Source organism: Plectropomus leopardus, chromosome 5 (genome assembly GCF_008729295.1).
Source record: "Plectropomus leopardus isolate mb chromosome 5, YSFRI_Pleo_2.0, whole genome shotgun sequence".
NCBI lineage: Eukaryota > Metazoa > Chordata > Actinopteri > Perciformes > Serranidae > Plectropomus > Plectropomus leopardus.
The window spans coordinates 17,891,389-18,013,284 of NC_056467.1; the positions used below are offsets into that span (position 1 = coordinate 17,891,389).

General features: G+C 38.9%; 4 protein-coding genes across 5 annotated transcripts; 3 read left to right on the forward strand and 1 right to left on the reverse strand.

Moving 5' to 3' along the window:
• The first annotated feature begins 19,724 nt into the window (after nt 1-19,724).
• On the forward strand, nt 19,725-21,849 carry zgc:162608 (uncharacterized protein LOC100037332 homolog). Its single transcript, XM_042487273.1, has 4 exons — nt 19,725-19,800; nt 19,964-20,022; nt 20,107-20,200; nt 20,712-21,849. Exons 2-4 carry the CDS (start codon nt 19,974-19,976, stop codon nt 21,562-21,564), a joined length of 996 nt encoding a protein of 331 aa, XP_042343207.1. The 5' UTR covers nt 19,725-19,800; nt 19,964-19,973; the 3' UTR covers nt 21,565-21,849.
• Nucleotides 21,850-22,194: 345 nt separating this feature from the next.
• On the reverse strand, nt 22,195-26,399 carry LOC121942777 (zona pellucida-like domain-containing protein 1). The gene is made up of 10 exons (XM_042486027.1): nt 26,306-26,399; nt 25,507-25,733; nt 25,156-25,346; nt 24,945-25,017; nt 24,761-24,858; nt 24,573-24,656; nt 24,302-24,473; nt 22,680-22,785; nt 22,575-22,598; nt 22,195-22,465 (listed from the first exon to the last, which is right to left on the reverse strand). Exons 1-10 carry the CDS (start codon nt 26,397-26,399, stop codon nt 22,308-22,310), a joined length of 1,227 nt encoding a protein of 408 aa, XP_042341961.1. The 3' UTR covers nt 22,195-22,307.
• Nucleotides 26,400-32,540: 6,141 nt separating this feature from the next.
• laynb (layilin b) lies at nt 32,541-39,863 on the forward strand. Its single transcript, XM_042487045.1, has 7 exons — nt 32,541-32,752; nt 34,580-34,889; nt 36,233-36,390; nt 36,894-36,938; nt 38,254-38,331; nt 38,549-38,666; nt 39,067-39,863. Exons 1-7 carry the CDS (start codon nt 32,680-32,682, stop codon nt 39,383-39,385), a joined length of 1,101 nt encoding a protein of 366 aa, XP_042342979.1. The 5' UTR covers nt 32,541-32,679; the 3' UTR covers nt 39,386-39,863.
• Nucleotides 39,864-43,668: 3,805 nt separating this feature from the next.
• sik2b (salt-inducible kinase 2b) lies at nt 43,669-116,320 on the forward strand. Of its 2 annotated transcripts, XM_042487043.1 has the most exons (15): nt 43,669-44,197; nt 48,234-48,350; nt 54,383-54,446; nt 67,145-67,306; nt 75,181-75,305; nt 76,327-76,450; nt 80,636-80,862; nt 82,725-82,877; nt 83,340-83,498; nt 85,109-85,340; nt 85,432-85,725; nt 109,870-110,027; nt 110,860-110,973; nt 111,169-111,254; nt 112,806-116,320. In XM_042487043.1, exons 1-15 carry the CDS (start codon nt 44,060-44,062, stop codon nt 113,446-113,448), a joined length of 2,796 nt encoding a protein of 931 aa, XP_042342977.1. In that variant the 5' UTR covers nt 43,669-44,059; the 3' UTR covers nt 113,449-116,320. The 2 variants fall into 2 exon arrangements, with proteins under 2 accessions (XP_042342977.1, XP_042342978.1); XM_042487044.1 differs by lacking the exon at nt 110,860-110,973.
• The last annotated feature ends 5,576 nt before the right edge of the window (nt 116,321-121,896 follow it).

Consider the following 121,896-nt stretch of genomic DNA (forward strand, 5'->3'; position numbering starts at 1 on the left):
TCCTCCATGGTTCCTGCCAATGGTATTATAATCCCAGAGACAAGGTCAGTCTGACATCCCAGCACAGGTACACTGAGACCAGACCCCATAGGGTCAGGGTACTCCATCCCCAGCAGAGCAGGTACACACATATCTGAACCTGAGAGAGGCATCTCTCCTGGTTTGAACAGTACAGGAGAAGCCAGAGAGTTAGAGTGGAGTAAACAAAATATGATACAGTACTCAAATATTTATTTTCCAAAGTATCTCTGCAAGTGTTTTTGGGTCAATACACTTCTTTGGCAAGTTAAATAGGAGCAGAAGTGGGCCATCACAACTATTCTGACCAGTGTATTAGAGAAAGAGTTTTTACTTTCACTTTACTTTACTTTATTTGTCTAGGATCAAACAGCTGCTAAACAAAAGTAAATGCAAAAATAAATACAGACAAAGTGAGGCACAGTAACAGGATTGTGGCTGCATTGCACATTTGCCAAAACATATGTAACACTACAAGAAGCAGATTATCCAGCACGGCACACATGACCACATAAACACAGCAGCTGAAATTATGCAAAGAACGAGATAAGCCTGACATGTAGGGCAGATTGGTGATGGCCTTGAGCGGAGCAATCATTTCGGTACAGACATAATTTGATTATTGATGTGGTAAGAGCTCAAACAACAACCAAAAAGACATAAAGTCTATGGCACATATTTTCAGTTCCTGTTTTTTTTCCTGTTAGACTCATGTTAAACTTGCAGGGTTTGTAAGATAAAACAGATCTGTCAGAGAGCATTGTGGGTAATCTGATGAACTGTATGTTATAGCAAACAGCCTTGGGCCTGATGTCATTATCTTTTAAAAATCATAGCATCCATATAGGAAACAGACCAGAATATGGACATGGGTTACACGTAACTGTATAATGTGGTTATTTAGGACAAGCAGGTTTCGTGCTTAGTTTCTTTGGAGGAAGGTTACTTGTGACAAATAAAGGTCATATGAAAAGTGTTTTAGGTAAGAAAATGTCATTCTCTTGGCTTATGAAAGAGTTCAAAAGTTAGAACATACATAAGTAATTTTATGCCTAAATCCCCTTTTATTCTTTGTAGCAGAAGGCACTTAAGGACAACATTTTGACATACAGTAAGAGCAAGAGAGTAAGTGCAAAGTCTAAAAAGGGGAAGATGTGTAAAGAAGAAACAGGTACAACAGACACAAAGTCGCATGTTTTTTCACACAGCAATGAGCAGATTTCTGGCAGTGATGACATGCAAAGATTAAAATGAAAAGGTTGAAGGAGGAAAAAGATATTTTCCCACACACTTGTAAAAGTTCAGGGGAAAGGAGAAGACAATTTGCTTCATAGCACAGAAAAAAAACTGAACAGCTCATTTACAGTATGATGGGGACAGAGTATGAATGACCCATATTAGCACAAAGAGTAGAAGGAGGATAATTTAAAAAAAAAAAAAAGTGACTTTGTGATGTATTGCCTGGAGGAGGCGATTCAAATCCATGCACCCTCTCACTATTATCTCCTCACCCAGAGTCCCTCCGTCCTGCTGGAGACCTATAGCCCAGTCCAACAGGACCTCCAACCTGGTCTGTAGCTGCAGCTGGCAGTGCAGGCTCTGTCCCCAGGCCTGCTGGAGCTCCTTGGCTGCAGTGAGAAGATGGTCTTGTCTACCACTCCCTCTCTCGCTGCCTCCACGGTGCTGCAAAGTTTGGTCTGAGCCCCACTCCTCAGTGAGTGGCTTCAGGAGCTCCAGTACTTTAAACATGACTGCCAGAACCTGATTGAAAAATGTTTTACATTCAGACAAGTTATGTTTTGTCAGATATCAGAATGAATCTGTGTCTCATGCAGTGGTTTATTTAATCAAGTGGTGTACTACAAATTTCAGGTACTTGTACTTTACTTGAGGCTGTTCTTAAAATGCCACTTTATACTAATAATCCTGTACATTCCACCTCCAGAAACAGCTCCTCAGTAAACCTTGTGATTGTAATCAGCATAATGAAAACTGCTGGTTTTGAGGTCAAGAATTAATGAACATAGATGGGAGGTCCTTGGTGCTCATAAAAAAGAAATTTCAGTTTTTTCTTTCTAAATGCATGCAATGCAAAAGCCATGTCATCTAATCATCACCTTGCTGTCTAAAAGGGCCTGATATCCTCCTGCATTAGGCAGCAGTTGCCCAGCGCGTATGCTCGCCCCTCCTACTCTCACCATCAGCCCACTCAGAGGTTCGATGAACGGCTCAAATAGCTGAACTCCACCTAATGGCAGCACAGCTCCTACACAAACACACAGAACAAATTAGCTTGCTGAACTTTAACATGAGCTGTGCTGAAGACTCGCCTGCAGCACTAACCTGTGACTGGATCAAGACTGACCCCGACAGTGAGCACAATATTCCCTGTCCTGGAGTCCAGCATGGGGTAGCCAGTCTGTATGGGCTGTGGCATGCAGGTTAGGGGACAGACATGCACTGCTCCCAGTGGGTAGACTAGTCCTGTCTGGGGGTGGATGGTTACAGCCAGGATGGGCACTGGGACCCCTGTGTCTGGGTCTGCCATGGGGACACCCAGCTGAAGTCTCTGGCCCGGTTTAAGGCCTCTGAGGCGGGTGCTGGGCAGAGGCTGGTCTGAGTGGCAGGAGGTTGGATAGGGAATGAAAGGTAGAAGGGGACTGTCCCACTTTCTGTTGTCTCCTGAGAATACCACAGGTTAGACTGTTAACCCTCGAAAAATCTTTCACAGTAGTATGTCAACCATCTGAGTGACATGAGTTATTTTGTATGATATGATGCTGCCACATTCTACTTCAGTTATTATTTTCTTCCACTTTTAAAACAACCTTTTATGATAAATAAATAAATGACTAAATTAAAAAAAAAAAAAAAAGACATAAATTAATATGGGGCCACACAGTGGCTTATAGTGGGGTGCACAAAAAGGACAGTAGATCTGTAAACTCTCATGATGATTAACAAAATGCTGTTAAGTGGCACATGAAGACACATCCCCTCAACATATGGATATGGTTATACAGATTTAAATTAAGTAATAAATAAATAAATAGGGAACTAAAGAAAGAAATTAATAAATAGGGTCATAAATGCAAACAGATGCAAATTTATTGGGAAGCAATCGATCAATAAAGAATTTATTCCTGTTCATATGTATTAATCTTTATAGTCTTTTATAATTGTTATCTTTCTAATCTTTATTATTTATAAGATAATTTAGACTATTTGTATATTTATTTATTTATTTACTTATTATGGCAGATTTGTTCTTCATAGAGCTGTGTTGTAAAACATTAAAAACAGAGATGATTTCAATATTTTCTTGTTATATGTAGTCTGGAGCTATTCAATTTCCTGTGATATATACTGAACACAAATTTAAATGTAACACTTGTTGTTTTTTTTTGTTTTCCCATTTTTCACAGGTTTTAGTTAAGTCTTTTTATGCACTCAAAAGATATAATTATTTCAAAATGTGACTGCAGATTTATATAGGTATAGGTCTGTGTTAGTCAGCACTTCTCCTTTTACAAGATATTCTTAAATCTTAACTTAAACCTGTAAAAAATAGGAGCAAAATCAAGCATTGTGTTTCAATTTTTGTTAAGCATACTTCTTAAATCTCTAAACCTCTGGCCAGTCTGTCGCCTACATCTGCTTTTAATTTTCCCAAAAAGCTGTTGCAACACTTCCTGAGAAAATGATGTTGGTGTTGGCAAAACAAAGGATCTAGAAGATGCTAATGTGTTTTCAATTTCATGAGGTCGACAACAAAGCCTTATTGAATGCAGGATATTTAACCCTTTGAAACCTGGATCAACATCAGTTTCTTGTGTTACATCAGACACCTTTCACGAGCATTTAAACCTTTGAAACCTGAGCAAATTGGTTTGATAACTTTTGAAATAAAGTAATAAAAATTAAAATATTCTAAAATATAATTTGATTATTGTCATATATGTAGAATTCCTTACATTTAGTAATTCAAGGCATTTCCTTGTTTTGTTGTTTTTATTTTGTTTTTTACCATTCTTCTTTTCTTTTGTTTGTGTTCTAATTTTCAGGTAATTTTCTTGTAACTTTTCATTAATGCTAATTTGGAGTATTTTTTTGTGAAGTTGCTGATTGCCTTCCTCCCATGTTTTGAAAGAGGCTAAAGTAATATGCTCAGGTTTCTAGAGGTTAAAGGCGCCTTGACAATGGTTCAAAATGTTAACTTCCATCAAACTCCATTCAAGCTGCATTAAAAACACACACACGTGTAATTTTATATCATGTATATTTGACATCCATAGCCTGTGCCTGTGCATCCCCAGTATTTTGCTATTACTGAGTGCTTTTTCCTCAGTCGTCATTCAGTTTCAGCCACCCTCCAACCCCCACAAGCACCCATCATGTTACCTGTGCATGAGTCAGCCGTCAGCACTAGAGTAGAGCTCGCAGGATCGTAGGCCACGTTGCCAGCGATGGGCATAACTCTGCCCGTCTGTGGGTGGATGAAGAAATCAGGTGGCACTGCCATGGTGTGGCCACTGTTCAGCAGCATATGGCTGTGAGCATTTGGCCTTATGAGGCCTGTGACTGAATCACGATGTAGTGCCCGACTGACAAGCAGTGATCCATCAGGACCTGGAGAGAGGCAGAAGGAGAAACTAAATGAATATGCTGATCACTTAAGCTGCTTTGTATCTGAGCACAGTAACATGCTGGGTGGATAGCTTTTCATGTTGATTTTTTTCTCAAATGGATCACTGTTGTGTAAAAACTTGAATCAGAAAGAAAAGCATGTGTCTCCATTATTTAGGTACCCTCCCACTGGTGGGATAGCTTTGCTTGGAATGCCCATACTCAATTTTAAGATTAATTACTAGTTATGGCAGAAGATGTTTTTACTGTACCTACAATAAGGAAAAAATTGAAAATGTAAAACTTAATTTATGGACCTGTATGTGAGAGAAGTAATGCTGGGAAAGAATAGAAAAGTGTGTCTGCATGTTTTTGGGAGAGACATGTCGAAGGTTTTTTTGTTTTTTTTTTTTTTACTTAGGCCATCTTGTTGTTGCAGTACACATTTTTAGCAATAGATGGTACTGTTTCTCTAAAATTCTAGGACAGAGTTTTTTAAATATTTAAGCAATCCAAGGACTGAATACTCAAAAGGCCTACCAGGCACAGACCCAGGGGCCAAAGGTCACCTCAACCCCCACCCCCTTAAAAAGACCACACAGAGATGCAAGTTAACTGCAAAAAGACCTAAAGTAACAACGAAAAAGACCAAAACAACCACAAAGAGACACAAAATGACAACAATATTAAAAAATGACTTTAAAGAAACACATGATTACCTCAAAGAGACACAAAATAACTACAAACAGGAGACACAATGATTACACACACAAAATCACAGAGACATATATAACAACTACAAAAAGATGCAAAATAACAACAAAAATAGACCAAACAACTATAAAGTCTGTGTGTCTTGCTCCTATGTGAGCTCTTTTGCATATCTGATGTAATCTTATGGGTTTTAGACTTACCAAAGATGTTTTCTTTGGTCAGCACAATTCCAGTGTCAGGGCAGAGCAGCTTGGCTCCTGTACCCTCACCCAGAAATCCCCAGGCCCCCTGACGCTGGCACTCAGCTGACACCAGCTCTCCCATCTCAGCCACCAGGGACGTTAGCCTCTGGATCAAACTGAAGATGGGAAACAAGATTGAAGTATATTATTGGGGTATTTACTCTGTTCTGCTTGTTGTATGTGAAACTTTGCAAAGAATAAATGGAAGGTTTACGTTTGCTGGTTGTTATTGTTGTTAATTTTAGACAGTAGTCTGATGCATTCTCTGAGCTGAGCTGTAAACACACTGTGGACCCCCTGCTGGGCCTGCTGCTCTCGCCTCAGAAGCTGGAGAAAACAGCAAAACAGTTCAAGATCAATTAGTTAATCAACAGGAAATCAATTAGCAATGATTTTGATGATCATTTTTGTTCATTTTAAAGCAAAATTGGTTTCTAAGTCCAGCTTCTACATAACAAGATGATATAATGTAGGATATATATGATTTTGCTGCTTTTATTTGTTTTATGTTAAAGTAAACTGAATGTCTTTGGGTTGATTTCTGTCGCTAGAACAAAACAAGCAATTTGATGGCATTGCTTTGGGCTTTAGTAAATTGTGATGGGCATTTTTCACCATTACAGACATTAACTATTTGCATCCTGCAAGATTGCCGAATCTTCGCGAACTGTCTGTGGTAAAAGAAAATGATCTGAAGGAAATTCATTTATTTTATTTTATTTTTAATTTTTTTTTAAAAGTGTTATTTTTTCTTTTTTCAGACATTTCTTACAATTTGTGGAGCATTTTTTATTGAGTTGCTCATTTCTTTTTTACCCCCTTTTTCCTCCATTTTTAAAAAAACATAAATCAAACTTGCTCATGGATTGATGTTTAAAAACTTGTGAAATGCATCTGAAAGCAGCACAAGAAAAGTGATGTTGCTCCAGGTTTTGCAGGATTGGAACTGATATATCTAGATTTTCCTATTTTTTTCAAAATGCAATAATGTGAGATACACTGATGGGAATGTAATTTAATGAAAACCTGCAGCTGACTGTTGAGCAGAGTCCTCAGCTGTGAGGCTAGAGTCTTCCGCCGCACCACCTCCCTCTCCACCTCCCTCCTAATCCTCTCATAGCCCTCCCCCACCCTCTCCTCGGTGATCAGACGTGGGTGGAGTAGCTGCAGTTTCCCGAGAACTCCCTGATATAGCTCCTTTACCTGGATACACAAATAAAAAACAAAAACAAAAAGGACCACCACGCAAACATTGTCTTCATAAAATTGTAGTAATCAGATCACACATCCGACCCAGTGTCTCCTCCACTGCAGCCAGCAATTTGGTGGCACAAACAGGAAGGACGCAGGAGAGAAAAGATGCCACAAAAAACAAGGGCAACCCAGTGTGACACCCAATCTGTTTCAATACAATTAAACTTTACACGTGAAAGAGAGACAATAGCAGGTGAAAAAGAAACTGAGGCAAAGAAAATAACAGAGTGATTGGACTTAACCCACACTTGTGAGAAATCAGAACATGAGAAGTAGACTAACTGTGAAGCTAAAATATTATACGGGTTAGGTGAGAAATCGACACCAGTCTAATACTTGTAAAGTAAATATGAAGCTACAGCAGGTAGCTGGTGAGTGTAGCTTAGAATAAAGCAGCAGCAGCATCCTCTTAATTACTAATTGTCATATTTAAGCCCTGGGCATTTCTAAAATGACACAAGGGGCAGCCTTTTTCTTTGTATGTTGATGCAGAAGGGGTGGTAAGAACAGATTTGTGACTTGCTTATGGTTGAGAAAAGATCGTGGATGCTGCTACAAAACACTTGGCTTTGAGTGGCACAAACGCAGCTGGAAGGGCAGCAGCGTGTCACTAAAAAAACTCCCAGTTATGATTTGCACATACCAAGAGGCCAATGTTATTTGTTGGTCTAAAACATGAGTCTCCTTGTAGTTAAGTCTTTGTTTGACCCATCCACCTCTGAGAAGACTTTCATGCTCTTTAAATTATATCCATTGCTCTGATGGACGCAAATGGGTTTACATTGGAGTTTGTGGAAAGCCTGTTGTGTCTCACACAGATGCTGAAATATGCCCCCACTTCACAGACGGCGTATTTTAGTACCCTGGGAGTGAGACCAGGCTGTACAAAGACTGGAAACAAGTGGAAACATTTAGCCTGAGTCTGTCCAAAGGTAACAATATCTATCAGATCAAGTCACATCAAACAAAATTCACTTACCAGCACCTGTAAAGCTTAGTAATTGTGAAAGACAGTAACTGCACTTGGCCAAGCAATAGTTCGAGACAGTTTTGTCCAAATTATACAAGTGAGATATTACATGCTAATAAGGGAGCTGTAGAGGTGCTTTTAAGACGACAGGCTAGCTGTTTCCCCTTGTTTCAAGTTTTTATGCTTAGCTAAACAGCTGGTGGTTGTATCTTCTTATTACAAACATACATACATGAATGTTATATATATCTTCTCTTCTAACTCAAGGATTGTATGTATTCGACATACAGCAAGGACAATCCTATATCATCAATCACCTTAAAGTATTTAAGAGCAGGAAATTACTAAACCATGTTTCTGAATTTGAGCAATGTGATGAGTGTTGGAAATTTTCTAATCATTGCAACAGTGTAAACAAAACTATATTTTAAATAAATTGTTGTCTGAGGCCTCCTGCTGTATAAACCTTTTTATGAAACAATTATATGTGTGAAAAAGTCCAATAGAGGATGCTTTCTGGGGTCCCACGACAGGGAAGAAACCTCAGAGAAAAGAATTTCATACATCATAGTATGAGTAATGGAAAAGCGAGGTCAATCCTATCATATGCTGTATGTTTATTTTAAACTTAAACAAAAGCTACAGGCCTCAGTGGTGAGCTGTCCCAGCCGAGTGGTGACAGAAAGACTCTGCTTGAGCAGGAGGCCGTAAAAGGTGTTGCTGCTGAATGCCTCCAGATCCACCTGGTGCTCGTAATCCCAGAACTCCTCCAAGGTGTCTGCACAGACTGCTGTCGTGAGAGTGAAACATAAAGAGAGACAGATCAATAGGTCATTAAAAAAATAAAAGCACACCTCTGGAGGAGAACCTTGAAGACAGAGCATAATGTTGCCTGTGGAAGCTCAATGAGCTTGAAATGCCTCAGATACCTATCTGCATGCTTTGGGTTGTCAACTCTACTGTTCATTTTTGGTGTGCACTTATATGAAGGAACTGTGTGTAATATTTAGGTGGATGGATTTAGAGGCATCTAGCAATGAGGATTGCAGATTGCAACCAGCTGAAACTTCTACCATGTGCCAAGTGAGAAGTCCTGGTTAGAATTAACTTAGTGTTCATTTTTAAGGGTGTTTTTACCAGGAGCTGAATAATCCGCAGAGGTCTACTCCCATTCAAAACAATTGGGCCCGGTGATGAAACCCATTGAAACCTGAGCAAGTTTGGTTGATTTCTTCCAAAAATATGGAAAGATGGCAACTTGAGAAAAAATGATCCCAAAATTACCAAAAAATTTAAAATACTAAAAAAAAAATTAAAAAATTAAAAAAATACAAGCATATTATCTAAAAAAAAATGGGCAAAAAAATGAACAAACAAAAATAGAAAAGTATATATATATATATATATATATATATATATATATATATATATATATATATATATATATATATATATATGTGTGTGTGTGTGTGTGTGTGTGTGTATGTGTGTTGCTTTTTAAAAATAATGATTTTCTAAATATGTTTTGTCAATGTTTTCTTGCAGAGGAGCTGCTAACTCTGGTGCCCTAAGCAAAAAACTCAAATGGTCTTATCTGAGCCAGTTTTGGAGGAACATGGTGGTGCAACATGGCAATCTCCATGGATGAAGATCCACTCCCTATGTAGATAAAAATGGCTCATTTTAACAAAAATTATAATATTTTCATTTCATAATATTATTATTTTCAGGTATACACTAAAGAAAACATACTTATTATATCATATTCAGTTTCTACAAATATATCCCACTAAATCCTACACAATGGAAGATTAAATAATAGCCTCAGTCAACTGATACATAACATGTTGACGATTGCATAAAATGCACCATCTCAAGATAGTATCATTTGTGGGGATTTCCCAAGTCCTGTGACATTTGGACTGTTGTCATTTTCACTGTTGGACACCGCACGTGATGTCAGGAATGTGACTAGAGCCTTTTCAACAGTAATTGGTTGGGTGGGATCAACGCCCAGGAGTCACTGTCAGTGTTACATAAGAAGTCACAAAGGTCTTCAGAGACCACCAATGTAGCCGTCTGTTTTTGTGTATATGTAAGTGTGCATGTGTGTTATGTGTGCACACTGCAGGTGCATTCATTGACGTGTTGCAGATTATGTTTGAATGTAAGTTATGTAACGTATTGGCCTGTAGGCTTTCAAATGAATGAGCTCAGAGTTCATGTGCGTGTGTGTGTGTGTCTGTGTCTGTGTCTGTGTCTGTGTGTGTCTGTGTGTGTCTGTGTGCATGTTTGTGTTTGTGTGTATACCTGGTTGAATGGAGTCTCGTGTCATTCTAACTCGATGGTTTCGGTGAATCTTTCTCAATGAGATCACCCTTGAACCTTTTGATGAGTAGTCGTCCATGTGGTAGGCCAACTGCAACAAGCGATACCACACTCTGACTGGTTCCTTCTCAGGCCATCCATACTCACGGAACAGGATCTACACGTGGGATAAGGCAAAGGATGATATGAACATTTCATGTCACGTCTGGGGCTGCAGCAACACAACTGAAATATTATTGAAATCCAAATTTCTGATTTTAAGTAAATAAGTAAGACTTTTAACATGTGATAGTGTGTGTCTCTGTATGTACACTAACCAGCAGTGTCACACACACACATAGGATGACCACAGCTCCAAATAGTAGTCCCCCGGTCACCAGCCAATCTGGCCTCAGTAACAGGTTGCGTCTCCTGCTGATTCCCACCCTGGTCACATAACGAGGGATTGTGGGGAAGAAGGGGCCGGGCTCATAACACTGACCGCCCGCAGGCATCACCCGCACATACTGAATGGGAAAAGTTAATAAGCAGACAGTTTTTTCCACATAAACCAAAATCAAGGAATTCCATCAGGTTGTTTTAAATTTGTGGCCTACATTTCCTTTATTTGGTGGATGGTCTTAACCAAGACACTTGTTTATGTGATCTGGGGACCAAACCAAACCAAACCAAACCAAGGTGTGCAATCTTAATGATGCCCTGTGAGATGTTTGACCACTTGTGATGCTTTAGTGCGATTATTTGATTAGCAAGTTCCTCCAGTAGTTTTAACAAGTTCTCAGCCAACAAATGTTTGCAGACAGCCTTGCACATTATGGGTAAAGTGGGGACTTGATGCACATTTCTGTCATGTGTATGTTGTTGTTTCACATCAGCAGAACAAGTAGTCAGAAAAGCAGCAAGTAATACTATACAATACAATTTGGTGAGGAATATCGGATGTAAAACAAACTGTTTATAATAAAAACTTCACAGTTAACCTTTAGAACGATACTTAAACTTTGGCAACTCAGCAGTCAAATATCAACCAATATTTTGTTGTTGTATTTCCTATTTCTTGACTAAAATTTCCTCTGAAACGTATTTCAGTACGCTGTTTGGCTGTTAAATAAGAATTTTGAACAAGAAGTGGGCGCCATACTGTTTTGTTCTGTATTATAAAAAGTAAAGCTGAAAATACTGAAATTAAATGGTCAAACTAAGCAGTGCTGATCGAATATGAAACACGATTCTGCTGCTGTTGTCTATTTCTTCAGTGTTTTCAAAAATATATTTTAGTGCACTGTTTAGCTGTAATTTGAGATTGTTTGTTACCAGCCTGCAGCCATATTGTTTCCTTTGGAAAAACATCCAAGCTCCCATTACGCTACCCACTAGCTGGAGTGTTAGTTGGTTTGGTGCAGTGCTGTGCATTCTAGTAGTTGTAGGTTTTCTCCCTCTTGAGCAAAAGCAGAAGCCCTTTTTTTCTCAGTTTTCTCTGGTCATGTAGCACCAATCAAATGTATATATGTCTTTCTATCGCATAGACAGCTTGGTTTTATGAAAAGACCATCTTTCCAGCAGTGAAATGTTTCTTTAACACTAATATTATTTTGTATTTAGTTACCATGTGTTTGTGTTGATGGCTGCTCAGTTTAAAAACATACACTCCTGGCTGGCTAAAGGCCACCGCAAAGAAGCTGGGAGGAGTCCAAGATAGAGTCAGCTCTTCTTTAAGTTGCCTGAATGCGCCCCAATCAAAATCGCTGTTTGTGTTGTACAAGTTGTCCCTGAAAAACATAAAGGAAGGATCGATAGGATCAAATTTAAAACACAGATTCATAGTAGTAAGAACTGACATGTCAAACTTGTAAGGTTAGCATCCGACTTACACATCATACTGGGGATAGTGATGCATGTTGACAGTAAACAGTATGACGTCGCCCAAGTGGAGACACGCTGTGGGATTCAAAACTCCAGTCACACTTGTTTTTCTCACTTCTTCCATCATTTTTCTTTCCTTCCTGTTGCTTGAATTCATTTCACTTCCCACGTGACTCAAATTTTCAACTTCAGTCACCTCCCACAGAACATCAGCGTCTCTTTCTAAAAAAAAACAATATCACAGGAACTCCATCATTGCAGCAATAATTCATCATGTAAAATAGATCAACTATTTATAATTATTTGTGTTTTCTTGTGACATGCCCGCTGAGCTCGAAGGTTCCCTCTGTGTGGTGACAGGAAACAGTTGCTGAAGTTCTTTTGGGAGGCCACCGAGGAGACCGAGGAAGGCGGTCTCTGCAATCAGATAACAACAAAGAGACAGATATGAGAGATGAATGGAAAGAGAGGCAGACAATCACTTTGTGTGCACTTACCTGTTGTCTGAACAATGTTGACAGCATGTGCGGAGTTGAGATGGCTGTTGCACAGAGGAGCCCCCTGGGAGTGAAAAAACATCTCCAGCACACTGCCTGAGACGACTGACACCTGCACACACAATAACAGTGTTTAGCTTTAATAGGTCAGGGAAACACAAGATATGTTTATCCTATGCTTTCACTGCTGGTACAATAAAGAGGACATTGTGTTTTGTATGCATTGTCCGTCCAAGTAGTGTAACTCAACTCTTCAAAATATTTATTGAATGGAAATACTGTATGGAGAACACTTCTCAGGTACAGTGAGCTTTACCAAAACACTTGATTTATGCTTTCTTTTGTATTTCTTTTTTCTTTTGTACATGAATTTGTTGTATATCTGCACCTGCCTTTGCACACCTGATTGTCATATTGCCACACCAGCTCCATTTCTCCACTGGACTGGCAGTGGAGCGTCAGCTCAGTAGCAGGCCTTCTCATGCACATGCCTCCACATGCAGCTCTTCCAGGAGACTCTCTGCAAACACATAATCCCAGCTCTCCATCATAACCCCTGTAGTCATCTGCAGTTTGACACACCTGCAGGAGAGTAACCAAGGCAAAGCTGGAATCATGATAACAGCCCAGGAAGAAAACTGCAACTTGTTGTAAACCACCTCATTCTCTTGCTATCAGAGGTTGGACCCTCTCTTTTTTGAATGTCATATACATATGGCTCTCATCAGCTCAAATTAATGATGCTGATGAGAAAACACTGAATGCCATGGCACACTACTGCTGAATCTTTGAACGACATGTTATAAGTTTAATGTTTTGCCTTTAGCTCTCCCAACTTAGTGTGCTCAGATGTCGAGTTCCCTCTGTATTTGTGAATGTGTGTACTTTTATTTATACAGTCTATTCTATTTTCTTTTCACTTTTATTTTGCTTTATTTATCCCTTCTTAAAATGAATCATTTGTTTTTTCATTGATGTTGATGTTATTATTATTGTGTTCTTGGTCCATGTCATGTTCTTAGGTCTTGGGCCCAATGCATTTATGCAGAAGGTCAACCCTGTCTGTCACCTTAAAACTCCTAAAGTCATAGCATACCTTTGTTTTCTGTTTATTAAAATCAAAATAAAAAATTTGATTGCAAAAAAAAGACATTTGATCAGTTTGAGTGTATCTAGGTGTAAGGTCATTTTGTACAAGCACCACAAATGAGGGCATGGACAAAAATAAACATTGCAGGGGGAGAACAGTGAAGGCCTTGCTAACCAACATTCACAGGAAGCAGTTTGTGGTTAAATATTAAGTTGGACTAATACAAACCTCCACTAGATAAACTACTGTCAGGTTCATGGAGGAAAGGGCAAAGACATCTGGATTGTACTCATTAGCCTTGTCTGTGATTGTACTCTGTAAAATCTGATAAGTTGATTTTACTTAAAAAAAATCCAGGAAACCATTTGCCTTGAAAAATGGTAACTTAATATAGCTATTAGTCCTAAGTTATGTTTACTTTATATCTAATAGTTAACTTTAAATAAATATTTAGTAATATTGGCTTCATTTTTGTAAAGTTGTTGCAACTTAAAAGTGACAAGTTTTATTAAATCAGTTTTTTAAAGTTTTAGCAGCTTCAGTAAACCAAGTTCACTGTGCTATTTATCTGTATTCTGCTGGGGGCAAACTAGTCAGTCATATTTTTGCTTTCTTGAACATGTAAACAAAACACAACTGACAGATCTCCTAACTTCATCATTGGCAGAATCCTCTATGTGATGATCAAGTTAAGTCAGACTAAGTTGGTTTACTGAAGTTGCAAACACTTAGAAAGAGCAAAGTAATTCGACTTGTCATTCTTAAATTGCTGCATTTGAGGTAAACTTAAAAATTAGATATAAAATAAACCTAAATTAAGATGAATAGTTACATGTACTTTCCCTTTTCAAGGCAATCAAGATTATTCTAAGTAAAACTGACATGTCAGTTTACAGAGTAGAGTATGCTTTGTCAGTGCACTCTCTTCAGAGACCATAGTCTGAAGAAATCCTCAAGCATCATTCAAGCTGATCTTGATCTTGATGACTTTGTTGTTTTGTAAAAAAAAAAAATGCCAGTTACCTTTGCTCTAGTGTGCACATTTATGTGTGATCTGATTGCACAAGTTCTAACCTGCTGACTGCAGTGAAGTGACCATTGATATCTGTCCAGACAGTCTCCGTACTGTGTGCGTGTTTTTCCGTCTCTGCAGACATCATACAGTTTGTGCACACATGCATCTCCCTGTTTGGCGGGTTGGTAGCCGATGGTGCAGTGGCACTGCCCATCACTGGTCTGCAGAAAAGGCAGCAGGGTTCAAATAGTTTGTTGTAAAATACCTGCTGCAACACGTTCTCATCCCAAGTCATCACATATTGCCACTGCATGCAGTTCACAGTGCGATCACTTTGTTACCTAATATGCCAGTCAGTCAATCTTCCTTCCATCCTGTTCTTTGTGGGTTACCAAATCTTTTTGCTCCTTCCTTCCCTCCCTAATAGATTCCACCATCTGGCTTTCTTCATTCCATCCTTCCATCCTTCCTTCATTTATCCCTTTCTTATTTCCCTCCTTTTTTATTTTCTTCCTTCATTAACCCTTTGTTGCTGCTTTCAGATGCCTTTAAACCTTGAGAAAATGAGTGTGATTTGTTTTTAAGACATGCAGGGAAAGGCAAGTAGCAACTTGGTAAGATATTTCCATAAATTGCAAGAAATTAGTGGAGTTAGCCAGGGAAAATGAAAAAGAAATTATATTTACATAATTAAAATTATGTTACAAAATTATTATAGCTTTTTAAGCATTTTTTCCATGTCATTTCCCTGTTTGTTTGCTTGTTTGTTTGTTTGTTTGTTTGGGGGGGGGCTGCAAATTTTCAGGTCATTTTCTTTAACATTTTCATAATTTCATGCTAATTTTGTGTAATTTCTTCTTTTGCTGCTCATTGCCTTCTCCCCATGTTTTTGAAAGAAAGCCTTCATTAATCACTTCCTTTTTCACTCCTTCCTCCCTTCCGTCCTTCTTTCATTCTGTCATCTGTTTTTCTTTCATTCCTCCTCTTCTTCCTTTACTTCCTCCTCCGTCTGTTTTCCTTCCTTTCTTCCATCATTCATTCATTAAACATTAGTCCTCACAGTCAACTAGCAACAGCAAGAAAAAAAACTCATTCTCTTTATTATGAGTTGTTGAGTGGAGAGTTCAGCACCAGTGCAAACTGCAACAGACAAGGAAACAAGACCCTGCAGTGAGTGAACCTGATCTAGAGGTCTCTCAGCTTAAAGCTACAGATTGTTCATTCTAAAATTTCCTCTCAGTGAGAAAGCTGCTTTCATATTAGTATGCACAATGTATCCCATTACTCAAAAGTAGTACCCAGAAACATCACAGGTTTAGAGTTAACGTTTGTGTTTATAGAATAAAGGAAGAGTTTACAGGACGTGGGTGCAAGTGGGTAACTGGCAGAGGTGGAGGTGCTGTATCACACCAGAGGGAACACACATGCTCATGCAAAGACACTTTGTCACCTGGAAACTCTGTCCCTCTCCTGGGCAGATGCAGGTGTCCTGACCAGACAAAGGCTGTTGAGCCACAGGACCACAGGGCAGGGAGGCAGATAGGCCTGGCTGAGGACAGTAGTGGTGAGGAGGACACTTCTGACAGCTGTCTGTGGACACCGCACCAGCAGTTGGCCCATAGCTTCCCTTAGGACAGGGCACTTGAGTAAAGCTCCCTAAAGGGCAGTAGAAACCTATAATAAATAAATAAATTGATAAATAAATAAATAAATACAAAGTAGTGCACTGTCACTTGTCACCAAAACTATCAAGAGAACACAACACCACATCTCACAGCTCACACTCAGCCTTTTTATTTACACCATTTAGTCTACTCCATGGGTTTTAGTTATAGTTTATTGTTGTTTTTTACACTTGACGCTATGAATTTGTATTGATATATTGTTATTTAATGACCTAAAACAAGCATTCATTACTATACAAACACACACACACATATATATATACAGTATGTATGTATATACGAAAAGAGTTTTGGGAAATTCTGAAAAATAAATACAGACACAGGTGGCTAAACACATGCAGTAAAATTATTTAACGCAATCTGATGGTATGGTTCCTTGTTCTGACAGCCTACCTGGCTGGCAGGGTGGCCTCTCCAGGAACTGTTTACTGAAGTTGTTTCCATGAACCAGAGTAAGGAGCACAGCAACCAGCCACCACACACACCTGAAACCCTCACATCTACACATCCTGAGCATGGTTGATATATCCACTTGCTGAAGAAAAAGATTGGTGCACAAGTAAACCAGCTCTTTAATTTCAGTTCTCCATCCAGAATCTATAAATAGTCTCTTGGTTTGGTTGCCTGTCTTGTTTCAGTCATAGCCAATAAAGTAGTTATAAAGATGCTGCAGCAACCTCACTCCCTTGATAGAACCTCTCCTGCCTGCTGCAGTTCTGCACACATGACTTGATCTGTCTGTCAGTAGACAGGGCTGCAAGGTAAGCAGTGGGCTAGTTAGTCTGCATAACTTTCAATGGTCCATTGAATGATTTATGAGGCCTGTGAGGTAAGGTGACAGTGACAGTGGAGGGACTGGTTGCAGGTGGAAAGTGATGGGGGAAACAGAGCGTAAGGTTGCCTGGTGCTGCCGGATCACATTACTGCATTTGTTCATCTCAATCCTGCCATGAAACTGATTAAAGATTTGCCTGACAATGTACATCAACGCAGCTTTGCTTTATAGAGGGCTAATAGGCGTGCTGTGCGTCACAGCAGCTGTTGAATTCACACTCAGATATCTGCTCCATGGGCGGATTATGAGACAATGGGCACAGACACGCAAAAGGCCGTACCACTTCTCCTTCATAGGAGCACAGCACACAAAATTTCTTTGTATGCATTACCTGTTTAGTAATTGCTTTTTGTGACTTTGTGGTCATTTTGAGTGTTTTTGTGGTCATTCTGTGTGTCTTTGTAAATACTTGCCCCTTTCTATAGTAGCTGTGAGTCTCTTCTCTGCTGTTTTGCATCTATTTGTTTTCTGTTGTTTTCTTTCGTGGTCATTTTTCATACCTTTGTGATTGTTTGTCCTTTCTGTAATCGTTGTGAGTCTCTTCACTGCTGTTCTGCATTTCTTTGTAGTTGTTCTATGTGTCTTTGTGATCATTTTGTGTCTTTTTGTCATTGTTTTGCCACTTTGTGTAGTTGTCATGAGTCTCAGCAGCTGTTTGATATCTCTTTGTACTTGTTTTGTGTCTCTTTGTGTTCTTTTTGTGGTAATTTCAAGTGTCTTTCAGGTCAATACTTGTCTCTTTAAGGGACATTTCACATGGAACTGCCGAGGGCACCCCCTTACACTTTAGGCCCCTGGACCTGTGCCTGGCCCATTCAGTTATCTATCCATGATCTGCTCACAGTACTTGATGTTCCACTTTCTACTTTGTAAATTAACCAGTATCACCAATAACTGACTGACCATTGTCAATGCTGTTTATTTGTGTTTACTTGGTGATAATAAGTCTGGTCAAGGTCTGAGTGGGCCAGAATTGGCGGGTGATTTGAATCGATAAATCTGAGAGCTGATCAAATATAAATGCAGTATCACTCACAAAAATGCTTAATTTATTTATGTAATTGATTTACATTTGGTACAAACATGTTACTTAATTTGAAAAACAGAGGCGCTGCTGGGTCTTAATAGTGGCCACATACAGGTGCTCTTTGGATACCTTAGGTTTACTGTGTTTACTCTATCTTGAAAACAAAGTGCATTGAGCTGTCCAGTCATTTTAAAACATCAAGAGTTATGTTAATTATTTCTTATCTATGTCTTCTTGTATGTGTGTAATAAGGGACCTGTATGAGCACAAACAATGTGTTGATGTTGCAAACTTGTTCACCAATCAACTGTACATCTGCATAAAACAGCCAACAGTGCTGTTTTCACGTACAGTTATCAAAGTCTCACACACTCTTACTCACTCTGTTATTGTATTGAAATATATGTTGGACTTTGGATAATAGGAATAACCTACATATTTCATCACGGTAACCATGGACTTTGGCCCTCTAATGACGTCTCATAAATTACCTAACTGAATAGGAGTCAACTTTCACCCACATAGCCATATCACTGGTGCAAAAACCTGCCACATCACATTCACAAATATTAAATAAGATCATAAACAGCAAATCACTGAAAATATGAAGCCATTTTATTGGCAGTAAAGACGAATGCAAAAAATGTCAGACTATGCTAATATAAGGACCTGGTAATGCACTTTAATTTGACTTGTTAATTGACTACTTTGTTTGTAAAAAGATAGAACACAGAAAAACACAGAATTTAGCAAAATCAGCAGTGTTTACTTATCCTGTTTTCAAACCACTCTGTCCTGACTCACGGCACAAACACTAATGTGTAAACTGTTTGCTGTAAGGCATCCAAAATAAGCATTTATAATCAACACTCCTTGAGCTGCTCCAAAACTGGATACACTGAATTCTTACACAATTTAAAACTTACGAAATATTTTCAAAAACACATCCAAACTTGCACAATTTTTAAAAAGCCACAACAGGCACTTTAGGCCAAACAAGTAACCCCATTGTGAATATTTGTACAATTCAGGTTCTTGGCAAAATGGGACTTTGACGTACAAAGCTTGAAATCCAGCAACATTTCTTATCAGGCTGTGGACACACAAACTTGAACTTGTTGAACTTTTTTGGGTCACTCTGATAAACTTCCACCTCGTTTTTACTTTTTTCTTTGGATTAAGAGCGCAAAGGGCTTATTGAGTTGTTAGGAAAGTATTCTTATCTTATTAGAGTATATTCCACTGATTTATACAGGCTTGTGGACATTCTACCTTATAATGTGACAAATAAAATTGTTTTATTGATGATTATTGTCATTCTATCGTATTTCATATTGTAGTACTTTCTCCTATTGACACACTATCTTAAAATGATGCATCCTTACTGATAGGACATCATTTCCTTAAATCAATGCCTTGAGACTGTTTCGATGGGTGCTTTTGGCATGATTTCACTCTCTCTCTCTCTGTGTGTGTGTGTGTGTGTGTGTGTGTGTGTGTGTGTGTGTTTATCATCAGTGTGAACCTCCACGTGTTGACTGTTGACACAGGCAGAGTTGGGGCAGCTACTCAGATAACAAGGACCTTTATAAGTCAGATGAGAGGAGAAGTCTCTCTACAGCCCCCTGATCCTCAGGTAAAGGCCAGCCACTTTTCCATATTATTATCCTCCTCTTTTCTTCTGAGAATGGGATATAAATTGAATGATTATTTATTTATTTAGAAATGTTCAGTATTAAGTAATTTGTTCTTTATAATGTGAAATTCATATTTATTTCTTTTCATCTGTCCTTCAACAGAAAGTTTACCATGCATCTAAAAGTGGTGATCTTCGCCCTGTCAATCTTGACAATTTCAGGTACACATTTTTCTGTTAATGGGATGAAATGCCCTTTATTTTGCTAAGTATGTCTTTTTTAATGCATGTTTTCTCTGTCTGCAGCAATCCCACTCCACCGTAACACCAGGGAGGCAACGTGGACTGACTCAAAGGCCAATCAGGCTCATGACAAGGCAGAACTCACAAAGGATGTGGAGTAAGTTTTTGAAGTAAACGTACATCCATGCCGTCAAGTCAAGGTGACATATTTAACCCTTTGAAACCTTGGAAAAATGGTTTGATTTCTTTCAAAAACACGTGGAGAAGGCAAAAATCAACACATGGCCCAAAAAGTAGCAAGAAAGTATTTGAAAGTTACAAGACAATTACAGAAAAAAAGTGCAGAATATTAGAAAAAAAAATCTGTGACGTTATTTTAAATATATATATTTTTTAATATTCTACTCATTGTCCCCCCTTTTTAAGAACTAATTTTCAGGTCATTTTTGTCACCTTTTACTAATTTCCTGCAATGTGACATTTCCTGCCAAGATGTTCAATGCAATTATTCCCCATGTTTTTGAAAGAAACTGAACCACTTTGCTTAAGTTTCAAAGGGTTAAGAGGCATCTAAACAGAGCATAAGAAAACTGATGTCAAACCAGGATTTAAAGGGTTAATGAGAATAAATGTTATAACACATTCTAATGTTGTCTCTCTTTGCTCAGCACGATCTACAAAAGCCACATAGACAGCAGTGACCTTTACGACCAAGACAATCACAGCAAAAACCCAGTGGCAGAGGAGATGCAGCACAAACTCAATATGGAATCAGAGCGTCTGCGAGCCCGTCTCCGCCAAGAGCTCGCTGAGCTGCAGGAGAGGTTATCCCAATCTTCAGCCCCCCTCAGCACCACCCTGGCCAGCATGAGGGAGCGCTTGGCTCCCCTCACCCAGCAGCTCCAGAGCTCCCTCAGCAGCAACACCCAGGATCTGTGTGGCCAGCTGAGCCGCTATCTGCAGGGCCTGGAGACGGCAGAGGCCCAGGCAGCGGCCGGTCCCACTCTGTACCAAGAAGCCTTTCACTGGATGAGTCAAACCCTGGAGCACAGCAACTCCAAGGTGGCTGACCTCATCAGCAACTTCCATATTGAAACCATAGCGGTGATCGAACATCTGAAAGAGATCAGTGAGAGAGAGGCAGCCAAACCTGAACTCTGGCAGGAAATCAGCTCCAGGTTGGGACAGGAAGTGAGTTCTCTGAGGATGGAGGTGCAGAACAGGGTGGGGGCTCTCAAGGCAGAGCTTGCTGCTCTGCCAGAAAATGTATGGCCTATTAAGGCAGAAGTGACAGCAAGTATGGAGCGGTTCTGCCAAAATGCAGCTCTGCAGAGCCAAGTGCTTCAGGGCCGGATGGAGAGGTTGTTTCAGGGGCTGGAAGAGGAGCTGGGGGTCCAAGGAGACTCCGGCATCTCTTTTTCTTCCCCCTCCTTGTTCATTCAGCCTGGAGGCTCTTTGCAGGAGGATTTCTCAGTGAAACTCTCTGCTCTGATCCAAGACATTCTGCACTCTGTGCAGTGACATTTAAAAACTAACAATTAACCGCTGACATGGACCTTGAGATCATTTGATTTGCATTCTTGTCCATGAGTTTGGTCTGTTTTTTGCCATTGTAAAGTAAGTTGCTTGTAAATATTTATGTTTGGTTTTGATTGATGTTTTATTCTGAATGTGAATAAGTGTAGAAATGTCAGTATATATTTACTGAACTCTGTAAAAAGATGCTGCTTGTGGAGAGTAAAGTCATTGATAATACAAATTGCTGTTTTTTAATTACGTAATAAAAACCACAGAGTGCAATACCAACCAAATTTTAAAAAAAACTTTATTTCTTATATTTACAAAACAGGTCAGACTTATATACTGCAGATTATAATGTGCTCAAAAATATATTTGTCATGTTTTAATTAATCAATAAGATTCTGTACATGGCACCCAAAAACCTGTAAGTCTGTCAGTGGGCAGACATGAAAAGAAAATTTATAACAATATAAAATATCAAAATAACTCTGTCTGTCTTTAACAGCTTATATAGTGAATGTGTCTTTATTTACATATAGTTCAGGTTTGACTGTTCCTTCATAACCAGTAAACAACATCTGAATGCAGATTTATCAAGTATAGGCAATAGAGGTTATATAAGATTCTGCTTGGTTTCAATTATTACCTGACAAATCACAACATTATCAGATTTTATGTTCTCACAATAATCATAACGTTACAATATCAGGCGACAAGGCAAAGACAGTTAGCCAGTTGATCTTTCAGTGAAGGGATTGAACTAATCCTCCTGTCCAATAAAACTTCTTTAGGGTGAACCAAGCACCCAGAACCAGCAGGACAACAGCAGCAGAGCCAAACACCACCCCCACCGCCAGGCCCGTCATGTTCACATCATCCCTCTCCAATGGCACGTCATGACCTGATGCATGCAGGGGGACATTTATTGAGATTGCAGTTTCAGTTGTTTTAACATCATCCAAGACATTGAAATATATTTGTAATCATGAATGTGATGAAAATATACTCACTGTAGGAAGCTGCATATGGCCTGTCTTTAGAGGGAGATAAGAAAAAGAGTCAGTGAAAAACTTTTTATCATGGCTCACTTTCATAGTGTTTTTGCTAGTGCTCACCTTCTGCGGCAGTGTAAAGAGGCCCAACTGTGATAGTGGCAGATTCACTACTTTCCTCTCCAAAGGGAGTCACAGATCTTTTTCTTCTTTTTTGGTTATTACAGGCCTGAAAAACAACAAACATCCAGTCAGGTTTGGTTTGTTGTCTATGTTTCTTTGATGTAAAACTATGGTTTTTTGATACACGTTTTAAGTTTAAGAAATAATTTTATGATAGGATTGAAAAAGAAATCACAATTACATCAAATTGGGGTGATCTGGGGGTTTAAGGTGAAATGTAGAAGTACAATGTCCCCAGAACAAATCTGTATAAGGACCTTTGTTGCAGTCATCTCCCATACTTCTCTCTACTTGTCTGTCATCTCTATACAGTCAGCTTTCTAATGCCTCCCCAAAGTACCGTATCTCCATAATCTGTAGCAATGCTATCACTGCTCATGTTGGCAGATATTGAATAGAAATTAATAAGTCTGGGTTTTTTTAGCGTATGATCACCTAAAAATATGAATCATTTTGTTTTTGTTCACTTAAAATTAGCTGTTTATACTTTAATAGGGAGCAGCCCCTTGTCCATGGAGTCCATCATTTTGCACCACTATGATAGAGCCACATACGTTTTTGCTGACCACCATACTTACCAACCCCTCTGTGAGGAGAGCATTGGGACAAAAATGATTTCTTAACATGAAACCATTTTTTCAGTGTTTTTGTTGTTGTTGTTGTTATTGTTGTTCTGTTTTTCTCATTTGATCACTGGGTCCTTTGTTTTTGAGAGTAAGAGACATCTGCAGGTAAAAAACCTCCTAAAAGTCTGGATCTTAAGTTATCAAAGAAAATAAGGTTTAGCACACATTAGCAAGTGTTGGGCTGGTCATCAGCAACAAGCCAAACAGCATCAGAGAATCATCAAATTAAATAGCTTAGTTGGTCCCTATGTTTTGGACTGGAAGAGACCTCTGTGGATAATTCGGGTCACAGATAAAACCTGCTGAACAATGAGTACTGAAGGAATTCTTACTGGGAATCCTGTAATCCTCGCCGCTATATGCCACTAAAGGCCCCTAAATCTTAACACCAAACCTTCAGTCTGCTCAGATTACCCCAATCATTCTAGTGAATGTCAAGATCTATGAATTCTGTCATCTAAATCCACCCACAGGCACAGACTTATTTGATAGGATGTCCGTAAGCCAATCACAGTGTTCCACATCATCTTCAGAGGACTGCTGTAGAGCTAAGCCCTCTTTTTCAACAAGCAGCCGACCATGAGCAAGGAGGAACTGCAATGTACATTTCAGTCTATTGATAATAATTTGAAAATAAATAATTTCTGTTTAAACTGTGTTTACATTAAACGTGACATGTCATATAACTCACAAACATCAAAATATCATATGAAAGATTTGTGGCTTTACTCAGGATTTTTAAAAAAAAGAATAAAAAATAAACTTCCTCATCTCCTAAGGTGCAGAAACCAGGGAAGTTATGTACATGGTGATGTATGAATACTTGAAATGTTTGCTATAAAAGCATCGCCATGGGGCACTTTTGAAAGTTTCTTTGGCATTACTCTCTCTGATGTCTTTAAAGCAGAGTCATTTGTTCTTGACTTCTCTACTTACAGCGAGCAGCTCTTGACATTTGGTGGGCTCACAAAGTCTCAGTATGCAGTGCAGATAGATGCTGGACTTTGTCTGGTCGCGGTGTTGAACAAAGCGGAAGGCCTCAAAGTTAAACCGTGCAGACTTGTCGATGCCATTGCTTGTCACAGTTGTTCTTTGGTCCACATTACAGCTAGAGGAGTGCAGAATTATTTAGATTTACATTTAAAAAGTGATGTTAAATTTAAGATATTTCCCACATGTATGATGTTCGTGATGCATGCATCCATACCCCGTGAAGAAGTTGTGCTTTTCAGTGTGAGATGCGTTGTAAGGAGTGGGAGTGCCAAAGCAGTGATCCAGCAGCACATAGAAACTGAAAAGAGGACAGTAAGCCAACGAGGTAAGAAAATACAGCGCTCACTTTTTTCTCAATATTTCCCCGTAAGCATCCACTCACCCAGATGAGCTTTTACTTACTTTCCTGTGAGATTAATGGCCTTGACCTCCACATAGATCTTGGTTCGTAGATCAAGTCCTGATGAAGGAACCACTAGCGGGTAGAAATAGTCGGAAGTCTGGAGAAACAAAACATCGGGGTAAAATGAGTAAATTAAAAAAGCTTGATAGTGTTATGTGTTAAGGCAACTGTATGCAAACTTACATTATAAACGCTCATTTTCAGTGTGTCAATGAAGGTTCCATTATTATCGCTGGTCGCAACAGAAACTGAAGAGCTAAAAAATCATGGAAAACAGGATTACTGTATGTACATGTCATGTGGTGCCTCAGACAAAACACAACAAGGTAAATTTTCAGTTGAATAATCACAGAAAAATCTGTTTTGGCTTTAATAAAGATGGACAGTTACATACGCCACAATCTGTGTATTGTTGATCAGGTACTCCAACGGGTAGCGGCAGGAGAAGTGATAGTAGAGGTCTGTGACGTAGCTAATCACCCCCTGGTCAGATCTCGGTGTGTCAATGAACCCGGTGATGATGACTGACTGGATAGTTAAGAAGTTGCTGAATGGACCTGTGGAGTCCGGGGTCTCATCCACAATCTGATCAAGACAACAAAAAAACACATGATCTTCCTTTACATTGCCTCATGATAACCCTAGTTTAAGTTTATCTAAATCCTTGCTGCAGTAAAATCACTGGATTTGTCCACTAATTCAACTTTATTCAACATTTGAATTCTTTTCCCAGACACCTTCTGACCTGCAGAGACTGACGGCAGGGGTTATCCGAACTGTGGTTAACAGGAAGCTTGTAACGGATGATTGGAGGGTCCACACTGGTGATGACAGAGCCCTGGCACTCTGTAGTGTTGTGGTTGCCGTTCAGAGCCAGGTCGGTGGTGTTGAAGCCTGCCCACTGAGCCGTGCACAGGTTGATCTCCAGGGTGATCATAGAGGCGCCGCAGTCAACAGTCATGTCTGAATTGTCTATGAAAGAAGGAAAAAGAGAAACCAAGGGGGGAGGTTTTAACATTATGAGATTGTTTTTTTCTGTTGGAACCAAAAGGAAAGTAAATATGACGATCCAGCTGCTTCTGCAGAGACAGAGATGATATAAGTCCATAACATTAAAGCTATAGATAGTAACTTTTACAAAACACATTTGCTGAAACTGGCACTATATCCTGAAAGACGTACATGAGACAGATAATCTATGAAAGAAAATATGTCCCTCCTCCTATCCTACTCCCTCTAAAGTCATATGCTAGAGTCAATCGTGCTCCAACAAAAACAACCATTCAGAACCAAGGAGTCTTTGACGCAGCTATCAGTTATGTAAGTCGCAGTTTGTGAAACTGCCAAACTAAGCAACACTTATAAAATATGAATCAAGGTTCTGTTGCTATATTGCTTTATCTCTTGCCTTCAGAAACATATTTTAGTGCCCTGTTTAGCTGTAAAATGAGAAAGTTTGTGACCCTGACGTTATGTTGGATACAGTTTACAATGCTCATGTAAAACAAAACCACCTGTCTCACTGAAAGTAATAGCTGACCAACCTGGAGTTCTCTCATACTCAGATGAGCAGTTGTAGAGACACAGAGCAGGCTGCAGGAGCACAACCAGCAGAGGGAGACAAAGATAGAGACTCATGATATCTTGAGGAGGCTCAGTCAGATGGATAAATCCTGTTTAGATGAAGGAAGCACAAATGCAGATGCAAGAAGTGATTTTTTTAGAAAAAAAATGGGAAAAGTGCCATTTTTATTTGACTCTTATTTTCAGCATCAATTTGTGTTGCAAATTTTGTTTTGCCTGGCTGAGGCTGCTGATTTTATTTCTCCCTAAATGCTGCCATTAAGATTAATGCATTTCAATTTTAACTCCATGAGACAATCTTAAGAGGGTCTTACCTTAGCTGGTACCTTAGAAGGTGTCACAGAAGGAGTCTTGCACAGTGGCTTTTATAGAATTTGACAGCCTTAAGACACCTAAAACCACAGAGGTGTGACTCTCAAGCCCTCCCTTAAACTAAATATAGACCCCATACATCATTACACACACACACACACACACACACACACACACACAAATATAGACACACTTTCTCCATGTTTCTAACATAACTTGACGTTTAGTCGAGAGCCGCTCCTGGCAGAGCTCACTGTCACATCTAAATCCAGCAGATTAATCTGTCAGTGGGATTTAACACAGATCCTCAGGTCAACTACAACTGCTGTTTCAGGTTTCCCTCCATCAAAAATGATTATTGGAGGTGAAAGTGAGAGTTGGTTTCTGTCATTCAGTGAAAGAAGTGCACTTTTAAACTATCACCATAACAACTGACCATGATCAGAATACCTCTACATTTCATATATTTTCTCTGCAGGTTTTCAATCAGCCCACTACAGTTAAATGCCACTGGAAAAACAAAGGCAAAAAACTAGGGCTGTTAAACGAGTCAAGTACATTATTTTGCATTTCAAAACAGCTTTGAAGTGCATATAATATATTCACACACGAAATAGTTCTTCGCCATCTATGGCGAAGCAGTTTCCTGCTGACATGAGACTTCTAAGCTGCACCTGTGTGCTCAGCTAGTAGATGGTGCAATATCAAGACTGTTTAGGGACCTCAATATACCAAAATATTCAAATCCAATAGGCCAAAATAACACATATATAGTGCATTAAAAAATAATAATAATAACGGCATGGTTTCTGCTTCAAACTGCATGGGACTGCATAAAGTGGGTAGTCTGAAGGGGAGATGCATGGGTACCATAGAACCCATTTTAAATGAGTTATTGTCAAATAGGTCAGAGGTCAAAGGGCCTCTGTGAAATGCCCATGCCGTTTTTTCTATGCCAAAATGTATCCTAAATTTTATGCATCCAAATTCATTGTGCAGAGATTTCACTGAAAGGATTCATGTCTTGAGAATGAAACACCTTGAATGCTTGAAAGGTGATCATGCTTGCCACAAGCAAAAAAGTCCTCAGCCAACCAGGATTAACCTTTCTTAATTTCCCTTGCATGTCAAACCTCTCCTCTATTGTCTCCATTGACTTGCACTGCAGATAGTCCACATAGCTATAGGCCACAACACAACTGAGAAGCCCCATTGTTCCTCAGAAATATAGAATGAAATGTTCTAGTGTTTTTTGCCAAAGTGCCCATGGTGAGAGGGGACATTTGTTACACTATCCACACATGCGTCACTGTTTTAGAATCTCTTCAGTCCCTGTCTACATCTGAGGATTACCTCCCAGTACACCTATTTGGCAGCAAGTCGTTGGTCTTTCTTCTGCTCTCTAATCACATTCTCCATTTCATCTTCCTATAATCCCTCTGACTGCATGGTCTGGTCTGGAGAGATGTCTGGATGGAGATGCCTTGGATATTATTTTTACTTGTCCATAGGTTGATGGGCCAGAATAAACAAAAAAAACAAAAAATGAAAACTGCTAATAAAACATGGTTTATAGCAAGTGGTGGAATGTGACCAAGCACATTTACTCAAGCACTGTACTTAAGTATTATTTTGAGGTATTTTCTTTTCATGCTACTTTATACTTTTACTCCTCTACTCGTCATATTGTAGCTTCTACTGAACTACATTTGTCTGTGTTGTTGTTTTTCTTTGTTTTTTTAAATACTTTTGAGTTTTTTATATTTTCCTTTTTTAAAACATTTTGAGTTGGAGTTTTTTATTTTTTAATTATTTTGAGTTTTTTGGAGAGTGATTTTTATCATTTTGTATTTCCCTTTTTTTTTTTCCTTTTTATAATTTTGAGTTTTTGGGTGGTTTTTTTTTTCTTAGATTTTTCTGTATAGTGTAATTTTACTTTTCTGTATTGGGTACTTTTACTTTTAATACTTTAAGTACATTTTCCTACTTCATTTTATTTAAGTAACTTTTACATGCACAGAGTTTTTTCATAGTATGGTACTTTTACTTAATAAAAGGATCTGAATATTTCTTCCACCACTGTTTAGAGCACATTACATACTGTCACTTCCCAATAAGAACCATCTCCAATTTTAACTCTTTTGTGGGGAAAATAAATGTTCCCACTTGAAATACACTGAATAATTCATTTTTTTAAAAAATGCATAAACCAAAGATTACTTTTTGTAAGGAGGCTAAAGCTAGGAAGACTGCCAACGTTCTTGATAATGATTACTGTTCCTACTCTTTCATACTGGTTTCTTTCACTAAGAGCAAGAATGGTTCCTGACATATAATCTCATTAGAAAACAATGAAAATAAGGCCCAAGGCAGGACACAGATTTAGTTTTGGAGGAAAGAGGATACACTGGGAATCCTCTGAGGACAGGGTACTGTACTCTGTGAGCAGGAACACTAAAGCAGATAATTAGAGTAGCTAATGACCCCCAAGGGTGTAAATAAAACATCATATTGACAGCTAACGGACTGATGCTTAAAAATAGTTGCGACAGTCCACAGTTCTAAATGAGTTTTTGTTTCACTGTAAATTGTTTACTTGTGTTACCAAGAGCATAGGTTTTGTTTCAACATGGGGGGAACCCATATGAAACAGGGGGTTTGGGGAGGTCCTCCACCGGGAATTTATAGGCATCAAACACTTAATTTCCTGCTTTCTGCTAAAATTTGATGCGCCTATTTGTGCATTTTCTGTAACAATTAATGGTGTAAATGTCTTTAATACCATTTGTACTGGCGGGGTACTAACACAAATGTTCTAAATATATTGAGGGGGATCCGTCCATGAAATCTATCAAATTCAAGCATTAGTGCATACAATACATATAATACCTATGTGTGACTGTAGCAATAAATGTTCGTAAAAAAATGATTATCAATTTGTGTCATTCAGTGGTGGAAGAGGCTTCCAGGTGCTATTAGTAAATGTACTGAAACTGCATTGTGAAAACATTCCACTATAAGTTTATGTCCTGTATTCATATTTTATTGATTTGGTATTTTAATACAAAAAAGTACAGATGTAATATCAGCAACATGCACTCAAAGTATTAAAGTAAAAGTAGAAATGTTTGGCTGAAAAACGTCCCGTGACTAATATATTCTTATATATGATAATACTAATGCATCAAAGTATTTTACTTTTGTAGCTACTTTATATAAAGTTAGGTATTTCAAAATTGGTGGGATTGTGAGGTGATTAATGGGAGGGAAAAGAAGAAAAAAAATAGCTAAATTGTGCTCAACTCTGGTGGAATGACTTAAAACAAGTCAAGGAGCCAAAACAAGACTGATTTTTTTTTCTTCTTTTTAATATGCGGTCAAGCTTATAGTTAAAGTGATTGGGAACTGATGGTTTAATCTTCAACATTGTCTTGTGGTCCATACACCTTTCTTTGTGGTTTTTATGTAAATTTTAAAAGTAACCCGTTACTCCAGCAGCGAGATCAATTCATAGCATTAAATGATACTTATTTCCACAGTGCACAATGCACAGTATAGAAGTCTTGCACAGAAAAAGCATTTAGCGAATATATTCAAGTATAGTATCATTGTCTCAAATTTTTACAAAATTAAAGTACTTCAGGAAATGTACTTGGTTACTGGTCACCAGTTGTGTCAACAGGTACATTTCAAAAGCAGACAGGAGTTGCTGCTCGGCCTTATTTTATCAGTAGTTTGGTGTCATCTGCTGGCCAAAGTTAGACAGAGCTCAAATGGCGTATTGTTCACTACGTCTGAAGGACTTGTGATCCACCAACATTGAGGAGTGCAAGTCTAGTGTGTGTGTGTGTGTGTGTGTGTGTGTGTGTGTGTGTATGTGTGAGGAATGTGATTAGTAAATTGGGGTGTATCTAAGGACAGGTATGTAAGTATGAAGAGAAAAACTGTAACAGAGCTAATAAGCAGAAGGTTGACAATATATATAATAATATGGCAACTGCTTGTGCTCGCTCAGGCAGCACATATGAAATAATATGGCAACTGCTAAGACCATGGCATATGATTCACAAAATTTTAAAACTATTCGGTGACCCCCTGTGCACCACTCCCATTTTCTAATGAAATATATACAGTAGGGTAATGACTGAATAACTCTGCTTTAATTTTCAGTGACCTGGTTCTCAGATGCAGTGGTGGGCAAGGAGCAGTCTGGGGGCAAATTTGGCCCTGTGACAAAAATATTTGACATTCTAATAAGTTTGCATGAAAACCTTTACATGCTTTGTTTAAATCCCTAAAAATATGGCCTACCATCTAATAAAGCCCTGTAGTGAGCAGAGGCATGCAAAAGATGGGCAAAACAATTCTTTTTGCAGGATCAATTCCTCTGAGGATAATACATGTAATCAAATCTATTAAACCTATTGAGATATAAATGCTTTCTGCAAAATATGTGTGGCCCTGACAGTATCACCCCCACCCCCCACACACAAACTTTCCACTATGCATTACAAGTCATCATGAACAAGTTTACATTAAGATAAAGTAATTATTTTGATGCATTGATTCAGCATTCCAGCATTCAAATTGGCTTTGTGATCTCAATGCAATTATACAGAAATGTGCTGTATTTTTATGGTGTCGGAATAATACAAAAAAATGAGTTCATGATCATATTTCATGGCACTTGATTTCCTTTGCTCTTTATCAATATGATGTTTAAATTCTCTGAGCAATAAAAAACTGAGCATCTCTTCGCAGTCAAAAGAGCATTGGCCTTGATTTGGAAGAGGTTTCAACTCAAGTCTGATTAAATCACATTGCTGCACTACCTTATGACACAATACAGGTTCATGAGCACTGGACACTAAAAAGAGTCATTCAAAAAGATTTGTATATTTTCCCCCATCACTAATACAAACAAACCAAAACAGTGGCAGGTCACTAGTTAACCTGTCAGCCTTTTGGTCTTAAGGGGGAAAGTTTCAGTCAGATGATTTTGCTGCATTAAAGAGTGTAAAATGACTAATTTTTGCGTAATCCATACTACTGCCCCAGACTTTGACAATCACTAATATTCTGGAAACGCAGCCGCAATGCCTGGAAACTCACTAGGCAATGAACAGGAAGTATGTCTCTAAAAAAAAAATCCTTTCCCTTTCCTCCTCTGCACACTTTCCTGTTCCAATCTCGCTCTCTCTTCCTCTTTATCTCTCACTCTGCCTCTGTCTCACGTTTTGTCCTGGCTGTGTCTCTCATAGTGTTTTCACAGTCTGCTATGAGTCAGTTTCCTTCTAAATACTTGTTTTATAGATGTTTTTAATCACCAGCCACATCAGACATGTAGTTGCTATACTGAATGAAATCTCATACAACACATGAGATCAACATGACAAAGAAAAGGAAAAACTGAGTTGTACTTTTAACACGCACCATTGAAGTTTTTAAAGTCAACCTTGTTTCTGTTTCTGCTTTCTCGCTTCATTTTCTCCTCTGAGCTATTTCTCCCCGGACAGTACTAAATCTTTTGTGTGTGTGTGTGTGTGTGTGTGTGTGTAGTGGAAAAAGCAGGAGAGATAGTCATTCTTTATTTTAATACAGAGAGCATGATGCATGCACAAAGAACTCTATTCATCCTCTGATAATGTGGTTCCTATATGTGGAATAGGATTTTGCTAATTTGGTAAAGGGGACTATGGTTGCACAAATGCACAAATCCACATTTTTGGGGTCTGAGCTTACATCTAGAAGGAAAATTACAACTGAAAAGAGACAATACGTTGTCTTTTTTAAAGCAAAAAAATAAAAAATTTAAAAGTTGGACTCTCTCACTCTTGATGTTTTTCCCCTCAGCAGACGCCATATGCACGCCTCCACCAGTCGACCCACTTTTCACTGGATAACTGGAACTGCCTCGATCACCAGTCTGTTTGTCTCAGGGGTTGACAGTCTGTTTATAGTAAACTTATTGCCACTCGATTTTGAGACTAATCGTGCAATACACACGGGTGAACATGTAGAAATGGATTTTATGAAGCTGTTTGGCACCGTTATCGCCGTTTTGTTCCACCCTGGATCCGCGTCTAAAATAAATGGTAAGGAACGAAAACTCCCGATTTAAACTTAACCGACTCGATGTAAAATGCCTATTGCATATTTTATTCCAAGGTAAGACTTTGACTTGTTTGTTTTTACCGAGATACTTTTCGTGTATGTATTTATTTATTTAAGTTTGCGTGTGGCGCTGAACGAGGCTGTGCATTTGTTCTAAAGCATATTTTATTTTCATGTTGTTTTTTTTAGATGGATTAGGGTTTGATACCAGAACCACCGCAAACAACCCTAAAGCCAGCAGTATGTGCTTATATTAAACAGGCTGCAGTCACACAGCTGCACGTGATGTTGTGGAAAATGAACATCAACAGATCACTGATCTGAAGTCAGGAGGTCGCATAGTATTATGCTGTCGTACTAACAGGCTGCCAGTGGTGGAGGAAATACTCAGATATTTTGCTTAAGCTACAGTAGCAATACTGCAACTCAGAAATACTCTGTCATAAGTAAAAGTGCTGCATTCAGAATTGTAGTCAAATATAAGTAGTATTGGCATCATACTAATATACTTAAAGCACCACAGTAAAAGTACTCATTAGCCTATGCAAAATGGCCCACTTCAGAATCATATAGTCTACATTTTATTACTGGATTATGCAATTTGTGCAACTATCAATCATGGATTTACAGTATCTGTATAAGTGAAAGGTGTACAGATTTTATATTCTTTTTTTAATCTATTTCTATGTTTTTTTTCCTATCTAGCACTCACTTTTTTTTTCCTCTTTATTCTTGTGTTCATCATTTTAATGTTGAAGCTGGTGAATCTTTGGCTTCATTTCCATTGCTATTTACATACTTCAGGGTAGCATAATCTATAATAACATATCACTATATATTACCTGATTTATATTTGATACTGATAATTTGCAAAGTAACTTAAAATTATGAAATAAATGTAGTGGAATATAAAGTACACTGTATCCCTCTGAAATGTAATGGAGTAGGACTATAAAATACCATTATTAACATTATTAGTACAGTATTTTGTTGCTTTCCACCATTGTAGGCTACTATAATAACAATGCTGCTTACAATGATAAAACCAACACTTGTCCCAATACTTACTACACTACTATGCAACAGATGCCCAAATATATAGATTAGCACATTTTTATTATCTATTAGAAAAAAATTTAAAAAATATTGAAGGAATATTTCACAGAAATAATATATTTCTTGTTTATTCTTATTTTTCCTGGCAAAGATCAATCACTTCTTTCACACTTCACAAAGTCACATTTTCAACTATTTTTAGCAAGTGATAAGGGGTTGCAGGTAGACATGAGCAGTAAAATGGTTGGGAATCACTGGTTTAATCTATTTTCTGTTTATTAGTTGGCTTATTAAAAAATGTCATGTGCGATTGATACATTTAACCAATAAAGATACATCATGTGAAGCCACATTCTTTAGTCAATAATTAAGCTCCTCAGTGTGCCACCTCAGCAAACCGCTGTATTTCTGCAGACATGTTCAGACTCAGACATTTTTATTTTATTTTTTCTTTGTCTGTCACAGCGCAGCACAGCATCAAAACTATTTTGATTGGCACAAGACAAATCAAGAAAAAGCAAACATATCTTTTTTTAGCCTTCAAAAATATAGGTTGGACACTGTAATTTCCTCCCACATGGCAGGAATTATGGTAAGACTGTCAAAAAAATTCTGGTTCCTAAAAAAAATCTGGTTCCTAATTTGTCTGTGATGCTGTAGTTTGTTTATAATCTTCCTGGAAGTTTTCAGAAAAGAAAAACATAAGCCTTCACTTATCATCTTATCTCCCTGGTGCTGTCTGTGGTGACCAGGTCAAAGGATCTGTCGGCGTGGGACAGAGCGCCCATGCTACAAGGTGTCCTACATCCAGGACAGCAGGCGGAGACTGACCTTTGAGGATGCCAGGCAGGCCTGCAGGTCGGATGGAGGCGAGTTGCTCAGCATTGAAACAGAGAGCGAGCAGCGACTGATGGAGAGGTTCATACAGCAGCTGCAGGCTGAAGATGGAGACTTCTGGATCGGGCTCCGCCGCAGCCCACAGCGCTACACGGCAGCAGGGACCACGAGCCCAGGATGCCCCTCCCAGTATTATTGGTTGGATGGAAGCAAAGCCAAGTTCAGGTTGCTGGTTTATTTTTTGTCTTGTAATTTTTTATGTATAAATAGTTTGGACAGAGCATACTAAAACTAAATAGAAAAAGGCTGAAGTCAGTTGTGTCTTAGAAAAGATTATTGGACTGCAATGGTGCTTGTGTGGGAGTGAAAGAATGTCTACAGTCCTTTGCAAGAAGTTGGCAAAAAAAATTCACATATCAATAAAAAGTTGCATGCAGTTATGTTTATTTTCCATTTTAAATCCACTATATGGACAAATGTATTGGGACACACCTCTTAAAAACTGAATTCAGGTGTTTCATTCAGTCCCATTGCCACAGGTGTATAAAATAAAGCACCTAGCCATTTAGCCTGCCTTTACAAGCATTTGTGAAAGAATGGGTCATTCTGAAGAGCTCACTGAATTTGAGCGTGGTATTGTGATAGGATGCCACCGTTGCAACAAGTCAGTTTGTGAAATTTCTTTCCTCCTAGATATTCCACAATCAACTGTAGGTGGTATTATTGCAAAGTGGGAGCGTTCAGGAAGTACTGCAACTCAACCACAAAGTGGCCAGCCATGTAAAGTTACAGAGCGAGGTCGCCAAGTACTGAGGCAGTAAAATAGTGCGTAAAAGTCGCCAACGCTCTGCTGACTCAATAACTGAGTTCCAAAACCTCCTGTGGCATTAACTTTAGCACAAAAACTGTACGCCGGGAGCTGTCTGGCAGTCTGATGGATGAGTCTGTGTTTGCCAGGAGAACGTTACCTGCCTGACTGCATTGTGCCAACTGTAGAGTTTGGTGCAGGAGGGATAATGCTGTGAGGTTGTTTTTCTGGGGTTGGCTTAGGGCTCTTAGTTCCAGTTAAGGGAAATCTTAATGCTTCAGCTTACCAAGACATTTTGGACAATTCTATGCTTCCAATTTTGTGGGAACAGTTTGGGGAAGACCCTTTTCAGTTCCAGTATGACTGTACCCCAGTGCACAAAGCAAGGTCCATAAAGGCATGTTTGGATGAGTTTGGTGTGGAGCCCTGACCTCAACCCTATCGAACACCTTTGGGATGAACTACAACAGAGACTGCGAGACAGGCCCTCTTGTCCAACATCAGTGACTGACCTCACAAATGCTCTTCTGGATAAATGGGCAAACATTCCAACAGGCACACTCCAAAATCTTGTAGAAAGCCTTCCCAGAAGACTGGAGGCTGCTATAACTGCAAAGGGGGACCAACTCCATATGAATGCATATGGATTTAGAATGGGATGTCATTAAAGCTCCTGTAGGTGTAATGTGTAGGTGGCCCAATACTTTTGTCCATATAGTGTACAATGTAAATCTAAGCCTGTGCATCTTATTTGCTTCAGGAACTGGCACTGGGACGAGCCATCCTGCGGTGCTGAAATGTGTGTGGTTCTGTACTACCAGCCCAATGCACCGCCTGACGAAGAAGGTCATTTCCTGTTCCAGTGGAACGATGACAACTGCAACTCCAAGAACAACTTTGTCTGCAAATACCCAGAAGGTGAGCCAGATGGTCACAGACGCTGTGCTGTTGTACCTGGCTGCACAGTGCTGGGATTTATTGACATTTGGCACTCAGGGTTTTAGCTCTTGAATCCCCAAAATCTGAACTTTATCTTCCAAAAGCTGTTACAAAAATGTGACCAAGCTGTCAACCACTAGTACTAAACAAGTTTTGTGCAATTTTAATGTTGGTTGCCTGGATTACTCTAAGACTCTGCTCTCCGGAAACCCAAGAAGATATATCTGCCTGTGTTTAATATTTATTTTTAAATAAACCTGTTGGTTTTAAGTGCTTTTAAGGTTTTGAAAACTGTGAAACAACCCTTCAGTTAATCTGTTTGCACACTTTTCAGCCTATAAATTTAAAAACGCCTCAGCATATCATTCTGTTGATTAGTTTTTACTTTCTTTTTCAAATGAAGTATCATTGACTACATTATTTTAAAGTTTGAATGGCTGGATGATGCTTAATAACCTGCTACCTTTCTCTGTCTTTTGCAGAAAGAGCACCAGTATTCACTGAGGGAGGGAACACAGCACATGCAGGTACAACATGCACTTGACTGAGCTACATATGTATACTGTCTTTGTATTCCAAATGTTTCTGTGGGAGATAGATAACAAGTGACTGCAGATGTGGTCATACTAAGATCAAGAAAAGTTAGACTAAACCACCACATCACAATTTTTTATGCCTTTTGTGTAAATGAAGACCTCTAATTGTCAAAATATACTAAGGTTTGGGTTGTTACTTAAAAAAATAGAACAAGTACTATAAAATAACTAGCTAAAAGCAGGAAAATGTAAAAAAAAAAAAAAAAAAAAAAAAAAAAGAGCAGGAGCAACTGCAACAGGCTGCATGCTTGTTGGCGCATGGGCACAAACAGGTCACATGTAGTACAGTACAGTACATGTGCGATGTATTCAGTCTTTTAGCAAGTCATTCTCTCTTTCCATTGAAATAAAAATGGAACAAATCTTGAGTTTTACAAAAAGTGAATCAAAACAGCATGTTAAAACTATTCAACACATGTATTCTATGGAAGCCCTAAGCGGCCATACATTCATACATTTTTTTGTCTCCATTTTGTTGAGATAAAGTAATAATTTTCTCAAGATAACAAAACAATATTTTAATAGTAGGCTATTCCTTGAAAGAATTAATTTGAAACATCATAAAGCATAGCAATGCCAGAGGAGCAGGAGAATATCGACCTCCACATCACATTCAGTGGACTAAGTGGTGACTATCTGTGTAACATTCACTCATGCATTTGTTTAAAAAATATTTAAGAATAGAAAACATAAAAGCACAAAACAAACGGCTTATCTACATTAGTGTCCAGGGCATCCATCAGTAAATATGGCATGGCATGTCACATGTGACGTTTATCTTGGGCCTATCACATTTAATTTGTTATCTTGAGATCTCAAATTAAATATTTTGTAACTTCGGGAAAACACAGTTTCATTATATCGAGATCTTTAGAAAATTATTTCATTATTCTGGGAAAATGGATAAGAAAAATGTACAAATGTATGGCTGCTTAGGGCTTCTGCAGTATTCACATACATTCCTAAAAACCTCAAATAAGCTTTAAGTAAAATGTGCATAAAGATGCATGTGATGACATCATCTAACAACATGGAGATGTATACCGGGAAAAATAAACAATTAGGCACAATTTTCCGTTAATTTGTTATACATTGTGCTTTTTATATTTTTAAATCCTGCACTCACATGTTTTGACTGTTGTTTCTTTTGGTAGAAATCACTGTCACGGCCACATAAACAATGTCTTGTGTCTTTATTTTTGTTATATTCAACTGATGATATAATTTTGTTTTACGATTTTTCCAGTTCCATCTCTGAGGCCAAACATATTCTCAACTACAGAGAGGGATGGGAGGATAAAAATAGGACTATCTGAGTCATCAGGTAAGAAAAAAAAAACTTATATTTTAGTCTTAATACTTCAAGTTAAAGCCTTGTATGTTTTGAAGGTACTGAAAAATAATTTTTAAAGGTCAGGTGTGTAGTATTTAGCAGCATCTAGCAGTTAGGTTGCAGAACTGAAAATTGTTTAAAAAATGACAAATAAATCTGCCTCCATCTTCCTTCTAAATTATGCTTAGTAATATTCTTTTCTTTGCAGTATCCCTCTCAGACAACACCCTGTATGTTTCCTACATCCTTTATGCAACTATTCCTGCTCTGCTGCTGCTGCTGTTTGCAGCTGCTGGGTTCTTCTGCTACAAGCAGTATGCTAAGAGGTAAAAGCAGAAAAGTGTGAGCTGTTGTGCTATAAACCAGGAATGGTTGTTCTTCAAATATAAAACACCGTTTCTGAATGCAAAATTATAAAATGAAATATTAAGTAGCATTTTAGAAGAGATAACTGGCATTTTTGCAGAATGAGTTCTGTATCTGTGTATTTATTGAATATTTACTTATTAATATGACACATCAACACATCTCTTCTCCAAGTATTTCCTCAGTTTTGGCCTATGTCAGCACTCATTTCTCAAGGGTATACGTAACTTATTTCTTGTTTCTTTGGTCTTCCGTCTACAGTAAAAAATGTGTTTTCTCACTTTATGTGGCCTGTAAAGAGGAGATTTCACAGAGCAGCATGTTGTGATGATCCTTTAATGTCATTTGTTTCATATTCAGGAGGAAGACACAAACAGAAAGCTACCCCAGCAGCAGATCAAAACAGTGGATGACAACAACAGCTTCACCTTATGCCATACAAGGACCTTATGCCTTTAGTGACATTACCAAACTGCCTCACATGACTCTGGACAGCAGCATGCCGGCAGACATCATGACAAAGTACCCCAGTGCTCCTTTCCAGGACTCCCAGTGTGACGACTATGAGAACGTGTCGTGTGCATACAAGGAGAGTGGCTTTGTGACCAACGACATCTATGAGACCTGCAGAGGTCAGAGCCGGCAGGCTGGTTGGGTGGAAAATGAGATCTATGGATAACACGGTTGATGCCTATCTGGTCTCTGTGAGTGTCCATTAACCTCATACCAGCTGTCAAATATAACGCAGTTAGACTGAAGAAAACAATGTTCTCCATTCTTTTCTTCCTGCACACCCTACCAGTTACCTGTGTGGTGCAGGATTACCCAATACATGTCAGCCCCGACTCATGCGCCAGTAGCCTGCTATCTCCTGTGTGTATCTACAGTGTGGCATCCTGAGCATCCAGGATCCAAAGCTGCAAGTCAGATACATGCTTAAAGCAGGGTTTCCCAAAGTTTTTTCAAATGTGAGTCCATATTTCAGCCTAGAACTTCCTGAAAACCCACTAATACTATGGATGGAAATCGAAAAGATTTAATTGACACCATGCCATTATTGATTCTTCTCACCAATTCGATTATTTTTCACATGTCCCATATTGCTTTATGTAAATTTTCTGTGTGGAACAAAATGTGTTGACTACACAGGTGTTCAGCGCCCTGTTTGAACACAGTGTAGAAATAAGAGAGTATTTGTACAGAATTAATTTTGATTTACGTTTTCTCAGACAAAGAAAAAAACTTTTAAGCCTGCCTGCTTTTATTAATTTTATTATAACATAAGATATTAAATATTGTCTGTAATTGATGTGCTGCTTAGTTGCGAAATATTGGCACTTTTGCGTAGAGTGTCAAAAACATGGCATTCCTTGAATTCAAGCCCATTTTGTGTAGAAATATGTTTCAGCATATTCTGGTGTTTCTACCTTCTCTTGAAATCATCATTTTCCAGACATAACAAGCACCACTGAAGCCATGCTTTGGACTGTTTTTTCCTCTTCACCATGACTCCTTCTTATTGCAAGTTTTCAGCAGTGTAGATGTATGAGATTGGCAACATTGTTTTCCAATGTCCACCTGTCAGAAAAACATACCAGCATCAATATAAGAAACTGATAAGCTTTGAGGTATAGACTTTTAATTTTCCAATTTGGAACCAGTTCTCAAATGAAGCCCGTTTTCAATTCCCATCCTTCAACAATATAGTTCTTAGTTTTTCAATTAAACTGTGAATATGAACATGCCATACCTTTGGATTCGAGAGTAAAATATGGCTTGTATAAATAGCTAATATATTTCAAATATTTTAAATAAATGTTATGAATTTAAAAAAGATTGCAGCTATGACAGCAGCTTTTCGAGGTTTAGGCACTGTGGTGCTTTGAGCTACATGCCAAGACAGCATGCTAACATGCTCACAAAGGCCAATGATAACATGCAGATGTTTAGCAGGTATGATGTTTACAGTGCTGACAATCACAAATGTGTGTTCGCATGCTAACATTTGATAATTAGCACTGACCACAACAGTTGAGGCTGAGGGGAATGTCATTAGTTTTGCAGATATTGGTTATAAAGCATCAAATACAAAGTTTGGGGTTGTAGTTCAATCATTGTTACGACACTTAAGGTCTAGTAGTGTGTAGCTAGCAGTGAGACTGCAGAACTGCATTTTTCCTATGTCCCAGGTGTGTGGAGAACTACACTGGCCGACGCAAAAAAATGGTCCTATCTAGATCAAGTATTTGGTTTGTCCGTTCTGGTTTGCTGTAGAAACAAAAGGGCAGATTCTGTGGAAGGGGACCTGCTCTCCATGTAGATTTAAGTGGTTCATTCTAAACAAAATGAAAAAAAAAATTATAAACTAATTAAAAAACACAGTCATGAATATTAAAAACAATTTCTTCCAATAGATGCCCCCAAATTGAACACACTGGACCTTTAATTCAAAATCACACTCTATAACCTTATAGTGGCACTGCAAAATTGAGATCATCATCTAGACCAACTTCTCAGACAAATTTTGCGTTTTCATAGCAGCACAAAGTCTTTTGGTTTCAGAGAGGCATTAATGAAATCAAATAAGCATTACTGAGTCATGTCAGGTTAGCACTGCGGCAGTGCTGCTATATTTGGCATGGTGAATTTCACATTTAACCCTGGGAATAAGTGCAAGTTTTGAGGACATGCAAGGTTACTCATCTTGTAAACAATCCAGAATTAAACTACTCATCTGATTTCCAATCACGTCACCAGATATTGTGAGCCACAAGGACAAAGAGATCCTGTTGTCTTTACAGCAGTGGAGTTGTCCCATTCAAGGACTTTTCTGACTCTTTCTCTAAACCTCAAGAGTGGTGTCAGCCCAGTGTAAGGCTTCCTGTTTGGACTGTGATGTCAGGGAACAGGACAGTGTACGCGGAAACGCTGATGACAGAACTCTGCTGACCCCTGTCAAAACCTCAAAGCCGTGGGCTTTCCCCGACTCCACCTGACTGTGTGGGAAACTCAACCCTCGCACTGACCTGACAGAACAGAGACTTTTTAGGAGTTTTGAGTATGTCATGGATTCATTCATCAGTGTTTGCTTGTATATGCCTGCCTTGTAAATTTGTAATATAATCATGAATATACGTTGCTGAACACAAATGCCTGTGTGATTTTCTGAGTGGGCTGCTGGGTCTGTGTCTTGGAAAGATGTAGCAATCCCAGTAAGGAGAGGCTGAGTGTGTTCTTGGAGAATGTTAGACAGGAAATGCCAAAAGCACATCTGGAACTCTTACATTCAGGAAGTGTATGCGTGACAGCAGAGGCCTTCAGAGTGCTGCTCTGCCTGCCTGCTTAGTAATCCACTGCTCTGTGGTGGTCTGTCACTGCATAAGCTGAAAGAGGCAACTGGTGGGTGTGAATGTGTGCTGAATCTCAAACATGACGTCATATTTGGGTGTCAAATAAAGTTTGGTTACACAATGTTGTGCTTGCGTGACTTATTATGTAATAATAATCTGCATAAATTCAGATGTATTTGTATTTGTATAAGTGAGCAGGGAGTGTTTGTGTGACATTAGATGCATGTGAGTGTAAAATGCCTGTTACTTTCAATAAATTAATCAATTAATTAATTTATTCATTGGATCGCCATTAGCCATCACTGGGGCAGCAATTACTCTTCCTGAGGTCTACACAAGTAACCATGACATGATAATATAAAACAAATGTATAATTAAAAATCTAAACTATAAAAACAACAAAAGGAAAAAATATATATCCACAACAATAGAACTGCTAATGACAATTATTACAATGATGCAAATTATCCTGACAACATCTAAATGGTAATACATTTAATACAGCTCAAAAACAAAAGCATTATTACTAAAAAGCAGTGTTGTAATATAATGAAATAAAACTTCATTACAGAACTCAAGTAATTTTTTTCTTTCAACTTTAACTTTTACTTCATCACGTTTACAAAATAAAATGTATACTTTCACGCCTTAATATTTTCCATAAGTATTTTAGATACTTGCTACAAAATAGGAAAGTAAGCGAAGAATGGAGGAGATGACGAATGAAAGATTGAAGGAATGGGATCCTTAGCTACATGAAATATGATAACATTTCTTTTGATACTCAAGTACATTAAACATCAGATAAATTAAGACTTTTACTCAAGTAACATTTCAATAGATAGATATCTTTAACTTCTTCCAAAGTCATTGTCTGGTAAGAAATCTGTGCTTTTACACAGCTATGACTTCAAGATAGGCCTACTTGATCCACCACTGCCAAAGTCAGTGATTAGTGACTAAGAAAATGAACTGAGAATACTGTGTGGCCCCGCTTCAATTTTCTATTTTCGTCAACAGATGGCGCTGTTAGGTAGCTAACTAAAGTGTCTTTGTGGCTGATAAAATGTAGCTTCACATGAGGTCCTGCATGTTACATTATATAATGTTATATATTATAATATGTGGGATTTGAAATGAAAATGGCACATTTTTGTGGATTATGTAACTACAAGCAGACATGCTGTTCAATGCATTTTTCCTTTTAGATGTGAAATCCATGCATGCTATTTGTTTAATATTTAATTTTTAATTTTTTGCCATCCATTCTTTATTGCAGAGCACATGTCTATGAGTCGGTAAAAGGTGCGAGCTGATGAATTTGAATGTATTTAACCCTTTAACCGTGCAAAATAAACTCGCAGCTCACTTACAGCTTATTAAACACCTGCAGGGCGAAACTTCAAAGTTACCTATGCGTGCAATCAGGGAGGGCAGAAGAGCAAACAGATTTCAGAATAGCAATTTTACCGGTTGACGTAAGAGGTGGGTCTGGTTGTCCTGGCAACCAATTGGCACTGGAGTGTGGAGCGGCCTTGTGGCCCCGCCCCCTGTACAAATACCCCTATGGCTTTGACGTCAATACACGTCAACCAGAGAACATGATGCCTCTTTGCAAGTCAACTCGTGTGCTCTGTAGCTGATAGAGGCACCTCGAGCTGAAATATTATAGCTCTATTGTACCGGAGAACGTGGTGTGACAGCCCCAGGGTTCAGCAAATGGCCTGCCTCGTATCGCCGCACTGACGGGAGAGTGTCGCCACATTGCTGTTCATGCTGGCAGGGCGACACTGAAATCAACTTTGTCTATTTTTAATGGACACGCTTCGAGCGGCGGCGGCGGCGGCGGCAGCAGAAGCAGCAGCAGCGGCGGCGGAGGGTGGTTTGTTTTCCTTTCGTCTTTATCTGTAGCTGCTCAAGCAAGCCCCGTGTGAGCCCCCCGTGTGTCCCCTGCTCGTCTGGCTACCTCCTACTCCTCCACAAACAGTCCCATTTAGAACAGCATGGTCATGGCTGACAGTGTCCAAAAACCGCTGATTCGGGGTCCCGTCCGAGTGGGCTTCTACGACATCGAGCGCACTTTAGGAAAGGGCAATTTTGCTGTCGTGAAGCTGGCTCGACACCGCATTACCAAGACGGAGGTGAGTGTGTCTGTGAACTAGTTAGCCTTAGAGCTAACTTATGCTACTGTTGGGCTGAGTTACATAACTTTTATGCACTAGTTGACACCCCAGATATTCAAAGCAGATACCGAAATGCTGTCCACATCGTGTACTAATAGAAACTTGGATCAGGTAACTGCCCGGCCACTTTCTTGGCAGCTCCAGTGCAAGCAACAGCTGATGTGTGTGAATACCTGCAGGTACAGGAGCAACGACTCAGTGCACGTTCACCCCCATCAGCCAACATCACTGCCAGTAAGAGGTCTGACCACCGGTGCTGCTGGGAAACTGTAAACATGCATGCTTTCTCTCCTGCAAACCAGCATCATACACCTGCACTCTCGTTTGGTAATGACCCAGACAGTGACACAGTGTACCGACTCAAGAGTCTGGCTGCTGTAAACATCGCTGTATCTGGGGCATGCAGCATGGGTCGGTGGTCCCATTATGTAATCCAAATAATGATGTGATTTAGTGGTTTCTTGTGCCAGCAGTGCCGAGAGCTTTGTGAGGAGCAGGATCTGTCAGCGAGAACTCTGTAATTGGAAAGCAAAGCGTTTTGCACGCATGCATGCATGCAGACAGAAATCCACTGACACTGCTCTGGGGGTCTTCTCTTGGTTTGGAGAGGGTTGGATAGAGCAAACACTGCACAATCTCACAATTTTGGGCGAAGCCGTATAAGCGCAGAGGGAGCAGAGCTCGGATTTGTCTGACTAATAGGTTTATGTCAGCTCTGTACAGAGAGGCCTTTCTTGACTTGTACCACTGAGTGCCATGACTTTCCATTGTAATGGCAGAGACGCAGGGAGTTAATGTAAAGAGTGCCCACTGTGTGTGTTTGAAAAATACAAAGGGAGTGATAGAAAAATGTGAAAACATAGTTGCACACTTTGATCTTTGATCCCATAGAGACTCCAACTGTTTGTCAGTGAATGTGAGCAAGCCTGCTGTACAGAAAAACACATTTACATCATCCAGACGTGGCCCCCGCTAGGTTTAATGAATAACAAGGCTGGGAAATGGCTCTTAAGGCTCTTATCGTGTTAATCTGGTTATTAAAGCCTGTGAAGTGTCACAGCGTTAGTCTAGCCAGGTAATGTGCAACCTTGTAACACTAAACAGCTATGGGAATGCAGGTTTTAAATTCAGCCAAACACTACACCAGGTGATTTCACTAAGTGGCTGCACCTCTCCCTCAGCCGGTGTGATATTTGGGTTGGATGAAAAATGCACGTTGCTGCTGGTTTGGTAGGTCAGTCAGCACTGCAGCTGCATGTATCTGCCAGGCCAATGGCCAGAGCCAGGCTGTTTGTTGAAGTGGCCAAGGTCAACTGGAGAGGCAGGCTATCAACTTTATGTGATGCCATCTGCCTTGAGAATTTGCCAGGGCAAAAGAGATGTGCGTGTAAAGAAAATCAATAGAAACAGCATGAAACAGCAGATCTGATGTGTCTGTGTGCAGATTCCTAGATAGGTTCTTGTGTGTGCATAACCTACTTTTTCTACTCATGGCTCCTGTGTGTTATACTGACCCATTCATCCCATTATGTACATACTGCAGCTTTTGGGTTCACATAGTGCTGGCTCATTCCCATGTGGTCCTGTCTGTCAGCTCAGCTGGTTGTACCTTTATCCGTCTCCGATCATGGTATTGTGCTACCTTTCTGCTCTCATTACTTAATGTATGAGCTAAATTTCCCTGTAACCATTGTCCTCGAATGACCTTGTGTCAGCGGAGTACGCAAGAAGTTTTATGTGTGTGTATATGTGTTAGTGATGTTGACAATGTAATCAGTTGGCTCAGATCTTTTCTTGCTAAGTAATCCTTGCACAAGGCCAACAATGTAAAATTACATGCCCTGGAGGTCTCGTCTTAAGTGCCATTAAAAGATTTGGATTTCTTCATGTTGCCAAACTGCATACCTGTCTGCACTGTGGGCAGGGATACGATAATGCAGAGAGTTAAGAGTTAAACATATCAAAAACGGCCATTACTGCACATCTGTAAGTGTTAACTACAAATATACTAAATAGGATTAAAGTGGGTGTCAGTGAAATGAAGATGTCAGACTTTGCTTTAAGATAAAAACCAAACATAAACATAACTTCAGATTATTTCAATGATACCGCTGCAGTGACACAGCAGGAATACCAACATGAAAACTACAGGGTCATTAAGAGGAAAACGTTTGAGCTAGCTCAACAGTTTGCTGTGACATGGTGTGACGTCAGCTGGCAGGGCACTGTGGTTGCCGGTAAAATACTCACAATCTCACATTCCTGTCAAAATACTTCAACAGGTTGTAAATCTGATGATCATCAAGATGGAGCATAAAATGACTGTCACTAGTTTCCAGAGAAATATTCTGTGTCACAGACAGTATTATTAAGTGCTGTGCAGTGTTTTGGCTTATGATAATCTTTCAAAATCAAGGATGTGATTCTTAAATCCACCTTCCTGGATCCTGTTTTATTAGCTCATCCAGCAGCTAACAGTATTATTACTGATTTCTGTAGTTTCTTAATTGATACATCTTTTGGTGGAAAAATACAATAACAGTTCCCCCCCAAAAAGTTAACACGTTCAAATTAGTTGTTTAGTCCAACCAGTGGCCCAAAAGCCAAAGATATTCAGATTACTATCATAGAGACCACAGAGAAAGAGTAGATATTACATTTGAAAAGCTAGAACCAGACACTTTTTGGCCATTTTTCTTTAAAAAAGAAAAAAAATAGGCGACTAAAAAATTATCAAAATAATTTCAGATTCATTCTCAAGGTTTCCATAGTCACTGAAAAACTTGGAAAAATTGTGGAATTTCACAATCCTGTTTTCCAAGCTTCAGGAATCAGTAAAATCCTTGACAGATTTGGAAAGTTTCCGGAATTTTGTAATGTGTAATGATGAAATGATCGTTAGGGTAATCTTCCATGGATACCTAACCCTCCCCATAATGTAAAAAAAAAGGCAAATTTATTTTCTTTAGGCTTTCTGTTGATGTAACATAGCTTTGATATGTGTAGATGAGTGACATGATGTTGGCAGTCATATACATTTTTTCATTTTCTCCCCATATTCCGTCTCTCTCTCCGTCTATGCCAGTCAGCTGGGATTATGTTTAGAGTGTGAATCTGATGTTTGACTTTGAAAAAAAAGTTCCCCATACTGTGTCCATACTGATGCTCTTCTCCACTATTACTTTTAAACAATACAGCGTTTTTGAGATGGTGCAATGTTCAATTTGTGTATTGCAGGTAGTCATGGACATTTTATTATGGGTTTTGGAAAGGTCATGGAAAAGTTTTGAGATTTTTGCCTTTGAAAATGTGTGGAAACCATTTTCTGTTGATCAGTGAACCTGAAACAACACAGACCCCTACATTTCTTTAAAAGCAGTCCCGTTTGCTGTCTGAATGCTCTGTAAGAGTTTTTTTTTAACTAAAATCTAACAGCAGTATGATTGCTGAGAGGGGAACTGGGGTCTCCTGTTGTTTACTCCTCCAGTTCGGCTTCTAGACGCTTGGAAACACTTCAGATCACACTGATGAAATGCTGTTTATGAGACAGTCTGAAGGAGAGATGTTAATATTGCCTTGTTACCCACCGGACATCATTAATCAAAGCCAAGAGTGTTGAAGTCGTGAGTGTGCAATTTACACATGTACGTGTCATCTTGGGTGTGCGTGTGTATCCAACCAGGCCTGTGTTTGCCTCCGTTGTAACTTCATGTGATATTTCATCTTCTCAAATTGTAAGAGTGTTTATAAAGGTTTCAGAACGGGCTGTATTTAAGTACGTATAAATCTTGTGTCTCAGAAGCAATTCTCTGAAAAGAACATAATGTCTCCTTTTGCGTCTCTGAGAATATTGAACTGCAGTCTGTACTGGTGTGTATGCGAGTGTGTTTCTTGTTGCCCATCAAGTCTGATGAGCTGCAACAATGATTCTATTATATGCATTTGAAAAACAGACTGATTACAGCTGTATTGGTGACGCTTGATTATTCTGCAGGTGGCCATCAAGATCATCGACAAGACCCAACTGGATGCTGTCAACCTGGAGAAGATCTACAGAGAAGTTCAGATCATGAAGATGCTGGACCACCCCCACATCATCAAGCTGTACCAGGTGAGTGTCTCGCTTCAGATGTGGATAAAATAATCATATTTTTAGCAGTTCAGCTCTCCTCTCAACAACTACATGGTTTTATCTGGGCTCTTGCACGTCTTTTGTCTTCTCTCATTGAATTGTCTCTGTAAGTTGTTGTCCCCCACATTGCAATGCCGTATAAAGATAAATAGTTTCATCAGTTTTTTTTTGTTTCCCTCTCATTTTTTTGTCTCTTGCCCAACAAGCCGTGTCAATCAAGAGATTTTCAGGAGATTTATTTCTGTCTCGGGTGCTTCGATCTAACTTTTGTATGGACCCACCCCATCACAACTCTTTGCAATCTGTCACTGTCATTGTAGCACTGATGTTGAAAGATTGTCACACTGCTGTCGATATTTATTCCAGTTTGTATACTGCACATAGAGATGCTAAGCTTCGTTTCCACCAAGCAGTCGGATTCAGTTCAGGTCAGTTTGTCATGCATTAGAATATTTTAATGTTTCCATCGTTAAACGTTGAGGAGACCACTCCAAAAGACCACTCCCTTGCATCCTGATTTTTTTGTCATCCCTCTGATGAGGTGCTTAGCACTCTGATACAAAACTAAAAGGTGGATCCAGAAATGTTGCAGTGCCTTGATTGGTCAAGAGAGAACCATCACTCTTGTTTGACAAAGACTCACAAACCCACTCTTTTTAAATATCCCATTGATTGCAACAGAGAAAACACTCCAGCCTGTTCTTTTTTGTTCTGAAATTTCTGTGAGCAACCCCTTTGTGTGGACGACCATCGAGGGTGCAGATGTTCCTCTGCATGGCTGGTAAAGAGAAAATACAGCAAAAGCTGGATGGAGCAGTGAATGACAACAGTCCTGCCTACATTTAAGTGTACTGTCTGCAGTGTGCTAAACAGATCTAGGATTTAGATACATGCTTGTAGGAGTTATGTACGTGGAGGGTACTCTACAGAAAGCGTTTGGTGAAAAACAACAAATCAATTTCCATTAGCAAATGTGCCCACCTTGACAAAAAATGTTAAAGTTGTAATGTTTATAACACAAGTCTAAATTCATGCAGACTTATTTGTAGCAAACGTGGTTTGAGCTAAGTTGGAGGTCGGAGCGACCAGTAAGAAGAGAAAGCGCTTTTAGACAGCGTAGTAACCTGTTGAAAAAAATACAGTAATAAAATCGTTTTGTTTTTTTATTTTACTAGTTGTTACGTTTCATCAATGAATTTTCCTAGTAAAATATCCTTCTAATTGTTTAATTGTTGTCTAAGGGCAAATATTTTTGACACAGTTGCTTAGTCAGTCATGTTTTCCTGGAGTGAAAAAAAATGAATTAATTTGCGCAAAATTCGTGGAACACATTGTCCAACATGAGACAGTCAAGAGCCAGCTGGAATGTATGTTTGTGCAACAGCCCAATTTAGATTTCTATCTTAAGTCTTACTATGAGTTAGATCTTAGCCAGAGACGAAGTATATCTATGTAAAACCAGCCCTTGGTCAAAGAAGGCCCCTCACAGAGCAGGGGAGATAATGTAACATGTAACATGAGTTTCAGCGGAGGCCAAGAATCAGCCGTGTGTCTGGCGAATGTGAGAACAAATCACTTTCATGGAGCAGAATTCAGTGCTGCTCCTTGTTGATCTTCTGGTTCAGGGAAGTTGAAGCACAGGACCAATCCAGGTCATTTTCTAATGCATCAGCAAACAACTGCTGCCCAGCAGAACCTTCCACCCCTGGATAGTTTAAGATATGAGAGCATAGTTAATGACTGACTTACATTCGGCGCTGTGTGCATCTGTGTGTGTGTGTGTTCTGCACTGTGTGAAGGTGCTACTGGCATTATTCAAACTAAATAGTGTTAGCAGTTGAAGATTATATAAATTAAATATTAAATTATTCTCCTGGACATCAGATCTGACCTGTACAGCAGCATCAGGCTCCATTCATGCTGTGTTTTTAAATTTAGATGTGGATCTATCTCATGTCCACAAACAAGTATTAATTCTTTTCAGTGCCTCTGACCTGGTGGGACCTTGAAAAAAAATACTTATTTGAGTATGGGGACACAGTGCCAGTGTTTATTTGGACAATGATTTAGCTAAAAAGACCCAAAGTGAAAGTGATCTGGAGTTGGTAGTTTACAGTGGCTAAATAGATTTTGTCTTGCGTACATTGAAAGATGCTCCGTTGTTATTTTTCTGCCAGTTTTCATCACTTAGAAATTTGGCATTTCGCTGCACAGCTTTTAGGCTTTGAATAGGCTGCAATAACAAAATGCACTTTGTTTAGACTAGCTCTATAGCCTCTACTGCATATTTCTGTATAATGATATATATAATGATAATTTAGTCCCACATGATTCAAGTAGGATTTTAATAAAAATAATTCTCATACACATTTGTAATAATTTCATTTTATATTTTTTTTCCCATCAGAAATTGGTATAAAACAACAATGTCTCATTCATAATGCAATTAATTGAAGATAATTAGATCAGTGAAGTCTGCAGACTCAAGGTCTGCAGTAAGTCTGCTTGAGGGCCTGTGTGGACTGGATGAATTTTGGAATTCCGGGACTTTGTGCTCATAAAGTCTGAGTCTGAAAGTGCAGTGAAGTCTAGATTTGGATTCAGCCAAAATGTCTGTGAAAAAGGCCTTGATTCCATCGTCTTTGTTTCTTCCATTTTCACAAAAGTGCAATGGCTTTCTTTCCAGAGGGTCAAATGCAAAGATGTCTATCATGGTTAAATCTTACAGTGTATCTTTAATTGTAATATGATTTAATGTGACAGAAATGTGCTTTTTAGGCACCTTTGTATTTGTGCTGTTGAAATAGAGCCCATCATCAGTGTGAGTAGTATGATGTCTGCTCTTTTCATAGAAATAAATTATATAAATGTAACTTCTGTCATGCCCCCTTGCCACCCTTTATAGTAGCTGTATGCATGTCCAGGTGTGCGACGGATGGATGGATGGTTCACACAAATTTTAATGAGGCACAAGGACGGGAAACTTGTTTCAGCGGGTTACTGTGATGTCTGTTGTCTGGTACAAAACCGCCAACAACTCAACAGTTTTGGTGATTCAGTTGTATTACATAAGCCTGTGGGGTCCTGTTAGGTTGTTTAGGGGAAGCAAATGAGTGTTCATTATCATTACACAACCATGTGGCACTGCTCCAGCTTTCGGCTGCGTTATTTTGGTGTGTATCATTATTTCCAACGGCCCATCCATCCAATCAGCTCAGGTCAATTAGCGATTTCCTTTCTAGTCCCATAAACTGGCGTTGGCCCTGTGGCTCAGAGGAAAGCCTTAGCTAATGGAGACACACAGATGACCCAACTGTGGACCCCACTCTAATTGGTCGTGTGTTCTCTATTCTATTCTCAACACCGCTGCCATAATTTCCTTCACATGTATTTTTTACATGTCACTATCCTTCTGACTCTCTCTGGTGTTCAGCTTCCCACTTTTCTTCTTATTCTAGATTCTCTACAAGCACAAAGATTTTAAAGAGTCAAAATTACCTTCAAATATACCTCATTCTCTGTCTTTCAGTACTTTTCTGATACCAATAGAAAATGAGGGCTCTTTTTTAATATAAATCTTGTTCCAGGAAATGCTTGAATAGACAGAGGATATTGGATATTGGATCATGCCCTTAATTTGATTTCCTCTACACTACAATTAATGCCCACATTGTTAAAACCATTACAATTACATTTAGACTGATAAAATATTCATTTATGGTCTTTTAGTGAAACATTAAACAGTCTAGCCTGTATACAGCATGCGATTCACCACAGCTGCCCTTCCTCAGGGGCTGATATTCAGGCTGGTTCTGTCTGCATGTCTAGATCATCTGCACATCTATTCATTGGCAGTGTCCGACCTCGTGAAGCTCTTAACAGAAAGTGCAGCTTGCATTTCTTGGTAGCTTGAATTCAGACTATCAATACACTTTTATTACCATTTATTACATGACAAAGATTTATAGGAGATATTCAAAACAAGGAGTCTGCTTTGTCTGAATCCAGAAATACAGTGTACCCACAGTATAATGAGTTATACAGTGTACTAAATGTATTATATCCGCTGTATTGAAGTGGTGTAGTTATTATTGATGGTACAGGATGTTACATAAATGGAAGTATGTAGCCAAAGGGCCTGCAGCAACTCTAAATACAGTATAAAGATCAGCTTCTGTCTAGCAGGCAAAAATAGGCGCATTGTCCCTATCAAATAAATTATATAAATAAAATAAAATAAATCCTGCTGAGCTTCATTTTGAACAAATGCGCAAGGCATTGTATTGACTTCTAGACTTCTTGACTTCTTGATATCTGGCTTTGCAAATATGGTGGTTTATGACACCTTAGCACTTTTTTTTAAATACAGCCACTGAATTCTTACAGTATGAACAACTGCCATGTGTTGAAATCTGGCTGCAGATGTGTAAAATCATCTTGTCTCATTTGTTGGTAGAACAGTTCCTGATTGAAATGATAATGACTCAAATTTCACTCTTTTATTTTGGCAAAATTTGGGTGCAGCTGCTTTGTGAAATATTTCACATTTGGGAACTTTGACTTTTTTTGTTAAAAATATACCATGCAGGATTTTCCTTAAAAAAACAATGTATTATAGACTCATACAGAAGTAATCCCTCTCAATCATCACTTATGATCCACTAGAAGTATGTGTTGGTGTGTTTTTCTGCAGATTCTGCCTACATTTTCTTATTTTCTATATTTGGCATGTTTATAGGCGTGAACCCCCACAGTGCTCAGGTGAGGTTGGGGCTTTATAAAACAGTAGTGACCAGTCTCCAGACTGTAAAGAGCAGGCAAGAGACACAAATTACAAATAAAGCAAGGCGATATTGACATTGGTAGAAGAAAATATCAAACAACACTCAGCCCTACTTTAAGATTAGTTAAAGCTGAAAATTCTCCCTAAAGCAGCTGACATATCTCTTTGCTTTTCCTCAAATGCCTCTCCACAATAGTTTATAAAACACATGAAGGAACAGCTAAAGGTAGCTGACAACAGCTTATGGAAAGATATCCACCATAAATAGAAAATTGACATCTCTGATGGTGGATATTTTATCTTGTCAAACACAGGTGTAACGAATAACATTAATAATGGCTGCATTCCACTCAGCTGTACCAGTGCCAGGCACTGCTATTGTACATGCTGGTTTACTGGCACACCTGAATAAAACAAACCATCGTTAATACTGTTAGTTACACCTGTGCTCTTCCTGCTGTGACAAGTCAAAATGTCCACTGAGAGAGAGTTTTTTTTTCCCCAGATTAGTTCTGTATTTGCTCACAATCCCACTTGTTTTGATTGATGGTATTATTCAATCAGTTGTATTCCAGCTTTGCAATACAGGGAGGACAAAGTGTGTTTATTACACAACCAGGGCCAACCAAACGGAAAAAAAAGAAGCTGGCTTTCATTTCCTAAATCCATGAATTGGTCAGTGTAACAGATGGAAAATTGATCATAAACAATGAGCGTGGGATTTCTAGTGTGAATGTCTGGCTCGCTGTGTCTGATTCATCCTCCCTCTCCATCTGATTCTCCCCTCCGCATTTAATTCTGTTCATCTCCTGAGTGTTTCTGCTTCTAAATCGGTTCTCCTCCTCCTACACAACACAGCACAGTGTGAGGGCTGAAAGGTTTTAAGTACCATTCAGATAAACTCGCAGCACCAACCGTCCACCTCCGTTCTCTTACATGGATGCCATATTTAGTTCCTGTGCCATTCATACATTTTGTTTTGCTCATGACTCTGTGGTTGCCAGACGCTGCCGTTGAACCTTTGAGAAAACTATGTGGACCGTTGCATAATATTTGACTCATTTGTATCTGTTGCTGCAGTTTTCTTTTGTAATCCTCTCTTGTTACAGGAGACTGTTAATTTATCTGATGATTTTGCTTTTGAAAAGTGGTCTTCTGTGTGTATTCACTCTCCCATTCTTTTCTCCCCTCCCTCGGCCCCTGCTCCTTCGTCCTCTCCCCCTCTCAGGTGATGGAGACGAAGAACATGCTTTACTTAGTCACGGAGTATGCCAAGAATGGGGAAATCTTCGGTGAGTGATCTTTTCAAGTACAAGATCAATCTGACCTCAGTATCTTAAAAACAGTTCCCCCACCCAGCTCATACATGTCCTCCCCTTATCAGTTGCACAAAAGAATCTGCACTTTTGCGTCAGTGGTGTTTTTGGCAAACGAGGAAGTATCAAAGTCTTATTGAGTTTGTGTTGTTCTTACACTTATCCCGGCCTCAATCTCAAAGGTCACATGAGTATGAGAGTGATCCCAATGTGGCCCTTGTCATGTGATTGCTGTGCTGAATGTGCTGACACTTGCTCTTGTCGTATAAAATGACATCACCGAAGGCTGCAGAGAGGCAGCCTCAAAGAGAACTGGACTGATTTATTGCTGTATGTGTTGCAAAATCACTTAACACTCACCGATTTACTGCTCTGATAGTGTAAAATTGCTTTCTACATGCTGGCCAACAATGTCATTCCTCCAACAACTAAAGGGCACATGGATCATATTCTGAATACTTAAGTTAAAGATAAGATATTAAGAACTGCCCTTTACTTGGACAGCTACAGCTATTAGTTTAATGTGCTTTTATTTGCCCTATACAAACAGCATTAACTGATAACAAAAGTGAAACAAGAAATTGTAGGCCCTTTGCTAAATTAAGATTTTCAAAAATAAGAAAATGTATGAATTAACAAAATAAAATACATGCAATTATAAAGTAAAGTACAAACTGTCACATAGTAAAACGGAGCAATGCGCACCTGTCAGCTGATTATAGTCGTATTATGCAAAAAAAAGGGAAGGCATATTTTGATTATTTAGACCACTTGATTTAATTGTTATCACAATTTTGAATTACAGTAAACTCCAATGTTTTGTTCACAATTTGAGCGATGACGCAACAGCTACATTACCAAGTTGTAGTTAAAGTGTTGCTCAAGCGCCCATGACGGGCTTGTCTGCTACTTGCAACAAAGCACCTGAGATGAATGCATCTAAAGATTGTCTTTGGTCAAAAAATATCCATGATTTTTTTTTATCAATTTCTGAGATCTGTGTTACTATCACCCATTGAATTCTGAGTACACTGCAATGCATAGGAAGCTAGCAAAGGGTTAGCTAATCCAGCTAATGTTCAGTGTCAGTTTGCATCATCATGTCACCTGCTTCCATTGAAAATGACCTGTACCCTGCTGCTGTGTTGCTCATAGTGTGAAAACAGTATTGATATTTACGATGACATGTAATGTCTGCATTTATCATTGATTGACCTGCCTGTTTTCCTCAAATAATAGTTTTGTCTTAAAATATTAAACTTTAATGAAAAATGCTTGACACAATTTGTTTCGTCCAACCATCACCCCAAAATCCCAATATACAGTGCAGTTCCTTTAAATGTCTTACAATATTTGACCCAATATTAGTGGCTGATACCGGTGGACACCCTGACATAGTTGGTGAACACTGCAAACACATTAGTCTTAATAGGATCCAAATAGTTAAAGATAAACAAAGCAACCATAATATATATATATATCTGAAGGTCTTTCATAATGATTTTTAAATAAATAAAAAGGACCAGATGTTGTAGTTTTGCAGAAGCAGATCACACAGGGAAAAAAATGCACCTTGCCTTATTCAAGTAGGACCCTTGTGACACATGGAAGGTAAAAAAAGGATTAGTTTTTATAGACAGTAATTTCTAGCCAGTCATTTACCAGGTTTTTAAAAGATGAAACCCAATCTGTAAGAAAGTAGGCTCAGATTTGAACTGAACTTTTACAGTAAAGATGGTTTACAAGCTGCCTCTGAGTAAAGCAAAAAATAAGGACACTTGTGCTGGAAAGGACAGACAAGTCAGAGCAAAGCAAGAATAGCACATAAAGATAAGAAATAATCTTGGTCTGCCATACCATCACATACGCTCTATCGCAGCTATGCATGCACAACATACACACACACAGTTTGTAAACAGTGTGATCTCAATCAAGGACACAGGAAATGAGCTCAAAGAAAGAGCGGGTTTATTGCACTGTTGAAAAATTATTATTATTATTATTATTATTGTTATTAATTAATTTATTTTTTATTATGAAATATCTCATGATCACTTTTTTCCACAGCAGAAAATCCCTGGTATCATTCTTGCTCTGAATATGCAGACATGAACCAAACCATACGTTCAGATATTTCAAGAATTTGTAACATAAGTCTAGACCTGTCTGAAGTGGACGACCTGCAGGTGGATCCACATAGATTATTGGCCTCACCTATTAGACAGTCTGAGAATGTTTGCACTTAGCCTACTTCCAGACACAGGAGCTGAGAGGATTACTTTAGCAATAGTCTACAGTAAACTTAATAGTTGTCTGTGTGTGTGTGTGTGTGTGTTTGTGTGTGTGTGTGTGTGTGTGTGTGTGTGTGTGTTTCTGTGTGGGTGTCCGTGTGTGTCTTTGTAACTCTGATGCCAGTGTTCCACTTGTGATGTTGACTCAGCAGCAGCAGCTCCTGCTCCTGTGACCCAGAGAGAGCTGTGAGGCAGACACAAGAAAAAAATGAATGAGGAAAGAGTGTGGTTAAAAATAACAAGGAAATATAGACGTGCACAGAGATAAAACGGAAAGACTTGTCTATATCTGCACATACGTTACAGCCACTGCAGCTAGTTGGACTGCGCAGCAGCTTTTTGCCATCTGCTCACTGTACAGAGTACACTTTTAAAGGAATAGTTCGTCCTTTTGGGGTAAATTCATATTTACGTTCATGCAGAGAATTAGATGAGAAAAGTGATACCGCTTTTTGTCAAAATATAAAGCTACCTCCAGCAAAAGGTAACATACTTAACGTTAAGACTAGAAATGAAGGGAAGCCGTTTGCATGACTTTGTCCAGAGGAAAAAATAAAATCTGCTGTTGTTTTACACTTACATTGGTTAACAAGATATATATTATAAAGTAGGTAAGGGAATTATAAGTAACCTTCATATTTAAGTGCTCACATAAAATTATTGTATTATAGAGTAATACAGTACTCGCAAAAACTAAAAAATCTTAGGTAATAATAGGAATATAAATATGCCAACAATGTAAAATCAAATACAGTTTGAAATTCATTTCTATTAAACCATAGATTCAAAGTTAACATAAGAAAAATCTTCAAACTTCCTGTCACTGCCATTAACCAGGGTTCAGTTTTAGTATTTTTTTTTTCACTTGAAATTGCGTCAGAAATGTAACTGTCGAAAGTCAGTATTTACTTGCCCTAACATGAGTTGCTTTATTTTTTGGTCACACTAAAATTTAACTGTCATGAAAAACGACCCTGTTTACCCACCTTGCCCTCAAAATTGCAGACAACTGCACAATGCATTGTTGGAGTTTTCGTCCTCTAATGCTATCCAACTAAGCTGCTGTTTCCAGGATAATATAAATGTTCACTTGTGCTTCAGCTCATAAACCTTGTCTTTACGCACCACCATTTTCTTGGAAGTGCTACATCAGTACTGTACATGTGGAGCTCTTAACAGAGACAAGAAGGAAGCAAGATGGATCACTCCTTAGCTGCTGCCATCATCAACCCTGGAAAAAAATATGTGTTTAATTTTCTTTTACCACCTGATTGGGCAAGTAAGTTGCTAGATTTATTAAGCCAACATGGCATTTTTCTTGCCGTGGGAAATCGGGCGATCTTTATTGTTGAGCCCTGTATTAATATAATACAGGTCTCAAAGCCACTATAATCCCGGTCAGTTCAACGTCTGCCCGGTTAGCACGACCAAACACAGCAGCGATGGCCAATACTCAGCACCGGGTTTTTAAACGCTCCCAATAAACTCACATCAACACCAAAAGGCTTTGACTTTATCCCATTAATAGCCTGTGTGATGCTAACGGTTTGCTCTCTTACTGTGTATGAGCAGGTGGACTCTCACCAACTGTGACAGCTCACACTGTGGCAGCAGTAGTCTCATGATAAACAGAGAGAGAGCGACAGCGGGGCAATGTGGCGCTGAGCAAAGAAATACGCTGAATGCAGCTTTACAGTAGTGGCAGTAGCTCAGTCTGTGAGGATGCGGATTGGAAACAGGAGGGCCTTCAGTTCAACTCCCTGTACAGACCATGTATGTAGTGCTGGCTGACAACTGGAAACGTGCCAGTTTGCCCCATTCTGAGTTGCCTTTTAGCAAGGCACTAAACCCCCAAACTTCTCCAGAGGTTCTGTATTATGGCTGTAATTATATATATATATGTTGTGTGTAATAAGAGGGATATCCAAAGTCCCATATTAACTGTTAACTGCCATTGTGTAGATTCGGTAAATTGACAAATAAATTACAAAGAAATAAGATTTTACTTTTTTCAAATAGAAAAAAAAAATACTTAAAACACATTACTTAGTGGCCTTTAGAGTTGCTGCGAGGCAGATTTTTAAAAAACTATTAAACAGATCTAGGCTAGCTTTTTCCCCCTGTTTCCAATGTCAGTGCTAAGCGTAGTGTCTCGTGGCTGCAGCTTTTTAGTTACAGACAGTCATGAGAGCTTTACAAGTCTTCCCATTTAACTCTTGGCAAGGAAGTGACTGAGTTTTCCCTGAAATGTCACATTATTACTTTAAATAACCAATCATGATGTCATCCTCATTTTCCATAATCCATAGATATTCTCATGGATCATCTTTCAGTATTACACAACCATTGTGTCCTGATTCCTGAGACCCCTCTGCCCTGATTGCACAATGTAATGTAGTTATGTAAGACATTTATATGTCATCATCAGCTGCTGCTGCAGCAGAAGCAGCTTTGACTCAGCCAGGCAGACAGTGACTGGTAGCTGCTGCAATAAACTTGTATTACAGCATTCAATCTCACAAAATTGAACAGTCATTTCTGATTTCCAAATACACTTCCTGGAGATGGATCAAGTCCCTCAGTCATGATGTACTCAGACAAATGGATAAGCTGCCAAGCCAGATCTCCGGCCTCTTCCTCCACTGTCGCCCTCCATAGAGTTGCCTCTGCTTTTCTGACATGATGAATTTCTCAGGTCTGCTCCTGGCTATAGGTTAGCAAGGAGCGGAAGATGTGAAGCTGCTGTTGATGCTCAGCAGCCCACCCTGTTACAGCGAATCAGTGAGACAATGGATGAGCCTCCGATTGTCTCTTCAGACCAAACAGTCAATGGTGTAATGAAGGAGCAGGAGGGGTGGTGTACATGCGTGTGTGTGTGTGTGTGCGTCTGGAGCCATAAAGACAAAGAAGCAGAGCTGGGTTTGGCACAAGGAGACAGAGAGTGATGGGTTACTTGTGAAGGGGTGGGTGGGCACGGTAATGGGCACAGCTGAGGCATCCATGCCAGCTTGTTGATGTGCCTTTGTGTCTGTCTGTCAGTCAGCCTGTCGCTCCACAGTCTGCCTCAGCACCGCAGTATGGATCAAACCTGGAAATTGGGTCAACCACAAATAAAGCGGAGTTGCAGCAGAGGCAGGAGGGGAGAGGAGGCAGAAGAGAATAGAGGCGAGAGCAGGGGACATCCATTTGAATTTGGAAGGTGGTGGGGAAATGTAGGGCATGCATATTTAAGAAAGCACTGCTGGAGAGAGGGGAGTATTATAGCTGGCATGAGTAAAATCACTCATGCAGATCTTTTTTCTGACTGATGGAAAGGGAATGAGACAGAGAGGAGACTGTTGACTTCAAAGAAATACTCCGGCTATTTTTTGAGACACTCTTATTTACTTAGGCTGTCAATTTCTATTTCGCCATAAACCATCCTTCATATTAACTGGGGTAGTTTTCTGCAGATGTGTCCACTGCTAGGGTGTGGTTGCTTTGACTTTGATGACTAGTAAATATGCATCCATGACTAACTAGATTCCAGTAGATTATTTTATTTTTGGTGATGCTTTGATGTTTACAAAAAGTGTTTCCAGTTGAGTGACATTCAGCAACTTACAGCTCTCAAGGATCCACCTGCTGAATAAAATATTGCAATGAGGAAAATATGTGCCAGAATAAACCTAACATGTTTTTCTACATCTGAGCTAAGATAATTTGTTGTTCTTTAGTGATTGTAGACATTCAGAAATAGTGCAGGGTTTTAGTAATAAATCTCAGAACATATTTAAATAAAGTGGTGTTTTTCTAGATGTTTGCACCTGCACATAACATCAGTCTCATAGTATAATAGTAAATAGAACTGCATAGAAATGATAGAGCTATAGCCATCCTCAGATTTCATCATAACATGCCATTTAATTAGTTATTAATGTTTCTTAACAACCTCCGTCATTACTTTACTGGCACCTTCTGTGTTCACCACATATTGTATGAAGCTGACAACCGAAAAAAATGAATCACTGGCATTTATCATCCAGTTTTTTAAACTTAACAAGGTAAATGTCATCTACATGATCTTGTGTCTTGTCAAACATTTGGTCTAGATTTAATACTAAAGTAATAATACTTTGAGGGAGGGAATGTAGGGTCCGACCATCACTCAGCTTACTATTGTACCATCAAACTCATTAATTAGAAGATTATAGCATAGCTTGATTATCTTATTTTTGACCAAGTATGCTCAGGCACCTGTAGAGAATCAGAAGTTGAAGACTTATATTCAACAAAACTGCAAGATGTTTTAATTGTGCTATGGTTGAATATATTTTACTGGTCATTTCTATGTCTGTCTTTCTCAAAAACCCTAAGCATAAAGCAAAATGCAACGTAATAACCCTTTACATGCACAATTATTCCCAATTATTCACTTGAAAATCACTTGAAATCTCAATTTGGGAGATGTGGCCCACTCCTGGTTTGCATGCTGTGAAGCCCCTAACACTTTGACTGAGGAGCGTCAAGACCACATGACTGCAAATGGACTACTACACAAGCAAGCCTGCCAGCAAAGGCCCCAGTGCGCCAGGTTGGTTAAACCACATGCATATATTGGGATGCCTAGCTTACAGTGACACAGATGTCACTCACAAAAATGCTACCTCATGCCCCATCTCAGCGCCGACAAAGTAGTAGTAAATACCCCCAGTGGAATCAACCCGTAGGCCCCCCAGAGGCTGCAAGAAGCGACTTTCATAAGCAAAAGTGATAGCCTTTACTCTCCAGTGTGACAGATGCTCATGAAATTGAGGCTTTCCTCTGTGAGAAGTGGCCCAAGATACAAAGAGTTGAGTGTCCTCTCAAAATCCCTGAGTACTGTCCAAATAGATGAGACGGTGAATAAGCCACCTACTGCTCTCTTTGGCAAGTGGCGAGGATGAAAGGCTAGCAGTTCGAGTGCGGAATATCTATAAGAAGACTCACAAATCTGCTGGTCAGGTGGAGCATCACTTTCCCATAGTTAGGGGAAATTGCAAGTGGGATGCATGCACAAACAAAGCATATAATTCACTTATCCACACTGATGTCAACGCCAGGAACAGGATAGTTTTAAGAGAAAGCACCCTTAAGTCTGCACACTTCAAGGACTCAAAAGACAACCTTAGAGTGCCTTCAAAACAATGGGCAAGTGCCCTGCCCACATGGCAGGCTGAAACTCCAGCCAAATGATGTGGAATTTAGGACACCCATACCCTTATCCAGCAAATCCTGTTTAAAGCAGCGTTTAAATCAAAGTTCAGTGACAGAACTCTAAAAGTAAATATGTCTCACACCTTACACGGCTGCTCAAACAGGCACCACTTGTTATTTTGTAATGTGGGCCAGTTGATAACCAACCTGCCAGTTGATAGCCAACCTGTCTGCTGTGCACTTGCATACCTGACCTCAAGAGGCACAGAGGAGGGCTGAGCCTCCCTGCTGATGGAGCTGCTCAGCTTTTCCTTGGGCATTTACCATAGTGCTTGCAGGACTCACATCTACAAGTGATGGCTGGGTATGCTGTACTCACATACATCCACTGCAGATTGTATGGGGTTCCTTCCCCAAGATGGTAAAACCAAAAACAACTTGGCAAGGAAGTGACACAACATCCTTAACCTTACCTGCTACATGGTAAATGGACTGCATGTGCATAGCGCTTTTCTAATCTTCTGACCGCTCAAAGCGCTTTTACACTACATGCCTCATTCACCCATTCACACACACATTCACACATTGGTGGCCAAAGCTACTGTACAAGGTGCTACTCAGTAACCATTCACACGCACTCACACTCCAATGATGCAGCATCGGGAGCAATTTGGATTGTTTTTTCCTCTTAGCCATAACTCCTCTTCATCTTGTTTCAAGTTTCAAGCAGTGCAGACACATGAGTTTGGCGTTATTGTTTTGCAGCTGTCAGAAAAATGTGTCGCCGTGGCAGTAATAAAAAGAATTGATAAAATCAGAAGCATGGGATTCCGATGGATCAGACAATTTGCAACCATCTCTTAACTGTAACTGGTTCTGGGTAGCCGTCACTTGGGAATCAAGTGATCTTCACAGGGAATAAAGCGAGAATTCAGTGTTTGGGGCCGCAGGCTATTGTAATTTTACTTATCCCTGCCCTGACTTGAGGCTGGGCAAAATAACTCATGAGATGAACAGAAAGGGTATTATAATTATTTTATTTTAATTTTAATACCTCTTGAATGAATACTTATCCCATGGTAGAGAAATTGACTGTCATAACCAGTAGCTGCAGCTGGTCTTTGGCAGGTTATGACTTGGGTGAAAGAGCAGTGTTCAGCTCCAGCTGGCTCCAGCAAAGTTTAACCCCTGAGGGTGTCGGTATTAAATCAGCCCCAACATCTATCAGCACGCACATAGACGTGACTTTAATGTGGTTGCCGCATTTAAGTGGTTTGGGAATCAGTTACTGATATGGAAACAGAGTGTGTGTTTGCCCCCTCTCCTCTACACACACACACACTCACACACGCATGCACACACACTAACACACACACTCTCCCCATGCCTGCCCCACAGTGATGTCTGAAGTCCAGCCAGAGGTCTAGCCAACAAGCCAGTTTGTACCCATGATGTTTGTCCCCTCCAAACCTGAGCAGCTGTTAAGAGACTTCGGTCCTCGCCCAGCTCTCAGCAGAAGTGGAACACAGTGGTTGTTGAGCTGTTCCCTAATACCCCTATGATTCATACTTGTTCTGCTCGCTTTCCCAGAATGACGCTCTGCATGCCTCACTGTGCTGAGGTCCTTGCCCTCGCCAACATTGTATCAGTGGATTACTCATCCCTCCACTGGGGCAACATACTGCATTGTGTGCAGTTTGGACCTTTTGTATGTGTGTGTGTGTGTGTGTGTGTGTGTGTGTGTGTGTGTGTGTGTGTGTGTGTGTGTGTGTGTGTGTGTGTGTGTGTGTGTGTGTGTGTGTGCACATGTAATTGTTTGTGTGGATGTGCCATGCTGATTGCTCAGACAGTAATGGCTTGTTTTTCAAGTGCAACTGTAGAACAAGCTGTGTTTACACAGTGCTGCTCTTCATACAGTCAAGATTAGCTGTCATGTTTAGCACTTGGCTTTGCTGAACATTTTATTGTTTACAAGGCTCCAAGGTTCATTTTACTGTCATTCAGTGTATAAAGCATTAAGTCAGTCAAGCAGCATTATTTTAGAGCTGAAGCCATTGTGTGGTTATAAAGATAAACTACATGACATTTCCCCAAAAGTTAAGCCAAAACGTCTTGATAATCCCCTGGTGGCTTGGCACAGTATAGGTCATAAACCCCGTCCCCTCAATGTTAGCGGATAACACATGGGCCAAACTAAAAAAATAAAAATCAATAATTTTTCCCCAGAGTAGTCTGTAATTTTAGGAAGTTCTTATTATGCTGGTTGGTGTTTAGGTGTTTGTTTTTCTGTTTAGTTTTGTTTTAATCAGGTATTTGTTGATTTAAAAAGAGGATGTGATGTCATGATTGACAGCTGTAATTGATGTGTTTAAGTTGGGCAGGTGTAACAGTGGGACATCAGTAAAGTAGCACCACCTTCTGCACAGACTCTGGTTTCATTTGACATCATCAGTGTATAATGGCAGCGGCCATATACGGGATATTTTTGACTTCATACAAGTGGAAGGAGGTGAAGATGTGTCATCCATCTGTATATACAGTCTATGGCTGAAACCTCCTTTAATCTAGAAGTCAATTGCCTGAAAATTAATCTGCAACAGTTTTGATAATTAATGAATGTATGGAGCTTTTACGGCAAAATCCCATACATTTAGTAGTTATTGCTACCCAGTGGGTAAACTGAATATCTTTGGGTGTCTCCAACTTTTTATTTGCCAAACAATTAATCGTGAATAGAATAAGCAGATAAATGTCTAATCAAAATAATTGTTTTTTTGCAGCTCTAGATTGTTTTCACACACCCATAACTCAATGAATATTGTCCTAAGGAGGCAAAGCTATTGCAGAGAATAAGAGAATAACTGTATATGTAATAGGGCTGGGTATCTGTACACAATACCTTTGAGGTATCGGCCAAAATAAACCTGTACCAAGTAGTCTCAAAACTTTAGTCAAACAGAACCTGCATTCGATATTTTTTGTACCCAGATATAGAGAAAGAAAAGCTCCTTTTATGTTTCATAGCCAGTTGCTGCAAACGTTCTTCAGTTTCATTCAACATGTCATTACTGATGTAACAGAAGGTGGTTTGGTAAAGTCGGGTGCTGTGTCTTTGACAAAACTGGGAATTCAGTTTATGCAGATGTGCTTCCATTCATAAGATGGGAATCGAATGAAGTACTCTGCTGGTATCAATATCACTTAAAAATGGGTACTGGTCTCATAATTTACTAAATGAATCCAGTCTTTATATACAATTGTGTTAATATTTTGCCCAGATGTGTTGAACAACGTGGTCAGGCTAGTTTGTAGGACTTGTTGCTGTTTGACCGTCCCACAAGGCTGAAGCACACTGACACCTTAAGAGACAGAGGACCAAGAAAGGGACTGGATTGATCCCAGAACGGTTATTACTTTAGAGTCCAGCTCTCTTCTTCACAGGTGCATACTTGGACCTCCTCGACACATTCCCCTCCCCGGTGTGTTTTTTGATTAGCAGAGTTGCATGAAAGCTGCCCCGGTCACTGAGTGGCCTCCTCTATGGAATTTGCCAGCCGCTATCTAATCAGGTTTTCCCACTTTGTCAGATGTTAGCTATTTCTCAACCATGCTGTTGACGACAGAATGGCATCATTTCCCTGAAGCTTAATTACGCAGATTATGGCCTTTGGTCATTTTTATTGTACAGTCTTTGTCCCAACTTACAAATGACCCTTTGGTCAACTCCAAGTTAAGACAATGCAGAGTTATCACAGTGAGGTGTTTACAACGTGATGCATGTCACTGGCCTATATCTCATGTTTAGTTGATGGCACAATATTTTTTTCTGTTAATGGGTTGTGAAGTTGGCTAAGTGTAACTTTTCTGTGCATCTTGACAGCGGCCTAGTTTTGAAATTATGTCTGTGATGTTATCTTTACATAAATGTGTGCTCACACCAGGGAAATCAAAGGAATATTACTTCTGTAAAAAAAAAAAAAGGAAAAGATATAAGGTATTTCCAACAAATGCAAAGAGGAGGCAAAAAGTTTTTTCAATATCTTAAGCAAACGAAGCTGTAGCACCCTGTCTGCTTTGTGATTACAAAAATGCTCTTTTATGAGTTTGACCTTGTGCGTCTTCAAATAACTGCATTCCTTACATTTTGCGCACTCTGTTTACTCGTATATGAAGTTTAGTTGGCTGGGTTTTGTTGTGGTTGTTGTGCATTGTCGTCAGGTTTGGTCGGTGGTCTGTATCCATGCCAGCTGGAAGGAAAGCCAACACAGAGTGTCCTATCTTGTTTGCCACAGAGTGTGAATTGAAGAGCTAGCGAGCTATCTGGACAGAGAGGTGTGAAGAGGAGCCCTGCCGACAGCAACAAACACCACACTTTCCAAAGTTCACAGGGCTACAAAAAATCATGCGTCCTGTAGAATAGTCTGTCAGTCGACTTTGTGAAAATAAGCAAACGCTGAGTTTGAAAGGTTAGAAAAACAATGAGGGTGGTGTGGGAGCAGACAATGAGAAAAAGGTCAGTGATCTGGATGCTTGGAGAAAGAAGACAGTAAAATTTATGACTTTGGTCCCCCAGAGACTTTGGTTTCATGTGTCTTTCTAAACAACCACAAACTCAGTCTGTCTTTACGCTCCATGCACAGCTTGTGTTCAGCTGATAAACAGATAAATCAGATGTTTTTGTTTCTCATTGGGAAGGGACCCAGTTTATTATTTACACTGACATTTTGATTTCTCCCACTGATTGTCAAGTTTGTTTGTATGTCTGCAATCATACACTGACTACCTCCCACTGACCCCCCAACTCACATCAGTTCTCAGAGATCTAACCCTTCCCTGTCCTCCTCTGGCTATGACAACACAGTTTCCCCACTGTCAATTTACTCACACATGCACAGAGTTAGATCAGGGGTTCCTGAAGAAAAATTACATCGTACATCTTGCACTTCATCACTTTACAAAGCATGTTGTAATGTAGAGCAGCTGTAAACTGCCATTGGCACCAGGCCTGCAACTCATCAAAAGTAAATTATCCTTTCAATGCAACCACCAACACTTAGTGGAATGAAATACCTTCAATTCAACTCTACAAAATGAGACCTCATACTGTGTTTGAAAAGCCCTCAGAGTCAGGCTATGTAAGTTAATGTAAAATGGTACCTGCATATACTTGTAACATGACACATCTTCTCTCTCTCTTTCTGGAAACAGACTACCTGGCAAAGCATGGCCGTCTCAGTGAGCTGGAGGCCAGAAGGAAGTTCTGGCAGATCCTGTCAGCGGTGGAGTATTGTCACAACCGCAACATCGTCCACAGGGACCTGAAGGCTGAGAATCTGCTGCTCGATGGCCACATGAACATCAAGATTGCAGGTAACGAAACAACTAGAGCTGCCCCTTTAAAGTCGGAGGCTCAAATCATCAGTCAGAGACCCTCAGTCAACTGAGATTGAAGTCAAGCAGTCTGTTTTTCTGTTTAGTGTACTTATGTTATATTGGTCCCCAGATTTTGCTGTGGAGTAAATACTCTCGACTTTCACGCTACACTTTGCAGCTGCAGACATGCAGGCAGCAGTATGAAGGGAGAGACTGCACCGTCAGGTGAAAAAGTGGTGAATTGACAGCTCACAGCAAGTTAATACAATAAAGTTTTCGGCTTCTGTTTGATATCTAGTGTTAGCAAAAAAAATGTTTTTCGACATTTACAACCCAACGTTAGCTCCATTAGCTTGTCTGCTATATGACGTGAATGCTGCAGTCACACTAAATGGCCCACGGAGCCTGCTCAGACTTTGAAACTTTGTATAGAAAACCAAACAAATCATTGAATATTTGTATTGAACAGCAAAATCGGATTCAACTGGCATAATTCTGAGTCAGGAACAGCACCCATAGTGCAGGAGAACTCATTCATGGATGAGAAATATAAGATATTAGCATGGAATGATATTTTTGATACACTGCCTACTATGATCTCAGTTCTGGCGTAGTTCAGAAATGTCTTAACTACCTGCCCAGGCCATTTGCATAATGTTAAGAAGTGGTCGAAGGTTGCACGCGAGACAACTGTTGCTGAAAGATGCTAGGATAGACATCGTAAAATCTTAGAGATAAACCAAAGGCTTGTGCCACCTTTTTCAAACTTATGAACAGTGGAGATCAAACATTCCTCCCTAGTGACCCCTAGCTTTAATTTTAAGGAGGTAACATTGGTAGAGATTTGAGACTAAGCTGGAGGTCTGTAGTACAAGCTTCAAAGTGTGATTATTAAGCAACTGGCATTTAGAGCTAGCTAGTGAGAATGTCACCCTACTGCTGTTTTCCTGAGTGGAGGAGGGGGGGTTCGGGAGGGAGGAGTTTGGGTTTAATTGGAAGAGGAGAGGAAGTGATAAATTGGATTGACTACTTTGGAGACAGAGAAGCGCATGAGAGGATGAAGGGAGAATGATAAGGAGTGGTGCATAGCAGGGTGGCAGGGCTGCAGCTGTGACAATGCCCTGAAAGAGACTGAGGTTTATCTTAGGCTTTATAGAGCTGACACTCAAATCCACCCAAGGTGAGCTGATCACATGAGGATGTCTAAAAATACAGGTGTGAAAAGATACCAGACACACTGAGTATGAATGTGAGCTTCAGGGAAAATGGCCTCTTTTTGTCATGACTTCATGTCATGGATAGAGGAACCAATTTATTATGTAATGATCTGATAAATGACACTTCATGGGTGAAAAATGACAGATGAGCCTCCCAATTAAAGATCTAATACATAGGTTTAAGGGTATATATTGCCAGAAATTGAATATGTCTTCAGTGTATAATAACCTAAAAATACGAATCATTGCGTTTCTGTTACCTTTGAATGAGCCATTTATTTCTAAATAGGGAGCGGATCCTCACCCACAGAGATCGCCATGTTCGACCACCATTTTTCTACAGTACCCAAGAACGGACAAATCATACTCTGGCTCTAGATATTGCCAATGTGTTTTGTGTTTTAATGTCAACCACTGGACTTAGCAGCCCATCCACATCAAGAAGCGCCAGAAAAACACAGATTTTTTCTGTGTTTTTAGTGGTTTAAATCATCAAGTCAGGTTGTTTTGGAGAGGACAAGACCTCTGCGATTAATATGGTTCCCATTAAAAACCTCCTGAATGTCTGGATTATAAGTTATTAGAGAAAAAAACTGAGCACGCATTAGCAGCAGCTGGACTAGTACTCCATCTCTGATGATCCGAATGGATCCTGAGAAAAACAGATTTTTAACATGAAACTGCTTTACTCAGTACTTTCTACTGGTTTAAATTACTTGTGTTGGGGCACCCAGTGGCTCAGTGGATAGAGCGGGCGCCCCATGTACAGAAACTGTGTCCTTGCCGCAGTGGCCGCAGGTTCCTCACTGCTAGATGCCACGAAATCCCTATAAATCTTACACAAGACTCCTTAAATGGGATATTCTGCCAATTTTTTTAACCAGGTCCGTGTTAACCTGGTATGGGGAGTGTGTAGATGAACTGTTAAAAATCTGCAAAGCATCCTTTCATCTTCATAAAAGTCAAGCCAGTGTTCAGTATATATTTTTATATTCTAAAAGGCAAAAACTGTTCAAGAACTGTACAATAATTGATTTTTCACTTGCATCACAACTTGCATCGACCTGTCCACCGTTTTTCAGAAGGGTGCAAGATGATAACCTGGCGATGTTGTTACCCCAGCAGTAATTTTCATAAACAAGTCTGACTCACAACCAATTGTCCGCACGGCAGATTAGATCTGAAGCAGGAAAACAGTGAACAGAACATTACAGTACCTGGCTTATGATTAGTGAAAACAGGACATCTGCAGCAAGGTACATTCTGTACTCTTACCCACAACACGCTCTGGCAAGTTTGGTGAATCTTTCATTTAGTCCAGATTTGTACAGTACATGAGAGAGAAAGTCCTAACTTCACCGTCTTGATCCTGATCTTTGTGTTGTTACACACGTATTTGTTAAGCCATTCAAGTTTAAAATATGCTTCAGGGGGTATACAGAATTAAAAAAATGTATTTATATTGCCAAAAAATATTTGTCACATGGTAATCCTGGAGCCTCTGGGACATTGCTCACTTGGTTCAGTTTGTAATCCAGTCTTGTTGACCAACAGTCCAAAATAGTAAAAATGCGGCAAATCCTAACTTTTGTGAACCTGGCACCAGTGAATATTTGGCATTTTTGCCTGATAAATGACTGAAATCGTTAATTGGAAGAAAGACAGACTACCTATGCTTCTGGGTTTTTCCTGCAGTCCAGTGATGCTGCCCTGCTCTCTAAAGGCCACCTCTGGTCAGTCTGTGTGAAGCTTAACCAGGCAGCGGTCAGTCAAAGAAAGGTCATGCTCGTGGAGGCTGCAGAGGAGAGGCAGAGTGGCAGCGGGGGGGTTGCCCTTCATGTTCTCACTTCAAACAGCCCCATTACATACGAGATGACAGATTGAAGGGGAGTGAAGGAGAGTAGGAGAAATAAAAAACAAAAGTGAGTCGGTGGATTGGAGGAGGAGAGGACACTGTCTTTGTAGCTTAGCATGAAAATATATATTCCATGTTTGGGTTGTCGGACGATGTGACAATATACAATACTGTGAAACAATAGATAAGACTTTTGTGCTGGTGTCTTTTTACTTTATTATACTATTTTGATATATTTTTGGTTATTGTGGTCTATGTTGCAAATCAGTATGCAGGACATCTTTCATTAATTGATTTACAGGATTTTGCAACAACCTTGATATCTCAGTGTTCAGTGTATTGAATTTACCGTTGAATTAATGTTTCCTTTGCGCTTCATAGTCCGTTCATGACCTTGGAAACAGCAGTTACGCCCCTGTTAAAGAGACGCGCCTTGTACGACGGCTATGTCCTTGCCACAGCGGCTGCAGGTTTGATTCCAACCTCGCCCCCTTGCTGCATGCCATACCTTCTCTCTCCCCCTTTTATGCTATCACTGTTCTGTAAATAAAGACAAAAAGCAGCTCAAAATATCTTTAAAAAAACTCTGTAACAGTTATCCGTATTTGTCAGTAAATGTTGTCGAATAAATCTTTTAAAAAGTAATAATATACAATGATAGACCATAATAGATTGTTCAGACAGCAAGCTTTATTACCAAAATATGTACAAAATTTAAGACGATAGAATAAAAAAAGAAAAACGCCCACTGTTTGCCCATGTGGCAATGATGTGATGATGGTATATTAAGTGCAAAAGAATTAAGTAGAGAAGTCAGCAAAATAACTTTGGTGACTTTTGTCCATTCTGCAGGAATACCTACAGTATATAAAAAGTTACCACAAGCTACTTCACACCAAACCAAAGTCAGGTTTTCTTGGCAACACCCACAGAGTGTATTGATTTGAGCAAATTTGCAATCCGTGGACTATTAATTCAACTTTTAACGTGCAAAAGTCACATAGTCTCACACAATCAGTGAAATGACCTTTTTCACGAGTGAATGAGGCTGAGATTTTGGGAACCTGAAGCATATGAGGAAAAAGACAAGGTTAGAGAAAAGTTTTTAGGTAATAAGTGTGAGAGAAGAAACAGGCAAGAAGAGTGAATCCTGGGCAGTGCATCCTGAGCTGCAGCTGTAACTATATCAATGCTCATACCTCGTTAGAAATGACACAGTGACATTTGTGCCTCCGGGATGCTGTCCTTGTTGCAGAATGATGATATCACTCATACACTCAACATATCCACACACACAGTTTTTTAAGCCGTTAGCTGGAGTATATTCCAGTGTGACATGTTTAGGCTAATATTATGCTAAATACTTTTTGTGTTGCGACTCACACCCCCCCCTCCCACCCATCCACCCCGCCCTTCCTGTTGAGTTATGAATGCTGTTGGTCGCCTGCAGCTAGCTGGAGCGCTTTGACGTCAACCAGTCTGCTCAGTATTCAGCTCCATGAAATGGGTCACAGCTTCTGACGATAAACCAACTGCACTGCTCCGCTCTGCTCTGCCTGCATCTCACATCTCACCTTCACAGCAGCATCAGACAGTAAACATACTTGTAATAAACCCCACTGAGGCACTCCGCTTTACCCTCCACTTTATGTCAGCCACACCTGCTGCTAACTGCACTGCAGTAATTAAATGGATTCAATACACACACACACACACACACACACACACACACACAGTGTCAAACCTGCCATTTCCTTTTCATCTAGAGTTTGCACCAATCTCTCAAACCTTATTCCTACTTGCGTTTTTCAGTAAATACGAATTCCCTGCACATTTTGTTTTACTGCGTCAACTGACAGGTGTTTCTATTGTTTGTCCGCCCCATTTATGTGAATGAGGGTAGACTAAATAACACCTCCCTGTATAATGCAGTGCAATTTTACTGCAGAATGACCATTAAGTTGACTCAGTACAGTTTCTAAAACAGTCATAGTGAACTCAGAAGATTGTGACCTTCACAAGGGTAGGATTTATTGCATACCTGTTCTATTAGACTACATATTCATTTAGCATTAGCAATTTGCACCTAATAAAGTGGCCATTGAGTGTACATTTGTTAGCTGAATATCTTTGAGTTTTAGTCTGATAGGCTTTGTTCATCAGAAAAAAAAAACAAGACATTTGAAATGGACATTTTGTGCTCTTGGAAAGTCATGCTCAACCTTTTTCCTTTAGGGAATCCCTTTTCTGTCACTGAGCAAACAGATGATATAATTTTCTCAGTACATAATAATAACAGTACAGAACAACAGAAACTGTACAATTAATACAAATTGTGAGTGCAAAAGCTTGCATAAAGTAAAATTGAGCACTTTATTTCCTGAGAGTATTGTTCGATCCGAAGGCTCTGTGATATTTGATTTTGTTCAGGTCTTCATCGTGCCCTAATCCTTTGAGATTTTTTAAAAGTTTAAAACTTATTTAGAAATACCAATTTTATTTAGGTTATGTCACGTAAATGAATGAAATGCTTGCCAACAGGTTGGCAACCAGAAATTGAGGATAGAAATCATGTCAGGTCGGCAGCTTTGGTGACTGCTAAACCTGCACAAGTATGACAAAAAGAAACCTTGTAATAAAGGGTGAAATGCATCCCGAACTGTGCTGCTGAGAAAATACACTCTCGGTGCTCCTGTGCTATTGCACATATTTAATTGAGGTAACATACATAGGGTTTGGCACAAAATTGTCCCCTTTCTTTGCAAATGAGTGTCATTGCTAAAACAGTCCAGTTAACATAGATCAGTGCTAATAGACATATGCAGTTACAGTGAAATTATAAATTGTATCTAAGGCTTTGGCAATATTGTTGTACAAACATTTGTGCCAATAAAGCAAATTGAATTGAAATTGTATTGAATTGAAGTTAGTGGTAACTTGAGTGCATTTCTGAGGTGTGTCACACCCAGACTTTTCAATGATCATGGCAGCAGTCGTTGTCAGTTAAAAGCATCATTATGTCTGGTGTATACTTCTTGTCAGTTGAGACCTGTAGCTTGCTGTCTCAAAATTTACGTTTTCTTTTTAATCTCTGCTATTGTTTTGCCGACTGTGTTATTGGTGCAAAGGCAAAATTTCTACTTTTAAATGTGGATAATTGCAATGAGATGTAAAAAATGTCAAATTGTGCTCAGTTCCAAAACTGAATGGGCTTGTTTGGGCTGTAATAACTTTAGTTAAGTATCTTTTGTGAATCAGACTTTGAGACAGGCAGGTATCAGTTGCGAGTGATGTTCATTTCATGGTGCTGTCAGTGGCCACAATCCAACTCTTTGTGAACTTATGTAAGAGTTTTCACTCTTTTTTGGCATTTTCATCAAACATCTACAGATTAATTGATCATTAAAGTTTAAGCTATTAAATGCCTGGCGCCCCATATACAGAGGCTACGTCCTCATTGCAGCAGCTGCGGGTTTGATTACGGCCCTTTGCTGCATGTCATCCCCTCTAGGATGTGTGTAGATTGTTTCTTGGAAATTGTAAAGCCTCATGATGCAGAACAGAGCAAAGACAAAGGCAAATATCTTGGTTACACATTGTGTCTCGTACTCTCACACGCTGATTGCTGTGCGTGTGTGTGTCTTTGTGTGTGAACCCACATCACCTCCAACCTCATTATGTAACACAGATCTTTTTTTTCTATCAGTGTTATTTATTTGTTTTGTGGTACATTTTTCTGTTTATGTAACTGTTTCAAATTATGGAAAAAGGGTGGGGGTGGAGGGTTAAATGAGCCTGACTGTCTGCTCCTGTAGCTGTCAGGTCCCATGACACATCCCAGGATCCCACTGATAACGAACAAACTAAGCACTGAATTATTTCCCCTTATAGCTGAAAAGATTCCATTTATAATTATAAAGAGGCAAAGAAAACCACCAAATCCTAACATCCCAGAAACAACAGCCAGCAAATGTTGAGGATTTTCTTCTTGTTAAATTATTAAGAATTATAAATCAGTTCAAAATAGTGATTAATTAATATTCTGTCGATGCACTAATAGATTAAATATCTCCCTATCTAGAATTAAGCACCAGTAGCAAGTCTTGTGAAAGCAAATGATGAGCAGAGACAAAGGATAATTTACTGGAGAGGGTTTGAGAAAGAGGGAGGGAGAAGGATACAAACTAATACAAAAAAGGGGGTTGGCTGAGTAATTACACGCACGCAAGTTGGCTCAGTGTGATTTGGCAGATATTACTGCAGCTCTTAGTTGGATTTTAATGAAAGGCATACGTGAACTCCTCAGCGCTTTGCGTGTACTTGTGTAAGAGTGAGTACGATCTGATTATTCAGAGGAACAAGACAAAAGTCTAAAGGTTTAGTCACTCTTTAGATAACCAATCAGAGCACAGCATTGATGACCTCATGTCAGTCTCATGGGGAGATTACCTCATACAAAGACCCGTTTCCTCAACGAACAAAAATTTGGATCACATATTACATTATGCAAAAACCTGCAGACCCCATGGAGACACATATAAGCTCTCAGTCAGACATAACCCACCTTTGTTCTGGACTTTTTGTGCAGTTCGACCACCTCTGCGCGTCAGTCTCCACAGCTTCACTTTACATATACACCGTGTGCCTAACCACTGCTCTCATAAGTTATACTTATAGTTACAGGTTGTTGAAGGACTTTATACTTTTCCCAGATTCTAATGTTTGGTATTATCTTTTCCTTTCCACCCAACCCACTACACCCCCCCCCTCCCTCCCTCATGTTCTTTTTCCTTGTGGAGATTTTGGATTCGGGAACTTCTTCCAGCCCGGGGAGCCTCTGGCCACATGGTGTGGCAGCCCACCTTACGCAGCTCCGGAAGTCTTTGAGGGCCAACAGTATGAGGGTCCACAGCTAGACATCTGGGTAAGATGAGTGATTGCATGGAGGCACCTGTAGTGGCTGTGGTGATTCATAAAAAAAAAAAAAATGTTAACTCCTCATTCCTCTTTACTAGAAATTCACTTGGACAAAATCAACAAGTCTTACCGTCTGTTTCAGGCCACATTTTAGTCTTCATTGTAGCTCAAAAACTGACATTATTGAAAAGTTTGGTACCCAATGTGTTATGGTCCACTAAAGTTAGGCACCATATGAGATAAATAAATCACCATTTACGTTAACCAGCTGCGCCACACACCAGCTGCAATCCAGTTGTGTTCCCTATGCCACACGGCATTATACCACAGAAGAAGCATTTGTAATGTATTTATTTGCATGTATTTGTGCTTCTACCACAAATAAGTAAGTAGGCTACATAGCTGAATAGTTTCCTTCTTTGTCTGTTTTATTTGTGTTTATTATTGTAATTTCCTTCTTTGTTGTGCTGTAGTCTCCAGACAAAGTTAATACCATTCAGAATCCATTCATAAAAAAAAACTTTGATCCTCATATTTATATTGCATCTTGTGGATCATGCTGAAGTACATATACTGGAATTACAAAAATTGTCTACAGTAGTCTCGATCTGCTTGGGCAGCCGGAGCGTGGCCGCCGGGCAGATATCTGCACTGTACTAAATGCACTTTTCTGGTTTGGAGTATTTTTTCATCAAATACAATGCAACTGCAGTGCACTTATATGACCATCTCCATTGATCTCTTTTCTTGAGTGAAATTTTGTTCAACATTTACTTTACTAAGCCACATGAAACTAGCTCATGCATTCATTTAAGAAACTGATGATTAAGTCAGCACCTTTTACCACAGTCCATAGCCTGCTATATATCTCATTTACCATGTTTTCGTGTGTTCACAGGACTATGCGTCATGTGTACAGTATAAAAGTTGCAAACAATAATCTTATAACCTTATTTACATCCTGACACATCTGATTTATCCACTGCCTTGACCTTGCTCTCTGTGTGTCCATATTTTCATGTTCATAGAGTATGGGGGTGGTGCTGTATGTGCTGGTGTGTGGTGCGTTGCCCTTCGATGGGCCCACTCTGCCAGTGCTTCGACAGAGAGTCCTAGAAGGAAGGTTTCGCATCCCCTACTTCATGACTGAAGGTAAGACCAGGCTCTGAGATACTGAACACAAAATAAGATAGGAGACTGTGCCAACTCCCCTTTCCGGTGCCTCACACTCCTGTAGATTTACATGCGTGTTCTCATTTGTGAGCGACCCTCTGGCCTTTCTCATCATGGTATGTAGTTTAAATGAGGCAAAACAGCATGAAAATTCCTGTAAGGGACACTGCCGCTCAGATGAATTTATCACGCTTTCCTATTCAAGCTATCATAGTGTTGAATGTTTTTTTGCGTTCCGTCAGGGGGTCATTTCAATAAGGAGAGAGCATCACGCACAGCTGAAGGGGACACAGTAGAAGACACTCTGTCATTGTCCTCTGTGGTGTGTGTACATGCATCTGTGTGTGTGTGTGTATGTGCGTGCATGCAGGCTGCAGAGTGAGTCAGGTTGGCTAACTGTCTCAAAAGAGCCCTGCTGTTAGCGGCTGTGCTAGCTAGCTGGCAGTAGATTAAGTCCAGAGCTGGAGCTGTTTATGTAACCTGGGGAAGAGCCAGTGAAGTCTTCCAGCAGCTTGCCTGTCTGTCTCTCTGAGGAGACTCTGCCTGTCTATCTGTTTGCACGTCTGTCTGACTCATGCTCTCTATGTGTGAGACATCTTCCTGTCCGTCTGTGGCCCTGTCTGTTTCTCTTGTCTTGTTTCTCTGCACCCCATCAGCAAGTCTGGAGCACTTTCTTCACAGGGGGGTGTGGTGAGAGAGCTGGGCAGATTTGTTCAGGACCTTGAAACAATTAATACGTAAGGGGAATGTAGGAGTGTAATGTCAGCTCCGCGGCCAGACTGACACATAAACCCGCCTCCCCACCCCCAGTCCAGCCCCTGTTCCCCGAACAAGGAGAACAGAGTGTGCTGATTTCTTCATCCAGAAACAGTCCATCTCATTTCCCCTCGTTCCTCTCACTGCCTAGCACAGCACGGTGGGCTCTCACTAAAACATCGCAGCACTGTGAATGTTGTTGTTAACTCCCAAACTAACTGACTTAACAATGGTGGATGTTGTTTTATGTCCCCTTCATGCTATTGCACATTTCACATGTTATCCAGAACAATTAATTGATTTGCAAAAAAGGCTTCTGTCATTAACAAATTGATTGATCTGCTAATAACTCCAGCTGTGATAGACTCCCATTTTAAAATAAATAAAACACAATTTGCCTTGTGAAGCTCAGCTGCTTGTGTTGCTGCTTGTGGCATTTTGTTTTTTCTGTCCCGTGTTGCAGAAATACAGCTAGCCAATCACAACCCACACTGAAACAAAACAGGTTGTTGTTTTCTAAAATTCAAGTGAGATCAGGTGATGTCTGAGAGCTTTGAATATAGTGTGCTACAGGGATTAAGTATTTTGTAGGCCCACATAGAACTTCTCATTTCCCTGGTTCCCCCGTCAAAGAGTCAATGGTGTTTTTCCATTGGATTTTTGTTTTCCATTGGATTTTTGATTGTTGCAAAAAAAAGCTCTGTGGAAAACAAAAGTTTATGATAAATGTTTTGTTCAGCATGATAATTTTCACAAATGAATACCTCTTACACAACATGTATGAAGTGTTAATGTGATTGCCAGAAGTAGACGTTAGTTTAAACAAAACCCATCGGCTTGTTGAGGAAATTGGCTAAAATGACAACTCATTTTCAGGGTTTTAGGACTCATTCCTGCAGCGCTCCATTGGACTTTGTGTTGCATTTCATTTACAAATGTCTAAATATAGGGTTATACTTATGTTCACAGTCAAGCATGATGATATCATTTTATATGTACTGGTGTAAAAAAAAGTGAATGAAAAAGATAAAGTCTGCCACAGTACCCACTCACTGCCCTCCAACTTCTTGCAACAGAGTGTCGTTCTCCTTCGTTGGGGCACTTGGTGCAACTCTACACCACTGGGACATTGCAAGTGTTAACTGGGATGGTTCTGTGGTTAAGTCATGGTGGTGTAATGTACTGGCTTAGAACAGCGTGTCAATCAATCAGCCGGCCAGCAGGCAAGATGGTTATGCAGTGCCGACCCTTTTACATAGTCCAACCTTCCCTAGTGGTTAATAGTTTTGAAAAAAGTGCTCAGCTTGATCTGTTGCTATAAACACGGCTGTAGCAACGAGCAGAGCCTGAGTCATGTCTGGGTCAAACAAATTGTACTGCATTGTATTTGATGTAACAAAGCAGCTGCACACACTGCTTAAATGCCACAGCATGGGGCAAAAGTGCAGTGAAGACTGATCATGTACATAATGGAGAAAATAATGATTTGGCATAACCGCTAGGCATGAGGTTGAAAAAAATGTGATGCAAGTAGACGGAAGTAGATCAGCAGGGCAACTGGGAAGAATGTGAAGCAGGGAGTTACCGCTGGCAACCATATTATCGGCTTATGAAATGCTCTCTCCTTACTCTTTGATAAATTACGGGATATCAGTGGACACTGATAGACCAGGAGAATAAGGGAAGAAAGTGACCTGCAGAAGGTTGCTAATCTGTGTAGAAACATTTACTTCAAGTCTTTGAAAATTCTGACTTTAATGCTGCATTCACATGCTTGGATGGTCCCATTTCCTGAATTTGGGGGTCGCTGTTCTGATTTTGTTGTGTTAATGAGCTTGAAGTTATAATGGAGACACAACATGGACACTACAAAGAAGATGTGTTGTACCTTATTGCTCAGTTAATTTAAATGCATCAATAACAATTTGAAGGTTAATATTACACAATGATTTTGTCCAAGACTTGTCAGTCAGTCATTTTCTGTAACCGCTTGTCCTCGTAAGGGTCGCGGGGGGGCTGGAGCCAATCCCAGCTGTCATTGGGCGGAAGGCGGGGTACACCCTGGACAGTTCGCCAGACCATCGCAGGGCCGACACATATAGAGAAACAACCATACACACTCACAGGCACACCTAAGGGCAATTTAGAGTCACCTGAGCTGCATGTCTTTGGAGTGTGGGAGGAAGCCGGAGACCCCGGAGAGAACCCACGCAGACACGGGGAGAACATGCAAACTCTGCACAGAAGGGCCCCCGCCCGGACCGAACAAAGCCACCGTGCCGCCCTCCAAGACTTGTTGCTGCACTAATACATCCCCTAACACTACTAAAATTTTGAGTCACCTGACTAGTTCTAGTAAATAACTTTTCTAGCTTATCAAGGTCTATCTTTATGGCAGCAACCAACGGTTACAACGCAATACTATATTACTAATTACATCTGAGCAAAAAATTGATGTGTTGTATGCGGATTAATAGAAATTTTATTACCATCAACTAAACATATACAGTACTTATGGCTGACATGCCTCTACATATACGACAACAACTTGGCTGCTCATGTACCAAATTTTTTGCCAACTTTCAACTTCATGTGGATTTACAGAGTCAGAAACACATTTTTCTGATTATTTGGACACCACATGAGGAAAGGATTATGATGTGTCATTTATAACTGAAAAGTATATTTGCTGTCCCTTTAAAGTGTACAAACTGGACTTACGTATATGTGAAAATGAGATATTAAAATGTACTTCAAAAAGATGACTTCTATCACTGAAGCACAGATCGTGAGTCATGCTTTGTTTTTAAATAAGTTGCATTTTCAGTTGGATTGAAAATCAAGGTAGAAACTAATAATTTTAAAGACATATTCCAATAAAGAAAGTATTTGAGATCAAGGACATAAAGAACCTATTTTTTTCTGAGAACGCGACCATTTTGCTTTCATACTGTAACAGCAGGGTATATGGATAAAGATGCTGTGTGGTGGACTGGATTGCAGTGCATGCAGTAGGGGTGCAGGCAGGCCAAAGCGGCACTGCCAGGGGAACTGTAATCCTGTTAAGAACCCAGCTGTGTCTGACGTCAAACTCATCTCACCACTAACGAGAGGTGCGGAGCTCTCGTTAGGAGGGGAGGAAAGTAGAAAAGAGTGTAGACATGCTGTTGAAACCAAGAAAGAATTCAGCAGATTTTATGCTCCTAAGTGTTGTCTCTGCCCTACTTCCTCTGGGCTACTCTGACAAAGACACTTCGCGGCTTAATTTGCTTCATCATAGGTAAAAGAAGTAATCAGTGTTATCATTTCATATTGTTGTCTTCCTCTTGAAAAATTGGCGAAACTAAAAATGAAAGGCTTTAAGAACTTTTACAAATCCTTTATGATTGTTCTCTCCCGCCCCTGCAGACTGTGAGCATCTGATCCGCAGGATGCTGGTCCTGGACCCATCAAAACGTCTATCTGTGGCCCAAATCAAGGAGCACAAGTGGATGGCTCTGTATGCTCCTGTACAGAGGCCTGTTCTGTACCAGCAGCCTCTGTCTGCTGAGGGTGAGGCAGGTGTGGGAGAGTACAGCGAACAGGTCCTCCGCTTGATGCACAGCCTTGGAATTGACCAGCACAAGACTATAGAGGTGAGGACTTAGCAGACTTTATTTTTTTAAATGGGGCATGAAAGGTTTTAAATATAGAGCTTGAGACTGTGACAGAGATAACCCTTATAATATGTACTCCCTGGCAGAATGGTGAAGGTGAGCGCCCAGCAGTGCCGTACTATATCTTCACCTACTGGGGGCTGTGGTAGCTGGGTGCCCCAGAAAAAATCCTGTCATGCCCTCTAAGCTACCATGCAAGCAAGATGCTGTTGGCTCATGTTATATTCTTATGACATACTATGGCATACTGTACTATAACTTTCTATGTCATTTTTTTTATGACATACTGTGCTAATTTTTTTGCATACCCTACCAAGACTTTTCATGTCTTCATTTATGGGATTTTATACTATACCAGACTTTTTTATGGCATATTATACTTCAGTGTTTTGGGGCCTTTTTAATGAAATATTATACTGTGACTTTTTATGACATACTACACTATGGCATATTTGGGCCATTTTTGTATATGATGACTTTTATGTGACTATGATTTTTTTTAGGTTATATGTCATTCTTAACTATGATTCTTTTTTTTGCATATTGTACTAAAATGTTTTGTACCATTTTAAATAACATACTGGCATACTATACTAGGACATTACTTTAGATCTTTCATGACATACTATACTATAACTTTGTTTCATAAATTTTGATGACACATGATACTATGTTTTTGAGGATTTTTTTATGACATACTATTACTACTATTAAACTGTGATGATTTTTCAGGATTTTTGACGAGGTACTATATGATTATTTTTTTCCTGATTTTTGATGACATGCCAACCCATTTTGATTTATCAAAATTTGTCATGACATATACTATATACTATGACATTTTTTCATGGTTTTTGATGGCATGCTGTACTGTGACATTTTTTCATAATATTTAATGACATACTTTACAGTTACTTTTTTCATGATCTTTATGATATGCCATACTAAGAGGTTTTTTTCAGGATTTTTAATGATATACTATACTTATACTACATAATTCTTCATTGTTTTGATAAGATCCTATACTATAATGTTTTTTTTATATTTTTTAATAACGTGTCATGATTTTTTTATGGCATACTATACTATGACTTTCTTTCACTGTTTTTGGATGGCATTCTACTTTATGACACTTGTTCATGATCAAAAAACATTAATAAACATCATAGTATAGTATATAGTCAAAAAATCGTTGTCATGGCCATAGTATGTATAGTATGTCATCAAAATACCTGAAAAACATCATAGTATAGTATGTTTTCAAAAACCATCATAAAACCTAAAGTATAGTATGTCATCAAAAAACACACACACACACAAAAAAGTCACAGTATAGTATGTTGACCAAAATCATTAGAAAACATCATAGTAAAGAATGTTGTCCAAAATCATGAAAAAATGACATAGTATAGCATGTGATCAAAAAATCATGAAAAAATGTCATAGTATCGTATGCCGATTTTTGGGAAAATACTATGCTATGGCTTTTTTTTGTGGCACATAACCCTAATATCTACTGATGCCATTTTAGTGACATACTCTTATATGACTTTTTTTTTATAATGTTAACTTATTTCTCTACTTTTGTTGCATACTAACTATATATTTATGTTCTTTTTGGCATACTATACAATGACTTATAGCATCATATACTTTGACTTTGTTATGCCTTTATGTCTTTTTTTGTAATACTTTGTTGTTATTGTATTTCTTATTTATCATCTTCTCTTTAGCTGCATTAATAACACAATTTTACATAAGATCAATGAGATGAATTGAAAAATGGAAGGTGTGCCTTATTTGAACCTTAAATCACACTTCGGTTTTCTCTCATCCTCTAGTCTCTGCAGAACAAAAGCTACAACCATTTTGCTGCTATCTACTACCTTCTTGTGGAGCGTCTCAAGGCCCATCGCTGCAGCTTCCCTGTGGAACAGCGGCTCGATGCCCGCCAGCGACGGCCAAGCACTATCGCCGAACAGACTGTCGTCAAGGTAGCAACAGGGTGTCACACAGACGGGGGGGTCTGAATAATGTGTACAGAGATTACCATCGAAGCCTCCCTGATCAAAGCTTCCATATTTAAACCTGCACCCAGTAATAAACAAATAGACAGACGCGACCCATTCATTTATTTATCCAGCCAGGTTCTGTCTTCACCTGCTTTCCCCTAGTCTTTTCCGCCCAGCTTTGATCTTAATGTATCTCTTTCAGTTGCTTTATTCATTATTTGCTTTACTTTGCCCGCTGTCTTTTCTTCGTGACACTTTTTGTCTTTCCTTTCCCTCACAATCTGTGACCTGGCCTTTCTGTCTCATTTGGATTTCAAAGTCATATTCACAGCAACTAGATGTAGTGATAACTGAATTATTATCAAGGATATTGGCAGGTTTTGTCAATTAATTGAAATGTTTTCATTGTGTTGCTGCTTGTGACATTCAAATGTTTTTTTGCAGTCAACCAGTGGTTCAGCCCAGGTGGGTTTGCTCCCTCAGGGTGTTCATCTGTTGCGCTCCCCCGCTGTGCCCCAAGCCTCCTCCGTTGCTTTCACCTTCCCCCAGGCTGCATGCCCCCTGGAGCAGAATTTCATGGTGGAGGACGTCAACACACCCAAAGTAGGTCCAATAAAACAGCCTGAGGCTTCAGGTTGTCTTTTTTGTTTGTGTGTTCATCCTCTGTCTGTACACAACAGCTCCCTGACATCTGGGCTCTTCGAGGTTATGGAAACTGCAGTTATTATGGTCATTATCAGTTCGCACAAGTATGTCCTGAAACATTATCCTGATAAGCTTGACAGTGATTCGCTTTGATAAGCATACCCACTCACTGTGACTCTGAAATGTCTGTGCATGCGTGTGTGTCTGTGTGTGTGTGTGTATGTACACCAGACTCCTTTGAGGTTTCCAGTGCTCGCTCTCACCGTCAACCTGCCAGAGTGCAGCTGACTTGTTCTCTTATGTAAGAACTCAACCAGCACGTACATCAGACAGGACAGCTGCCTGTCCTGCACGGCTTCAAAACACACACACACACACACACACACACGCACACGGTGCTCTCTCTCTTTTCATCTGTGCCAACCCACGACCTTTTCCTCCATGCCTGTTGTTGAGGTGACGGATTATTACAGAACACAGAAACCAGTGGTTTGAGTTGATGGCCTCACACACCTGCAGAGATACACACACTTGTGAACAAACATGCAAACGGATACAGTATAATTCTCCAAGATTTCTTTTCCATCCCACCCCCTCTCCTGGCTCCAATAAAGAATGATGTGTACGATGTTTTGTGTGTGTCTGAATGCACTATTTGAATGTGTGTGGTAAACAGAACAGAGACAGAGTGCGCGTTATCTGCGTGAATGGAGCCTGGTTATGTAAGCGGTCCTGTGATGATGATGTGACCTAATGCAAAGCTGAGTGAACACACATGGACAGGAAGCTGCTGCGCTGCTCCAGCGATCTTGCTGGTGTGACCTCCTACCCATCAGCCAACAGCTCATCTTTTTTAAGTTTTTGGCATTGTTTTTTTTCCTCTGCTAGTTGTTTTTTTTTTTTTTATCAATGCTGCCTCCTCTCTCTCCTTCTCTTCATCCTTTAATTTCTGTGTTCCCTTATGACCCCAACCCCTTTTCATCGTCTATTTCTGAATGCTGTTTCCCTCCTCAGTGTGTGTGTGTGTGTGTGTGTGTGTGTGTGTGTTTGTGTGGGTTGAGTAACAGCATTCCTATCCCAGCACACGACAGAAAGCAGATGTAGAATTGGCAAAGTTGAACTTTCTAGACCAACACTGAGCTTTCCGGTTACTGTGTCCACTCATGCAGATGATCTTTGTCTGTGTGTGCATGTGTGTGAGTTTACATCGATGTGTGTCAGTCACACTTTCAGTCAAAGCTCACTTCCTGACCGTGCATTTATTTATCCTTAACCTCTACCCCAACACACACAGGCCTGCATGCTTTAACAAACACACACACACAATCCCAGTATGAGACCAACTGTGGTGAGTGAAGGGAAAAGGAGGGAGGAGAGCGACTAATGTAGCCCTCGCACTCAGTATAGTGATTGCCTTTGTGCCTATTTGCATGGGTATGTGTGCACACTGTGAGTACTTAAGACTCCTGGTTTCCTCAGCATGGAGCTATTCTCTTGCTGGCACAATCAATTTTGAACGTATAGTTATTGTTCTCTTGTTTTGTCCCTTTTCTACTCCCCCCATCTAGGTGAATGGCTGCCTGCTGGACCCCCTGCCTCCCCCCACTGTCCTCCGCAAGTCCTCCACCTCGTCACCTAGCAACATGATGGAGACGTCAATTGATGAGGGCATTGAGACAGAAGAGCCCGACACAGAGGAAGATCCTCCACACCTGCTTTCGGCCTATCAGACAGCTCGGTTCGGGCAACGGCGACACACCCTCTCTGAGGTGACCAACCAGCCGGGGCCTTCAAACCAAGGTATGATGTCACCTGAACAAATGCACACCTTAAGACTCTGTAACATGCATCTGAAACACCGCTGTTTAATAAAGAGAACTTTGCCTCCCAGGCAAATTATTCACTCTAGGCCACAACCCCTCCATGGGCAGCGTGGACTCCGACATCGGCTACGACATGGGCTCCGTGCACAGTGACCTCGGCCTGTTGGAGGATCCTCCCTCTCTCAGTGAAGTGGTACCAGCAAACAGCTCTGCCCCCGGAGTTTCCCCCACAGCTTTTTTGAATGCAAGGCCTGCCAACCCACAAATGGCTGTTCTGACTTCCCAGCACAGGGAGACCCACAACCGGTCCCCCATCAGCTTCAGAGAAGGCCGCCGAGCCTCCGACACCTCTCTCACCCAAGGTCAGAACCATCAATGTTTATTTGTTTTGTCTTTCCCTTTAATTATTCCATTCTTCTTTCTCAGTCCTCTCTTAAATCACCCACTTCTATATATGCACACAGGTATTTTCCATGTAAGACCCAATCTGCTTTTTCAACCTCGATATTCATATTCTGCAAGTTCAAAGGAAAGCGAAGCTGTGACTTTTTTGCTGTAGTTTACATTTTTTGACGTACTATATAATTTTTTCTACATATGATGCAATTTTTTTGTTTATTTTTTTGACATACTATACTGTGAAGTTTTCAACATGAAATCTTATGACTTTTTGTCAGATTCATTTGTCGGACTGTACTGTCTCTTTTTGAACACAAGGTATCCTTTGACAATTTTATAGCCTTGTGAGGTGTTTTCAGCTGTTTTTGTGACATGTCATTTTGACATTTTTGCCATACTATAGCCGTGCCTTTTCAGTCATTTTTTCAACATGTTATATTTTGGTGTTTTTGGACATTTTTGGAAGATTCTATACTATGTTGTGCCTCAGTATGCTATTTTATGCTGTTTTAAGGTCTTTTCAGCTGTTTTTGGGATATGCCATATTTGTATTTTTCTTTGCCATACTATAGCCTTGATTTTTTTGTCATTTTTTGGACATGCGTTATTTTGCCGTTTTTGGCCGTTTTTGAAAGATTCTATGCTATGCCGTGTGCACACTATTTTATGCTGTTTTGAGTTGTTTACAGATGTTTTTGGTACATATGATATTTTTGACCTTTTTTTGCCATACTATAGCCTTGCCTTGTCATTTTTTTCACCATGCTATACTTTGGTGTTTTTGGGAGATTCTATAGTATGGCATGTCTTTGCACTCTATTTTATGCTGTTTGACTTTTGGACTTTTGGACTTTAAGACTTTTTTGACTTTTTTGACTTTTTTGACTTTTTGGTCTTTTGCCTTTTCTGTCATTTTTTCAACATGCTAAATTTTGGTGTTTTTGGTTGTTTTTGAAAGATTCTTTGCTATGGCATGTCTTGGCGCTCTATTTCATGCTGTTTTGAGGTGTTTTCAGCTGTTTTTGGGACATGTCATATTTTGACATTTTTGCATACTAATGCCTTGCCCTTTACTAATGCCTTGCATTTTTTTTTTTTTTTTGGTCATTTTTTGGACATGCATTTTTTTTTGGTGTTTTTGGCCAGTTTTGGAAAATTCTATGGTATGGCGCGTGTCAGTGTGCTATTTTATTTCTGTTTTGAGGTGTTTTTAGCTGTTTTTGGGACATGTCATATTTTGACAGTTTTGCCATACTATAGCCTTGCCATTTTTTTTCATTTTTTGGACATGCTTTTTTTTGGTGTTTTTGGCCGTTTTTGAAAGATTCTATACCATGGCGTGTGTCAGTACGCTATTTTATTCTGCTTTTTTGAGGTATTTTTAGCTGTGTTTGGGACATGTCATATTTTGACAGTTTTGCCATACTATAGCCTTGCCTTTTTTTTGGTCATTTTTTGGACATGCATTTTTTTGGTGTTTTTGGCCATTTATGAAAGATTCTATGCTATGGCGGGTCTCCTTAAGCTATTTAATGCTTTTTAAGGTGTTTTCAGCTGTTTTTGGGACATGTCATATTTTGACATTTTTGCCATACTATAGCCTTGCCTTTTTTTTGGTCATTTTTTCAACATGCATTTTTTTTGGTGTTTTTGGCAGTTTTTGAAAGATTCTATGCTATGGCGTGTGTCAGTACGTATTTTATTCTGTTTTTGAGGTGTTTTTAGCTGTTTTTGGGACATGTCATATTTTGACATTTTTGCCATACTATAGCCTTGCCTTTTTTTTGGTCATTTTTTGGACATGCATTTTTTTGGTGTTTTTGGCCATTTATGAAAGATTCTATGCTCTGGCGGGTCTCCTTAAGCTATTTTAATGCTTTTTAAGGTGTTTTCAGCTGTTTTTGGGACATGTCATATTTTGATTTTTTTTGCCATACTATAGCCTTGCCTTTTTTTGGGTCATTTTTTGGACATGCATTTTTTTTTTGTGTTTTGTTTTTGGCCATTTTTGAAAGATTCTATGCCATGGTGAGTCTTATTACGCTATTTTATTCTGTTTTGAGGTGTTTTTAGCTGTTTTTTGGACATACATCATTTTTGACTTTTTTTGCCATACTATAGCCTTGCCATTTTTTTTGGTCATTTTTTGGACATGCATTTTTTTGGTGTTTTTGGCCGTTTTTGAAAGATTCTATGCTATGGCGTGTGTCAGTACGCTATTTTATGCTGTTTTGAGGTGTTTTTAGCTGTTTTTGGGACATGTCATATTTTGACATTTTTGCCATACTATAGCCTTGCCTTTTTTTTAGTCATTTTTTGGACATGCATTTTTTTGGTGTTTTTGGCCATTTATGAAAGATTCTATGCCATGGTGTCTTATTACGCTATTTTATTCTGTTTTGAGGTGTCTTTAGCTGTTTTTGGGACATGTCATATTTTGACAGTTTTGCCATACTATAGCCTTGCCATTTTTTTTGGTCATTTTTTGGACATGCATTTTTTGTGTTTTTGGCCGTTTTTGAAAGATTCTATGCTATGGCGTGTGTCAGTAAGCTATTTTTATTCTGTTTTGAGGTGTTTTTAGCTGTTTTTTGGGACATGTCATATTTTGACATTTTTGCCATACTATAGCCTTGCCTTTTTTTTAGTCATTTTTTGGACATGCATTTTTTTGGTGTTTTTGGCCATTTATGAAAGATTCTATGCTATGGCGTGTGTCAGTACGCTATTTTATGCTGTTTTGAGGTGTTTTTAGCTGTTTTTGGGACATGTCATATTTTGACAGTTTTGCCATACTATAGCCTTGCCTTTTTTTTGGTCATTTTTTGGACATGCATTTTTTTTTGTTGTTTTTGGCCGTTTTTGAAAGATTCTATGCTATGGCGTGTGTCAGTACGCTATTTTATTCTGTTTTGAGGTGTTTTTAGCTGTTTTTGGGACATGTCATATTTTGACATTTTTGCCATACTATAGCCTTGCCTTTTTTTTAGTCATTTTTGGACATGCATTTTTTTGGTGTTTTTGGCCATTTATGAAAGATTCTATGCTATGGCGTGTGTCAGTACGCTATTTTTATGCTGTTTTGAGGTTTTTAGCTGTTTTTGGGACATGTCATATTTTGACATTTTTGCCATACTATAGCCTTGCCTTTTTTTTGGTCATTTTTTGGACATGCATTTTTTTTTTGGTGTTTTTGGCCGTTTTTGAAAGATTCTATGCTATGGCGTCTCCTTAAGCTATTTTAATGCTTTTTGAGGTGTTTTCAGCTGTTTTTGGGACATGTCATATTTTGACATTTTTGCCATACTATAGCCTTGCCTTTTTTTTGGTCATTTTTTCAACATGCATTTTTTTGGTGTTTTTGGCCGTTTTGAAAGATTCTATGCTATGGCGTGTGTCAGTACGCTATTTTATTCTGTTTTGAGGTGTTTTTAGCTGTTTTTGGGACATGTCATATTTTGACATTTTTGCCATACTATAGCCTTGCCTTTTTTTTGGTCAATTTTTTTGGACATGCATTTTTTTTGGTGTTTTTGGCCATTTTGAAAGATTCTATGCTATGGCATGGTGTCTCTTATTACGCTATTTTATGCTGTTTTGAGGTGTTTTTAGCTGTTTTTAGGACATGTCATATTTTGACATTTTTGCCATACTATAGCCTTGCCATTTTTTTTGGTCATTTTTGGACATGCATTTTTTTGTTGTTTTTGGCCGTTTTTGAAAGATTCTATGCTATGGCGTGTGTCAGTACGCTATTTTATTCTGTTTTGAGGTGTTTTAGCTGTTTTTTTGGGACATGTCATATTTTGACATTTTTGCCATACTATAGCCTTGCCTTTTTTTTGGTCAATTTTTTGGACATGCATTTTTTTGGTGTTTTTGGCCGTTTTTGAAAGATTCTATGCTCTGGCGTGTCTCCTTAAGCTATTTAATGCTTTTTAAGGTGTTTTCAGCTGTTTTTGGGACATGTCATATTTTGACATTTTTGCCATACTATGCCTTGCCTTTTTTTTGGTCATTTTTTCAACATGCATTTTTTTTGGTGTTTTTGGCCGTTTTTGAAAGATTCTATGCTATGGCGTTTGTCAGTACGCTATTTTATTCTGTTTTGAGGTGTTTTTCAGCTGTTTTTGGGACATGTCATATTTTGACATTTTTGCCATACTATAGCCTTGCCTTTTTTTTAGTCAATTTTTGGACATGCATTTTTTTGGTGTTTTTGGCCATTTTGAAAGATTTCTATGCCATGGTGAGTCTATTACGCTATTTTATGCTGTTTTGAGGTGTTTTTAGCTGTTTTTTGGGACATGTCATATTTTTGACATTTTTGCCATACTATAGCCTTGCCATTTTTTTTGGTCATTTTTTGGACATGCATTTTTTTTGGTGTTTTTGGCCGTTTTTGAAAGATTCTATGCTATGGCGTGTGTCAGTAACGCTATTTTATGCTGTTTTGAGGTGTGTTTTTAGCTGTTTTTGGGACATGTCATATTTTGACATTTTTGCCATACTATAGCCTTGCTTTTTTTTGGTCATTTTTTTGGACATGCATTTTTTTGGTGTTTTTTGGCCGTTTTTGAAAGATTCTATGCTATGGCGTGTGTCAGTACGCTATTTTATTCTGTTTTGAGGTGTTTTTAGCTGTTTTTGGGACATGTCATATTTTGACATTTTTGCCATACTATAGCCTTGCCTTTTTTTTGGTCATTTTTTTGGACATGCATTTTTTTGGTGTTTTTGGCCGTTTTTGAAAGATTCTATGCTATGGCGTGTCTCCTTCGGCACGCTATTTAATGCTTTTTAAGGTTTTTCAGCTGTTTTTGGGACATGTCATATTTTGACATTTTTTGCCATACTATAGCCTTGCCTTTTTTTTGGGTCATTTTTTGGACATGCATTTTTTTGGTGTTTTTGGCCGTTTTTGAAAGATTCTATGCTATGGCGTGTTTCAGCTTACGCTATTTTATGCTGTTTTAAGGTGTTTTCAGCTGTTTTTGGGACATGTCATATTTTGACATTTTTGCCATACTATAGCCTTGCCTTTTTTTTGGTCAATTTTTTTGGACATGCTTTTTTTTTGTGTGTTTTTGGCCGTTTTTGAAAGATTCTATGCTATGGCGTGTGTCAGTACGCTATTTTATTCTGTTTTGAGGTGTTTTCAGCTGTTTTTGGGACATGTCATATTTTGACAGTTTTTGCCATACTATAGCCTTGCCTTTTTTTTGGTCATTTTTTGGACATGCATTTTTTTGGTGTTTTTGGCCATTTTTGAAAGATTCTATGCTATGGCGTGTTTCCTTACGCTATTTAATGCTGTTTTGAGGTGTTTTTTTTCAGCTGTTTTTGGGACATGTCATATTTTGACATTTTTGCCATACTATAGCCTTGCCTTTTTTTTGGTCATTTTTTGGACATGCATTTTTTTTGTGTTTTTGGCCCGTTTTTGAAAGATTCTATGCCGTGGCGTGTTGTCAGTACGCTATTTTATTCTGTTTTGAGGTGTTTTCAGCTGTTTTTGGGACATGTCATATTTTGACATTTTTGCCATACTATAGCCTTGCCTTTTTTTTGGTCATTTTTTTCAACATGCATTTTTTTGGTGTTTTTGGCCGTTTTTGAAAGATTCTATGCTATGGCGTGTGTCAGTACGCTATTTTATGCTGTTTTGAGGTGTTTTCAGCTGTTTTTGGGACATGTCATATTTTGACATTTTTGCCATACTATAGCCTTGCCTTTTTTTTTTGGTCATTTTTTGGACATGCATTTTTTTGGTGTTTTTGGCCGTTTTTTTTTTGAAAGATTCTATGCTATGGCGTCTTCATTACGCTATTTTATGCTGTTTTGAGGTGTTTTTAGCTGTTTTTGGGACATGTCATATTTTGACATTTTTGCCATACTATAGCCTTGCCATTTTTTTTTGGTCATTTTTGGACATGCATTTTTTTGGTGTTTTTGGCCATTTTTGAAAGATTCTATGCTGGCGTGTGTCAGTACGCTATTTTTATGCTGTTTTGAGTGTGTTTTTCAGCTGTTTTTGGGACATGTCATATTTTGACATTTTTGCCATACTATAGCCTTGCCTTTTTTTTGGTCATTTTTTGGACATGCATTTTTTTTTGGTGTTTTTGGCCGTTTTTTGAAAGATTCTATGCTATGGCGTGTCTCCTTAACGCTATTTAATGCTGTTTTGAGGTGTTTTCAGCTGTTTTTGGGACATGTCATATTTTGACATTTTTGCCATACTATAGCCTTGCCTTTTTTTTGGTCATTTTTTTCAACATGCATTTTTTTGGTGTTTTTGGCCGTTTTTGAAAGATTCTATGCTATGGCGTGTCTCAGTACGCTATTTTATGCTGTTTTGAGGTGTTTTTCAGCTGTTTTTGGGACATGTCATATTTTGACATTTTTGCCATACTATAGCCTTGCCTTTTTTTGGTCATTTTTTTGGACATGCATTTTTTTTGGTGTTTTTGGCCGTTTTTGAAAGATTCTATGCTATGGCGAGTTTATTACGCTATTTTATGCTGTTTTGAGGTGTTTTTAGCTGTTTTTTGGGACATGTCATATTTTGACATTTTTGCCATACTATAGCCTTGCCTTTTTTTTGGTCATTTTTTGGACATGCATTTTTTTGGTGTTTTTGGCCGTTTTTGAAAGATTCTATGCTATGGCGTGTGTCAGCACGCTATTTTATGCTGTTTTGAGGTGTTTTTAGCTGTTTTTGGGACATGTCATATTTTGACATTTTTGCCATACTATAGCCTTGCCTTTTTTTGGTCATTTTTTTGGACATGCATTTTTTTGGTGTTTTTGGCCATTTTTGAAAGATTCTATGCTATGGCGTGTCTCAGTACGCTATTTATGCTGTTTTGAGGTGTTTTCAGCTGTTTTTGGGACATGTCATATTTTGACATTTTTGCCATACTATAGCCTTGCTTTTTTTTGGTCATTTTTTGGACATGCATTTTTTGGTGTTTTTGGCCGTTTTTGAAAGATTCTGCTATGGCGTGTGTCAGTACGCTATTTTATTCTGTTTTGAGGTGTTTTTAGCTGTTTTTGGGACATGTCATATTTTGACATTTTTGCCATACTATAGCCTTGCCTTTTTTTGGTCATTTTTTTGGACATGCATTTTTTTTGGTGTTTTTGGCCGTTTTTGAAAGATTCTATGCTATGGCGTGTGTCAGCACGCTATTTTATGCTGTTTTGAGGTGTTTTTAGCTGTTTTTGGGACATGTCATATTTTGACATTTTTGCCATACTATAGCCTTGCCTTTTTTTTGGTCATTTTTTTCAACATGCATTTTTTGGTGTTTTTGGCCATTTTTGAAAGATTCTATGCTATGGCGTGTTTTACGCTATTTTATGCTGTTTTGAGTGTTTTTTTAGCTGTTTTTGGGACATGTCATATTTTGACATTTTTGCCATACTATAGCCTTGCCTTTTTTGGTCATTTTTTGGACATGCATTTTTTTGGTGTTTTTGGCCGTTTTTGAAAGATTCTATGCTATGGCGTGTCTCAGTACGCTATTTTATGCTGTTTTGAGGTGTTTTCAGCTGTTTTTGGGACATGTCATATTTTGACATTTTTGCCATACTATAGCCTTGCCTTTTTTTTGGTCATTTTTTGGACATGCATTTTTTTTGGTGTTTTTGGCCGTTTTTGAAAGATTCTATGCTATGGCGTGTCTCAGCACGCTATTTTATGCTGTTTTTTGAGGTGTTTTTAGCTGTTTTTGGGACATGTCATATTTTGATTTTTGCCATACTATAGCCTTGCCTTTTTTTTGGTCATTTTTTGGACATGCATTTTTTTGGTGTTTTTGGCCGTTTTTGAAAGATTCTATGCTATGGCGTGTCTCAGCACGCTATTTTATGCTGTTTTGAGGTGTTTTTAGCTGTTTTTTGGGACATGTCATATTTTGACATTTTTGCCATACTATAGCCTTGCCTTTTTTTTGGTCATTTTTTGGACATGCATTTTTTTGGTGTTTTTGGCCATTTTTTGAAAGATTCTATGCTATGGGTGTGTTTCATTACGCTATTTTATGCTGTTTTGAGGTGTTTTTTAGCTGTTTTTTTGGGACATGTCATATTTTGACATTTTTGCCATACTATAGCCTTGCCCTTTTTTTTGGTCATTTTTTTGGACATGCATTTTTTTGGTGTTTTTGGCCGTTTTTGAAAGATTCTATGCTATGGCGTGTGTCAGTACGCTATTTTATTGCTGTTTTGAGGTGTTTTTCAGCTGTTTTTGGGACATGTCATATTTTGACATTTTTGCCATACTATAGCCTTGCCTTTTTTTTTGGTCATTTTTTGGACATGCATTTTTTTGGTGTTTTTGGCCGTTTTTGAAAGATTCTATGCTATGGCGTGTGTTTCAGCACGCTATTTTATTCTGTTTTGAGGTGTTTTTAGCTGTTTTTGGGACATGTCATATTTTGACATTTTTGCCATACTATAGCCTTGCCCTTTTTTTGGTCATTTTTTGGACATGCATTTTTTTGGTGTTTTTGGCCATTTTTGAAAGATTCTATGCTCTATGGTGTCTTAGCACGCTATTTAATGCTGTTTTGAGGTGTTTTTAGCTGTTTTTGGGACATGTCATATTTTGACATTTTTGCCATACTATAGCCTTGCCTTTTTTTTGGTCATTTTTTGGACATGCATTTTTTTGGTGTTTTTGGCCGTTTTTGAAAGATTCTATGCTATGGCGTGTGTCAGCACGCTATTTTATGCTGTTTTGAGGTGTTTTTAGCTGTTTTTGGGACATGTCATATTTTGACATTTTTGCCATACTATAGCCTTGCCTTTTTGGTCATTTTTTGGACATGCATTTTTTTGGTGTTTTTGGCCGTTTTTGAAAGATTCTATGCTATGGCGTGTCTCAGCACGCTATTTTATGCTGTTTTGAGGTGTTTTTAGCTGTTTTTGGGACATGTCATATTTTGACATTTTTTTGCCATACTATAGCCTTGCCTTTTTTTTGGTCATTTTTTGGACATGCATTTTTTTGGTGTTTTTTTGCCCGTTTTTTTGAAAGAGATTCTATGCTATGGCGTGTCTCTCGGCACGCGCTATTTTATGCTGTTTTGAGGTGTTTTTTAGCTGTTTTTTGGGACATGTCATATTTTGACATTTTTGCCATACTATAGCCTTGCCATTTTTTTTGGTCATTTTTTGGACATGCATTTTTTTGGTGTTTTTGGTCCGTTTTTGAAAGATTCTATGCTATGGCGTGTGTCAGTACGCTATTTTATGCTGTTTTGAGGTGTTTTTAGCTGTTTTTGGGACATGTCATATTTTGACATTTTTTGCCATACTATAGCCTTGCCTTTTGGTCATTTTTTTGGACATGCATTTTTTTGGTGTTTTTGGCCCGTTTTTGAAAGATTCTATGCTATGGCGTGTGTCTCGGCACGCTATTTTATTCTGTTTTGAGGTGTTTTTAGCTGTTTTTGGGACATGTCATATTTTGACATTTTTTGCCATACTATAGCCTTGCCTTTTTTTTGGTCATTTTTTGGACATGCATTTTTTTGGTGTTTTTGGCCATTTTTTTGAAAGATTCTATGCTATGGCATGTGTTTCAGGCACGCTATTTTATGCTGTTTTGAGGTGTTTTTAGCTGTTTTTGGGACATGTCATATTTTGACATTTTTGCCATACTATAGCCTTGCCATTTTTTTTGGTCATTTTTTGGACATGCATTTTTTTTGTGTTTTTGGTCCGTTTTTGAAAGATTCTATGCTATGGCGTGTGTCAGTACGCTATTTTATTGCTGTTTTGAGGTGTTTTTAGCTGTTTTTGGGACATGTCATATTTTGACATTTTTGCCATACTATAGCCTTGCCTTTTTTTGGTCATTTTTTGGACATGCATTTTTTTGGTGTTTTTGGCCATTTTTGAAAGATTCTATGCTATGGCGTGTCTTCGGCACGCTATTTTATGCTGTTTTGAGGTGTTTTTAGCTGTTTTTGGGACATGTCATATTTTGACATTTTTGCCATACTATAGCCTTGCATTTTTTTTTGGTCATTTTTTTTCAACATGCATTTTTTTGGTGTTTTTTTGGCCGTTTTTGAAAGATTCTATGCTATGGCGTGTGTGTCAGCACGCTATTTTATGCTGTTTTGAGGTGTTTTTAGCTGTTTTTGGGACATGTCATATTTTGACATTTTTGCCATACTATAGCCTTGCCTTTTTTTGGTCATTTTTTGGACATGCATTTTTTGGTGTTTTTGGTCCGTTTTTGAAAGATTCTATGCTATGGCGTGTTTCAGTACGCTATTTTATTGCTGTTTTGAGGTGTTTTTAGCTGTTTTTGGGACATGTCATATTTTGACATTTTTGCCATACTATAGCCTTGCCTTTTTTTGGTCATTTTTTGGACATGCATTTTTTTGGTGTTTTTGGCCCGTTTTTGAAAGATTCTATGCTATGGCGTGTCTCGGCACGCTATTTTATGCTGTTTTGAGGTGTTTTTAGCTGTTTTTGGGACATGTCATATTTTGACATTTTTGCCATACTATAGCCTTGCCTTTTTTGGTCATTTTTTGGACATGCATTTTTTGGTGTTTTTGGCCGTTTTTGAAAGATTCTATGCTATGGCGTGTTTCAGGCACGCTATTTTATGCTGTTTTGAGGTGTTTTCAGCTGTTTTTGGGACATGTCATATTTTGACATTTTTGCCATACTATAGCCTTGCCTTTTTTTTGGTCATTTTTTGGACATGCATTTTTTGGTGTTTTTGGCCATTTTTGAAAGATTCTATGCTATGGCGTGTTTCGGCACGCTATTTTATGCTGTTTTGAGGTGTGTTTTTAGCTGTTTTTGGGACATGTCATATTTTGACATTTTTGCCATACTATAGCCTTGCATTTTTTTTGGTCATTTTTTGGACATGCATTTTTTTTGGTTTTTGGCCGTTTTTGAAAGATTCTATGCTATGGCGTGTGTCAGCACGCTATTTTATGCTGTTTTGAGGTGTTTTTAGCTGTTTTTGGGACATGTCATATTTTGACAGTTTTTTGCCATACTATAGCCTTGCTTTTTTGGTCATTTTTTGGACATGCATTTTTTTGGTGTTTTTGGCCGTTTTTGAAAGATTCTATGCTATGGCGTGTCTTATTACGCTATTTTATGCTGTTTTGAGGTGTTTTTAGCTGTTTTTGGGACATGTCATATTTTGACATTTTTGCCATACTATAGCCTTGCTTTTTTTTTGGTCATTTTTTGGACATGCATTTTTTTGGTGTTTTTGGCCGTTTTTGAAAGATTCTATGCTATGGCGTGTCTCAGCACGCTATTTTATGCTGTTTTGAGGTGTTTTCAGCTGTTTTTGGGACATGTCATATTTTGACATTTTTGCCATACTATAGCCTTGCCTTTTTTTGGTCATTTTTTGGACATGCATTTTTTTTGGTGTTTTTGGCCGTTTTTGAAAGATTCTATGCTATGGCGTGTCTCAGCACGCTATTTTATGCTGTTTTTTGAGGTGTGTTTTTAGCTGTTTTTGGGACATGTCATATTTTGACATTTTTGCCCATACTATAGCCTTGCCTTTTTTTTTGGTCATTTTTTTGGACATGCATTTTTTTGGTGTTTTTGGCCGTTTTTGAAAGATTCTATGCTATGGCGTGTCTTTCGGCACGCTATTTTATGCTGTTTTGAGGTGTTTTCAGCTGTTTTTGGGACATGTCATATTTTGACATTTTTGCCATACTATAGCCTTGCCATTTTTTTTTGGTCATTTTTTGGACATGCATTTTTTTGGTGTTTTTGGCCGTTTTTGAAAGATTCTATGCTATGGCGTGTCTCAGCACGCTATTTTATGCTGTTTTGAGGTGTTTTTAGCTGTTTTTGGGACATGTCATATTTTGACATTTTTGCCATACTATAGCCTTGCCTTTTTTTGGTCATTTTTTTGGACATGCATTTTTTTGGTGTTTTTGGCCGTTTTTGAAAGATTCTATGCTATGGCGTGTGTCAGTACGCTATTTTATGCTGTTTTGAGGTGTGTTTTTAGCTGTTTTTTGGGACATGTCATATTTTGACATTTTTGCCATACTATAGCCTTGCCTTTTTTTTGGTCATTTTTTTGGACATGCATTTTTTTGGTGTTTTTGGCCATTTTTGAAAGATTCTATGCTATGGTGAGTTTAGCACGCTATTTTGCTGTTTTGAGGTGTTTTTAGCTGTTTTTGGGACATGTCATATTTTGACATTTTTGCCATACTATAGCCTTGCCTTTTTTTTTGGTCATTTTTTGGACATGCATTTTTTTGGTGTTTTTGGCCGTTTTTGAAAGATTCTATGCTATGGCGTGTGTCGGCACGCTATTTTATGCTGTTTTGAGGTGTTTTCAGCTGTTTTTGGGACATGTCATATTTTGACATTTTTGCCATACTATAGCCTTGCCTTTTTTGGTCATTTTTTGGACATGCATTTTTTTGGTGTTTTTGGCCGTTTTTGAAAGATTCTATGCTATGGCGTGTGTTCAGCACACGCTATTTTATTCTGTTTTGAGGTGTTTTTAGCTGTTTTTGGGACATGTCATATTTTGACATTTTTGCCATACTATAGCCTTGCCTTTTTTTTGGTCATTTTTTGGACATGCATTTTTTTTTTGGTGTTTTTGGCCATTTTTGAAAGATTCTATGCTATGGCGTGTCTTATGCACGCTATTTTATTCTGTTTTGAGGTTTTTAGCTGTTTTTGGGACATGTCATATTTTGACATTTTTGCCATACTATAGCCTTGCCATTTTTTTTGGTCATTTTTTGGACATGCATTTTTTTGGTGTTTTTGGCCGTTTTTGAAAGATTCTATGCTATGGCGTGTTGTCAGTACGCTATTTTATTCTGTTTTGAGGTGTTTTCAGCTGTTTTTGGGACATGTCATATTTTGACATTTTTGCCATACTATAGCCTTGCCTTTTTTTTGGTCAATTTTTTGGACATGCATTTTTTTGGTGTTTTTGGGCCTATTTTTGAAAGATTCTATGCTATGGCTGTCTCTTAAGCTATTTTAATGCTGTTTTTGAGGTGTTTTTCAGCTGTTTTTGGGACATGTCATATTTTGACATTTTTGCCATACTATAGCCTTGCCTTTTTTTTGGTCATTTTTTTCAACATGCATTTTTTTGGTGTTTTTGGCCATTTTTGAAAGATTCTATGCTATGGCATGTGTCAGTACGCTATTTTATTCTGTTTTGAGGTGTTTTTAGCTGTTTTTGGGACATGTCATATTTTGACATTTTTGCCATACTATAGCCTTGCCTTTTTTTTGGTCATTTTTTCAACATGCATTTTTTTGGTGTTTTTGGCCGTTTTTGAAAGATTCTATGCTATATGGCATGTCTCAGTACGCTATTTTATTCTGTTTTGAGGTGTTTTTAGCTGTTTTTGGGACATGTCATATTTTGACAGTTTTGCCATACTATAGCCTTGCCTTTTTTTGTCATTTTTTTGGACATGCATTTTTTGGTGTTTTTTGGCCATTTTTGAAAGATTCTATGCCATGGCGTGTCTTGGCACGCTATTTTTTTTGCTGTTTTAGGTGTTTTTCAGCTGTTTTTGGGACATGTCATATTTTGACAGTTTTTTGCCATACTATAGCCTTGCTTTTTTTTTTGGTTTTTTTTTTGGACATGCATTTTTTGGTGTTTTTGGCCATTTTTTCAAAGATTCTATGCTATATGATATGTCTCAGCACGCTATTTTAATGCTGTTTTGAGGTGTTTTCAGCTGTTTTTTGGACATGTCATATTTTGACATTTTTGCCATACTATAGCCTTGCCTTTTTTTTGGTCATTTTTTTGGACATCCTATTTTTTTGGTGTTTTTGTTTTTGAAAGATTTATGCTATGGAATAGGTCCGGCACACGCTAAATGCTGTTTTGAGGTGAACACCCAGCTGTTTTTGGGACATGTCATATTTTGACATTTTTGCCATACTATAGCCTTGCCTTTTTTTGGTCAAAAGCAACGGTTTTACTCCTTTTTTTTACCGGGAGTTCATATACTGTCTAACACAAGGACTAAGCAAGATAAGGCAACAGCTGTTTTTGGGACCCCAAAAAGCACACACAGTGATCTTTGCATTATTTTTGTATTTCTGTTTCTGGAGGTCTTAGTGTCATCACTCATTCTATCTTCATTCTTTACGCTATTTCACTGCTGTTTTGAGGTGTTTTTAGCTGTTTTTGGGACATGTCATATTTTGACATTTTGCCATACTATAGCCTTGCCTTTTTTTTGGTCATTTTTCCTGACATGCATTTTTTTTGGTGTTTTTGCTGTTTTTGAAAGATTCTATGCTATGGCATATCTCAGGGTACGCTATTTTATGCTGTTTTGAGGGTTTTTAGCTGTTTTTGAGTGGAATGGCAGCTTTTTGACTGGGTTTTTGCCATACTATAGCCTTGGCTTTTTTTGGTCATTTTTTTGGACATGCATTTTTTTGTGTTTTTGAAATTTTGTAAAGATTTCGTGCTAGTAAAGAATGTGTCAAACAGCCAAGTACACTCATTTTAATGTTGTTTTGAGCTGTTTTTATGCTGTTTTAGGACATGTCATATTTTGACATTTTTTTACTATAGCCTTTTTTTTTTGGTCATTTTTTTACATTTCTTGCCTTTTTGGTCATTTTTTGGACATGCATTATTTATGGTGTTTTTTCGCCGTTTTTGAAAAATTCTATGCTATGGCGTGTGTCAGCACGCTATTTTATGCTGTTTTGAGGTTTTTTCAGCTGTTTTTTGGGACATGTCATATTTTGACATTTTTGCCATACTATAGCCTTGCCTTTTTTTTTGGTCATTTTTTGGACATGCATTTTTTGGTGTTTTTGGCCGTTTTTTGAAAGATTCTATGCTATGGTGTTTCTCGGCACGCTATTTTATGCTGTTTTGAGGTGTTTTCAGCTGTTTTTGGACATGTCATATTTTGACATTTTTGCCATACTATAGCCTTGCCTTTTTGGTCATTTTTTTTCAACATGCATTTTGGTGTTTTTGGCCAGTTTTTGAAAGATTCTATGGTATGGCATGGTCATGTGTGTTGCTATTTTATGCTGTTTTGAGGTGTTTTAAGCTGTTTTTGGGACATGTCATATTTTGACAGTTTTGCCATACTATAGCCTTGCTTTTTTTTTGGTCATTTTTTGGACATGCATTTTTTGGTTTTTTTTGGCCATTTTTGAAAGATTCTATGCTATGGCGGTCTCAGCACGCTATTTTATGCTGTTTTGAGGTGTTTTTCAGCTGTTTTTGGGACATGTCATATTTTGACATTTTTGCCATACTATAGCCTTGCCTTTTTTTTTGGTTTTTTTGGACATGCATTTTTTTGGTGTTTTTGGCCATTTTTGAAAGATTCTATGCTATGGCGGTGTCTCATTACGCTATTTTATGCTTTTTGAGGTGTTTTCAGCTGTTTTTGGGACATGTCATATTTTGACAGTTTTGCCATACTATAGCCTTGCCTTTTTTTGGTCATTTTTTGGACATGCATTTTTTTGGTGTTTTTGGCCGTTTATGAAAGATTCTATGCTATGGCGGTGTCTAATTACGCTATTTAATGCTGTTTTGAGGTGTTTTCAGCTGTTTTTGGGACATGTCATATTTTGACATTTTTGCCATACTATAGCCTTGCCTTTTTTTGGTCATTTTTTGGACATGCATTTTTTTGGTGTTTTTGGCCATTTTGAAAGATTCTTCTATGCTATGGCGTGTGTCATTACGCTATTTTATGCTGTTTTGAGGTGTTTTCAGCTGTTTTTGGGACATGTCATATTTTGACATTTTTTTGCCATACTATAGCCTTGCCTTTTTTTGGTCATTTTTTGGACATGCATTTTTTTGGTGTTTTTGGCCGTTTTTGAAAGATTCTATACCATGGCATATGTCAGTACGCTATTTTATTCTGTTTTGAGGTGTTTTTAGCTGTTTTTGGGACATGTCATATTTTGACCGTTTTGCCATACTATAGCCTTGCCTTTTTTTTGGTCATTTTTTCAACATGCTATTTTTTGGTGTTTTTGGCCGTTTTTGAAAGATTCTATGCTATGGCGGTCTCATTCCCCGCTATTTTATGCTTTTTGAGGTTTTTCAGCTGTTTTTGGGACATGTCATATTTTGACATTTTTGCCATACTATAGCCTTGCCTTTTTTTTGGTCATTTTTTTTTGGACATGCATTTTGTGGTGTTTTTGGCCGTTTTTGAAAGATTCTATGTATGGCATGTGTCAGTCACGCTATTTTTATGCTGTTTTGAGGTGTTTTAAGCTGTTTTTGGGACATGTCATATTTTGACAGTTTTGCCATACTATAGCCTTGCCTTTTTTTTGGTCATTTTTTGGACATGCATTTTTTTTGGTGTTTTTGGCCATTTTTGAAAGATTCTATGCTATGGTGGGTCTCATTACGCTATTTTAATGCTGTTTTGAGGGTGTTTTTAGCTGTTTTTGGGACATGTCATATTTTGACATTTTTGCCATACTATAGCCTTGCCTTTTTTTTGGTCATTTTTTGGACATGCATTTTTTTGGTGTTTTTGGCCGTTTTTGAAAGATTCTATACTATGGCGTATGTCAGTACGCTATTTTATTCTGTTTTGAGGTATTTTTTAGCTGTTTTTGGGACATGTCATATTTTGACAGTTTTGCCATACTATAGCCTTGCCTTTTTTTTGGTCATTTTTTGGACATGCATTTTTTTTGGTGTGTTTTTGGCTGTTTTTGAAAGAGATCTATGCTATGGGGTCTCATTACGCTATTTAATGCTGTTTTGAGGTGTTTTTCAGCTGTTTTTGGGACATGTCATATTTTGACATTTTTGCCATACTATAGCCTTGCCTTTTTTTTGGTCATTTTTTGGACATGCATTTTTTTGGTGTTTTTGGCCATTTATGAAAGATTCTATGCTATGGCGGGTCTCATTGCACGCTATTTAATGCTGTTTTGAGGTGTTTTCAGCTGTTTTTGGGACATGTCATATTTTGACAGTTTTGCCATACTATAGCCTTGCCTTTTTTTTGGTCATTTTTTGGACATGCATTTTTTGGTGTTTTTGGCCATTTTTGAAAGATTCTATGCCATGGCATATGTCAGTACGCTATTTTATTCTGTTTTGAGGTGTTTTTAGCTGTTTTTGGGACATGTCATATTTTGACCGTTTTGCCATACTATAGCCTTGCCTTTTTTTGTTATTTTTTGGACATGCATTTTTGGTGTTTTTGGCCATTTTTGAAAGATTCTATGCTCTGGAGGGGTCTCATCACGCTATTTAATGCTTTTGAGGTGTTTTCAGCTGTTTTTGGGACATGTCATATTTTGACATTTTTGCCATACTATAGCCTTGCCCTTTTTTTGGTCATTTTTTGGACATGCATTTTTTTTGGTGTTTTTGGCTGTTTTTTGAAAGATTCTATGCTATGGCGGTCTCATTACACTATTTAATGCTGTTTTGAGGTTTTTTCAGCTCTGTTTTTGGGACATGTCATATTTTGACAGTTTTTTTGCCATACTATAGCCTTGCCTTTTTTTTGTCATTTTTTGGACATGCATTTTTTTGGTGTTTTTGGCCATTTTTTAAGGATTCTATGCTATGGGTGTGTCAGTACGCTATTTTATTCTGTTTTGAGGTGTTTTAGCTGTTTTTTGGGACATGTCATATTTTGACATTTTTGCCATACTATAGCCTTGCCTTTTTTTTGGTCATTTTTTGGACATGCTATATTTTGGTGTTTTGGGCCGTTTTTGAAAGATTCTATGCTATGGCGGGTCTCATTCACACTATTTAATGCTGTTTTAAGGTGTTTTTCAGCTGTTTTTGGGACATGTCATATTTTGACATTTTTGCCATACTATAGCCTTGCCTTTTTTTGTCATTTTTTCAACATGCATTATTTTGGTGTTTTTTGGCCATTTTGAAGGATTCTATGCTCTGGAGGGTCATTCCCCTATTTAATGCTTTTTAAGGTGTTTTCAGCTGTTTTTTTTGGGACATGTCATATTTTGACAGTTTTGCCATACTATAGCCTTGCCTATTTTTTGGTCATTTTTTCAACATGCATATAATTTGGTGTTTTTGGCCATTTATGAAAGATTCTATGCTCTGGCGGGTCTCATTTCGCTATTTAATGCTTTTTTAGGATGTTTTCAGCTGTTTTTTGGGACATGTCATATTTTGACATTTTTGCCATACTATAGCCTTGCCTTTCTTTGGTCGTTTTTTGGACATGCATTTTTTTGGTGTTTTTGGCCATTTTTTAAGGATTCTATACCATGGCGTGTGTCAGTACGCTATTTTATTCTGTTTTGAGGTGTTTTTAGCTGTTTTTGGGACATGTCATTTGTGACATTTTTGCCATACTATAGCCTTGCCCTTTTTTTTGTCAATTTTTGGACATGCATTTTTTGGTGTTTTTGGCCATTTAAGAAAGATTCTGTGCTAATGGTGGGTGTCATTACACCATTTAATGCTTTTTAAGGTGTTTTCAGCTGTTTTTGGGACATGTCATATTTCAACATTTTTGCCATACTATAGCCTTGCCTTTTTTTGTCATTTTTTCAACATGCTATTATTTTGGTGTTTTTGGCCATTTATGAAAGATTCTATGCTCTGGCGGGTCTCCTTACGCTATTTTAATGCTTTTTAAGTGTTTTTCAGCTGTTTTTGGGACATGTCATATTTTGACAGTTTTGCCATACTATAGCCTTGCCTTTTTTTGGTCATTTTTTTGGACATGCATTTTTTTGGTGTTTTTGGCCGTTTTTGAAAGATTCTATACCATGGGCGTGTCAGTACGCTATTTTATTCTGTTTTGAGGTGTTTTTAGCTGTTTTTGGGACATGTCATATTTTGACATTTTTGCCATACTATAGCCTTGCCTTTTTTTTGTTATTTTTTCAACATGCTATATTTTGGTGTTTTTGGCCATTTATGAAAGATTCTATGCTCTGGAGGGTCTCATTCCCCTATTTAATGCTTTTTAAGGTGTTTTCAGCTGTTTTTGGGACATGTCATATTTTGACATTTTTGCCATACTATAGCCTTGCCCTTTTTGGTCATTTTTTTTTCAACATGCATTTTTTGGTGTTTTTGGCCAGTTTTTTGAAAAGTTATGCTATGGCATGTGTCAGTGTGTTGTTTTATGCTGTTTTGAGGTGTTTTAAGCTGTTTTTGGGACATGTCATATTTTGACAGTTTTGCCATACTATAGCCTTGCCTTTTTGGTGGTCATTTTTTCAACATGCTATTTTTGGTGTTTTTGGCCATTTTTGAAAGATTCTATGCTCATGTGGGTCTCATTCCGCTATTTTATTAATGTTTTTAGGTGTTTTCAAGCTGTTTTTGGGACATGTCATATTTTGACATTTTTGCCATACTATAGCCTTGCCTTTTTTTGGTCGTTTTTTGGACATGCATTTTTTTGGTGTTTTTGGCCGTTTTGAAAGATTCTATACCATGGCGTATGTCAGTACGCTATTTTATTCTGTTTTGAGGTGTTTTTAGCTGTTTTTGGGACATGTCATATTTTGACAGTTTTGCCATACTATAGCCTTGCCTTTTTTTGGTCATTTTTTGGACATGCATTTTTTTGGTGTTTTTGGCTGTTTTTGAAAGATTCTATGCTATGGCGGGTCTCATTACGCACCATTTATTCTTTTTTGAGGTGTTTTCAGCTGTTTTTGGGACATGTCATATTTTGACATTTTTGCCATACTATAGCCTTGCCTTTTTTTGGTCATTTTTTGGACATGCATTTTTTTGGTGTTTTTGGCCATTTATGAAAGATTCTATGCTCTGGCGGGTCTCATTGCACTATTTAATGCTTTTTAAGGTGTTTTCAGCTGTTTTTGGGACATGTCATATTTTGACAGTTTTGCCATACTATAGCCTTGCCTTTTTTTTGGTCATTTTTTGGACATGCATTTTTTTGGTGTTTTTGGCCATTTTTGAAAGATTCTATGCCATGGTGAGTCTTATTACGCTATTTTATTCTGTTTTGAGGTGTTTTTAGCTGTTTTTAGGACATGTCATATTTTGAGTTTTTTGCCATACTATAGCCTTGCCATTTTTTTTCATTTTTTGGACATGCATTTTTTTGGTGTTTTTTGGCCGTTTTTGAAAGATTCTATACCATGGCATATGTCAGTACGCTATTTTTTCTGTTTTGAAGTGTTTTTAACTGTTTTTGGGACATGTCATATTTTGACAGTTTTGCCATACTTATAGCCTTGCCTTTTTTTGGTCATTTTTTTCAACATGCTATATTTTGGTGTTTTTGGCTGTTTTTTTGAAGATTTTATGCTCTGGCGTGTGTCTCATTACACTATTTTATGCTTTTTGAAGGTGTTTTAAGCTGTTTTTGGGACATGTCATATTTTGACATTTTTTGCCATACTATAGCCTTGCTTTTTTTTGGTCATTTTTTGACATGCTATTTTTTTGGTGTTTTTGGACATTTTTGAAAGATTCTATGCTATGGCGGGTTTCTCAGCAGGTTATTTCATGCTTTTTGGGTGTTTTCAGCTGTTTTTGGGACATGTCATATTTGACATTTTTGCCATTCTATAGCCTTTTTTTTTTTTGTCATTTTTTGGACATACATTATTTTCGTGTTTTTGGACATTTTTGAAAGATTCTATGCTATGGCTTTGTCTCCATTTTTTGCTGTTTTAAGGTATTTTAAGCTGTTTTTGGGACATGTCATATTTTGACATTTTTGCCTTAGTATAGCCTTGCCTTTTTTTTTTTCATTTTTTGGACATGTATTTTTTGGTGTTTTTGGACAGTTTCGGAAAAGATTCTGTGGTATGGCGCGTGTCAGTGTGCTATTTTATGCTGTTTTGAGGTGTTTTTAGCTGTTTTTTTGGGACATGTCATAGTTTGACATTTTTTGCCATACTATAGCCTTGCCTTTTTTTTGGTCATTTTTTTCAACATGCATTTTTATGGTGTTTTTGGACAGTTTTGGAAAATTCTATGGTATGGCGTGTGTCAGTGTGCTATTTTATGCTGTTTTGAGGTGTTTTAAGCTGTTTTTGGACATGTCATATTTTGACATTTTTGCCATACTATAGCCTTGCCTTTTTTGTCATTTTTTTGGACATGCATTATTTTGGTGTTTTTGGCCGTTTTTTGAAACATTCTATGCTATGGCGTGTCTCGGCAGGCTATTTTATGCTGTTTTGAAGTGTTTTCAGCTGTTTTTGGGACATGTCATATTTTGACATTTTTTGCCATACTATAGCCTTGCCTTTTTTTTTGGTCATTTTTTGGACATGCTATATTTTGTGTTTTTGGCCATTTTTCCAGAAAATTCTATGTTATGGCGTGTATCTTTGCACGCTATTTTTTATGCTGTTTTAAAGGTATTTTAAGTTGTTTTTGGGACATGTCATATTTTGACATTTTTTTTGCCTTGCCTTTTTGGTCATTTTTTTCAACATGCATTACTATGTGTGTTTTGGACAGTTTTGGAAAATTCTATGGTATGGCGCGTGTCAGTGTGCTATTTTATGCTGTTTTGAGGTGTTTTAAGCTGTTTTTGGGACATGTCATATTTTGACATTTTTGCCATACTATAGCCTTGCCTTTTTTGTCATTTTTGGACATGCTATTTCTTTGGTGTTTTTGCACATTTTTGGAACATTCAATGCTATGGCATGTCTCAGGCTATGAGATTTATGCTGTTTTGGGGTGTTTTCAGCTGTTTTTAGGACATGTCATATTTTGACATTTTTGCCATTTGCCTTTTTTTTTGGTCATTTTTTGGACATGCTATATTTTGGTGTTTTGGGCCATTTTCAGAAAATTCTATGTTGTGGCGTGTCTCAGTACGCTATTTTATGCTGTTTTAAAGTGTTTTCAATTGTTTTTAGGACATGTCATATTTTGACATTTTTTGCCATACTATAGCCTTGCTTTTTCGGTCATTTTTTCAACATGCTATATTTTGGTGCTTTTGGCTGTTTTTTGAAGATTTTATACTATGGCGTGTCTCATTACACTATTTTATGCTGTTTTGAAGTGTTTTCAGCTTTTTTTGGGACATGTCATATTTTGGCTTTTTTGCCATACTATAGCCTTGCCTTCTTTGTCATTTTTTGGACATGCATTATCTTGGTGTTTCTGGCCGTTTTTGCAACATTCTATGCTGTGGCATTTCTCGGCAGGCTATTTTATGCTGTTTTGGGGTGTTTTCAGCTGTTTTTGGGACGTGTCATATTTTGACATTTTTGCCATACTATAGCCTTGCCTTTTTGGTAATTTTTTGGACATACATTATTTTCATGTTTTTGGACATTTTTGTAAGATTCTATGCTATGATTTATCTTTGCACTCTATTTTATGCTGTTTTAAGGTGTTTTAAGCTGTTTTTGGGACATGTTATTTTATGACATTTTTTGCCATACTATAGCCTTGCTTTTTTTTTTTTTTCATTTTTTGGACATACATTATTTTCGTGCTTTTGGACATTTTTGTAAGATTCTATGCTATGACGTGTCTTGTTACTCTATTTCACGGTGTTTTAAGGTTTTTTAAATTGAATTAAATTAAATTCAATTTGTTAAGCATCTAAATATTAATGGAACACAATTAGATTTAATGTAGCTTTTGCCCACAGAGACAGATAAAGTAAAGGGCATTGCTTTAAAACTTCCATCTAGTTGTTCATCATAAGCGGTCAAAATTTACCTTGACATCATCAAATCACCAATTTGGGGGATAAAAAGAACACCAAAACATTGTAAAGTACTCAATAGTCAAAATTGCAACATGGTCACAGACATATTAACATCTCCTAATATAATTATAGTATCTCTATTGCTCTCCCCACACAGCTGAATGCAGCAAGCACAGACACACTCTTGAGAGATTGCTAAGAGATATTCCGACACACAGAAAATCACTGTCTCAAGTGGAAGTCAACAAGACAAGCTTTTGAAAGCTCCAATCAGATGCCATATCCAACACGTCTCCTGAAAGCCCAGCCGCCATGATCTGCATAGAGTTTGATGTATAAAATGTCAATGTGCATACATTTGAGGCTCTGAGCACCAGAAAAGAGGAAGAGCACTGATTCACATGACACAGACGCAGCACCCCTGCTGCAGCTGCTGCTCCCTCACACCCTTCTAGACACATGCGCAAGTACCTCATTCCCTCTTCCACTTGCTCGCCCTCCTATCTTTCACACACTTTTTTCTCATCTCTCTCTTCCCTACTCTCATCTTCTCCAGTCTCTCTGACGAATATGACGGTGATGATTCAGGTTATGAATCACAGACAGATATTTTTAAAGGTTTCAGCCCACATATCTCGCTGTCTTCCTCCTTCTTTCTCTCCTTCTCTCTCACTCCTCCTCTCCCTTGATACAAGCCCATTGCTTTTCTTTCCCTTTTCAAAGTTTCAGTCTGTGGCAGGCAGGGTTCACCTCTACTCCACACCAGAAAGACAGAGGAGCCAAAATATAAGCGACAATGTTAAACACCTTCTACCTCTTCATTTTTTCCCTTTACAGTGACATTATTCTTTGCCGGCTGGTTGTAAATTACCTGCGCTTTAGCAAAGTATAAACTGTAACTATCGCTTAAAAGTTACTTCCCTAGAATCACACTGACAGCCTGCATTGTGCACTCCCAGTTGGTATTTCCTGTTATTTATTTATTTATTCTCTGTAATCCTCTTTGGAGAGTGTTGATGCAGTGGATTCTTTTTGCGTCAGACTGCTGACTCTGGTTTTAAATAACTCCCACCATCACAGTGAGTCAGGTCCTATCATTCCCATCCACTGCTCGTCACCACTGGATGGGTCTTATCAGAGCTACTTGCTCACACACACACACACACACACACACACACACACACACACACACACACAGTCACATTTGCACACACCCACAGTGGCTTCGACGTACATCCAGCCACATTATCAGTAGGGGCAATGACAAGTGCTAACCAATTACCCAGTTTGCTAACATCAGTGAGCCAGTATTTCTAAGAGGATTGAGACTTTGACATGTTATGAAGAGAGAACTGATTGTATTCATCAGCTGCAAGAATCAATACTTACTTTTGTTTGTGCTCCTAGGTCTGGTTGCGTTTCGGCAGCAACTCCAGAACTTGGCGAGGACCAAAGGCATCCTGGAACTGAACAAAGTCCAGATGTTGGTGGAGCAGATGGGCTCTGGGGAAGGGGCCGCCATGGGCCCCCTGGGACCACAGCACCACTTGCACAACCTCCTGGAGGTCAGTCCTGCTGAAAAACAACACAAACACTTGCACACATTGGCCTTAACTCAACCAATTCAACATCATTCTCTTCCCAAACTCATTCTCAGCCCCAGTCTCTACCATCCTCACCCCATGTTGCCCTGAAATAAAAAAAATTTAAAAAACAGTTACCCAGGCTGTTGTGCAACCCCAGGAGAGGCAGCCAACTGTGGCTTGTTTACTGTCTCTCGTCCCTCTGGGGCCTGGAGCCTAGGCCAAAGTGAATGCAGCCTTTGTTGAAGTCAGTCAGACTTACCCATAGTAGTAACTGGCACTCAATAGGCCCAAGCTGCAATCACACACAAAGGCATGCACACATATTCACAAAATGACACACACACACACACACACATATACTCGCACTGCAAGGGGAACCATTTATGAAAAATCCCAAGGCCTTCCTGTAAAAAATACAAAAAAAACACACACACACACACACAAACAAAATTAACTGAAGCAGACATCTAGTTGTTTTACTTTTGTCCATCCCTCATAATGCAATAACGCAGCTCTTTGTTGTTATGATGCTCAGGCCCCATCATCCTTTTAATTTGCTTTCATTTCATTTAACTACTGTGTAATCCCCGTGGTACATGCCATTTAGAGAAAGGCATCTGGCTGATCAGTCACCACACAGGCATTTGGGCAGGAGACAGCGTGGATAATCCAGTTAGACCACACGATGAAGCACCTAGACCCCGACACAGCTTATTGGCCAACAGGAGAGAGGATCTGGGATGTCCACGTGCATGCGTGTGCATGAATAGCAAGCTTCCCTTGTTCTAATGCTTTATGTTTCTGATTGAAGGGTGAGGCATCCAAGCAGCAGGAGGGTCTAGCTTTATATCGAGGTGGGCCGCAGCCACCTCTCCTGTCCCGCAGACAGAGTTTAGAGACACAATACCTCACTCATAGACTACAGGTACAGTCCAACACCAACTACACTCTCTCAATATGACTATTCAGCTGTTGTATTCAAGTTTATGCCTGATTTACACCTGTCTTACTTGTAATATTAAGTGAAATCATTTGGAAATTTACTGGATATCAGCTCTACCACGATGCAACAATAATGAAACAGTTTGTCATCAGTGCCAATCTCTCTTTTGCCCCAAAGGCCAACGTCTTGGCAAACAGTCCCGCTAGCTGCCAACTTTTCTGTAAGGACACTCGAAGTTTAGAGCAACAACTGCAGGAACACAGGTAATTCACACTGCTACACCCCTTTTTTTCCTTTGAATGAAATATTTTCAGTGCTTTTCTCAAGTGTACATTTAGCTGAGGTGACCTTTCACTGCTTGACTGCTTGAAGATTTTATTTAGAAAAAAAAAAGTATTTGCTTTAATGTAAAAAATCCAAATAAGAAGACTAAGTCATAAATTGTATTTCAATGACAAGAACAGAACTTTTATTAAACAATCAGGAATAAAGCCAGGTTTGAGAGCTACAATGATCAAGCCTAATAATTACACAGAAATGCCATTTTGTTTCACATCAGTCATTCAGCCTTACATAGTGTTCATGTTTGCTGATTTCTTGTTAGAAGGGGTTTATTTGATTTTTGTTTTGCCCTAGCTGCGGTAACAGTTGGTAGTGTGGCAGTCAACATGTTTCACATTGAAACATCTCAGTTTAAGACTTGTTATTTCTGTACAGCTGCATCAGCCTCATCCATGCTTATCCCCATTTTTCTGTCACTATTTTCATGGATGTAGCTTGGTAGCAAGCTGGTAATGTAGGAAAAGGGCACCCCCATTCTTAAGGCTACAGCTGAGACATATTTACGTTCATTTTCACTATATTCACACAGCAGTAAATTAGGCAGATAACATGTAAAAACTCATTTTCCTCTGCCTACTTGTTTGCCTTGTAACAATTCTAACAGCCTCACTGCACATGAACGAAAATAGCCAATCAGAGCCAAGCAGTCTCTAACCCAGCCGTCAATCACTGCTTGTTAAACCAGGCAGCTCTGATCAAATGTGAATGAATATTCTGTTACTGCATCGCCTATTTCTCATATCAAATGTTTTCAGAAATATATTTAGATATTTTAGTGTACTTCGACTGACTGTCTCCAACGTGCTTGGTCACAAACTCATTTTGAAGTTGAACAGCACACTAAAATATGTCTCTGAATACATGAGGCAAAAAAGGCGATCCAGTAACAGAATCTTGATTCATATTTGATCAGCGCAGCCTAGTTTTGCAGGTTGACTGTAGTTCATAGACAGTCATTGACTCCTCGGCTGTCATTGGTTGTTTTAAGTGAGTCATGGTCAATTCTAGCAAATGCCATTATAAGCAGAAGAAGAAGGAGGAGGGACATGATATATTTTAAGAGACAATCTGTTTCCTGTACTTCTTTCAGAATATAGTGACAGTTTCAGCAAATTTGAAACAAAGTTATTTTTATGAGGATTTCCAACTGTATCTTAAATCAAATCTACTAAGCTCTGAATGGTCGACTGTTTCTCCAACCATAAATGAACACAACAGGCCTTTTGAATTGCTGAATCAGAAGTTGATGTGGGCAGCGGTTTGGTGGTCTTGGACCAGCTTATATTAACATTCGCATGTACAACATGCAGGAAAAACCATGTTTCAGTTCAGTTATATTTTTCCAGTTCCACTTTGATCACAGAATTTTCAGGCTCGACCTCGTGCATACATTTTCCAAGCATTTTGCTAAATCCTTGTTTTGATTCAAAGTGTTATCTTGATTTAAGTGGTATCTACTGTGCTCCCAACAGACTGAACCAGAAGAGGATGTACCTGCAGCAGTCACAGGGCATGGGGCTGCAGGCCTACTTCAACCAGATGCAGATAGCTGAAGGTTCCTACCCAACGGGTGGCCCTGCTCTGGACCGGGCAACATCTCAGAGTTCCCCTCAGGGCCCCCCAATGTCAGCCGCCCACCAGCCTCAGCCCCAGCAGCAGGGCAGTCCTCAGGCCTCACCTCCCTTCAGCCACCCTCATAGCCTGAGCCCCTTGATGGAACCGAGCGAGGGCCTTGTTTATGATCCCTACATGAGCCACCACCACTACACCCAACACCTGCCCCCCGGATCTCACCTCCACCACCAGCTCCATCATCCACTGCCTCATGAAGCCTCCGCCAGCAGCATGGGCTTCAGCTACTCTGCAGGCTGTGAGCAGCAGGCCCTGGGCCCCTGCTCTGAGGGGCTTCACCCAGAGCAGTATGACTTCCCTCTGGACCCCATCTTGTTGCCACCGCCTGCTCCAGGAGAGGCTGAAGCCAGAGCTGTGGGGGGGGTATTGGCTGGTTCGGGGCAGTCAGGCGGCCTGGGTCTGCCTGAGCTGCAGGGCTCCCTCCTGGACAGTGAGATGATGGAGACCGTGGACTCCCAGCATGGCTTCGTACTAGTCAACTAATGCCTGCTGAGGAGGTTCATAGAAAGCAGTATTAAGCAATGAGAACCTACAGTGCTGAGAGCAGAGAGAATGGAGATATAAGTGGAGGTCACAAGCGTAGCAACAGGGAAGGAAAAGTGTTAATTTTTGTACGACTAATACAAACTTCATTTCTTAGTTGTGATGAACAGACAACCTTTCTACCACAATCCTCCCTTAGCCTACCTCCCTTTCTCCTCCCCTTCGTCTGTTGTAGTTGTCATCAGCTCTGTGAGGCAGGAACAGGTCTGATATGTGGCACAATGTGAGCTCCGCCGCGCTGACTTGGCAAGGCTGCTGTTGTCACGGACGTTGTGACACCTGTGAGGACTGCGCCATGCAGCCTGGGGGGTGGGGGGGTTGCTGCACATCCTGGAGGCTGCCAGAGTGCAGCATCTCACCTAGAAATGGTTTGGAAGTGAAATAATTTAGGACTGACTGTCAGATAAGGACAATGGCTGGCAGTGGTTTTTGTATTTAAAAGGACACCATCAACAACAATAGACTAGTTCTCAAAACACTTGTGCATTTTTTTTTATTTCAGTAGATAAAAAATAATTGAACAAGAGTAAATGGCCCTCATTTATCATGGTACAATTGACATCACCACAAATTCAAGTGTTAAAAGTGTTTTATAATAATGATTTCACACACGTATGTGAGCGCCAAGGCTAACTTGATGGCTGTATCCATGAGTGCAAAGGCTTTAACACTAACAGGTAGCATTTTTGCCGAAACAAGCGTGCTTAATGAAGCACCAGGCTGTGGAGTAATGCACCTTTTAGAAGCGCTTAAGTCACTGAAAGTAACAGATGCACAGGACATAATTCTGTAGCTGCAGGCTTTTGTGTCATGTGACATAAATAATACCTTTTTTTGGGTTTTCTTTGTGTTTTTAGAACTACTGATCCTGATTTATTTTGTACACTACTGAACTGCTTTTTTCCCCACTTTTCCATCAGATTGCACACACATGCCGGGTCTCATTAAACTCATAAAATGAGGATAATTGCCAGTTTTGCAGGTGAAATGGCCACACATCTGTTTAACAAATGAATTGTGGGTCATGCATTTGCCTGATAAATGAGGGCTGATGTAATTAACGTGTGTTTGGTTGAGAAGTAGCGGTGTTTTAGACAGTCAATATTATTCTATTTTTGTGGCAATACTGAAGCAATATTAATCCTTGATGTTGAGAGATTATGAATGGAAGCCTCACCTGTACAGCCAGCTCTGATTTGTTCCCGGGGACCTCAGAGTCGTCAGCAGTGACATCACTTGAGCTGATGATGTAACCAGGAGATAATCCCCCCCCCCCCCCCACTCACCCTGGAAGGGTCGAGCGTGGAGACCGTTTTGTGTGTGTGTGCGTGTGTATGTGTGCATGCAGAAGAGAGAGAGAGAGAGAGAGAAGGATGTATTTGCACAATTCATACTTAAAAAAACTGCCTCCATCGCGTCATTTGTCTGAAAAAACAAACAAACACTGTATTGACGTCTCCATTCAATAACACAAATTGTGCTTTGGTGCACAGTCGTAGCGTTTAGATTAATTCTGGTTTACATCCTCAGTGCTCCAGTCATGCCTCTGTGCTGTTAATGATGGATCATGTTTATAATAATAAAACGACCCCTTAAAGATTCCCCACATTAGAGTTCATGAAAGAATGTTTCTCTCTCTGACACTGGAGCCGCTGTGAGACAAAGATCAGCAAAACATCAATCAGCTGACACTGGATTTTGACTACAGGCTCACCACTGCTCTTTGACCTACAGCGAACCAGCAACAAGAGAGATCTTTTTTTTCTTTCTTTTTTTTTTTTACATCACCTAGACTATGTTCAATCTACTTGAAGCACACAGATGTATCCTCTCTGCCAGATGTTTTTTTTTTTCTTCTTCAAACTAATTTTCATTGGAATAACAAGACAGCCAACATTAGAGGGTTCGAGATGAGATTATTGGACTGTGACCATCTGTCAGACTGCTTGACCTTCGGTGGTCGTGGGTTTAACTGTCAGATTAGCCGTCAAAACAAGACAGTCGCTCTCAGTCTGTATACTGCACCGTGCAGATGTCTTAGAGTTCACAATCAGACTCTAAAGTGGTGTGACTGAGAGTCTTTACAGTTGCAGTTAACAGTCTTAAATGATGGCTAGAAAAAGTGGACCAACTGCGGTTGCAGTCCTGTGCAAGACAAGGAAAAATCCATCCTAAAATGCTTTTAGCACTGTTGTTTTTCTTGCATACCTCCATAGAAAATGGCGAACATATTTATTTATTGATTGATTGGAAAACAAATTTAACAACAGCAAAACTATATCAAAACATCTCTTCACAAACTCTTGCATAACTTGTGCAGTAGCATCCAAGTGTCTCTGGGGCATCTGGTGGTTTAGTGGATAAAGCAGGCGTCTCATTTATGAAGACAGTGTCCTTGCTGCAGTGTGGCCGGGGGTTCAATTCCAGCTCATGGCCCTTTTTGCTGCACGCCATCACTCTGTCCTATCTATTAAAGGCAAAAATGCCAAAAAAATAATCTTTAAAAAAGAAAACACAAAAAGCCTTAGTTTTGGCTTTGAAAGGAAAGTTTCGCTTTCAGTTCATTTTTAAATTGTAAGGTTTTAGTGAAATGTATGTTTGGGAAGCACTGAACATACGACTGGATAACTGAGACTTGGATATATAGTGAATGAGTTTGTAAACAGATGTTTTGATACAGTTTTGCTGTTGTTAAAGGTGGTCCTCTGTCAATCATATCTTCACTGTGTTCTGTGGCATGCGAGCAAAACTAAGTTTTCTTTACAAATTCAAGCTAATAGGCCATGACTAATTGATATACAAATGGTCATTTTTTGGTGAAATATTCCTTTAAACAAAACACTGATTATCAGATTTGTTGCTGTGTTGTACTTCTACCTATGTAAGCTCTGCAGCAGCTCTGCAGCACACTAACTGTTGGCCTAACAGAGTTTTGATCTCAGGATCGACGAACAAATGCTGACTAAGTCACCATTTAGCTCTGACATTTAAAAGTCAAAAGGGCAGAGATACTTATAACTTAACAACAATGGCCTGAATGTGCTGCAGCCACAAGACATGTTGCAAAACAGGTCTTGTGGTTATGTTAATAGTCCCACCCTAAAATTGACAAATGCTGGTTAAGTTTGTACGGTCATACACCCACATTTAAAGACAGGAAGAAGCTTGAAACCCGTTTGTGGGTCATACTGAAAATGTCATTTAGAAAGAGAAGTTGCTAAAATACAAGTGTGAGGCAGCTTCAACATGAAATTATAATTCTGTTTGCTGAAAATTAAAATTGTTGATACAGTGTTTAAGTGTCAGAGGATGGATTTCGCCATGAAGTGAATACTTTGATGATTGTTTGCTGTCATTTTACCAATGGTCAGGCTAGAACAGCTTCATGATGATCTGTGGATGTTAAATACTGGAGCACTTTGACAACAAGGGGAAGAAAAGATGTAGCGAGAGAGGAGGAGGTGGCGAAAGGATTGTATTGCTCTGCTGTTTCGCGGCAGATGAAACGAACCGCAATCCGTAGGAAACACCTCTCTCCTCTCTCTTCCCCACCAATAATGGACACAAAACACATTTCTTTCAAAGAAAGACCAGACACAGTAACACTTTATCTGATTGTTGATTTAAATCCAAGAAAGAGAAACACTTGTCCGTTTACGACAAGTGTTCTTTGTACAAATTAGTGGTGTAGTGAATCTTCAGTGCACCGAGGTGAACTTTGTGTTGAACGTGAAAAGTGTTCAGTGTGCCTTTTACTTTTTCATATTTTCAATCTAAATTAAGATTTTTGAATTGCGCCATTATTTCTGATTGAACCCTTTTATCATTTATTTTCTTATGATTGCTTTTTTTTTTCCGAAAGTAAGTAGAGCCAGGTTTTACAAAGGTACAAAACCAAAGTCCCTCAGAAGTTTCCCTGTACGACCCACCGTGTGGAGTTTTGGAGCTTCTTTGTCAGCTTCTCTACTGTGCTTTTTTCTTGTTGGTCAATCAGTGTATGCCATTTCAAAGTATTATAGCAATATTTCTGTAGTTGAAGACTAAAGTCATGAAGATTCTAGTGGATGTGTTTCCAAGTATCATAATTTCACCTCCTGCTGATAAAACAAAAACAATCTATCAATAGAAATCCAGTTTTATATTTACCTTCATTGATGTTGACCACACATAAGCTAACTTGCTGTTGAGATTAAAAAAGTTTATTGAACATAAAAATGTTGTGGGGGTTTTCTTTTGTACGTGTTTACACATAATCTGTCAGTGTGTGTTATGACATGTTAAGATTTTAACATGACATGGCTTGTGTTCATCATGATCATTTAAACATGATTACAGAGGTGATACTTAAAGGGATAGTTCATGCCAAAACCAAAAGTACACATTTTTTTCTTTTAAGGTTCACATATGCTTAACATTAGATATGTATATGGGCACAGATTGAGCCTTCTGTCCATACTGTATGTTTATTCTGTCTGTTTTTGTGTATTTGTGTCTGTATAGGTTTTCTGAAAGCTTTGCCATGGACTAACGCCGCAGTACCACCAGAGGTCATGGGGGCAGTGTTGTTTAGGTCAGGTTAGATACGATTGTAGGAGACAGAACAAATCAGTAATGTAGTGAAAAAAATGTCTAACCACGTGTCACAAAGTGCATTACACAACCTCCTCAGTTGTCAAGTGTCAAGTGCCAAAAATACATTTGAAAACCCACCAGAAATGTTTACACAGTTACTCAAGATAACCACAGACCTTATTATGAGTTTCATGTAGGAACTATTTTCTTTCTATCAAACTACACCCTCTAACTGCATCACTGCACAGAAGGAGGCGTGCATCTTTCCACTGGACAAAAAAAAAAACCACTAGCACCCACTAAGATTTAGCTCTTGTATTTAATAAGAAAGGTTAAAATTTGCACTTGCACTCACTCCCAGGACAAATGACTTTGCAGTAGTGAAAGGTATTTTTTGCTACAGTTCTGAACGTCTTTGATTGCTAGTAATGACTGAACAAAAGTGGACACCCTAATTTCAGCCCCTTTGCCAGCACAATATAATAACAGGCTGCCACAAAATACCGTCTGTGTCCATCCAGTTGCCACTGAATTTCAGAAAGAGACTAACTAATAAAAAAAGAGGTATACCAAAACATTTTCACTGGCCTCCATGCTGCTTTCACCTGCTTATTAAATTGTTTGCCGGCGATCCATGACGTCAAATGTGACACAATGAATTTGGCTGGAAAAAGGGTATTAGTTCAATACTGCTTGCCCATGTAGCATCACTGAGCTAGCTAATGTTACAGTTCACTAGAGGAGTCAGTCTGCTCTGATGATATAAGGGTCATTTGGTGTTAAAACGCAAAATTCAGTATTGGCAGTGACGTCTGTCGAAAATACAACTGATTTATAAGTCAGGATGATAACCAAATCTCACCAGCCCCAGATGAGTCTTGAACCAGCAACCTCAGGCATACTAACCACCTGATTTACCCACTGAGCCAAACCTCCAGACATGTCACATGTTTTCGACGTTCCCTTTAGCTCAGTATCAGCAGTGACATCTGCAAAAACTCAACTGAGCCAATAATCAACTAAGTTTTTGGCAGGGAAAATCAGTATTCAGTATATGAAAACTCAGTAGACAAGGAGACAGTTGTGTGTTTTTTAACTGTTTTAAGTATTCTTTGCAAGGTACGCCATTGATGACTAATATCAGCTTGATATTTTCACTGGCCATGCCACTGCTAATGTTACAGTTCACTAGAGGAGGACGCCATTAATGTTAACATCTTGCACTGTCATGAGCATTAGCCTCCCAGCCTTGAGTAGATGCACACTTCCTTTCGCAGGATGATACAGTTGGCGGTGTAGTTTGGGAGATGGAAAGAATGTAGCTCCTATATGAAACTGCTCACAACAACTGTAGATTATCTTGAGTAACTGGGTTATAATTTCTGGAGAGAGGCATGGCTGATGAATTTCTCAAATGCATCTTTTTGGCACTTTGAGCAACACTAGCCTAATGCCATCTAGCTATTATACTGGAGAGTAAGCAGACTAAGGCCAATATCTCCAATATTAGACAACTCACACCAAAACAGTCTAGATTAATAAATAGCACTACAGGTAAGAGGGAAAATTTGTATTTTTGATTTTAGGGTAAACTGTCCCTTTAATTATCAAACATACTCTGCTATATTTTCCACATAATCCAATTGTCCTGTGGCTACAAAGTCTGATAGCACCACAGGGTTGCATGGTGAAGGCACAGGTTAATGACCCGCAAAAATGAATCACACCAAGTGCTTCATGTAAATTGTTGAGTCAAAGCTGAACCTGAAGTAATTTCAACCAGAACTAAAGCTCCTGAGGTAGTACATCCAGCAGGAGCTACATGACTGGTTCTGTTGCTAGACTTTAGGAACTAAAACATTTTTTGACAGGTTTATTGCTTTTCCAGCTCCAATCACAAATGTGTTAAATATTTCCTGTCACAACTCCAGAGGAGATGACAGATGTGTAGTTCTTGACTCAACAACAAAAGAGCAAGTAGTCAAGAGGAAGCTTTTAAAAGATAATTTGTTTGCTAGCTGGTAAATTATAGCGTACTTGGACAGGTTTACCCTGAGGCAGTAAACGCTACTCAGCTGGTCTGAGTAACAGGTGAGAAGGCAAAAGGAGAAAATGTGCTGAGCTATTTTTAATTGCTGTTTGGTACGAGTTTGGTAAGCTGAGGGGAATTTACCTGAAGTCAAATCTGCATACACAAAATGGTGACTCAGGCACATCCAACAGGAGTATCACCACATTTAAATCACAAGGTTTCTTGTTTAAACAAGATGACAACATAAGGGACGCCTCTCTCAAGCCAGATCACATTAAAGGGATGATTCAACTTAATTACAGAAAAACACTGTCATTTACTTTTAGTAATATATAGCCATGCAGAGTTTTGGTTTTGAGATATGCAGCACAAACTGTGGTTAGATGAACCTGAAATTTGGCCGACTATTGCTTTAATCCAGTTCTCATGTAGGACGTACAGTTCCATAGACATCTTAGCTATTCCTCCTTCAATGTGCAGTCATTTCCATTCATGATTGAGTCTTTTTAACCCTTCACCAACAATGGTTGACAACCAATTCATCGCCAACTTAAAGGGCACTCAGACAGCGCAGATCTCCAACAACGCTAATAGTCCAGTATTCTAGATGCACCTGCCAATACTGGTTTTACTTCACCTGATTTATCGGCCAAAATGATATATCACTCAACTTTACGTGCCTTAATTTGTTCTGCAATATCACAATCAGTGTCTAAACTGTATGAATCTACAGCCAAATTATATTTTATGGCATAAATGAAATAAAATATCGGCTGATATATCAGTCTGCTCTGATGATATAAGGGTCATATGGTGTTGAAACGCAAAATTCGGTATCGGCAGTGACGTCTGTTGAAAATGCAACTGATTTATGAGTCAGGATGATAATCAAATCTCACCAGTCCCGGATGAGTCTTGAACCAACAACCTCAGACATACTAACCACCTGATTTACCCACTGAGCCAAACCTCCTGACACTTCACATCTTTTCGTCGTTCCCTTTAGCTCAGTATCAGCAGTGACATCTGCAAAAACTCAACTGCCAACAGCCAATAATCAATCAAGTTCTTGGCAGGGAAAATCAGTATTCAGTATATGAAAACTCAGTAGATAAGGAGACAATTGTGTGTTTTTTTACCGTTTTAAGTATTCTTTGCAAGGTACGCCATTGATGACTAATATCAGAAGAGCAGACAGATATATCAGCTGACATTTTATTTTGTTTATACCATAAAAGTCAAATGTCATGTGTTCCATACAAGACTTGAACCAGCAACCTCAGGCACACTATCCACCTGATTTACCCACTGAGCCAAACCTCTGGACACTTTGTGTGTTTTCGACATTTCCTTTACCTCTGTGCTTAGATAGCAGCCTGTCCATATAAGACTTGAACCAGCAACCTTAGGTACACAAGCCGCCATGTGCATCAGGAAGGTCTTATACAGATTATAGAGATTATACAGACAGGATTTTAACTCTGTGGGTTTAATTGTGTAGGAGTTTATGAAAATATAAAAAAACATTATTTACAGTGGCCTCTAGGTGGCGCTAAAACGGATAGTGAATATTGTCATACAAAGTGTTCAGGGTGGGACTTTTATCAAACCCATTAAGTTTCAGGTAGATTGGACAATGTACACCAAAGTTACAACAATTTCCTGTTTTATGGCAAAACATTACAATTCTAGGCCACATCATGGGAAAACCGTAAAAGTTTTGTGCGGACCTTTGATAAATTTTCATCACCAACGGGTAAAGATCGGACACGCCTTGTAATTGT

What these genes read in the sequence shown, in the direction of transcription:
- LOC121942777 (XM_042486027.1), bottom strand. Translation starts at nt 26,399, where the DNA reads ATGAGTCTCTATCTTTGTCTCCCTCTGCTGGTTGTGCTCCTGCAGCCT. An exon ending in AACAATACACAGATTGTGGC is followed by an intron (nt 25,018 to 25,155) that starts GTATGTAACTGT and finishes ATGATTTTTTAG; the next exon opens with CTCTTCAGTTTCTGTTGCGA. An exon ending in AAGCACAACTTCTTCACGGG is followed by an intron (nt 24,474 to 24,572) that starts GTATGGATGCAT and finishes GCACTCCTCTAG; the next exon opens with CTGTAATGTGGACCAAAGAA.
- sik2b (XM_042487043.1), top strand. Translation starts at nt 44,060, where the DNA reads ATGGTCATGGCTGACAGTGTCCAAAAACCGCTGATTCGGGGTCCCGTC. An exon ending in AGGACGTCAACACACCCAAA is followed by an intron (nt 83,499 to 85,108) that starts GTAGGTCCAATA and finishes CCCCCCATCTAG; the next exon opens with GTGAATGGCTGCCTGCTGGA. An exon ending in ACTTGCACAACCTCCTGGAG is followed by an intron (nt 110,028 to 110,859) that starts GTCAGTCCTGCT and finishes TTCTGATTGAAG; the next exon opens with GGTGAGGCATCCAAGCAGCA.
- zgc:162608 (XM_042487273.1), top strand. Translation starts at nt 19,974, where the DNA reads ATGCATCTAAAAGTGGTGATCTTCGCCCTGTCAATCTTGACAATTTCA. An exon ending in GTCAATCTTGACAATTTCAG is followed by an intron (nt 20,023 to 20,106) that starts GTACACATTTTT and finishes CTCTGTCTGCAG; the next exon opens with CAATCCCACTCCACCGTAAC. An exon ending in GAACTCACAAAGGATGTGGA is followed by an intron (nt 20,201 to 20,711) that starts GTAAGTTTTTGA and finishes CTCTTTGCTCAG; the next exon opens with CACGATCTACAAAAGCCACA.
- laynb (XM_042487045.1), top strand. Translation starts at nt 32,680, where the DNA reads ATGGATTTTATGAAGCTGTTTGGCACCGTTATCGCCGTTTTGTTCCAC. An exon ending in TGTCTGCAAATACCCAGAAG is followed by an intron (nt 36,391 to 36,893) that starts GTGAGCCAGATG and finishes TGTCTTTTGCAG; the next exon opens with AAAGAGCACCAGTATTCACT. An exon ending in TACAAGCAGTATGCTAAGAG is followed by an intron (nt 38,667 to 39,066) that starts GTAAAAGCAGAA and finishes TTTCATATTCAG; the next exon opens with GAGGAAGACACAAACAGAAA.